Source organism: Rattus norvegicus, chromosome 1 (genome assembly GCF_036323735.1).
Source record: "Rattus norvegicus strain BN/NHsdMcwi chromosome 1, GRCr8, whole genome shotgun sequence".
Taxonomy (NCBI): Eukaryota; Metazoa; Chordata; class Mammalia; order Rodentia; family Muridae; genus Rattus; species Rattus norvegicus.
Window position 1 is genome coordinate 173,483,057 of NC_086019.1, and position 120,390 is coordinate 173,603,446.

General features: G+C 41.8%; 2 protein-coding genes, 1 long non-coding RNA gene, 1 other non-coding gene and 1 pseudogene across 7 annotated transcripts; 4 read left to right on the forward strand and 1 right to left on the reverse strand.

The window, feature by feature from the left end:
* The first annotated feature begins 2,530 nt into the window (after positions 1 to 2,530).
* Positions 2,531 to 3,811, forward strand: Nhp2-ps5 (NHP2 ribonucleoprotein, pseudogene 5; annotated as a pseudogene).
* Positions 3,812 to 14,415: 10,604 nt separating this feature from the next.
* Ipo7 (importin 7) lies at positions 14,416 to 54,651 on the forward strand. The gene is made up of 25 exons (NM_001107545.2): positions 14,416 to 14,658; positions 22,282 to 22,363; positions 25,130 to 25,283; positions 26,770 to 26,928; positions 31,711 to 31,867; positions 33,748 to 33,837; positions 35,078 to 35,172; positions 35,284 to 35,368; positions 37,098 to 37,232; positions 37,912 to 38,011; positions 39,831 to 39,907; positions 40,187 to 40,303; positions 42,531 to 42,620; positions 43,006 to 43,171; positions 43,328 to 43,488; positions 44,579 to 44,707; positions 45,891 to 45,957; positions 46,035 to 46,160; positions 46,694 to 46,791; positions 47,671 to 47,766; positions 48,042 to 48,262; positions 48,357 to 48,562; positions 49,731 to 49,937; positions 51,850 to 51,966; positions 52,622 to 54,651. Exons 1-25 carry the CDS (start codon positions 14,575 to 14,577, stop codon positions 52,717 to 52,719), a joined length of 3,117 nt encoding a protein of 1,038 aa, NP_001101015.1. The 5' UTR covers positions 14,416 to 14,574; the 3' UTR covers positions 52,720 to 54,651.
* On the forward strand, positions 42,737 to 42,919 carry Snora23 (small nucleolar RNA, H/ACA box 23). Its single transcript, XR_005500118.1, has one exon. It is a non-coding gene; the product is annotated as a small nucleolar RNA SNORA23 (small nucleolar RNA).
* Positions 54,652 to 60,753: 6,102 nt separating the features above from the next.
* On the forward strand, positions 60,754 to 96,611 carry Zfp143 (zinc finger protein 143). 4 transcript variants are annotated; one of them, XM_006229994.3, is made up of 16 exons: positions 60,754 to 60,894; positions 70,504 to 70,623; positions 70,937 to 71,029; positions 72,129 to 72,212; positions 72,915 to 72,995; positions 74,474 to 74,670; positions 75,635 to 75,709; positions 77,255 to 77,374; positions 80,541 to 80,616; positions 81,647 to 81,772; positions 83,725 to 83,904; positions 86,676 to 86,903; positions 89,649 to 89,797; positions 92,548 to 92,709; positions 94,091 to 94,237; positions 95,482 to 96,611. In XM_006229994.3, the coding sequence occupies exons 2-16, from the start codon at positions 70,512 to 70,514 to the stop codon at positions 95,563 to 95,565; spliced, it is 1,914 nt and encodes a 637-aa protein (XP_006230056.1). In that variant the 5' UTR covers positions 60,754 to 60,894; positions 70,504 to 70,511; the 3' UTR covers positions 95,566 to 96,611. The 4 variants fall into 4 exon arrangements, with proteins under 4 accessions (XP_006230056.1, NP_001012169.2, XP_038938655.1 ...); NM_001012169.3 differs by having other exon boundaries at positions 60,828 to 60,894; positions 72,912 to 72,995; XM_039082727.2 differs by lacking the exon at positions 60,754 to 60,894 and adding an exon at positions 60,936 to 61,405 and having other exon boundaries at positions 72,912 to 72,995.
* On the reverse strand, positions 91,736 to 103,844 carry LOC134483773 (uncharacterized). The gene is made up of 2 exons (XR_010060746.1): positions 103,458 to 103,844; positions 91,736 to 103,323 (listed from the first exon to the last, which is right to left on the reverse strand). It is a non-coding gene; the product is annotated as an uncharacterized LOC134483773 (long non-coding RNA).
* Between the last annotated feature and the right edge of the window lie 16,546 nt (positions 103,845 to 120,390).

Here is a 120,390-nt window from a genome sequence, read left to right on the forward strand (position 1 = left end):
GATATCCCAACTTCGTTGCAGTGGCCCAGTGTCTCTAGCCGCTGCACACTTTCCTACACTCAAACCCTCACATAAAAGAACTCACAACACAATAATCTTAGATCTAATTGATGATATAATTGTCCACTTAATCATACAAAGCCCAGTACCATACATCCCTTTAGAACATTTGTAACAACCTGTAAAGGTACAGCCTCCCATGACAGGCCTCCTTCTATTCTGTACCTGCCCCTCAGCTGCATTTTACAAATTTAATGGGGGAGAAGGTTCTGGTGAAGTCACCCGATTTCTGAGTACCTGACTAGACAGCTGTCCTTAGGGGAGTAGAATTAGCATCAAAATACAGATAACTCCAGGGCAAACCACAACAGTTGTTATTATTCAGACAAAGTCTTACTACATAGGCCAAGCTAGCCTTGAACTCATAGAGATAAACCTTCTCTTTGTCCCAAGTGCTGGAATTAAAGACATTGCTTACCCTTGGCTAAGCAATTTATTTTTCAGCAATAATTTGTCATACATAAATTTACACTTCGTTAAAGATAAAAGCAATGTTGCATAGTAACAATGTAGGTTTGCTTGCTTTTTTTTTTTTTTTTTTGGTTCTTCCCCCCCCCCCCCCCAAGCTGGGGACCGAACCCAGGGCCTTGCGCTTCCTAGGCAAGCGCTCTACCACTGAGCTAAATCCCCAACCCCTTGCTTGCTTATTTGTACATAAGAATAAATATTAGCCAGGGAGTGGTGGCATATACCTTTTATTCCTGCACTCAAGAGGCAGAGGCAGCCAGATCTCCATGAATTTGAGGGCAGCCTGGTCTATACAGAGAGTTCCAGGACAGCCAAGGCCACACAGAGTAATCCTGTCTCGAACAGACAGACAGACAGACAGAGTAAAGAAACTAAACCATTATGTTTCTACAAGAGTGTACAGCTTTGTATATATAGTAAAAACATCACAGTCCATAATGTCCAGTGTTAGCCAGGTGTTTGAGGCAGCATTCACCCACGTTGTGTAGGGTGATGGCTCACACAGTATAAAGTATACACACTGCATATCCAGAACCCAGTCTGTGGTGAAAACTAGTAGGTGGCAGCAAGGGCTAGAACAGCTGGCAAGAACTCAGAGTCATTGCAACTGGTATTTGTTTGTTGTACATTCAGAAACCTTTTACTGTTGCCAAATATTTCAAGATCCCCCACACTGTATTATAACATTTATATGGGGGTCAGTCCTATAGTTCAAAAGGCTGTGAATTTAATTACTTTCTCTCTTTTGTAAAGTTTAAAAAAAAACACAAAGAATTAAAAGGAAGTAGAGAGGGAAGGAGGAAGGGAAAGAGGGAAGGAAGACTTGTCTGATGTTTTCAATATACTGAACCAGTATGATGGTGCTCTGTACAATGTTAAGAGATCAAGGTTGGGGTTGGGGATTTAGCTCAGTGGTAGACCGCTTGCCTAGCAAGCACAAGGCCCTGGGTTCGGTCCCCAGCTTCGAAAAAAAGAGATCAAGGTTACTGAAAACCATAAAGATGGTGGGGCAAGAAAGTTAAAACAGCCTTGGGACTGGGGGTATAACACAATGATAAGTCATTTGTCTAATATGGACATGTAAGCCCCAGTCCTGCATTTAAATAAATAAATAGACTTGAGGAAAGATAGCAATGGACAGTGGGCAGTATACAGTAGAAAGTGTGTCCTCTCAGTTGCTTTTAGCTTTGGTTTCAGAGAAAGGGTAGCTGAAGCTAACTTTGAACTTCTAATGTCCGTGCTTCAGTTTCCTGAGTCCTGGGGTTGTAGGCTCATGCTACCATACACAGCTAACAGGATACTTTTGAGTCTTACTTTCTACATAGTTGCACAATTGCTGGAAGCTCTGTTCACATGCTACCTGTGTTCAGGATTCAAAACATTCACTGAAGCATAGTGTCCAGAAAGGCTTTAGTTGTGCTCTTGCCAAGAAGTGAGATCTGAGTCATAGATGAATCATCCCATGTTAATAAATTCCCACTCCTGTAGCTTTGTTTTCCAACTTGGCTCTGACACCATTAACCTATATTCCTTCAGGGTCTGTGGGGACATGTTAGCCAAGCTTACGAGGCTTTTGTTTTCCAATTTATTTTCTCTGTTCACTGACCTCCAACGTGTTCTCTGGCATGTGTGTATCTCTGTACACAAATAACAAATAAAGGTAGATATAGAAGAAAAAATGTAAGGAAAGGAAGGAAAAAGAAGAAAATTATTTGTACAAAAGGGACAAAGTTGGGTTCGGTCCCCAGCTCCGAAAAAAAAAGAACCAAAAAAAAAGGGACAAAGTTGTCATTATTTGATTATCCATCTAGAAATCATCAGCAGACAGCATTAGAACAAGTAAGATATAGTACAAGTCTATTAAATACTTCTGATGTAGGAGCATACGCTTTTAATCCCAGTACTTGGGAGTCAGAGGCAAATGGATGTCTATGTAGAGAGTTCCTCAAAGTAATGGACTGTGCCTCAAAAATAAATAAATAAATAAATAAATAAATAAATAAATAAATAAATAAATAAATAAATAAAATGTTAAGAGATTCAGAAAGTCACATGCTTTAATCCCAGAACCCTGGAAGCAGAGTCAGGTGGATCTCTGAATTCAAGGCCAACCTGGTCTACATTGGCCATCCAGGACTAGAGAGAGCCCGTGTGTGTGTGTGTGTGTGTGTGTGTGTGTGTGTGTGTGTGTGTGTGTGTGTGTTGGGGGCAGCAGGATGCAGTTAAAAACTAGTAAGAACTAGTCCTATACTGGAAAAAAGTTTGATACTTAAAGTATACAACAAATTCTTAAAATGTGTAAGTATTAGGCAAACAACTAAAAGTGGGCCAAGTAGTATGGTGTCACATGCCTGTAATCCCAGTACTCAGGAGATAGACAGAAGAGCAACAGATTTTAAGACTAGCCTCTGGCGCATGGTTCCTCTATGCCCAAGATGACCAAAATAAAGGCCGTTACCGAGGAGTCTGAGGCACAGGGGGAGGGCTGCAGCCAGCAGCACAGGTACCAAGAGCTGCTCGTCTACCTGAACCCCATCGCACAGCACCCTGGCTTCCCACCACCTGATGCACAAGCGCTACGAATGCATCAAGAAGGCCCGCGAAGGGTTGGGGATTTAGCTCAGTGGTAGAGCGCTTGCCTAGCAATCGCAAGGCCCTGGGTTCGATCCCCAGCTCCGAAAAATAGAAAAGGGAAAAAAAAAAAAAAAAAGAAGGCCCACGAAGCAGAAGCAGATTCGTCACGGGGTGAAGGAGGTTCAGAAATTTGTCAACAAGGGCAAGAAAGGGATCATGGTTTTGACAGGAGACACATTGAGGGGTACTGCCATCTTCCAGTTATGTGCGAGGACCAGAATTTGCCCTACGTCTATATTTCCTCTAACGGACCTGGGTGCAGCTATGGGCTCCAAGCATCCCACTTGTGTGATCATGGTGAAGCTCCATGAAGAATATCACGAGGCCTATGACAAGTGCCTGGAGGAAGTGCAGACATTGGCTACACCTCTGTGAGAGACTTGGGCTGCAACCCAGCCCCTATTTCAATAGATGCTGGGCTGGCTGCAGGCGGCTGCCCACCCTAACAGCATCTCCCTGATTTCTTGGTGTGTGGATCTTCCCAGGCAGTTCCAGCAGCTGTTCTTCGACGTAGAGCCAGCATCTTTGTCGTCATTGCCATCTCCTGTTGAACTTTAATGAAGACAGTTCCAAGATTATGGGATAGAAGTAAATGCTAAGGTGAAAAAACAAACAAACAAACAAAAAAAAAAACAAAAACCAACTAGCCTCTGATGTATGTATAGCACATTTGAAATTAGCTTGGAGTCTTATCCAGTGTTCTAATGTGTCGCAACCAACCCCGACCAGCAGGAAAGGAGCGACACCACAACGTTCTTCTCAAAGCAGTTTATTCAGGAACCTTACAACATGCAAACTGGAATCTCTCTTTTCTTCCCTCACTCCCCGCAGCCCCCAAGCACACACCTTTATATCCTCCCTCAACTCCGCCTCCTCAGTCCAGACTGCGTGGTATCAGTTCATAGGTCCATGTCACATGGCCTGATCTTGCGTCATGGTGCACCTGCGCAGCTCTCACAGTGGACGTGGCTAGTTTCAGCTGTGTGAGGAAGTCAGGTGCTAGTCATGAGACTTAGCTGCAGTCCCGGGCGCCATCTTGGGACTTCCGCCACACCCGCTCCCCACATCCTTTGTGACTGTATAGCTCAGAATGGCTCCCTACATCTCCCCCCTTTTTTTCTTTTATAGAAGACCATTAAGATTTCCGGGGAGAAACTGGGCAGAGGAGCAAATGACCGAAAGAGGTGTAGCCATCTCTGTCTTAGGATTGACCTCTCAACCCCAGCCTTACCCGTCGTAGGGTCACCTTGTCGTCCTCAAGGCCCTGTGTCTTAGGTTGGTCTGGGGCTAGAGGAAGTTGCCCATCATTGAGATGGCTACCTTGGGTCATCTTACCATTCCTCCCAAAAGCCCAGGGACAAAAGGGTAGGGGCCAGATGGCTTTGCTTTAGGAGATTGTGAAAGTTGAGCCTTTCTCGATATGTGGTGGGCACCTCGTCTTGTTCGCCTGTGAGTCTGGAAGCTTCAGCTGTTAGGAACCAGAGTTGTGAGTACGTGACTAGGCAGCTGTCCTTGAGGCAGTGGAATTAGCATCAAAAATACAGAGAACTTCAGGGCAAACAATTTTGGAAAGCAAAACTCAACCTCCAACAAACAATCAAGTCTCCAAAATCCAGTCTCCAAGACACCGATGGTGTGGTCTCCAATACCTCAACAAAGAGACAGTGCCTTAAAATCTTTTTTTTTTTTTATTTTTTTTTTTTATTAACTTGAGTATTTCTTATATACATTTCGAGTGTTATTCCCTTTCCCGGTTTCCGGGCAAACATCCCCCTCCCCCCTCCCCTTCCTTATGGGTGTTCCCCTCCCAACCCTCCCCCCATTGCCGCCCTCCCCCCATAGACTAGTTCACTGTGGGTTCAGTCTTAGCAGGACCCAGGGCTTCCCCTTCCACTGGTGCTCTTACTAGGATATTCATTGCTACCTATGGGGTCAGAGTCCAGGGTCAGTCCATGTATAGTCTTTAGGTAGTGGCTTAGTCCCTGGAAGCTCTGGTGCCTTAAAATCTTTTAGAAGCCTGGTTTCTAGGATAAGAGTTCCATAAAAATATTGTCCCAATTTAGACCTGTTTCTCTAGATTGGTTCATGCCACATGTTGTCTAGAATAACTCCATCCAAATTACCAGTTTTATGTCAACTTTGTTACCATTGTTACATTTTTTTCTCAACTTTCTGTTACCAATGTTACATTTTTTAACCATATCTAATAACATAAAAGCCAATAGTCCATAACCAAGGCATGTAGAGAATAATTATACATTTAGAACCAATCAGAAACAAAATTGAAGTGGCTACACATATCTTTAATATTTAGACCAAACACCATTATGACTTTTCTAGCTGTGATTTTAAGAGAAGCACCTTGTCACCTGCTAAGTCTAATAATCAGCTCATGCAGACGCTCATCCCCGGGCAGCTTCTCCATCTGACCTAGGCTCCTAGCTACAGGTGCAGGGCACCAAGGGCCGATTGAAACTGCTTTTTATTCATTTGTTCCTTTTTTGAAAGGAGTTAAAATCAAATCAAGGTGTGAACAACCAGCAGATAAAGTTTTTACCATTTTCTCTTTTGAACATGAAACATAAAACATTTAAGCAACGAGAAACAAAATCCACAGACATAAACTGACAGACATGGACAGCTTGGTGCACCAAGGACAGACAATAGACATAGAGGGGAAAAACTAGATGGTGTCCCACTGAAGGGACCCAGATTCCAATAGGAGTATTTCCACTCACAACCCAATTACATTAACTCCGTCAAGCTGTACATGGGCGTTGAGATGTCCTTGGGGGTAGGGGCGAAGGAAAAATGAAACAAATGCTGTAGCTGATGTGTCCTGACTGGTCCCAGCTGAAAGTCCTTGAGACCAGTAATCCAAGTAGCACACTCTGTAAAATACAACTCTCAGGACAAAAGTTTCGAATCAAGATATCTTTTTGTTTGATTCTCCTGAATAAATTTTTCAGGTGGTCTACCTCTATCAAATCTGATCAGTATGACTCTGGGAGGTTTCCAGTGCCTAATCACACCTTTTAAAAACACAAAGACAAAGTCTTTCTCCCAAAATACTGTGTTCCATAGTCTGAAACCAGAAAACCTTGTATCTTGTACTCTCTCCCAGAGTAATAATATAGCCATAAAGCTCAAAGTCACACCCATCATAATATCCGCTTGTTCCTGGAGCAAATCGACCCTTTGATACAGCAGCAAAATTCCCGTTTTCAACTGACTATTAATATTACCCTGAACATCTAAAGCTTCTGCAACACCTGTGGATAGATTACTTACAGCTGCCGCAGTCTGTACTACGGAGGTAAGGGATATGGCCGCAGCAGCAGAAACTGTGCGACTTGTCCCAAAACCAGGAACCTTATAGCCTCAATCCGAGAACTTAACCCTCGTCCCAAAACCGGGAACCTTATTGCCTCAATCCGAGAACTTAACCCTCGTCCCAAAACCAGGAACCTTATAGTCTCAATCCGAGAACTTAACCCTCGTCCCAAAACCGGGAACCTTATTGCCTCAATCCGAGAACTTAACCCTCGTCCCAAAACCGGGAACCTTATTGTCTCAATCCGAGAACTTAACTTGTCCCACTTACCTGGGAACTTACTGGCTAGCCACCCTGACTGCGATGAGTTCTGAACGAAGTTCCCCGTACGGGCCACCACTAATTAGCCCTACACTAATGCTGTGAAGAAATACCACCACCAAGGCCATTCTTAAAGGGAAGAACATTTAATTGAGGCCGGCTTCCAGGTTCAGAGCATTAGTGCATTATCATCGTGGTGAGGAGCATGGGGGCATAACACGGAGCTAAGAGTTCTACATCCATCCAGCTCCAAAAAAAAGAACCAAAAAAAAAAAAAAAAGAGTTCTACATCCAGATCTGCAGGCAGCAGGAAGAAATTCTGAGCCTCACTTGGGCTTTTGAAACTTCAAAGCCCTCTCCCAGTGACACACATTTTCTCCAACATGGCCACACCTCCTAATCTTTCTATTCCTTTCAAATAGTACCACTGCTTGGTGTCTAAGCATTCATATATGTGAGCATATGGGGGACCATCCTTATTCAAACACCACACCTGGGTTATAGGAGACCCTGTCTAAAAAAGGGGGCAGTGGGTTCTAAACAGATAACTTCCAGGAAGACTGATAGGTTGTCCTGTGGTCTGAATGTTTAGCTTCCTCCAAATTAATGTTATTATTTAAATTTTATTGCGCTTTATTTTGTGTGTGTGCATGTACATTCAGAAGTCAGAGGTCAGTTGGGGGAAGGGAATGGGGAGAGAAGGGACAAGGGAGAAGAGGGTAAAAGCAAGAGAGCAAGAGCTCAAGGAGGGGGCAAGCAGCTGCTTTTATAGTGTCAAGCACACCTGGCTGTTGCCAGGTAACTGTGGGGGTGGAGCTTAGACAGAATGCTAACAGTTGGCTTTCTCTTTCCACCATGCAGAGCCAGGAGACTGATAGATATCCTCTGGAAGTCATCAGTTTAGTAACAACTACCTTTACCAGCTAAGCCATCTCACCAGTGATCCCAGTGAGAATATGAGGGTTGCCTTGGAAGCAATTGATGGGCTTGCAGATAAAACTAGATGAAAGGGCTTTGTAGCACAGTGGAAAGATATGCACATGGGGTTAATAGAGGGCAGTATTTTGGAAGGTAAAATTCATGGGTATTTGTGGTGTGTGTGTGTGTGTGTGTGTGTGTGTGTGTGTGTGTGTGTGTGTGTGTTGTGTTTCCTTATATATAGTCTTGTGCACATACTCATATGTGCCTGTGTGAGAGGGCTTGCAGTTGGTATTCGGAGTCTTCCTTAACTTTTCTCCACTTTTCTTTACCAGTAGAGATTCTCTCACTGAATCAGGACCTCTTGATTTCCAGCTGTTCTAGCTACCCTGCCTGCCTAAGCTTCCAGGGAGCTGTCACACCAATCTTGCTTTTATGTGGGTCTGGGGATCTCAACTCAGTTCTTCATGCTTGCTTAGTGAGTGTTTTACCTACTGAGCCATTTCCCCATCCCTCAAAGGTCTTTCATATATCTTTCAGGTAGCCCTTCAAGTCCTTTGGGGTTTAGTTGTAGTGACTAATCTGTGCAGTCTGCCAACCACTTACCGTCCTTCAGGTGCAACTTGGCAGCACCCCATTTCACATCTGTATTTATCTCTGCCATCTTGCTCCAAGACATCTGTGTTATGCAACTCTGATTTCCTGTGGCCACCTGTTGGGGAACTTAGCATGTCATAGTTCAGAAGTGTTCAGTCAGGTTGAACCCCAAGGGGGTGACCCTTTATCAATATAACAGGAACAGACAGATAAATGTTTCTTAATTTCTTTCCCTAAATAAAAAGTCTTGAGATGCATTTCCAATAATTGCTAAGGAAGTTTCACAAGATCTAGTATCTAATTATTCAAACAAAGGCTCAGCACTAAACCCACTTGGAATTGTCTTCTCCCCTTCTTTGATCACTCCCAGACTGTCCTTCACTTTTCTTCTCCATCCCTCTCTTGAGACGGGGTATCACTTATGTAGAACAGGCTGGCCTGGAACTTAAACGAGATCCAGGTGCCTCTCCCTCCTGAATGCTTGGGTTAAAGGTGTGCCACTATGCCTGGCCATCATTTTTGTTTTCTGAGTCTTTGTTTCAGTTTCTGTTGAAGGAATCCTCAGATAGAAATGTCATTACATAAACTGGTATTGAAAACCCACTGAGAACAAGTTCTGACAATACCCTTTATATGGTAAGGAAGCCTTCACACCTCTTCCTAACTGGACTAGTAAATACTTCAGGTCTTTAGGAGGCTGGATAGATAGCTCAAGAATTAACAGCACTGTCTCCTCCTGCAGTTCAGTTCCCAGCACCCACACAGTGACTCATACTATCTGTAACTCTAGTTTCAGAGGATCCAATCTCCCCACCCCCTTTTTAAAGATTTATTTTACTTATATAAGTACACTGTTCTGTCTTCAGACACACCAGAAGAGGGTATCAAATCCCATTACAGATGATTGTGAGCCAGCATGTGGTTGCTGGAAATTGAACTCAGGATCTCTGGAAGAGCAAGCAGTCAGTGCTCTTAACCACTGAGCCATCTCTCCAGCCCCCAATGCCCTCCTCTTAACTGTGAAGTTTGTGATGCACATAAAATCATGTAGGCAAACAGTTCTTAAGAAACTCACGGGGTTGGGGATTTAGCTCAGTGGTAGAGCGCTTGCCTAGGAAGCGCAAGGCCCTGGGTTCGGTCCCCAGCTCCGAAAAAAAGAAAAGGAAAAAAAAAACAAAAAAACAAAAAAAAAAAAACAAAACAAAAAAAAAAACAACTCATCTCTAGGAAGGGTATCACAATGTCCAACCAAAATACAGTTTTAAAGAAACGATAATATCTGGTGTATGTCTGTCATCCCAGCCCTTGATAGGGAGAGGCACAAAGGTGGTGAATGTGAGACACTAATCCTAAAATAAACAAAACAAAACCACTGTGTGTTTGTAGTTATTTTCCTCTTCTCAATGTGCATTTTGTTAAATGTCACCCTTTTCCCTTGAATACTCTGCTAGGTGTTTCCTAATATTCATTTTGCATAATGTTTAACTTTTGTGTGTATGTGCAGGAGGGAGGAAGAGACTGGGGATGTAACACAGTTGATAGAGTGCTTGTGTAGCACACACAAAACCCTGGCTCAATGCCTGGCACCATATGGTGGCACATGCCTGTAATTCCAGTACTTAGGAAATGGAGACAAGGAGGATCAGAAGTTCAACACTATCTTTGGCTTTAAGAATTAAAATGTATTAGTGATTAAATTACCAATTATGGATTGGTGTCACATACAGGAAAGAAATAAAAGTATTTCCCTTTGAAGTTATTTAACCAAGAGTTAGTTCAGATTTGAATTCTCTACTTCATGCTTCCTGTATCTTTTATCCTCTGTCTGCCTATTTTATGAGTCTGAAGCTGTGCTTGCCTGAAGGCTGCCTTGTGAATCTGCTTGTCCCTGCCTCTATGTCTATCTTATTGTGTGTGTCTCGGTCTGTGAGTAGTGTCACTGTATTTATCCTATAGCCTAGAAAGCATTGCTGGGGAAGGAATGGAATACTTTACAGAAAAATGTAACAGAGATTAACAAGGGATTAAATCATTGGCTCCAACTAACTCCAACTGACCAGATAATTAACAACATTGTTTATTAACTAATACCCATAAATAGTTGCTTTCAAACTTTGTGTTAGATTTTAGAGAGTTTCTTTTAGCTTCTGTATTTTCTGCTTTCAGCCAATGTTGCACATGTGCTAACTGGGTCAGTGACTTGAAGAGTATGTAACTAAAGCTGGCAGCTACTCATTAGCTTAGGTTGTAAAAACTGATCACATGGGAAATTCAAGACAAGTAAGTTTGCCTGTTACATTGTTCTCTTAAGGCAGGTTAAGCCAATAGCTTGGGTACAAGGTAAGTGTATTATTAGTCAGGGTTCTCTAGAGGAACAGAACTTAGAGAATGAATCCCCCCACCCCCTCTCTCTCACAGAGAGAGGGAGAAGAGGATATTTATTAAAGTAGCTTACAGGCTATGGTCCAGTTAGTCCAACAATGGCTGTCTACCAGTGGAAGGTCCACAAATCCAGTAATTGTTAGGTCCAGTAGGTTGCATGTCTCAGCTGGTCTTCAGTATATGCTGGAATCCCAAAGAAGTAGGCTCTAATACCAGTAAAAGGATGAATTTACCAGCAATAGCAACTAAGCAAAGAGAAAATTAACTTCCCTTTTCTATGTCCTTTATATAGGCTGCCAGCAGACAGCATTATAGTATGACTCCAGCAAGTACTGAAGTGGGTTTAATTTTTCCCACTCTGCTTTTATATCATTCTAGGTACATGCAAAGAATATGGCTAGTTCTAAGGTATAAACAAAGTAATCAAGGAACAAACAAGGCATATACAAAGTGGTCAAAGGACGAAGCATAAACAAAGGCCACAGGGTATTTAGGGACTTATCAAGATGATCAAGATCTTGAGCCTACTTCCTTGTCCTAGCCCAATGCCAAGTTCTTGCCAATATCCTTGAAGTGGCACCAAGAGTTCTCCACACTTACAGCTGGATCTTATGGAGGCATTTTCTAAAACTGAGGCTCCCTCCTTTCAGATAACTCTAGTCTGTGTGTCAAGTTGACATAAGGCTAGACAGCACAAGGCCCAAGATAGATAGATAGATAGATAGATAGATAGATAGATAGATAGATAGATAGATAGATAGATAATAAAGAGGGCTAGGAAGAGGGCTCAGTGGTTAAGAGTGTATACTGTTCTTACAGAGAACCTGAATTTGGTTCCCAGCGCTTATGTCAGGTGGTTAACAACTGCCAGTAATTCCTACTCCAGTAGCTCCAACACCTTCTGGATTCTGAGGGAACTTGTACTCATGTGCATGTACCTGCTCCTCACTCCAGCTCCATACACATTTTTTGTTTGTTTGTTTGTTTGTTTTAAAATATTAAAAAAAACAGGAGCTGGGGGTGTAGTTTAGTTGGCAGAGTGCTTGTTTAGCAGGCAGAAACTTTGATCCCCAGAATCAAATAAATTATGACTGTATCAGTTACAGTCTCAATGTAATGAAAGACTGGAAAGAAGGCAACTTAGGGAAGGAAGCATTTGTTTTGGCTGTTTGTGACTGTTGATTCCAGAGGGATGAATCCACAGCAGAGTAGAGGCATGAGAGCTAGACCGAAGCTGCTTATATCTCCAAACTCCAGAGCACCAAGCAGACACAAAGACTGCAGGTAGGTAGGCTTTTTACTCTAAACAACCCCTTCAACCTCCATCCCCCCGTGACCCCCACCCCTGTCTCAAGAGACATACTTTCTTTGGCAAGGCTGCACTTCATAAACAGTGCCACCAACTGGGAACCAAGTGTTGAAATGCCTGAGACTACTGTGACCATTTTTCATTCTGACTACATAATGGTATTTACCTATAATCCCAGAACTCTGAAGAGAAAGGCAGAAAACTCAAGGTCATTCATCAGTACCTGATGGGGCACGGTCAGTCTGGGCTATGTGCAAACCTGCTTCAAAAATTAACAACCACAACAAAACAACCAAAACCAAAACCAAACCAAACCAAACCAAAACACTCCCCGCCAAAAAAAAACAAAAAACAAAAAACAAAAAACAAAAAACAAATAAACAAACAAAAAAACCAAAAAACAAACCATGAAACCAAACCTGGAAGTTTTTCACTGAACTGTAAACAATCCAACTGTTTATTTAGACAATGCATCATAATAAGGCAACTCACTCAGCCATGTAACATGCGCAATATCCAACATGATGTAATTAATAATTATCCGACCTTCTCAATGCTTAGAAGGTGGAGGCAGGAGGACGCTGGTTTGAGGCCACCTGTGTTACATAATGAATTAGAAACAGCCTGAGTAACATAGCAAGACCCTGTCTGGAAATAAAAACAAAACTATAAAGAATAAACACCATCAACAGAAACAAATTACCAGAGCAAGAAAGTTGCAAGGGGGACAAAATGAATAATCTGAGAATTGAGAAGACATCACTTCAGCCATTACACACATTAGAACCAGAAGAAAGAAATGCAGTGTGTGGTCTTTTTCATTTGTTTGCTTGTTTTCGAGGGTCTTTTTGTTTTTGTTTGTTTGTTTTTTGAGACAGGGTATGCAGGTTGGCAGTCCTGGAACTTGATATGTAGAGCAGGCTTGTTCTTAAACTCACAGAGATCTGACTATCTCTGCCTCTTAAGTGCTGGAATTTAAAGCAGAAAATCAAAATGTTCTTATTCCATGAGAATTTAAATTTATCGTCGAGTATGGTAGTACACTCCTATAATCCTAGCACTTGAGGGGGTGGAGCAGGGTTACACATTTAACAACAGTATATGCTACATGGAGAACTGAATTTCTGATGATTCCTAACCATAAGAATAGCATTTTCATTGCTACTTGATGACTACAATTTTGCTACTGTTATAAATTGTACTGTCAATATCTCATATGCAGAGAGGATAACTGATATTCAACATCTGTGAAATGGTCATTTGACCCTAAATGGGTCACAACCCACAGGAGGAGAACCACTGAAGTAGAGGTTTAAATACCCATACCTGGGATGGGGAGTTTTCACGAACATTATGCATGTACTCTGAATTTAGGAAAAAAGTATATTCTGACCTTGCTGAGATTTGAACATTAATTAATAATGTAGGACCCCTCTCGGGAGACCCCACTCTAGTCGCGGGATTGTACTCTCCCAAGAAACGCGAGAGACCGGCTCTTGATGTAAAGCACATGAGGCAGTTTATTATCAGATCTCTGGGACGGCTCGTATCTCACACAGGAGACAGAGGAGTCGACCCCCAAGACTTGAAATTTAAGGATTTTTATAGGGAAAGGCAAGGGGATTTGGCGTGGTTACACTTGATTGGTTAATTTATATATCAGCAAGGGAAATGGGTACAAGGTCTCATCAGCAAGCAGTATGTGTGGGCTGGGGTGTTCATAATATAGGAGAGCGTCTTATCTTTATTTGTAGAGCAGGGAGTTGCCTGTCCGGATGGCCCCTGACTCAGCGGAGATGGTGGCTGTTAGTTCTTGGAACAATCTCTTGACCTTGTTTTTAGGCTTGGCCGGGCACGTCTCAGGCCCGTTCTGTCCCGTCCCCTTATCTGTTGTTTTTTTTTTTGTAGTCTTTATGAAGTTTTTATTTTAACTCCTTTAATAAGACACAACTTCAGTGTATTGTAGCTACGTCTATTTAAATTGACATCATTCACGCAAAATCAATCCTTTGTATCACACTGTTTTCTTAGGATAAAGTCTCACAAATGAGATTAGTGAATCAGAGTGGAACAGTTTTTATGGCATTTAGAAATCCATCTCAAATTATTGTTGAGAAAGTTCCATCTGGGAGGCTGAGCCAGTGGTATTGCAACAAGTTCGGGTCAGCTTGGGCTGCATTGCAAGCCTGTCTCAAAAAACAAAACAGAAGATTCTTTTAATTATACAGTTAGTAACAACGTATTGCATCACAAGTTTCTTGAAATTCTCTAGGGATATCATATAAAATTTTGTAGCTATTTTACTTTTCTCTTTGTGGCGTTTGAACGTTTTCTCTTCCAGTACACTATTCTGTAGGAGCCAGCCACGTGGGCCCTGTCTGCGTTTATGGACTACATTTCCCAAGGTGCTCCGCGGGAGCGCTGACAGGAAGTGGCCGGAGCATCTCCCGCCTCCACGCCGAGGCGAGAAGGTTCTATCCGGGGCCTTGGCGCTTCTCTTTCCTTTCGCGCCGGTTGCCGCTGCGGAGCGCGGCCGGTCCATGTGCGCAGTGAGTGGCGCTATTTCTGCCTCAGTAGCACCGGTGTCCCGGGTTTGACCGACCGCGCGGCGATGGATCCCAACACCATCATCGAGGCCCTTCGGGGCACCATGGACCCAGCCCTGCGCGAGGCCGCTGAGCGCCAGCTCAATGAAGTAAGGACGGCCGGCTAGTGGTTGCTGCGGGCTGGTGGACCGGCAGGCCAAGCCTTCCAGGCCTGGCTGCGGACGCGGAGCGCGTCGCCGACGAGCCTATTTGGAGGGGTTGGGCGGAGATCTGCCCGCCGTGCCAGGCTCCGCTGTGGGGACGCGGCGTCCAGGCCGCCTCTCGTTCGGCTTCCGAGTGGGCCTCTGGCTTGAGTCTGGGCGTGAGGAGCCGGCTGTGCTAGGCAGGCGTGACGGTCTGGACACATGGCCGGCTCTCGTGGCCCGCCGCCCTCTGGCTCTCTCCCAGCTTGTTCCTTGCTCTCGGGAGGGGGCGAGACAAACTGGGAGGGTGTAGAGTTGTGTCCCAGACCAGTCTTATCGGCCCGGGTTCCTGGGAAGGCTAGCTAGTCCACTGGGGGCTGCGCCTGTCAGCCTTGTCTCGGCTCTGGGCGGATCAGTGACCTGCCTGTCCCGCACAACTTTCTTCTCGCCAGAGAGCTGCTAGGGACAGATTTCAGGTCTGGTAGGGAAAGGGTAGTGTGGGTTACACAGTGCGATCCCCGCTCTGGTACTGTCATAGTACTAGAGTTGGGAGGCAGGACGATACAGTGGAAAGGGTCAGATAAAGTGCGACCTTCTAGGTATAGCAGCTTCACTGATTTCTGGAGTGAGTGACCTTGGGCAAGTCTGGTGGCCTCCTCATCCTGAGTTGTGCTCATTCATGAAATTAGGCCACAGGGTTGCTGTGATGGTCAAGTGAGATAATCTAAGTCCGCCTATAGAGCTTTCATATGCTACATTTGAGAAGAGTTGGTTTCTCTTCCACGTGTTTTGGGCAGTGCCCCTTGGAAAACCAGAATGTTTCGTTGTACTGATTTCATCACCGTCCTTTATTTCTGAACTTTGCTATTGTATATATTAGTAAGAATTTAAGAGGTTTATAAAAAGCTCTGTAACCTCTCCAGATCAACGATCTTGGTATACTACTGAGTCTCAGTGTTTTAGTGTTATGTATGTGTGTACATATACACATACATACGTATATGTATACGTATATAATAAAACATAAACTCATATTTTACATACACATATATTTATAAATTTTTTTAATGCAAAAAATCCCTACTTAAAGAAATCTTAAAGCATTGACTTAAAGGAAACATCAGGGAGACTATTAATTGAGCATCTGAAGTTTACTGTGCTGTAAAGATATCCCTGCCCTTAAGGAATTTACAGTTCCCCAAGACCACCCACAGTTCAAATAAATCGAATTATTTCAAAAATGAAATGGTAAGTCATTTATATGTAAGTGAGACCAGGCAGGCTGAATGATCAATGTGCTGAAATTTTTAGACCCAAAGTCACCTAGGGAAGGGTTTACTTTGGAATGTAAAATGGTAAGGTGAGACATTGCCCCATTAAAATGTTAAGTCAAACAAGAAGTTAATAGGTCAATTGTTCTATTTTAGATGGATCTTCCTTATAGTGAATATTATTTTGCTTATGGAATATTAACACATGTAATAAAACCAAGTGTTGTGTGGTGTTTTACATCTGTAATTGCAGCACTTGGAATGCTGAGGCAGGATTGATTGCTCAGGAGTTTCAGGCCAACTTGGGCTGCAGAGTGAGACCCTGGCTCTCTAAAATAAGTCTAGAAAACCTGAAAGTTTTGTCTTAGGTATACCTGTCATGAATACATGGAACTCTTAAAATTGTTTCTTAAAAGAATGGATTTCTTTTGTATAAGATTGGGTAAATAATGCTTTTTTTCAAATGTGAAATTTTATGAATAGTTACTGTCTTTCTAGTTTTTTGTTCTTCAGACCAGGATTTCACCCTTTAACCCAAGATGGTTTCAAATTTCTGGGTAATCTTTCTACCTCAGCCTTCCTGGTCCCTGTACCAGGGCATGCAGGTTTGCATGTCTACTTATGAGCACTAGTATAATAGAGACTTAGAGAAAATATTGACAGGTTAACATTTTAAAAGATAAAGGAATTAAAAACATTAATCAAAGTCTTTGACTCAGCCATTGACCTATTCTAGAATACAATGGAACAGTGAACACTGATAATCTTTTCTGCCAAACAAAATGTATCATTTGGCTGGCATTTCTGCAATTTTTTAGCTTCTTATGTTTTTCAGCTACTACATTTAGATTGTTAGGTAATCTTCCTAAGGTAACTTTTAGAATGTTTACTTGACTTAGGAAACAATCCAGATAAGTCTTGAAGAGTGAGAAAAGAACCTCTTACTTTGAGAGGCTTTTGCATTCAGTGTGGTGAGGTTCACACTTTATCTTTCATTCATTAAAGCTGTTTTTTTTTTTTACTCCTTAGACATTAAAAATTGCTCATCATGTTAAAAGATCTTTGACAATTGAGTGAGTCCCTTAACTAAGTGAGATAATCATTGTCTGAAAACTGGAGATATTTTCAGCAGTTTTATTTTAATTAATTTTGGGTGTGTATGTGCTTTTAGTCTTACTAAGTTCCTGGCTGGCCTAGAATTTGCTGTCAACCTGGCTGGCCTTGAACACAAAATATATACTTGCCTCTGCCTGGCACTAAAGGCCACCATGCCCACCCAGCTTTGCAAAGTTTTCAGCTCTGGATTCTGTTTGGAACTCTTCCTTCAAGTATCTCCCTGACAAGCTCCTTCATCTAGCTTTTCAGTCTTCTTATCATAGAGTAGTTACCATTTTCTGACTACATTCCCATCTCCTCTTGTTTTATAAAACTCTCATGAATATCATGTGTATGTAAGGGATACTTGGGTATCTTTTTTCATATATGTATATCACATAACTATAATTAAAAATGACATTAGACTAAGAAATTAACAACGGTTTGGGGCATGTATTTTTTTTTCTTCCTGAGATGTGGTTTCTTTGCCTCAGATTCCAGAGTGCTGGGATTGTAAGTGTCACACCACTATGCTCAGCCTAGATAGTATTTTCAAATGGCCTGTGTGGTAGAACCAAATCTAGCAAGTTGTTAACATATATGGTTATGTCTATATCAAATGCAAATATATACATAAATACAAAAAATTTTTTTCTTTTTTTCGGAGCTGGGGACCGAACCCAGGGCCTTGAGCTAAATCCCCAACCCCAAAAATTTTTAAATTATGTACTGTCCTCTCAATATATCTTGCCATGGATATCAACAGTGGTCAAGTCTCTTGTGAAAGATGGGATATTTACATATTAGCATTAGACTGTGTATTACTGAGTTGTATGATTAGACCCCTGTACTTTAAATCTTTATAATGTCCAGTTTATTGCAAATGCTCTGTAAAGTCTATATGTCAGTATAGGTGCAATTTTCTCCCTAAATTTTTTCTATCTACAGTCTGTGGAACCTGCTGAGTGCTGGTAATTAGATAGTATCTGCCACTGTGTTGTGTGGTTCAAGGAATAGTGTAAATAAAAGCCTAGGGAAGGTTCAAGTTCCTTGAGTTGTGTATATTACTTAATGTACAAGTTGATGAAGCCTAGAGTTTGTTTCCTGCCTCTGTGTACTTCTGAATTAGTTCTTCTGAGAACCTTTAATTCAAATGCTTATTTGGATACTGAAGTCACTATGAGGCACCATTATATAAATAGGAAAATTAACAACAATTCTAAGCAAAAAGTGACTGGCACGTAATAGACACAGGAAATATTTGTTGAATTCAAAAACCTAAATAGAAGTGTTTAGAACATTCATTTGTGCTGGAGAGGTGACTCAGTAATTAAGACCCATGTTGTTCTTCCAGAGGATCCAGATTTGTTTCTCAGGAGATCTGACACCTTTTTATGACCTCCTCAGGCAATGTACACATACATGCAGACAGAACACTCAGATACAAGTAACAGAACCCTAACAAACACATTTCTTTAAAGGACATTTAAAAAAGATTATGTGTACGGGTGTTTGGCAGTATGTATGTCTGTACCACATGTGAGTGAGCCTGATATCCTTCAAGACCAGGGAAACAGCGTTACATCCTGTAGAACTTGAATTACAAATGCTGTGTAGGTGTTGGGAGTTGAATCCCTGGGTCCTCTGGAGGAATAGCCAGCGTTCCTAACCTCTGAGCCATCTAGGAAACTAATTTTTTCTTTCTTTTTTTTTCTTTTCTTTTTTTTTTTCGGAGTTGGGGACCGGGAAACTAATTTTTTAATCCTTAAAATAGATTTTTGGTTAGACATGGCAGTTCCAACACCTGGGATCCTGAGAAAGGTTTGTAGTAAGTTGAAGAGTTTCTGGTTAGCCTGAATGAAAAAGTAAAATTCTGTCTTAGAAAATAGATTAAAAAAAATCTGTTAGGTAAAGCTTCATTTGAATGCCATATTTTAGAGATTAACTGGTGTATCCGTTTTAGATTAGAAGGCTTCTGTTTTTATTTAGTGTTTTATGTAGCTTTATCTGTGTGTGTGCTTGTTTATCTTTTGCTCAGCCACTCCAGAAAATACAAGCATAATCTAATGTTTGTCCTTTTTTTAGTATTATTTTTTGAGATTATAATACTTTCCACCTTTTCTCACTCTAAACCTTTCCATGTTACCCCCTTGCTCTCTTTCAAACTAATTCAGGGCCCCTTTTTTCACTTTAGTTACATACATGTATATACATATATATTCCTAAGCGCATGAATAGTCTACTAGTCTATTTAGTGTTATTTGTTATGTATGTTGTCAGGGCAGACCACTTTGTATTGGATAACCAATTGATGTGATCATCCCTGGAAAAGACTTTCAACATTCCCTAGTTGCCTGTAGTTCTTTGTGTAAAGTTGAGCTTTTGCTCTTGTCCTTGTTCAGTTTGTGTTTTCACAATGATCCTTAGTAGTGGCTGTTGTTTTGTAGATGTACCCATTGGGTTGGGCTCTATAATTTTCCTTTCTGTTTTTTTTTTTTTTGTTTTGTTTTGTTTTTTTGTTTTTTTTGGTTGGGGGGGGCGATGATATTTATCTGTTGCAAGGAGAAGTCTCTTTGAAGTGTAAAAACTACACTTATTTGTGGGAACAAAGACATTTAGAATGTACTTAGGGATTGTGCTTGTTAAAGCAGTGCTTATAGATTCTTTTCCAGGATCCTTGACTTCACTAGTCCTGGGTAGTTAGCTCGGTTTTCAGTATGAGGGATGATTTCTTGTCTAGAGGATCTTAAGTCCAATATGAGAGTCATTGGTTACTACCAAGAAATATGTGCCACTTTTGCACCCTTAGGGTTGTCATGCCATGCTTGTCATTGTAGTGCTTGTAGGCATTAGAGCTGGTTAGGACTGTTGGTTATTTTCCTCCTTTGGAAGCTTGTATGGTCTCTTCCAGGACAGGAGAGAACCTACAGGGCTACAAAGAGAAACCCTGGAAGGGGTGGGGTTTCTCATGCCAAGTGTTGGGGATTTTGTTGGATGGTCTTGGTTTTTGGAGGGAGCCCAGATTTTGGTCTTGTATTACAGGTTCTGTTTTAAAGATAGTTAACTATACTATTCCTTGTATCTTTAAAAATTTTTTTTACTGTTTTTACCCTCTTCTATAGTTATCTTCCTCCCTGTTCCCTAATTTAGTCCTTTTCCCATTTCCCAGATTATATCATTTGTACATTGTTAATTCTGTTAGCTCCACACCCAATAACGGTCCCCTTCTACTTTTCTGGTTTCTGCAGTTACTCCAGAATATTGAAGATTTGGAAATAGCCTCAGATGAAAGAAGAGAAAATGCAACATTTGTGTTTCCGGTTTAGTTCCATCCATTTACTGGGCTAGACCTAGAGAAAGACGCCTGATTTTTATTTTATTATTTAAAAGGGGCTGGAATGTGTGAGGTTCTAGGTTCAGTTGTAGTATTTCTCCCATCTAAGAAAACAATAGTGAAGGACTTAAAATGTTTACTGAAGACAGTACTTAGGAGGCAGATACTGGCACATCTCTTGAGTTCAAACCAGCCAAGGCTATACAGTGAAACCTGTGCTCAAAAAACAAAACAAAAAAGAAATGGATTTGAAAAGAGACAAAATAATGACCCATTTGTTGGACAGTTTGGGGTTCTAGAAGTTTGAACATCAGGATCTTTGGTATATGTTTGAGAGACCAGAATTGTGATTTGAAAACCCTGTTTGCTTGAAACAGGGTTTTGTGCAAGATGAATCCTGGGCTACTTTGAGTTTGAAGTGATCCTTCTGTCTCAGTATCCCAAGTGCTAGAATAACAGATGTGTTCTGAGAGCTTGTTATTATTGGTGTTTGTTTGTTTGTTTGTTTGTTTGAGACAGTAGTCTAGGTTACTTTTGAAATGGCCATGTGAGAATAACCAGTAAATTCATGACATTTCTTAGCCAAGGCTACTATTCAGAATTTGGAAGGGAGAAATTTTCTGAATATTTTGGCTATGAGACAAGAACTTAGTGACAGCATTGTAAAGATCTAAAAGATAATACTATATTGGTATCTGTAAGCCTGTCTTTGTAAGTAGGTCAAATCAATGCTATAGAGTAGTTTAAAAATTATGAAAACAGTCTGGAGAGATGGCTTAGTTAGCACTTGCTGATCTTTCAAGGAATTGCATGCCCCTTCTAGCCTCTGGGTCGATTGTAGTAGGTGGATAGTCTGTTAATTTTCCATCAGCAGCACCTTAATGATAGTTCTAAAGTAGACCTTTTGGTCTTTTGAGTAACTTCTAAAACAAACTGTCCTAATTGGAAAGTTTGTGCATATGTTTTACTTGATGAAAGCAAGATGGTTCATAATTCTCTTTGTTTTTGTTTTGTTTTGTTTTGTTTTTGAGACAGGGCTTCTCTTTACATTTCACATGCCTCTGCCTGCCTAAATGGTGCTGGGATTAAAGATGTGTGCCATTAGTGCCTGGCAGTTCATAATTCTTTTGTAATATATGTTTTTTAAAAAATATTATGTACATGATTGTTTTGTTTGAATGTATGTTAGTCCACCACTTGTTGTCTGATGCTTGGGGAAGCCAGAGTTGGATCCCTGGATTGGAGGAACAGGTAATTGTGAGCCTCCATTTAGGTGCTAATAATTGAATAATCGAAAGGTTCTCTGGAAGAGCAGCCAGTGATCCTAACCTGAGCCATCTATCTTTCCAGCTGCAATTTTTAATTGTTTTTATTTTATGTGTATGACTGCACCACATGTTTGCGATGTCCTTAGAGACCAAAAGAGGTTTGTGATGCCCTGAAACTGGGGTTAAGGAATGGTTGTGAAGCTCAAACTCCTCCTTTTCCTTCTTCTACCTGAGTTCAGGGACTGCAGGTATGCACCACCACACTTGTTTTTTTGAGGTGCTAGGGGTCAAGCCCAGGGTTTTGTGTGTGTTATGTAAGCACCAGGCCAACTGAGCCGCATTTGAGTCCATTGATTTTTGAGATTTTTCTGAGTCTCTTACTCTTTAGCTCTGGTTGGCTTTATCTTCCTGCCTCAGCTTCCTCAAGAGCTGGAATTAAAGATGTTAGCTACCGTACCCAGCATGATACAGTCTTTCCAAGGAGTCAGTTTTTATAAACAATATACCAGAGTAATCCCTGTGCTGAGAAGGCTATAAAAGGAGGATGGTGAGTTCAAAATGTGTCTAAATAAATAAAAGTATGTTCGTTTGCAGAAATTTAAAGTCTTCTTCTTGTTTATAGGCACACAAGTCTCTGAATTTTGTTTCAACACTGCTCCAGATTACTATGTCAGAACAACTGGATTTACCTGTGAGACAGGCAGGCAAGTTTCTTGAATTATTTCCTTGAGTGTACAAACAAAATACTGATTGGAGGGTACGTTTATAAAATAGCAGAAGTATCCTTAGGTGGCCCTTGTAGTTTCCTTCCATAAGAATCCATTTACTTTTGGTGTTTAGAGCAACAGCAGATACTTGATGCTTGGTAGTGTTATATCTACCTTGTGCCCAATACCCTCAGGCTAACAGGGCATTAGATCTGGAATTGGACTTACAGACAGCTGTGAGCTGCTCTTGTGGGTGCTGATGATTGAACCCAGGCCAGATACTTTTATTTTTCAAAAAACTTTATGTGTATGAATGTTTTTACCCTTGTGTGGAGGTCAGTAAAGGTTATCACATCCTCTTGAGCATGAATTAAGGTGTATGTGAGCTATCATGTGGGTACTGGGAATTGAACCAGTGATCTTAAAAAAGAGCCAGTGTAGGCTGGAGAGATGTCTCAGAGGTTAAGAGCACTGACTTCTCTTCCAGAGGTTCTGAGTTCAAATCCCAGCAACCACATGGTGGCTCACAATCACCTGTAATAGATCTGATGCCATTCTCTGTTGTATCTGAAGACAACTACGGTGTACTTATAAATAATAAATAAATCTTTGGTTCTTTTTTTCGGAGCTGGGGACCGAACCCAGGGCCTTGCGCTTCCTAGGCAAGCGCTCTACCACTGAGCTAAATCCCCAACCCCAATAAATAAATCTTTTTTAAAAAAAGAGACAGTGCTCTTATCCTCTGAGCAAAGATTTTAGTTTTAATATTTTTTTTTTTTTTTGGTTCTTTTTTTCAGAGCTGGGGACTGAACCCAGGGTCTTGCGTTTCCTAGGCAAGCGCTCTACCACTGAGCTAAATCCCCAACTCCCAACTTTTAATATTCTTAAGGGGCCTTTAGCTACAGTTCAAAGGAAGCTTATGTAGTCTTTAATTCCCAAATTTTAACGAGAATGAAAGTGTTTGACCTATAAGAATGTAAGAACATGGTTTGTTTTTAACACATTATAGTCTCGGTTTTATATATTGGAAGATGAAATTATATTGGAGAATTAGTATTTATAAATGGAAGCAATTAAACTATGGAATTTGCACTCCAATGTGGTACTTCAGTGGTAGAGCATGTTTTAGTGTGTTGATGAATAGATAGGCCAATTAACCACCTACCCATGAACTTAATATAAGTTTAAAATAATTATTAATCTTAAGATGACATTCTTGGGGGTTGGGGATTTGGCTCAGCGGTAGAGCGCTTGCCTAGCAAGCACAAGGTCCTGGGTTCGGTCCCCAGCTCCGAAAAAAAAAAAAAGAGAGAGAAAAAAAAAAAAGATGACATTCTTGGGCTAATTGAAATTTTAGTGCATGGCATGTAGTGCTTTCTTCTGCTAGGCCTTGAATGCTGAATTCATTTGAATTTTGTAGTAGTATGTTTGGGGTATACTGAATCCTGATAAACTTGTCTATAGTTTTCAATTGCTTGTTTTGTCATAATGAAAAGCTGATAGTACTAAGTCAAATAAGTATGGATTCAATTCTTGTGTTCATTATAATGAAAAGAAATATATCGACATAGCATTGTGAGGTCCTAATTTTGCTCTTGCTGTGTTTCAGGGAAATAAGTTAATCCTATAGAAGTGAAAATCTAGAATATGTCAGTCCTGTGTCTTATTATAGATGTAATTCCTTTTTTAAAAAATACTGTTAAGATTAAATATTAATTAAATTCTTAAGATATAGTTACCTTTGTTTAAATGGGTATAGGACTTAAGGTAGAATTTACCAGTGAGAAAACTAGGCTCCCACAGAATGTAGGAATCACTTTCATGTTATACATTTGTACTCCACATTCCCCAGATGACTGAGTAAAAAGCCTTAGTGATCTAAATCTTGCATCATCAGCTTGTTAACTGTTAGACAGCAATGTGCAAGGGTAGCAGTATATATGGTGGCTGTCAGATTGTGCATCTCTGATTTTTGAGTACATCACATTATCTCATAAAATTCAAATTTGATGTGCTATGTAATAGAAATACAGGATTTAAACACTGAGAATACTATGGTTATTTTTTCTATAATAAAACATTTTATCTCATTCATGTGATGAGTTGTAGGAACTTTTTTTTTTTTTTAAAGATTCATTTATTTTATTTATGTGAGTACACTATAGCAGTCTTCTGACATACCAGAAGAGGACATCGGATCCCATAACAGATGCTTGTGAGCTACCACGTGGTTGCTAGGAATTGAACTCGCGACCTCTGGAAGAGCAGCTCTTAACTACTGAGTCATCTCTCTAACCCCAGGAACTGTATTTATATGGTTTGATCCTTAGGGCTTTGACTTAGAAGATAATTTTGGTATACAGTGTTTGTTTATTTATTTATTTTTAAGATTTATTTTATTTATGTAAGTACACTGTAGCTGTCTTCAGACACACCAGAAGAGGGTATCAGATCCCATTACAGATGGTTGTGAGCCACCATGTGGTTGCTGGGAATTGAACTCAGGACCTATGGAAGAGCAGTCAGTGCTCTTAACCACTGAGCCATCTCTCCAGCCCATATACAGTGTTTATTTGCTGGGTTCTCTTGTCCTGTGTGTTTAATTTGTGGGCAAATGCCTGCAACTGAGTTTCGATTATTGACTCGAAATAATTGGTTATTAGTTTACTTACAAAAGAATCTCTTCCTGTTGTTGATACTCCCCAAAAAGGTACTATTCTCTGTTTTTACAGTAAATATTACTTTGTGGATGGTCTGTTTTAGGTGTTATTTATTTGAAAAATATGATAACACAATATTGGCCTGATCGGGAAGCCACACCAGGGGACATCTCCCCATATACTATTCCAGAAGAAGACCGACACTGCATTCGAGAAAATATTGTAGAAGCCATTATCCACTCACCTGAGCTTATTAGGTATGTTTATTGAAATTTACAACCATTTTTTAAATTTTTATTCTTTAAAATACTTGGAGACAGAATCTTTGTAGAGCAGGCTGGCCTTGAACTCCAAGAACCACCTACCTCTGCCTATGGAGTGCAGGGATTAAAGGCATTTAACCTGCTATTTTTATAGCATAAAATAACATGTTGTAGAATATACTTATGATTCCATGTATTGCCATTGTACTATGTTTACAAAGCCTAGATGAAATTTTTTATATAAAAGTTGTGCAACATAGCATGATTGGATGAAAGAAAAAATGGTAGAGCCTAAATGGTACATGGCTGTTGACAGGGTGCATGGCTGTAATCTTTTCTGTCATGGCTGCCAGTATTTCAGAGGCAGAGGGGTGGGATGGTGGTTAGTTTATGACCAGCAGAAGGACCCTGTCTCAAAACGGCAAGTACTGAGGGTGTAGCTCAGTATTAGGGTACTTGTCATATGGTGTCCCAGCTTTTAATTTTTATTCCTTTACGGGGAAAGAAAAATTGCAGGATGCTGTTCACAATGTGTAGGTTGATTTTGAAAGACTTCCACTTCTTCAGAGCAGGCATTGCAATAAGGCCTGCTCACCGGCTCCCATATTACACTGTCTGGTAGCCTGGAGCATATATCAGGCTGGCCATGAACTCAAAGAGATCTACCTGCCTTACAAGTGCATGAATTAATGGTGTGCCTGGCTAGCACTCTTTATTTTATAGGACCGTAAAAATTATTTTTTTGTGCGTGGACAAGACAGAGTCTGATATTGGCTGTCTTGAATTGTTTCTTACCTACTTTTTGACATCTTTGAGATAGGGATTTTCAGAGTTCATTGATTTGACAAGGTTGGTTAGCCAGCAAGATTCAGGGACCCTCTTGTTTCTGTCTCTAGTACATGATTATACAGTGTACAGTGCTGCACTTGAGTTTATCCATCGATTTTGGAGGATTAAACTCAGGTCTTTGTGCTTGCAAAGCAGATATTGTATTGACTAGATCTTTGACTCTGAACTTTTAGCTTTTTGAAAAGGTCTTCTTAGTAGATCTGATTAACCTGGTAGTTCAGGCTAGCTTTGAACTCTAAACTTCCTGAGAAGTATGAGTATTTGACTATACAGATGTTTGCAGTTGATATTTTCTACAATGAAAACTACAAAGGCCTTTTGAGACTAGGGTCTTGTATACCCCAGACTGGCATCAAATACAAGATCCATGTGCCTCTGAACAGCAGCTTCCCGGGATTATGTGTATGTGCAATCAGGCTTGGATTGCTATTGAGTTTCTTCTAATTTGGTAGGAAGAGGTAGTTGTTGCTGAGTGTATGTATTGAATTATCTGCATTTTACGTATCCAATTATCTGAAGAATTATTTGAAATTAGTTTTTGTTGAAACAATACATTTTCCTTTGTCTGAGTTATTCAGAGTTCTCTCTAGGTTAAGATTCTTTTTCCTTACTGTTGAGTTTTGACTTTCAGGGTACAGCTTACTACATGTATCCATCATATCATCAAACATGACTATCCAAGCCGCTGGACTGCTATCGTGGACAAGATTGGTTTTTATCTCCAGTCTGATAACAGTGCTTGTTGGCTGGGAATTCTTCTTTGCCTTTATCAGCTTGTGAAAAATTATGAGTAAGTGTCCCTCCTAATTCCAGTTAAATTTTTGAGTTGTGTGAATATAGAAAATTGCTTTCAGTATAACAAGTAGTGTACTATATGTCAATTTAATGTTGAAATAGGATGCGTATTCTGAATTTTTCTTTATAACACTTTACTAATTGTGTGTGTGTGCGCGCGCCTTTGTGTTTAAGTGGTCCAGTACACATTTGGAGGCCAGAAGACAAGCTGGGAACCTCTTCCTCCATGTGCAACGTGAAGGTCCCTAAACCTCAGACATCTGGCAGGGACACCCACCTTCTGATTCCTCACACAGGCTTGCTTGGGATACATATTCTAATGCTGATGATGTTTCTTTCAACACCACTAAGAAACTCTGTTTGCCCCCACTGTTTTCAGTGTTTTGTTAAAATCATTGTCTCTTATTCGAAATTTTCTCTAAAATTGGGGCTCCTCAGTAGGTACTGGGATAGGCTTTTAGATTTGTGAGTATGCGTGCACTTGTTTGAAGACGATTGGACTGTATTTTCTGCGAGTTTCTGATTTGTGCTTCTGTAAGTTCCTGCGTCTGCCCTGCCAAGAGCTAAACTTATAAATGTGTGCCACCATGTCCAGCTTTTGATCTTTTGAAGTCAATGTATTCTGAGAAATTCACATTAACCTAATTTCCTGTTTTTGAATGAATTATATTTCATATACATTATTTTTTTAAAAGAAAGATTTTAGAGCAAAGAATTATCTTAGCTCTGGGTTTGATTCCCAGCACCCTCATGGTGGCTCACAACTATCTGTATCTCCAATTTGAGGAAATCCAAAGTCTTCTTTGTTTTGGCAGCAGCAGGTACACAAGTTCTATACAGAACATAAAACATGCAGGTAAAACATTGATACATATAAATTAAAAAGAAAATGGTTTGTTTCTATTTTAAAGAGTACTAAACCAAATGGTAAAGGATTTTTCATTCAAGTATGTGGTCACAGCAGTGAAATTGATAGGCATATGAAAGTATGGTGTGGACAAATTATGAGGGAGCATTATAGTATAGCACTGATGACCTGACCCTCCATTCTAGAGAACTGAATAGATGCCACCGCCACCTTAAGTCCTCTAGTTCTGGAGCTATACCTTTTTGGAATCCCTTTTCAAAGAACTGTGCTGTTCTGAGTGGGCGTGAAAACACAGCATTTACACCCTTGGTACTGGTGTTTTCTTGTGTCCCCACCAGCTACCCATCTTCCTGCTAAGGAATGTTCCAGCTGTCGCTCCAACTTCTATCAGAGTGCCAGTTGTAGTTCCTGGTAAGTGAGTGACTAAAGCCAGAGAGAACAAGTTGGCAATGTCATTAAGAGGATTTTAATCTCTCTTATAACCTTAGCAGGAAAGAATATTAGGGATTTTTAAATGTGTTATAGAGGAGGTTACTACAATATAGGAATTGCAGATTATTTTCACATAGTGTTTATTGAGCATAAGGTATTTATAATAGAACTGTTGGAATTCTATGAAAATTCACGAGGAAATTGGATTTTGATTGCATATAGCATCATATATCCTCAGGAAATGTTTGTAGGAGATCAAAGGGAACGTATTGATGATAAAGTTGTATCACATCTTATTGAATGAGCAAGCAAGAAAAGGGCTGGAAAGCCATGATCATGAGCTAGTAATAACGGGAGTACCTAATGGGACATGTAGTCCCTGGGTACATTTTAGGGTCACAGCCAGCCTTGTCAAATGTTAGGAGTTCAGGTAACCCCTGTTGAGATGTTATGGTAATAGTTTTGGTTTTATATATTGAGACAGAGAGTAGAGGATGACTTTGATTTTCGGGTCCCTTTGTCTCTAAACTCTTACATTCTGGATATCACCACACTGTTGAGCATCGAGGTTGGATTCTTTTTTTTTTTTTTTTTTTTTCTTTTTTTCGGAGCTGGGGACCGAACCCAGGGCCTTGTGTTTGCTAGGCAAGCGCTCTACCACTGAGCTAAATCCCCAACCCCGAGGTTGGGTTCTTATGTATGTTGGACAAGCACTTCATCAGCTGGATTGTTTTGTTTGGCAAGATAGGAATTTTTGATAATGAAAAACCAGTAGCTTTTGTTTAAGAACAAAAATCAAGCCAAGTGTGGCAGTGCACACCTTTGATCCCAGTATTGGGAGACAGAGGCAGGCAGACCTCTGAGCTTGAATATAGCTTGGACTAGACAGAGAAACTGTCTCAAAAAAAAAGTAAAAAAAATTCGATTTAATGGATTCCTATAAGTGTGGTTCATCAGTTTGGTGTACAACTGGAGACTGTGGTAGTAAGCTTTTCGTTTTATTTAATTCAATTAATTTATTACAGAAATCAGCCTGCCTTTGCCTGGCATAATCTGTTCATTGTCACACATTTGGAAGATTTTGGGTCTCTCACAATGTAATAATGTATTTTATACCATAAATTATTTTAATTGCCACTAACTTGCTATCCAATTCCTAATTTAATATTCAGTGTGATTAGTGAGGTAAAAGTAAAGTTCTCCCTTACCAGTTTTCAGTTATTGTAGATGACCAACTGGGCTGGAAAGAGGGAAGGAGTTATATTATATGGTTTTTATTACCTGTATTGTTTAGTAGGGATTTGTCTGTAGTTTATGTACTCCAACTGGAGAGTTCACATGGTATGTTGGTGTTGTCAGGGGAGTATTTGAGTACCTCATTGTGAGGTATTTGACCCCCAGGTATAGGGTGCACATCTGCTGGATTTCAAATTCAGATCCTCTTCTTTGCAGCGGTCTCTTACCATATGACAAGCTATGTTGCCAGCCCTCATTATATAAATTTCTTTTATACGTTATAACTGTTTATTGACTTGGCATATGATAATCTTTTTAAATGTGTGTGTTATGCATGTATATGTTGGGGGGCATGTGTGAATTATGCAATGCTTGCAGATGTCAGGACAACTTTGAGTAGTTTGTTCTTTCCTCCCACGGTGGGTTTTAGGAATGGAACTGGATCTTCAGGCCTGTGCAGCAGATGTTCTTAATTGCTAAGCCATGTCACCAGCCCTTGATAATTATTTAATAATGCATGATGGGTATAATTTCTTGCCCTATTAAAATATTTAAAATAATAGCCACGTTGCTTATTAGACTGGGTATTTCTTCTCTATATTTAGCTTCTTTGTGTAGAGGCTAGAGAATGACATCTGGTGTCTGCATTTCTACCTCCTTTTTTTTAACCATTTATTTTTAATTATGTGTCTGTGGTCCTCTTAGGAAGCCAGTGAGTTTAGACCCTCCGGGGCTAGAGTCATAGGCAGCTGCTGTGCATCAGACTTGTGAACTCTGTAGATTCAGGACACACTTTGACCTGCCCAGCCACGTCACCAGACAGAATACAAAGTTTTGTTTGCTTGTTTGTTTTTATAACTTTGTTTTTCATAGCACGTGCATACCACAGTATGCATGTGTAGATCATATAACTTGTAGAGGTTAGTTATCTTTCTACCATATGTATTCTAGAAATTAAACTCAAGTTATCACAGCAACCTCGACGTTTAGGATTATCTGCATGTTTTGCACCTGGATTTTTTTTTTTTAATGGGTATGTGTGTGCATGGTGTATGTGTGTGTAATACATGTACAGGATCCTACATAGATCAGAAGAAGGCATCAGATTCCCTGGAATTGGAGTTCCAGTTGTGAGTCACCATGTGGGTGCTGGGGATTGAACCCTAGTCTTTGGCAAAAGCAGGAATTACTCTAAGCCATGTGTAGCTTTGCACCTGGATTTTTAATGTGATGAACCCAGGTATGCTTGCGAAGCAAGAGTTTTTATGGACTAAACTATCTTTTCAGTCTGCCTAGTTTTTTTGTTTTTTTTTTTTTTGTTTTTTTTTTTAATTCTTGACAGTTTACTTTGGTTATCATTAAACTCTGTAAGATAAATGAATCGAGATCTGAACCTAATGTGGCCCAGGTTTGCTGTAACATCCTTTGCTTTGGGTTGTTATTCTAGGAATACCAATGTGTACTGCCATGTATGGCTGAGAAGTCCTTTTCCTTTTATTTAAAGACAGGGTCTTTGTCAGGTGTGGTGGCATGTAGCTTTAATGCCAGCGGTTAGGAGGCAGAGGCAGGCAGATCTGTGAGTTTGCCACCTGTCAAGCCTGAATAGAAAGTGAGTTCTGGGATTGGCCAAGGCTACACAGAGAAACCCTGTCTTGAAAAATCAAACAAAGAAAGGAAAGAAAAGGTTTCTTGGGAGAGATTTGTGGGTAGGGGGTTTATTTTGTAGCTACGACTGGCTTAGAACTGGGATATTTGCTTACATCTGCCTCCTAGTGCTGGGATTAAAGGTGTGCACTGTCACATTCAGCCCAGGAACCCAACTTTTTTTTTTTTTTTCTTTTTTTTTTTCGGAGCTGGGGACCAGGCAAGCGCTCTACCACTGAGCTAATTCCCCATCCCCGGAACCCAACTTTTAAAGAAAATATTCCACCCTGAGTATGGAAAAATATCCTACTCTGAATATGGAATGCTTCCCAAGTTTGTTTTCCTCAAACAGGGGCCCTGCTAGCTAGCTGTCCTTTGTGTCATTTCAGTTTCAGTGTGTATGTGCTGGGGTAAAATACCTTTCATGTTGGGCATGGTTTTTGTTATTTTTCCACAGCAGTGTACCCAGTTTCGTTAGAGACTATTGCTAGGACTTAAAAGCAGGCAGGCTTTTGTGTGTATGCATGTATCAGTTATGGAAATATATATGTTGTGTGTGTACATTCTTACAGAATTAGTTTGTATTCCTACCCATAGGTACAAGAAACCAGAAGAGCGAAGCCCATTGGTGGCAGCCATGCAGCACTTCCTGCCAGTTCTGAAGGATCGCTTTATCCAGCTGCTTTCTGATCAATCTGACCAGTCTGTTCTCATCCAAAAGCAGATTTTCAAGATTTTCTATGCTCTTGTTCAGGTACTTTTTTGTTTTGTTTTGTTTTCTAGACAGCATTTCTCTGTGTAATCCTGGCCATCCTAGAACTTACTCTGTAGGCCAGACTTTCCTTGAACATAGAGATCCCTCCATTTTTGCCTCCCAGGTGGTAGGATAAAAGGCATGTGCTACCACTGTCCCAGCTTTGGTACTTTTCAAAGCAAGGAAAATTTCTCCCTCTACCATAATTTTTCCTCACAAAGCACATGCTGGCCTGAAGTGCTTTAGTCCTCCTACAACTGTGTCCTGAATGGTTGGAATTAGAGGCATGTACTATTTTCTGTAAGGAGCATGCATGCAGGTATGCATATGCATGAAAAGTTTGCTTATCATTTACCACTTTAAAAGAAAATTGCAGCATTTATGCTAATGACTGCATTTGATAATCTTAACTTGGATATGGTGGTTTGTGCCTCTAATCCTACTCCCAGGTGTTGAGACAGGAGAATCATGAGTTTGAGGGTAGCCTGTGTTGCATGGTGTGTTACAGTTTTGTCTGGATAGCATGGCAAAAGACCTTGTCTCATGGAAAAATATAAAAAAAACTAAATATTCCTGGATACCACCATTCAGGAGGTAGAATCAGGAGTGCATTATGAGCCCAGCCTAAGTACACTGTACCTAACTTCAGACACATCAGTAAAGGGCATCAGATGTCATTACAGATGGTTGTGATCAACCATGTGGTTGCTGGGATTTGAACTCAGGATATCTTGAAAACCAGTCAGTGAGCCATCTCTCTAGCCCAATTTTTTAATTTTCAAGATGGAGGTTTTGCTCTGTAGGCCAGGCTACTGTTGATCTCTCTTCTTCAGCATCTGGGGGAACTGGGACTATGGATGATATACATTTCTAAGAAGGAGTCCATCTAATAGCTAGGCAGTCTCTTGGGAGTAGTCTGCCTTGCATTTTTTTGAGGTCAAATATATCCTGTAATTTTTTTTTTGAATAAACACACAGAGAAAGAGAATTGACAGAGACAGACACAGACTTATCAGTCATCATACCAAAGTGTAGTACCATTTTTTAAAAATGGGTGCCCTGTAATCCTAGCACTTTGAGTGGGAGAGGGAGAAGGCAGAAAGTGCCACAGTTTGAGGCTTTCCTTGTATATATACCACATTTCTGGGCACCATTACTAACTACATCATGAGTCCCTATCTCAAAATTAACAGAAATCTTAAATTGCATGATTTATATTTCCAGATGCCCAGTAGATTTATTACAAATTTTAAGGCAATTTTTTTTCTCTAAAAAGGAACAAGGCTGGGGAAAACAGTGATAATAGTTTTGTCTAACATAACCAAGCCTCAAGGTTTGATCCCTAGCACTGTAAAAATAAATAAATGGATGAATGAATACATATATGCAATATAAAATAGGAAAAGGGAAGTAAGCAGATTATAGAATCTTACTTTATCTGTGGATTTCTTTTTTTTTTTTTTCTTTTTCTTTTGCTGTAAAGAGTCCAAAGACATTAATTTATTTCATTTCACTTTCTTTATTGACACTGGAGTTCTTTGTGTAGCTCTGGCTGTCCTGGAACTGAGAGATTCACCTGCCTCAGCCTCTTGAGTGCTGGGATTTTTTTTTTTTTTTAAAGATTGAGTGCTGGGATTAAAGGTGTCCACTGCCACTGCCCAGCTTGATAAAAAGGTTGATTAAAAGGTGCTCACTAGAGTCTGTCCTAAATAACTCCTTCAAGGTGGAAATAAGATGTGATAATAGATACTTAAAGTAAGATAAGACTGTCCTTGGTAATTGCCATTGTTCACTAAGGAAACGGTGAAGTAGAAATGGTAGGTGGTGTAAGATGGATTTTCTTTGGACTTTAAAAAATACTAATTGTTGTTTTTTGTTAGTATACACTACCCCTGGAGCTGATAAATCAACAGAACCTGACTGAATGGGTAGAAATTTTGAAGACTGTTGTGAATAGGGATGTACCTAACGTAAGTTCCAAAGTGTTCGTCTGTCTGTTCCCCACCCCCTTCCTCTTTTTTTGTATGTGCTAAGAATTATTTCAGAAAAATATGTTGCTTCCTGTATTTCATGCTAGGTTTCTTGTTTTATTTCCATTTTAACTCTACTGCTACATTGTAACCTAATAATCTGGCCGTGAACAGAGGAACAATTCAACCTTCTTGTTTACCACATTTTGTGGTTGCCTCACTTCAAAAAAAAAACCCAAAGTATTGATATAATTCTTACTACCTTTTAAATTTTTTTTATTTTATATGTAAGGGTATTATGTTTGCATGTATGCCTGTGTACCACATATATGCCTGGTGCCATGGAGAACATTATACATGCCTGGTGCCATAGAGAACATTATATACCATTGGGAGTCAGTATGCTTTTAACTGTTAATAAACCACTGTGTCTCCATCCCTGATATATAACTCCTATGCCAGAGAACTTAGCCTGTTTTTACATATGCAACTTGGTGTATAATATATCAAGAGCTATCCACCGGTATTCTTTTTAACACGGTGTACAATACATCAAGTGCTATCCACTGGTATTCTTTTTGGTTTTTTTTTTTTTTTTTTTTTTTTTTTGGTTCTTTTTTTCGGAGCTGGGGACCGAACCCAGGGCCTTGCGCTTCCTAGGTAAGCGCTCTACCACTGAGCTAAATCCCCAGCCCCCACTGGTATTCTTTTTAACACGGTTTATAATACATCAAGAGCTATCCACTGGTATTCTTTTAACACTTAAATGGTGATTAGCTACAGTTGCCTTGATATTCCTACTAATCTTAACTTTCTCAGATAGGGAATAAGTAGATTATTAAATACCTGATGACTTATGCACTATAAGTAGATATATCTTTAGTAATCACATGTTGATGGGGATACTCAGTGCGAAAGTGTTATGTGAGTATATTCCATTATGTGCTTTCACTCTTATATAAATACTAGAGGATAGAAGTTGATGATAGAATGGATAGTCCGCTTGACTTACCATATTTGGCATTGTTTTCAGTGGCCAATGAAGACTTCAGTTCTATAGTCTGTTTGTTAACTTAAAATATCATGAATATATTAAGTAGGAATCAGCTTATTCTTTTAATGATGTTGTTGTTGGTCATACTTTTATTTATTTATGCTTAGGTTCTTTGCTTTCATGAAATCTTATTCTTTCCTGATGCAGTTATTTTCTCAATATTATTAAATAAATGTCTCTTTAAAGGAAACACTTCAAGTTGAAGAAGATGATAGACCAGAGTTACCCTGGTGGAAATGTAAAAAGTGGGCCTTACATATTTTAGCAAGACTTTTTGAAAGGTATGCTCTTGTCCATACATAGTAATTTAAATTTATTTTTTGCTACTTGCTATTATGAATATAAACACAAAGTATTATAAGGAAATAATGGCCACATTCATGTTCATATAGATATGGAAGCCCTGGGAATGTTTCTAAAGAGTATAATGAGTTTGCTGAAGTCTTTCTGAAGGCATTTGCTGTTGGTGTCCAGCAAGTAAGTCTAACAGTGTTTAAGTACACTTTCAAGTTTTTGATTTAAAGATTTTATATTTATGGCTGTATTGCGTGCATGTATGTATACCATTTGAGCGTGTCAGGTGCCCTTAGAGCAGCAGTATTCAATCTGTGGGTTGCGACCCATTTGGGGGTCAGACAACCCTTGCACAGTGGTTACATATCATATCCTGCATATTAGTTATTTATTTACATTATGATTTATAACAACAAAATCACAATTATAAAGTAGGAACAACAATAATTTGATGGTTGGGGGTCATAACGTGAGTAGCTGATTCAGAGGGTTACTGCAATAGAAAGGTTAAGAACCACTGCTTTACAGACTAGAAGAGAACGTTACAAATAATTGTGTGCCAACATGTGAGTGCTGGGAGTCTAGACCAGGTCCTTTGGAAAAGTAGCTGTTGCCCTTAATGATTGCCTATTCTTTGCAGTTCCATTTGTGGTTGTTAGTTGATGAGGGTGGGTGGTAGGTGGGTGGGTCGGTTTGTTGTGATTCAGTAAAGGTTTTATCTCTTTGTCCTCGAACTCAGTTGGTAGAGCAGGCTGGCTTCAAACTCAGAATCAACATACCTTTGCTTCATGAGGGATAGGTTTAAAAGAATGCACAACAGTATTCAGCTTTTGTTTTGTTTTATAGGACATTTTCACTATGTAGCCCAGGCTGGCTTGGACTGAACTATGTAGTTCAGACTGGCTTTATAGTCACAGAGATCCACTTTTTTTCCTCTCTGGAGTACTAGGAGTAGAGGTATATGCCACTGTACCTGACTCCAGTCCTAATTTTAAAAGTGTTTTTGAGAATTCTAATCTTCTTGCCTTGTTGGGCTTAAAGTTGGTCTTTTTGGGTGATGGGGTTAAGGCTATGAGTTTGAATATAGTAATGCTTTTCATAATATTTTTGACCTGCTGATTTGGGAGTGGTTGATATTATCCCAGTTTGAATAAATGGATTTACTTAATGGTGGCCAATGAGAGAGAGAAAGGAAAGAATTATGTTGAATACATTCTGTAAGATAGAAACTGACTTAGCATATTCATGAGTTTTCTGGAGATCCCAGTGGAAAGAGTCAGGGCAGAGCATAGTGTTTTTTCAATGAGGCTTTTAAGTTAAAAGTACAAATGTCAGAGATAAAATGAAATTGACGGCTAATTGTGCCAAGCAGAAACAGTCTAGAGTTTACGCCAAGAGTTCTCATTTAGGTTTCCTGTCAGGGCAGTTTACCCTGACTAAACTTCAAGCTTCTCTTCTCTGTTGTAGACAGTTGGGCTTTCTGTTTCTAGGTTTGTTTGTTCAATGTTCATTGGTGTTTCACTTGCATGTATGTTTGTGTGGGAGTATCAGATCTCCTGAAACTAGTTATTACAATTGTGAATTATCATATGGGTACTGGGAATTGAACCCAGATCCTCTGGAAGGAAGAGCCAGTATTATTAACCACTGAGCCGTATCTCCAGATTCTGCCCTTCTTTTAAAGGGTTATATTTGGAAGTGTGTGTATTCCAGAGCCATCTTACCATGCTGTTTATTATTTTGAATACCTTGGAAACAAATATATTTCTTCACAAAAGATTTTAAATGTCCTTTTAAAGAATGTATTTTTGTTTTGTGGTGATATCTAGGCATGTGTTTTTACTAATTTATAGTGTTAAATTTCATGTGAATTTTGTTTTAGATTTAACTTTTTGGTTTTTTTTTTCCAAAGGTTTTATTGAAAGTGTTGTATCAGTACAAGGAGAAACAGTATATGGCTCCTCGAGTTTTACAGCAGACATTAAATTATATTAATCAAGGAGTTTCCCACGCTCTTACATGGAAGAACCTGAAGCCTCATATACAAGTAACAATTTTGTCTTGTTTTCTTGATTGGTTCATGTGGTTTTGTTAGTAGTTTTAATGGAAATAAAATACTTGCCATAAAGGTAGAAAAATTGTTGAGTTTTTTTTTCTTAGTGTAGTTGAGTTTTCTGGTTTTCTTGGATAGTGCAACAGAAAAAAGATACTTTGGAGTATTAAAGGTATTATGAACATTCATCCATGTACATTTTTATCTAAAATTCGATCTTCAAGCTAATATTTAAGCTATGACATTAGATTATAGTAATATTTTTAGTCATGTGATTTGGACTGTGTAGAGGACAGTTTCCTCAGATTGTGTTTCACGTAATTGTCTTAACTGTTTTGGTAATTTACTAGGTTTAAGAGTCCTAGAGTTTGTTTGCTTCTCTGTTACTTGTCTTTTGCTCTTTGAGCACTAGAGATTGCATGCAGTTTATAGCAATGCTTATAGTCATGCTGCCAGTGTAAATGAAACAGCCTACCTATGCACAAGTATGTCTCAGCACATAATTGTTGTCATTGATAGACCGCTTAGGACTTAGGGTGAAATGTCTTAAATAAGTTACTGGGGATTGCTGTTAAATTTTATATATTTATTTTTTGTTTTGCTACTTATTGTAGATTGGACAGGTTAAATTTGAAAGCTGAAGGCTGTTACTTTCTTAACTTTTAAATTGCAGGGCATTATCCAAGATGTTATTTTTCCATTGATGTGCTATACAGATGCTGATGAGGAACTCTGGCAAGAAGATCCTTATGAATATATACGCATGAAGTTTGGTAAGAAAATTTGCCTTGCTACCTGGGTATGGTAGAGTAAGCCTGCAATCCCAAACCTAGGAAGGAAAGTGCAAGCTTATTTTCAGCTACATAAACAAATCTGAGGCTAGCATGAGCTGAGTAAGACGCTATCTTAAAAACAAAGCAGGGTCAGCAAGGTAGTTCAGTGGGCAAGGTCCTTGCCTGATGAACTGAGGATTCACCAAGGAGAGAGGTGACCACTACCATATATTGATTGCTACGGAACATACCTCCCCGTCTATACACACACTTCTAAGGAATAGAATGAAAGGGTTTGGTATTTTGTTTTGTTTTGTTTGTTTTGATTTGCTTTGCTTTTTTTTGGTCCTCACCAATCCAAGGGTTTTCCTATCACCCAAGGATTTTTCTAACAGCCCTAGCTGTCCTGGAACTCACCACGTTCACTTGGAACTTACGGAGATATCTCCCTGACGCCCTTGCATTCTAAGTGTTGGTATTAATGCACCACCACTGCCTGGCTTTTTAAAGAAAATATCTTAAAATTTCCACGTTCAGAATTTAGAATTAGTATTTTAGTTTAAGATTGGTTACAAAAACTTGTGAGCAGTTAGCCTCGACTTCGTAAATCTTAATTTGTCTTGTTTGTACATTCTTTTAGGCCTATGTATTCATTACTGCACCTTATCATAATTCTTTTAAAGGAAACATCTTGAGGTGTGGTAGGTAACTGGATGTTTTTCTGACATGCTACTGTAGCTTTGAGTCTCACGTCACATGTAGGGAGGGACCTGAAAAGAGGCATATTGGTGTTGACACAGAAAGCAACAGGAAGCTTAAAATCATATGGTTAATGTCTTCTACTTGGATCTTGTCTGTTATGGATATACTGGGAGTTTTTTGTATTAGTGTTTTATATGAAGAATATTATTAAATATTCTGGTGGAAAGACATTTAATAATTAAAGAAAAGATGTAATTTGAGTGTGATGGGTCCTGGCTACTTACGAAGCTCAAATGGTAGGATCATTTGAATTTGACGTTCAGCATTAGCCAGGGAGACCTAGTAAGATCCCATCTCAGGAAAAAAAGAACAGTTTGCAAAATTGTATTTGCTGCTGCTGCTGCTGCTTCTGCTGCTTCTTCTGCTGCTGCTTCTTCTTCCTTCTTCGTCGTCTTCGTCTTCTTGGAATGGGTATCTTAAGTAGCTGAGGCTTTCTCAAGTTAACCTTGAAAATGATGGAATTTTAGATGTATACCTAGATTAATTTACTCACACTTGGGAAGATTTGGAGTATTTAAAAGTTCCGCTTTTATATGCTTTATTTCCCGGTGATGGGGATCAGCTGTGGGACATTGTGCATGCCATGCAAGCTTTCTACCATAGAATATAAAGTATACCCTAATCCCATTAAACATAGTTGGTGTGGGTTTTTTTTTTTTTTTTTCCTAAGATAGGGTCTGCTACTAACCTTGAACTTAAGATTTTGCTGGTTCAGGGGTTGGGGATTTAGCTCAGTGGTAGAGCGCTTGCCTACCAAGCGCAAGGCCCTGGGTTCGGTCCCCAGCTCCGAAAAATAGAAAAGAAGAAAAAAAAAAAAAAGATTTTGCTGGTTCAGCCTCCTATACTGGAATTACAGATATGCACCAGTACATCTGACAAAAGGGCATTGATTTTTACAAAATATAATTTGTAGATTATGGGATATGAAATATTTTACAAAGAAAATTAATAAACCAGCCACCCTATTCCATGTGTATACTCCTCATAATTGAGGGAAGCAGGATAAAACAGGCAAAAATTGTTTTCTCTAATTTTTCATCTTATATTTCTTCTCTAGATGTGTTCGAGGATTTCATTTCTCCTACTACTGCAGCTCAAACACTTTTGTTTACAGCCTGTAGTAAAAGGAAAGAGGTGAGTTATGAAGTACTTAATATTTGCTTTATTATTTTAAATTTCTTCAGGTCTACTTTTTTAAAATGTTAACAATGTGGATTTTTTTTTTTTTGTTTAGACTCTTCTTCAAGAACTGTGGTTTATTCTTTTTTTTTTTTTTTTTTTTTTGGAGCTGGGGACCGAACCCAGGGCCTTGCGCCTCCTTGGCAAGCGCTCTACCACTGAGCTAAATCCCCAACCCCTGTGGGGTTTATTCTATAACCAATTTTTTTGTTGTTGTTGTTGTTTCTTATTCAGGTACTGCAAAAGACTATGGGATTTTGTTACCAGATTCTTACTGAGCCGAATGCTGATCCACGTAAAAAAGATGGAGCTTTGCATATGATTGGCTCTTTAGCTGAAATACTTCTGAAGGTATTCCTTTGTGTATGAGTGAGTGAGAGGGAAATTTATATGTTAATGGATATATTTAGTAATATATTTACATTTTATATATGCAATCATATACTTAGAAATCTATTTTTTTAACATTTATTTATTTATTATGTATATATCATACAGCTTTCTGCCTGCATGTATGCACCTGCAGGCCAGAAGAGGGCACCAGACCTGATTATAGATGGTTGTGAGCCACCATGTGGTTGCTGGGAATTGAACTCAAGCCCTCTGGAAGAGCAGACAGTGCTCTTAACCTCTGAGCCATCTCTCCAGCCCCCTAGAAATGTATTTTTAACTATATTGTTTACACTTACATTTAATCATATATTAGTATGTCTGTAAATGTAACACTTGTGTGCAGTGCCTAGCTGCAGAACCAGAAGATACTGTATCTGGAGTTAAAGGCTGTTGTAATCTGATGTGGGCTTTCAGATCTGAACACAGGTTATCTAGAACAATGAATGGTTTTAACTGCTGAGCCACCTTGGCAGTTCCTAAATTAGTATTTGCTTTTTTTTTTTTCCGCCTTAAGTATAATATACATACTGTTTGGTTTGTCTATTGAAAGTATATAACTATGGCTGATGAACCAACAAACCTGAAGCCTAAGTTCAATCCTGGGCCTCACGTGGTAGGACAGAATTAATTTCTACAGGTTGTCTTCTGACATCTACATGGCACTGAGGGAAACACACATAAAATAAATGTAATAAAAAATAATTAAATGTTATGAATATTTCTTTAGAGGTTTGTGTAAGGATGTACATTTTCATTTTGCATGTATCTAATTAGGACACTAAATTTCTCATGTTTTATAAATGCAGAAAATGTATAAAAACTAATGGTAGCATATTATTTATATTAATAGCAGCAGCATATTATTTCTCTGCATGCTTAATCCAAGGTTACTTTTTGCTTGTCTTGATTTTAATGTGTTTTTTTTTTCAAGCTAGCCTCTAACTTGTGATATTTCTGTCTCCGTGTCTGAAATGCTGTTTCCAGTTTCAAGCTATTGTTCACAGTGTTTCCCTATTATTTTAGCCATCTTAGGCTATCATCAGGTTTAATAGTGATCTTTTAACCCTTCAGCCTCCCAGGTGAGAGGCTTTACATTTGAGCCACCAAAACATTTTTATGACTAGAGCCATTTTTCTTATGTGACGTGGCATCTTTTGAGTTGTATGTCTCTTGTGACTCATATATACACCAAAAATAGTTTCGTGTGGTATTAGCTATTTCTTTGGAATTGGAATTAAATTGTATTTCCTCCATGTGTGTGAGTGTGTGAGAGAGACGGAGAGACAGGGACAGACATGGTAGAAGTAGTTTTTTTGTTTTGTTTTGTTTTGTTTTTTTAAGATTTATTTTATTTATCAAATATAAGTACACTGTAGCTGTCTTCAGACACACCAGAAGAGGGCACCAGATCTCATTACAGATGATTGTGAGCCACCATGTGATTGCTGGGAATTGAACTTAGGACCTCTGGAAGAGCAGTCAAAGCTCATGAGCCATCTATCCAGCACCCCCCCCCCTTTTTTTTTTTAAGATTTATTTTATATATGTGAGTATACTGTTTTTGTCTACAGACACAATAGAAGAGGGCATCAGATCCCATTACAGAGCCCCCATGTGGTTGCTGGGAATTGAACTCAGGACTTCTGGAAGAGCAGTCAGTGCTCTTAACTGCTGAACCATCTCTCTAGTGGCAGAAGTCTTAATAGCTCCTGGAGATCAGCTCTGCCTACCCCTGTGTGCTGGGATTATAAGCATAGGCTACTATGCCTAGGTTTTTAGGTGCTGCTGCTCAAACTCAAGTCTTAATACTTTTACTGATTAATTTTACCAATTATACTATTGATTCAGCCCCCTAAGTAGCTATTAGACCATTTTCTATCAAAACATAGGCTGATTGCTTTCCAATTAGAGAAATCTCCAATCCATAATTGCTAGAACTCAGGGATCAGAGGTGAGATTCATCTTTGGTAAGAAGGCAAGCAAGAGCATGAATTCCATGCCGTGCTCAGGTTAAGGCTCTGCTTCAAAGAAAAAAATACTATAAAAATGAATGGGATGGATTAACATGAGATTTAAGGGATTAGAATCAATTTGTGTCACTATTGGTCCCTTTTAACATTGTCATGTGTATTTGAACTTGAGACAATTATGTTTGGAACTGTATCAATTTTTTTTATATTTACAGAAGAAGATCTACAAAGATCAAATGGAATACATGTTGCAAAATCATGTATTTCCTCTCTTCAGCAGTGAACTAGGCTACATGAGAGCAAGAGTAAGTTTTAATGTTGTATTATTTGATGTGTTTTTGTTTTGTAAGGAATGACTGAAAATAAAAACTTTGACTTGATAAAGTTAAGACTTCTTTTTCTGCGAGTCTGTCTGGCTGCTCTAGTGCTGTGTGCATAGTTGTCATCTATGTCTGGTAGCAGTTTCTGTCTGTGTTTTGCATTCAGATCTTGCTATCCACACAAAAGAGTGCAGCCAAAGAATAACTTGGGATCATAGTACTGGTCTAGTGTTGTGTGTTTGAACACATCTCCCACTGGCCAGCCTCCAAATTCTCAGACAAAAACATTTGGAAAGAGCTAAGTTGGGGAAATCTATTATAATGTCTTCAGAATCATATATACACCCATCCCTCCTTCCTCTTTTTAAAGGCTTGCTGGGTTCTTCACTATTTTTGTGAAGTGAAATTCAAAAGTGATCAAAACCTCCAAACAGCTTTAGAGCTGACAAGAAGATGTCTGATTGATGATCGAGAAATGCCTGTAAAAGTGGAAGCTGCCATTGCACTACAAGTGTTGATAAGCAATCAAGAAAAAGGTAAGTGGTTTGTGTGTCACACACACCTTTACACAAACTCTTAAATAGAATTGTAGAAACTAGCTTAACATAAATGAATGTGCCTTAGTTTTTGCTGTTTCTGTACCCAACTTATTAATTACCTGTTTGATAATACTCCTCCCCCCTCTTTTTCAGCTAAAGAATACATCACTCCATTTATCAGACCTGTAATGCAGGCTCTTCTTCATATTATAAGAGAAACAGAAAACGATGATCTTACAAATGTAATTCAGAAAATGATCTGTGAATATAGTGAAGAAGTTACTCCTATTGCTGTAGAAATGACACAACATCTGGTATGTTTGTTGTCTGAACCTCTTTTTACTGCAAAAATGTTGGTTTTCTGTTTCATCCCTATAGTGCATCAAAAGCAACTTACTTTCCCTCAAAACAAATATTCCTTAGAATGTACTGTGTACCATGTAGTATAAACCACTTGATTACTATTTAACTCATTTATTTCTCACATGGGTCTCTATTTTACATAGAGACAATGTGAGATAGGGAAAGTCTAAACAACTTGCTAGAGCTGCGTGTAGTGTTGCTGAAGCTCATCTTATTGCTGTCACAGGGCAGGCTTGTTAGTTCAGTATCTGTGGGTTTCCCAGAATACCCAGAATAGTTGATAAAATTACAAATGGCAAAACAGGAGCAAAGGCCGTTCATTGGTTAAGACTGATAGGTGTTCTCTCAGAGAACCTGGGTTTGACTCCCAGTACTCACATGTAGGCTGAGAGTTAAGTGCAGCTATCTGATACCCTTTTCTGGTTTATGTCAGCAGGCACCAGGCATACAAGTGTTCCACAGAGATTCTTGAAAGCAAAACACTCATATTAAGTGAAATTTATAAAAATAGGCAAACCCACAACTTGGTTAGTCTGTACCTGTATTTGAGGATAATCAAATAAAGGATCTCAGCATGTTGCTGGTTCTAGCAATGAGTTTTTGAGATCAATCATTCATTCCTTAGGTGCTGATTGTATTAAGGATAATAATGATACACACATTCTGTACCTTGACTCATTACCCTCATGGTGTCAGAATGTAATCTCTCATTTCCAGTGACAGAAATGTCAAGAAGATGTTTAATGCCAGAGCAGTACCAGTTGACTCTGGACCTCTCAATCTTGTTAATCAAATTAGAGACATGGTTGTGCTCCCTCCTGGACATTTTACCAATGAAATTCCCAGGTCATTCTCAGCATGATGTTGTTTACCTGTAATCTCAGCAGAATGTGTCTGTGTATTGCAGACAGAATGTTTGAGGTCTGCCTGGGATATGCAGCCTTCCTCCTAGTCTGTGACTGCATGTGGGTATGTGTGTGTCTCCACAGACCCCAGTCTTAAGAACAAAACATTGAATACATTGCATTTTCATAATTCTAGGCAATGACATTTAACCAAGTAATCCAGACTGGGCCAGATGAGGAAGGAAGCGATGACAAAGCAGTCACTGCTATGGGAATTTTAAATACAATTGACACACTCCTGAGTGTGGTTGAAGATCACAAAGAGGTAAAATCTAAACGAGTATCGAAAGTTAACCTCAGTGGGGGTTTATAAAGCTTCATCTACTTTGATTTATGTGTTTATGTGTATGTCAAGGCCTAGTTTTATGTACCCCTTTCAGCCTCTCAACCTGGCCATATGACTGAACAGTGCTTGGCTAGAGAGAATTTTAACCCTGCTTCCACTGTAATGAATTTAGTGTCAATACTTACGTATGTATTTCCAGACCATTTTTGCTTTTTGTTTGAAAATTAGAGATAGGCACACCCCATGTAAAATCATGTTCTTGTTTTTTATTTAGCAAATGAGTATCATTTAGAAGTTGAAAAGGGGGTGCTGGAGAGATGGCTCAGTGGTTAAGAGCACTGACTGCTCTTCCAGAGGTCCTGAGTTCAATTCCCGACAACCACATAGTGGCTCACGACCATCTGTAATGAGATCTGATACCCTTTTCTGGTGTGTCTGAAGACAGCTACAGTGTACTTATAATAGATAAATAAATCTTATTGTATGTAATAAATCTGATTTATTGTATGTAATTTGTAGATAAATTTTACCTTGTGCATTTAATATTTGAATGGTTTTCACACATTACGGAGGACTCCATTCAGGTGGGATTTGCCATTAATCTTGATGGAGTTGAGACTTAAGCTTCATGGCTTAAGTCTGTTGATTTGAAAAATGGAACCTGGCATGGTAACATGAGTATTTAATCATGACAGAAACAGGAGGATATCTGATTTTCAGTTTACTCTGGTCTACATAGTCAGCTCCAGGGAATCCAACACTGCATTGTAAGACCCAGTTTTAGAAATCAAAAGACAGGAAATGGAAATTACATAGTTACTGGCATTGGTAGGAATACTGTCTCCTTTCAGATAATTTCAGTATAAATTAACTATAGTGACTTTCTATTTTAGTCTGTACTAATGTTATTTATATGCGTTTTGCATACTCAAAAGAGTATTGTGGTTTTTGGTTTTTTGTGTTTTTTTTTTAATTAAGCGGTTCCTTGGTTTTTTTGTTTTGTTTTGTTTTTTCTTGTAATGATGTGACATTAAATGTCAGTGTTAGAATTGTTCAGAATTTCATTTGTGGTGTTTCAGTTGGGGGGGGGGTTGGTCTTGTTTGTTTTAAACAGAAACGTGACATTGGTTAGGGTCCCTTACCAGTTCATCTTGTCTTTTAGATAACCCAGCAGCTTGAAGGGATCTGCTTACAAGTCATCGGGACCGTTTTACAGCAGCATGTCTTAGGTAGCTCACCTCTGTTTACTGTTTATACTGTTCACCAGTGGTAAGCGCTCTGTGACAATTTGGCTATTCTCTTCTAGAATTCTATGAGGAGATCTTTTCTTTGGCACATAGTCTGACATGTCAACAAGTATCTCCACAGATGTGGCAGTTACTGCCCCTTGTATTTGAGGTATTCCAGCAAGATGGCTTTGATTACTTTACAGGTAAAGTCAAATCAGTGTGGACGTGTTTACTTTTCCTCTTCTTTCATTGTGGTTACACATAACTTATCATTTGAACATCATGTGCACTTTCTCCTTTAACTGCTGCATTGTTCAGATAAACGTTAGCAATTAATGGCCAAGGACGAGGTGCACATTAACTGCTTTTGTGTTGGGATTTTTGCTTTTTAAAAACACACGTTCTGTAATTCTTTATATAATATAATAAGTATACATGTGCATATTATTTTTGTTCACAATTAAGGATAGAGACATATTGTCATATTTGCCTTTTTGGTGAGGAAAATTTTTAAGAAAAGATGAAGATATTTTATTATAAAAATGTATGAGATGGGTGTGATGGTGCCTAAATGTACCAGCATTTGGAAGCAAGTGTGTCAGGGCTTAAAAGACTTCCTTGGTACCTAATCAGTTTCAGATTAGCTTCGGCTATAACTGTAAGAGACTCCGTCATGGGAGTAGAGGGGGTACACAAAAGATAATGATGTACAACTGATCTTTCTTTTCTACTGTAGACATGATGCCTCTTCTACATAACTATGTAACAGTTGATACAGATACCCTTCTATCTGATACCAAGTATCTTGAAATGATATACAGCATGTGTAAAAAGGTAGGCCATTTTATAATGCCAGAGGGTTGTTATGAAATGATAAAGATACATGTTACATAATTTGCTGAACACAGGACGCCTGGACAGACAAGGGCTTTAAAATTATTTCAGAGAAGGACATCGTTTACTCATGGTTGTGGGTTAAACCAGGATGATGTGGTATACAGCAAGTTTGATACCTTGACAAAATTGGAAGGAAACAAAAGGAAGTGCTTGGGTTGGAAATAAGAATTCAGTGTTGAGCATTTGCCTTTTAAATAGAAGATTCTGAGTAGATGGCTTCTGAGGGTTTTTTCTAAAAGAGGTTTGCAAAAAAGAAAATGGCACACACCATTTTCCAGCACTGTGAGTTAGAGCCTAAACTGGTCTATATAGCAAATTTGAGACTAGTAAGAGTTAAATGGTGAAACCCTATCTTCAGGCAAACTATGAGACCTCAAGAAAAAAAGGAGTAAGATACTCTGCCATTTGGTTTATATTTTGTGGTTTTATAGTTGATGCCAAACAAATCCTCTAGAAAATCCTCTAGTCTCTCCTAGCATTTTGATTACAAGCATGTGCTATCACACTTGGGGTAGTGAGTTTTTTATTTTCTTTGTTCTTTATTAGAAGTGCCAGTTTTTCTTGAAAGGTTCACTGTTCTAGCTTATATCTCTGTGGAGAACTTAAGTATTTGTTAACATGCTAGTGTCAAAATAAGAATTCAGAACACATATTACATTACAAAGTAGGTTGCCAAACGGCATTTATTCTCTTTACAATGAACATAATAATATGTACTTAGTCTTGTAACTTTGAAATGTAAATGTATAGTTATAGAGTGGGGATTATTTCTCTGATTTAAACATTTTTTCCTAATTTATATTCTGTGATGATCAGGTTCTTACTGGAGTTGCAGGAGAAGATGCAGAATGCCATGCGGCAAAATTATTAGAGGTCATCATTCTACAGTGCAAAGGCCGGGGCATTGATCAGGTTAGTGACGCTCATTTTCTGTTCCAGGCTTCAGCAGTATGTTTAATACATATTTTGTTGTCGTGTAACTTAACATTGGTTAAAGAGTTAAGAAGTTAACTCAGTAACTGCATTACTAGTCACTTTAAATAGTACTATTCTCAATCCAGGGTTTAATTGCAAATACTAGTCATCTGATGAGAGAGATGATTCTGTTGAAGTAATAGTAAAATTATAGATTGAGTTGTGTAGAATGTAATTGCAATCTCATAAGGCCTTGTAATCTCTCTCTACAGTGTATCCCATTATTCGTGGAGGCAGCTTTAGAGAGACTGACGAGGGAGGTTAAAACAAGTGAGCTCCGAACAATGTGCTTGCAGGTTGCAATTGCAGCATTGTATTATAATCCACACCTACTGCTTAATACCTTAGAAAATCTTCGCTTCCCAAATAATGTTGAACCTGTTACAAATCATTTTATCACACAATGGCTTAATGACGTTGACTGTTTTCTGGGGTAAGTAACAATAAATTGTAACTTTATGAGGGGCTTTGCCTAAGTTATAAAATAAATAACAAATTAAATTACCTTTTTTTTTTAACTGTTTTAGGCTTCATGACAGGAAGATGTGTGTTCTTGGCCTGTGTGCTCTTATAGATATGGAACAAATACCACAGGTTTTGAATCAGGTTTCAGGACAGATTTTGCCAGCATTTATTCTTTTATTTAATGGATTAAAAAGAGCGTATGCCTGCCATGCAGAACATGAGAATGATAGTGATGATGATGACGATGCCGAAGATGATGATGAGACTGGTAAGGGATTTATACTTATGCTCTTCTGAAACAGTGTGTATGCTAGAACCATCATAGAGGTCTCTACCAGAGGATAGTAGCCAAATGCTTTCCAATTCATTGATAGGAAACCAGGTATGGTGGCCAATACTCCCTTATCCTGGTGCCTGACAGTCTAAGACACTTCTTGTGTTCTCCCATTTAAGGCCAGCATAAGTTAGAATGAGACCTTATTGGGGTTGTTGTTGTTTGTTTTAAAGATGAAAATGTTCTGTCCTTCTAACAGAAGACATTATTTACTATTTAGCTATATTGTAGTAAATTGAGTGGAATGTTGAGTTCATTTTGAAGAGAGAGAGAGTTCCCTTAAGTGTTTCAGAAAAGCCAATGTTAGTGGCATACACATTTGCTCCCAGCACTCAGGAGTCAGAGGCAGGCAGATGTCTGGAGGACAGCACAAGTTACAGGGCTACAGGGAAGTCCTCTCTGAAAGCAAGACAGAAAGTTAAGAAGATGAGCTGGGGGGCTGGGGATTTAGCTTGGTGGTAGAGCGCTTGCCTAGGAGGCGCAGGGCCCTGGGTTCGGTCCCCAGCTCCGAAAAAAAAAAAAAAAAAAGATGAGCTGGGTTATATCTCCAGTTGCTAGAGTAAGTACTCCCATAGCATGTGCAAAGCCTGGATTTCATCGACACACAGACACACACACACACACAGTGCCCTTACACATAAAAGCCTCAAATTAAGGTAATTAAAAATGTGACAGACAGTGACTGTGTAACCACATACATGAAATAAATAAATCTTAAAAAAAGTGACAGAATTCTTAACTTGTGAGAGACTGTAGACTAACAATAGAAATTGATTGAATTTGATACCAGTAATTGTTCTAACCGAACAAATAGCTCACAAGTTCTCTTTTCCCTCTGGTTTTTTCAGGCAGGTTCTCTATAGAGCCTTGTCCTGGAACTGGCTGTGTAGACCAGCAAAGCTTCATTACTGTATCATCAGTTGAACAGTTAGGGTTTATGGACACTGGGAATTTTATTTCTTTCATTGCTGGACATGTAATTTAACTTATTCCTGGAACTGTTCTTCAAACTTTTCAAAATTTTTAATTTACTAAGAGTGTTAAATTAAATGCCACTTTACTGAGCAACAGCACATTTCATTGTCATAAACTCAATTGGCAGAGGAACTAGGGAGTGATGAAGATGATATTGATGAAGATGGGCAGGAATATTTGGAGATCCTAGCTAAACAAGCTGGTGAAGATGGAGATGATGAAGATTGGGAAGAAGATGATGCCGAGGAGACTGCTCTAGAAGGCTATTCCACAATCATCGATGATGAGGATAACCCTGTTGATGAGTATCAAATATTTAAAGCTATATTTCAAAGTAAGCCAATTTCTTACATGTAGAGCCATTTAACTGAACAAATCTATTGTTGTGTCTGTCCCTTGGACAAGAAGTGAGGCAAGGGGTTGGGGATTTAGCTCAGCGGTAGAGCGCTTGCCTAGGAAGCACAAGGCCCTGGGTTCGGTCCCCAGCTCTGAGTAAAAGAACCAAAAAAAAAAAAAAAAAAAGTGAGGCAAAGCGATAAAATCTATTGGTTTCTTTTGACACATAGGGAAGTCTTTCCTCCTGTTTTTGAGACCAAAATTTCCTATGTAGATCAAGATGCCTGTAATATGTACTGCCATGTTCGGTGGCTTCTTTATCCTATTTCATTTAGTTAGCTTATAGTTAGAAAGATGTACATTATAAGAAAATAGTGTTTTTCAAAAATTATAGTTAAAATCCTACTTACTTGGTTTGCAGTATTTGGCACACACCGTCTCCCCTTATTTATATGGTTGGTTGTGTATTGTGAATGCAGGGTGTTTAAGAGTGCAAGAGTGACCATTGAATCTCCTGGTCCTAGAGTTGTAGCACATCTTTGTCAAATGTAATTCATGCTGGTTTGAACTTGTGGTGTTTCTGCTTCGGAGACAGGCTCTTTTTATGTAGTCCTGGCTGTTCTAGAATTCACTCTTTGGATGCAGCTAGCCTTTATCTCAGATTTGCCTGCCTCTACTTTTCTAGGGTTGGTGTTAAAGGCACGTCCCACCATCCCTGTAGCAGTTTATTGTAATTAAAAATTTTTATTAGTATTCCATTGTCTACACATAGGGGTCAGAGGACAGTTTTTGTGACTCAGTTCTCTCCTACGGTATAGGTTCTGGGATCTAAAAACCTAGATATTCTGCAAAAGCTATAAGTATTGACTACTAAAGTGTATCTAGGATTCCTCTTTTTTTTCCCTTTTCTTTCCCCCTGTCTTCTTTGTCTCCCTCCCTCCCTTTTTTGAGATAGGATCTCCTATATTTCAGCCTTGGCCTAGTTTGCTATCTTGCTGAGAATGACCCTCAACTTCTGATTTGTTTGCCACATTTTCCCAAGTTCTGAAATTTCAGAATCAAAAACCACATGATTTATGTAACATAGGAGATCAAATCCTAGAGCTTCATGCTAGACAAGCAACCAGCTGCTTAAATTACTGTATGTACATTCCTGGCCTACATATACATTTTAAGTGCAATTTTTCTATTCCATCCTATTTTTTACTTTGTTCTGAATTATTTGTAGATCTGACTGTAGTGGCTGCTCACACATGAATGTGTACCTATGGAGATCAGATATCTTAAAACTGGAGTTACAGATGCTGTGAGCCATATTATGTCTTTATTACAATTTGGAGATACCTTTTTTCAATATACATTAAAATGACGATGGTTTAGCATAGAAAATAAAAATTTATGGTCATTATAATTTCATCTTGAACTGAAAGTCACCTTTGTTTATACACTAAGGTTTGTGTGGTTTATTTGGTGACTGAGGATTGGATTCAGGGTATCTCCTGCTAGGTAAGCATTGTCTTCCATCAGGTCACATCTCCATTCCAGGTTTTAAGTTAGGAAAGCACTAACTTACAGCATTTATTTGTAAGACCCGCTTAATCTCTTTTAAGTGAATTAGGTTAATTTTGTTTCTGTAGTCTATCAAGGTTTTTACTTGTATAAAAACTAACAAGTCAGGAAAATGTATATACTAATGGGTAGGGTGCAGTGGGGTGTGGAGAGAGACAGGTTCTCTGAGTTCTTGCCAGCCTAGTATCTTGCCAGCCTAGTGTACGAAGAGAGATCTAGAACTATGCAGAATAACTGTTTTGGGGGATGGGGGTGGGTGTGCTCTAATGGGACTCGGAAACTTTATTTCATTATTTATCTAATGGTTTTTTTCCTCATTCTCCTCCCTATCCCCCATACAGCTATTCAAAATCGTAATCCTGTATGGTATCAGGCTTTGACTCACGGTCTTAATGAAGAGCAAAGAAAACAGTTACAGGACATAGCAACTCTGGCTGATCAAAGAAGAGCAGCACATGGTATGTCAGTCTGCCATACACTCTGATGCAGTCAATAACAATATTTGAAGGGATGTGGGCTCGAGGTGTAAACACTGAATTATTGTATATTAGATTACATGCAATGCAAACAGTTTAGGAAAAATGCTCACGTTCGTGATAATAGAAATGCTGTTTAAGGTCTAAATTTTGGACCTAATAAATTTCTTAACAAAACATATATTAGAATCATACGCATTTCATCTTTTGTTCAGTATGCATTTAAAATTCATCTAAATAAGAAATATAGCCTGTTTTCCAGAAGTGTTAATATCCAGCCTGCTATTTGATTAGCCATAGTCAAACAAGGATGAAACAGAGCATTCTAATGTATTTTATATTTTGGTTTCTTTTTTTTTTCCCTTCGGAGCTGAGGACTGAACCCAGGGCCTTGCGTTTGCTAGGCAAGCGCTCTACCGCTGAGCTAAATCCCCAACCCCCATATTTTATATTTTGGATTTGGTTGCATTTTACTCATTAGATGTATTTCTTTTTATGGTGGTTTCTAAGAACTCTGTATATACAACTTACGTAGTATATGTATCTATTATTGGATTAAACTCTCCTTGTAAATGTATTATCAGTTCCTTTTGATCAGATGACCATCAATGTTTCATACCCCTCTTTCTTTTTCTAGAATCCAAAATGATTGAAAAGCATGGAGGATATAAATTCAGTGCTCCGGTTGTGCCAAGTTCTTTCAATTTTGGAGGCCCGGCACCAGGGATGAATTGAGCTTCCACTTTCTTTCCTGCTGTGTGAGTGTAGTGAAGAGCTTGTGTTCCTCCTAGTAGTGGTTCCAGAACCGGTTCATGTTATGTACTAACTGATCAATAGAAGGACAGAAACCCCAGGAGGTGGGAGCTGATCATGTAACCTGGCACTGGACGAGAAACTAGAGGGATTTGGGGAGGGGGTAACTTGGGGGGCTATTTTCTTTATTTTTTGAAGAAAGTAAGATCCTGACTCTGAAGCTTCAAGAGACACTGTGGAAATCTGAAATGAGGGGATGTCATGAAGGCAGCTTTTCTTTTTCTGAGGAAAAAAATAGGCATGGGCTACAGGACTATTTAAAATGTCTCATTTACAGTATAAAGTTCAAAGGTAGATGTAATTTTTACACCTCTAAGTATTTGTCCTACTTCTGTCTCTTCCTTACCATTGGGTATCCTTCATATGTAAATAAGATAAGGTAATCAGATAGCCTTATTCGGTCTTTATCATTTTCATTTACCAGATTGTTACTATGTAGATTGGACATTTATTGTAGCACTACATAACTGATTTTAAAATCTGTAAATGAATTAGCACTTTCATATTGAAACAAGCCTGCTAGCCTATGTATAAAAGCAAAACTGTTTGCTGTTTATAAAAAGGGATGTAATGGGGTGGGGGGGAGGGGTAATTTCAGGTTTAATTATTAATTTAAAAATGAACTAGCAATTTTGTATCTGGTGACTTTGTGGTGCACTCACCTCTGGTAGTGACTTGAATTCGGTTTGTAAAAAGGGTTAGTGATGTTTCATTGCTGCTAAAAATGGCAACTCCCTCTGTGTCCTTTTTTGTTCCTTAAAGCTCTCAGTGTACAAGTGGACATTTGGATACAAGACCTTATGTAACAAACAGAGGTGATACCTGAAGCATGTAAATTGGATATAAAATTCTACTCTTAAAGAGTTGATCTAGAGTATGGCTAAACATCTATATATGCAGTCTATTAAAAACTCAATTCGGCAATTATGTCTTGATCTGATTGCAATTTATTCCTAATTAATACCTATCCCCATTAACCTGTTTTTATCTTGTACCAGATAGAGTGCAAAATGTATTTAAGATTAATACCTGCCCATTCCCCATTTCCCCTCCCGTCTTGATTATGGTATCTTATCGTAACTCTGAAGACTGAAGGCACATGGTTCCCTCTAAAAACCACTATTGAGACCACTGCAGAAATAAGCCAGCAACAACAGGGTAGCGGGGTGGGCTTCTCCCCTCTCTTCCTAAATGCATGTTCAAAAACTTTATTGATCTTAAACATCTGTCAGATGAGTCATACATTGGATTATTTTTTATATACATGTATACACAATATTTCAAATTGAAAGCAACATCTCAGTGGATTCAAAACTACTACATACTGTTGTCTAAAACAAAATTTATAATTGTACAAATGAAATGCACATATTGATATTTAAAATGCATAATTAAGAAAAACCCTTTGGTGTTGTGTTTTTCTTGTGTACCAATACTTTTGGCACTGCTTGGTTTTCTGTTTTGACTCTGAAGGAATCAAAGTACTTCTAAATTTAATACTAAAATGTTGGCAAAAGGAAAGCAATGTCTCAATGTGTGGGTGAAAATTGTTAAATCGAGTGTGCTTCTTCTACTCCTGTCTCACAGTTAGGACACCAAGTGTATACCCTAGGTTGCTTAAGGTTCTATAAAAATCAAAACAATAAAAATGCGGTAGTTATTCATATTCTACATTGTGTGCAGAGGGGAGAATATTATTAACATCGTCTTCCTTTTCATTTCTGTACCTAGTCTATAAGTTCTCAGACTTCATTTATATTTAAATTAATTCAATTTTCACATTGTTACTCAGAACACCATATCTAAAAAAGGATTTATACAGTGAAAATTCTCATTACATAGGTTATATATTTTTAATTTGATGTTAGAATTCAAAATTCTATTTAGAATTGGTAGTAGACATTCCTTAAATTTTCATGTTTTTTTCTTATACTTGAATTTTAAGTTTCTATAAGATGCCATTATACCCCTGCTTCTTGAACCTTACTATGTAGACAAAGCTGACCTTGTACCTTATGCCTTCCTAATAGAGGATGTGTCTCTATGCCCTGCAAAAGTATAGTCCTAGTACAATTTTCATTTTATGTATATGTATATGTATATGTGTATTGCCTCCCAAATGCATTCATTGCCCGGAAGAGGGTGCCAGATCTCACGGAACTGGAGTTACAGATGCTGATAAGACAACACACGTGGTGCTTTGAATTGAATGTGGGTTCTTTGGAAAAGCAGCCCGTGTGCACTTAACCTCATTCCTATAATTTGTATGTAAACTTTATTTAGCCACTTTAATTGCCTTTTCTCACAGTATTGCTATTATTAAAATACAAGTATGGTATTCTTACCTCTGAATGTAGAGCGGGGTTGACCAACCTATTTTATAGTGTATGCAGTGAAGGGCAAATGGAGGGCATTGGATCAACCTTAATTTCTGTATGATGATTAAGGATGATTTGGAGCCACTATGTGGGGTACTCCAATCTGAACCCAGGTCTCCTCTGCAAGAGCAAGTACCTTCACCTTCTAAGCCATCCCTCTAGTTTTAGAATTTGGTGCTTTTTTTTCCTCTTTTTTTTTTTTTGCTTGTTCGTTTTTGAAGACAGGTTGGTACTGTCACAGGATAGTCACTGGTTTTTTATGTGTATGTGTGTCAGTGTGTGTACATCTATATCATAGGTTTGTAGTGTCATCTCTTTGAGGCTGGATTTCCAGATAGTCGGGATTTGCCTGAAGTAAGTGCCAGGAGTCAAAGTCCAGTCCTCAAAAAGACCAATTAACCACTAAGTAATTTCTCCAGCTTCTGTTTTTTCTTAAAATTCGTGGGTGTTTTGGCTGCATATATGTTGGTGTGCCTGGTGTCCAAAGTGCCCAGAAGAGTGTATTTGATCTTCAGGAATTCAAGTTGTTAGATGGTTAGCCATGAGCCACTGTGTGGTGAGAACTGAATCTAAACCGCAGAGAATGAAGCCTGTGCTCTTAATTTGTCCTCTCTCTCCCATCCCAGGTTTTGTTGGTTTTTTGTTTATTTATATGTAAGTACAGTTTAGCTGTCTTCAGACATACCAGAAGAGGCCATCTGATCCCTTTACAGATGTTTGTCAACCACCACGTGGTTGCTAGGATTTGAACTAGGGACCTCTGGAAGAGCAGTCAGTGCTCTTAACTACTGAGCCATCTCTCCAGGACCCCTGTGTTTTCATAAACCAGAGTTTTTTTTTACAGGTGTGTGTGTGTATGTATGTATGTATGTATGTATGTATTATTTACACTGTAGCTGTCTTCAGACACACAGAAGAGAACATCTGATCTAATTACAGATGATTGTGAGCCACCACGTGGTTGCTGAGATTTGAACTCAGGACCTCTGGAAGAGCAGCCAGTGCTTTTAACCACTCAGCCATCTGCAGCCCCAGAACAGAAGTTCTTAAATTGAACAACCAATAATATTTCCATGTCCGCATCTCCATGTCTGATGTCAAAGCAGTCTTCAGATCTCTAACATCTTTTTCATATTTGTTGACAGCAACAACCATCTTTCATCTGGGCGGGTTCCACTACCTGTCAGTTTTCCTCAACAGATCTCCTACGGCTCTGACCTGGGTGATCTTTACACAACATATGACCAAGTACAGTTGCAGCATAAGGCTATTGTGGCAATTCTAGAGCCAGCTTCTTGGTGCTGTCAGAAAACACTTCCCAGATTTTCACCTCAGTGATGCTGGTCTCTTCTGAACCAGCGCCAGTTTCTTAGCTCCAACTAGCCAGCATCAGTTGTCCCAGTAGGCCCTTCTATTATTCGCTCTAAAGCTGGAGCCACTTGGCTGAAGCTGCTGCTTGCTAGGGCTGGAACATGGCCCCTTTGTTCTATTACATTATCACTAGCTTTCTGTTTTACAACACCTCTCCAACTGTCTAAGCTTGACTGTCCTAGCTCCTGCTCAATACTGGGAGATCTGTATGCCTGTCTTGTGAAATTAAAGGTGTGTACCACCACACTGGATTTAGGCTTTTCTTTGCCTACAACTTGTTCTGTCTCAGGTTAGCCTTGAACTCAGATATCTGCTTGGTTTTATTTCCTGGTACCATACCTGGACCTTGACTCAGCTTAGTCCCACTCCCTAATTCGATTTAATATCCATGAACAGAATTTAGCTCCATTTCAACTGATGCTCCCTTTACTGCTTGAAACATACAGTTTACATTTTTCCTTTCTCTGATTGCTACGCTTGTTTAAAAATGCTCTCCACGAGACTTAACCAGAGAATAAAGTCTCTCCTGGGCTCTTTTCAGACTTTGTTGATGCAATTAGTATTAATCTCTTCATCTTATCCTTGGGCAGACTCTTCAGACCAGGGCAAAAAGTAGCCATCAAAATACCTCCAAAACAGTCTCTGCCACATACTGAAATTCTCTGAAACCTCCTGAGCCAGGTCTGCAGAGTTCAAATTACTAGCAACAAAGTCTTCCATTTTCCTTTAGGATCGCCCATTAAGCCCCACTTAAAGCATTCCACCACTTTCCAAATCCAAAGTTCCCAAACACACATTGTTCCAAACACATGTTCAGGCCTATCACAACAATACCCCAGGCCCTGGCACCAACTTCTGTCTTTGGGTTTTACTACTGTGAACCAGGACAAAAACAGCTCTCATAGGGACATCATTTAATTGGGGCTGGCTTATGGTTCAGAGGTTCAGTTCATTATCATCAAGGTGGGAGCATCAGCATCCAGACAGGCATGGTGCAGGAGGAGCTGAGGATTCCATATCTTCATCTGAAGGCTACTAGCAGAATATTCCCTTCCAGGCAGCTAGGATGAGGGTCCCAAAGTGACAGCTACTCCAACAAAGCCATAGCTTCTAATAGTGCCACTCCCTTACAAGTGTATTCCAAGCCAATCTACATGTGCTAGAGATAGAATCTTAACTACCAGCAAATGACAGATTTTTATTCAGTTTGAGCATTCAAGAGGGATCAGAATGTCCCCCATATCCCACCACCACAAAAGAAAAAACAGCTCTTGAACATTTAGGCCTGTTAGTGGTAGCAACACACACCTTTAGTCCAATCACTTCAGAGGCAATTCGATCCCTTAGGAGCTAGCCTGGTCTATAGAATAAATCCTAGGATACACAGAGAATCCTTTTTTGGAAAAAACAAATAGGGCTGCACAGGTGGCTCACAGTTAAGAGCACTAACTGCTCTTCTAGAGGTCCTGAGTTCAATTCACAGCAAACACATGGTGCATCATCTGTAATGAGGTTCAATGCCCTCATTTGTCCAAAGACTGCTACAGTGTACTAAAGTAAGTCTTTAAAAAAAAAAACATAATTTAGTAATCACAGTATAGTTAATAGTGGTACTAGTTCTAGCCAAAGAATAAAGAGTTGAGAAAGGCTACACTACTGTGATCGTTTAATAGAGAATAAATGGCTGGGTTGGGGATTTAGCTCAGTGGTAAAGCGCTTGCCTAGCAAGTTCAAGGCCCTGGGTTCGCTCCCCAGCTCCGGGGGGGGGGGGGGGACCAAATGGCCTTGATAAGAAAGAGCAAGTACCTACATTCAAAGACAGGTCTCACAGTTCATGATATTCCAAAGAGTCCTAATGAGTGTCTTGGTTTTAGATTAGACAAGGTAGAATCCGAAAAATTAAACTAGATTTCCACATTCACAGGGTTATAAATCTGTGACAACTTGAGCTGCTGAGGAAGTTGTTATTTTTCACAGTGTTATGCTAATAAGTCCTTAAAATTGTAACTGAAGTGGCAAGAGTGTTTGCCTACTTTGCATAAGGCTGGATTAGAGTTCAAATATTAGCCCTGAAAATCAACCAAGAAAATACTACTAAGTCAGAAACCTGATGGGCTGGTATCCAAAAATAAAATTGTAGTAGAAGGCTCTTGGTTTAAATCTAGCACCACTCAAGCCTTACCAATGTAAGATGGTTTTAAAAACAAATATGCATAGCACGTCAGTGCTCAGATTTGTTCCCTTGCATCACATAGTCATGCTCCCAGAGAATCAGACATTAGTGATTTTAAAATGCTTACTATAGAACCTCCACAACTAACAGTTCCCTCAAGAGTAGCCTGGAGTATAGGATTTACTAAACTTAATAAAAGAGCTTTTAAATGTTTTGATTATAAAATGCAATCTGGGACTAGAGAAATGGCTCAGTGGGGGTTGGGGATTTAGCTCAGTGGTAGAGCGCTTGCCTAGCAAGCACAAGGCCCTGGGTTCAATCCCCAGCTCTGGAAAAAAAAAAAAAAGAGAGAGAAATGGCTCAGTGGTTCCAGGGATCTTGAGGTCAATACCCAGCAATCAAATGGTGGGCCGAAACCATCTATAATGGGATCTGATGCCCTCTCCTGTCAATCAGTTGTATATGCAGATAGAGCACTGAAGTATAGAATAAAATCTCTTTGAAAAATCTAGTGTCATATCCCTATTTTTGTTTTTCTCAAGGGCCCAAATTCATTTTTCCCCATTACTGGCCATGTGGAGGTAGAAAGGTTCAAGAGTACAAAAACAAAGTAGTGCTGACATGTGCCAGTCATTCCAGGGGTTGTTGGTAGGTGGTATAGGTGGATGAGTGCAAATTCATGTTATAGATAGACCTCTACATAGCAAGTATGAAGCCAGAGAGTCACGCTTTAGAAAATCATAAGAGAATGTATGCTCTAAGTCCCGTTACCCTTCAAATGACCTTTAAATGCCAGTTATATAACTATGCCCTGGTTAGAGTAACATTTAAAAAATGGAGTTTATTAGACCTGATGCTGTGGCATAGACTACTCTTAGCACTTTGGAAGCTGAAGCTCCCGCCAAATTCATAGCCTCCAGGATTACTGTGCAAATTTCAGTCTCAGACTGGGTAAGGGCAAGAGTAATACTGTAGGTTCCGACTAGATTGTTACACAAATCTCTCCAGGCTATTTTTAACATTTCTCGACTTATTTTATCTATGACAACGCATCTGAAATTCAAAGGACTGCTGATGCCGGCTCCCTATCCTATTGGAATATACTCCCGGCAAGTCTACTTAACTGCGGATATTGCATGCTTATCTCTTAAATGCCTCGTATTTGAAATGGTTTAAATAAAGAGTTGGGCCGAGAGGACCAAAAAACATACCACATACACCACAACTAATGTCTCAATAGGTTAAAGAACCCAACAGATGCTTTCTTCATCCTTCAGGACACAACAGAGAAAGCGCGTGTAAAGGAACGGAGCGATGCCAAAGTTGGTCGACTTCAAACCCACAAGTCCACGGATACTCTTAGAGCATTCGCTAGGTCGCCCTGCATTAGCTCGGCTCCGCCGGAATTTCAGCACGAGCAGAAAGCTCCACTTCCCATGGCATGGCTTTGCCTGGAGATCAGGCAAGCTCAGGCAGGTTCCGAACCCAGTCTCCGGCATCAGCAAAGCTAGGGACACAGAGCCCCAATGTGAAGGCCTCAGCCGACTCCGAGAACCCCAAGGGAGCGCGTGGGCCCCTCGTGCTGCCCTACTTCTGCCTTCATCTTCCCTTCCAATGAAATAACATTCCGCAATAGCAAGGCAAGGACCATCCGGTCTCCGACACACGCTCCGGCTGGCCCGCTCGGAGCGCCACAGCCTACACATCGGCCTGTAGGGAAAATGGCGCCCATCACCCTATTTCCCTCCCGGGCAATCAAAAGGACGAACCTCCCTCCTTTGCTACAAAATGGCGCCTCCCGCTGGGGCCCCAGAATCGGCATAATTCACTCGTCAGTGGGGCGGAGTGGTCCGGGATGAGCAGTTCTGCCAACCAGTCAGGCACAGAAGTTATGATTCCGTACCTGGCGCCAGCCATTCAGGCGCGGGTAGAAAGGCCAAGCTACAATGACGCAGAGAAGTGGGCGTGGTTAGTGGCGGTTTCCTACCCGTCAGCTAAATTTGGACCAATAGAGATTAAGAGTCTTCCAGTGAGTGACGTAATGGCAGCCCAATGGAGGCTAGGGGCGGGACTCAGAATTGCTATGCGGGTTGCGGGGCCTGGGGGCCGGGCGGCTGTTTCCTGTCCTGGTGCATGGTGGTCGGACGAAGGAATTGTTGGAAAATTTTCTCGGAGGTTCGTATATAAATGTGTTTTTACCCAGTGTGCATTATTCTCCGCCCGGCCGCCGCCCTCAGCGCGGCGGCGCGGGCCCACTTGGGCCCGGGCTCTACCTCCAGCTGCTCATGCCCGTCCTTAGGCCTGGCCGATCCTACGGCCGCCTTCGTAGCGGAGCCCGAGCAGAAGTGGAGTTTATTAATAACCCTAGCCCGCCACTCTAGGGCGGCGGAGCTTTTCTCTCTGAAGACGCCACCCCACCCCCCACTTCTCGCAGCGCCCCGCCTGTCCCCTAAGGGGGCCGCTGAGGGAAGGAAGAGCAAGAGGGGAGGGTGGAGCTCTCGGGAGCCGGGCGGCTTTGCTGGACCTGACCTTCGCGCGGAGCGAGTCCCATGGCGCTCGCTCGGTGGCGAAGCTCGTCGGGTTGGGCCTCCGGGCCTCGGTTCACAGCAGGCCCCAACAGGGGCGCGGGCCCTGCGGCTGGGGACACTGCCTGCACATCGCCCCCGGGTTTCTTCCTATTCTGATCGTAGGCACATTTATTCGTTTTCACATCTTTTTCTTCAAAAGTCTGTGAGGCCTAACATCGAATATTCAAAAATAGCCTCTTGGAATGTTTTATGGTGGGACTTTCGTTCACTCTTAACTTTCTCCCTTTCGTTAAACGAAGATTTAATAAGTAGGAATGAATACCAGTGCCCATCTACTTGTTTAGACTCTAGCACTGCCTTCGCTTTGGAAATATCAAATCATGTAGCATAATCCGTTGGAAATGTGAGGAATTGCAAGTTTAAGGTTGTGTTCAGTTTGGTCCTTGGTTTTACTAGGAAAGATGTGTTCTGCTCTAGTCGGCAAAAAACCTGTGTAACATTTTAACACTTAATTCATTCTAAGTATACGTTAAATTCATTGTGAAGTGTAAAGACCACAAAACATCAACAAAAAGCATAAATCTCACCCTGACATTTTGAGTATTTGAGATTTAGTCAATCATCGCTATAAATCCAACTCTTCCCCCTTTGTTTATTTTGATTTGTTTTATCAGGGCGTGGTGGCTCTTGTCAATAATCCCAGCATTCAGGGAATGTGAGACAAGGCTACTCATTATTATTTGCAGCTAGCTACACACTGAGTTCCTGATCTCAAAATAAGTATATAAGCTTTTTTGACAGACTTCACACACCTTCAAATTCACCTTCTAAAACAATCCAACTAAGTCTGTTAGTTCAACTTTGAAATCTAAGCTGTCAAGACAAAAATAAATGTTACAAGTTCAAGGCCTGCCTCCACTAAATACTGAGTTTAAGGCCAACCTGAGTTACCTAGAAATGAGGCCCTATCCCAAGTGAAGAGCAGGTTGAGGATGTAGCAAGTGGTAGAATGCTTACCTACTAGCTACAAGGCCTTATATTCAGGCCTTAAGACTACAGATTAACTCACCATGCTAATGCATACCTATAATCTTAACACTTGGGAGTAGGGACAGGAAGATCAGGAGTTCAGAGTCATTTTTTGGCTATATACTTAGTTTGAGGTCAGCCCATCACAGAGCTTGACTCAGGAAAGGGGAAAAGGAATTAGCCTATGGAGGTGGTACATGCCTTTAATATGCCTTTAATCCCAGCACTCGAGGCAGGTGAATCTACAATGGAATTTCAAGATAGCCAGGCCGGGCTATACAGAGAAACCTTGTCTCATAATGGAAAAAAAAAAACTATAAATACTTGACCTGATGCCCAGGAAGGTCAGAAGAAGGTGTCAGGTCCTCTGGAATCGGAGTTATAGTGCTTGTGAGCCTCCATGTTGGTGCAGAGAAGCAAACTCAGGTCATCTGGAATAGAACCCAGTGGTCTTAACCACAGAGCCATCTCTCCAGCTACCTAAATTTACATTTTTTTCATTTTCTTGGTGTGTGTGTGTGTGTGTGTGTGTGTGTGTGTGTGTGTACTATAGTGTACATATGGAGGTTGGAGGACAAGTTGGTAGAGTGTTGTCTCCCTTCACCATGTAGAGGTCTTAGGGAATTAAGTCTTGGCAGACTTGGCAGGAAGCACCTTTACCCATAAGTCATTGTACTGACCCTCTAGACAGGGTTTTCTGCCTCAGGTATAATATCCTAATGGAACTTTGTTCACAGCTAAGGGGCACCCATCTGTAGTCCCAACATACGGGCAGCCAAGAAGGATGATTGCTGCAGGTTCAAGGGCAGCATGGGTTTCATAATTTCTGATTTCTTCATGCCTTGGCAATATTTATTCATTTTATTTTCTTATTATTTTTGAGAGAGGGTACATCTGTTTAGTCCTGGCTGTCCTGCTTTGTAGACCAAGCTGGCCTTGAGCTCACTGAGATCCTCTTGCCTCTGCCTTTCAAGTGCTGGGATTATGCTCAGCTTTCTTGGCCATTTCTTCCTAGTCTTCTCGTGCTATGTAGTCCAGGCTGTGCTTAAACTTAGCATCTTGCCTCACTATCTGGGTTCTCCCACACACAGTGGCATCCTATGTTATCATAGGCATCCTGTTGAATATGAAGTGGTGGTGTCTCTTGTAGGGTTTGCCTGCATTTCTCTGATTGTTAGTGAAATTCATCATTTGTTGTCCATTAGTCTGTTGACTCTTTGTCTATCTGTGTTGAAATGTTTGTCTCCTTTCCCTATTTACAAGTGTGTTCACACACATGTGCAAGTATGTGAGAGAAGGGGAAGGGAGAGCAAGTTTGGGTGTTCCTGTGTCAAAGGACAAGCTGTGGAAGTCAGTTTCTCCTTCTACCATGTGGGACCCAGGAATTGGAATAAGTTTTTTAGGCTTGGCTATATAGCTCAGTGGTAGAGCACTTATCCTATATTGGGTCCTTTGCAGTGTGTAGGATGGAATATTGAAAATCTAGTCTCTCTACATTTGTCTCTTAGTCCTTCTTATTCCCGGGGCATACCATTTGAATTTATTTTTAGTTTTTTAATTTTTTTTAAAGATTTATTTATCACCTTACTCACACACACACAGAAGAAGGCATCAGATCCTGTTACAGATGGTTGTGAGCCCCCATGTGGTTGCTGGGAATTGAACTCAGGACCTCTGGAAGAGCAGTCAGTGCTCTTAACCGCTGAGCCATCTCACCAGCCCACCATTTGAATTTATATAACATGTTTGCTTTTTTGTTACATATGGTGTTTAAATCCCGAGTGTAGTCACACCATGAATACTCTTATGCCATTTGCTTTTTTTCCTCACTCACACTGTGGACACGCTGACTGAGGTCAGGCCAGGGTCTTACAGGTAGTAGTCAGGGGCCGTAGAGGTGAGCTCTGTTCTGAGCATCGATTTCTCTTGACTGTTCTCACACTTCATTTGTGGGCAGGATATTTAACATCTTCTTGATGGGTTTTTACATTGTTGATCATTTTTTGATCTGGCAAAGAGTGCTTCATTGAACTGTGCTCACTTCACAAGTGTTTTTGTTTTGTTTTTTTTCTCTTCTCTTCTCTTCTCTTCTCTTCTCTTCTCTTCTTTTCTTTTCTTTTCTTTTCTTTTTTTCGGAGCTGGGGACCAAACCCAGGGCCTTGCGCTTGCTAGGCAAGCACTCTACCACTGAGCTAAATCCCCAACCCCACTTCACAAGTGTTTTAAAGATTTTCATTATACTTTATTTATTTGAAGGTGGGCACACACTTGCTGCAGTGCCTGTGCAGGGGTCAGAGGACAACTTGAGGGAGTCTCTCTCCTTGCCCTCTGCAGGAACTAGAGATCCGTTCATTCTTGGCATCTGCTGAGCCACCTCACAGGCCCTCAGGGCAGGTTTAATAAATATTAAGAACCCTATGGTGAGGGGTTGGGGATTTAGCTCAGTGGTAGAGAACTTGCCTAGCAAGCGCAAGGCCCTGGGTTTGGTCCTCAGCTCTGGAAAAAAAAAAAAAAAAGAAGAAGAAGAACCCTATGGTGGAACATGTTTGTGTTTATTGATGGACATGATGGTGTACATCTTTAATTCCAGTACCTGAGAGACAGAGGGAGACAGATCTCTTTTCAGGCCAGCCAAGGTTACATAGTAAGACTATGTCTTTTTTTTTTTGGTTCTTTTTTTCGGAGCTGGGGACCGAACCCAGGGCCTTGCGCTTCCTAGGTAAGCGCTCTACCACTGAGCTAAATCCCCAGCCCTGTAAGACTATGTCTTAAAAAATATATATTATTTTAATTATGTGTTTGTTGATGGGTCAGAGGCATCAGAGCCTCTGGAGCTGTAATTACAAGCGGTTGTGAGCTGCCTGATGTGGATGCTGGCAGTTGAACTTGGGCCCTTTGCAGGGTAGTACATACTCTCAGTGACTGAGCCTTCTCTCCGGCCCTCGCCTGTCCTTTTAATAATCAATACAAGCTGTCCAGTTCCAGTGTGGTGTTTTTTTTTTTTTTTTTACCTGTGCTTTAATGTTCAGCTTTCAATTTCATCTGGTCCTTGAATGAGTTTCTTAAGAATGAGGATTGCTGGAGATACTGGTGATAAAGCACTCAGATAGTGGGTATGAGGTCTTGGGCTCTCTATTCTGCAACTCCAAAGAAAAGGGGGTGGGAGGACAAAAACACAATACTAGTAACAAATATACAACAAAAAAGATTTCCCCTCTGTTCCTATGCTAGCAAGCACATGGCAGTTAGGTGTGTATTTACACACATCAACACTGTATGCACACACTTTTGAATAGGTTGCCAAAGGTAAGAATCTTAAGAAAAACGATAGAGATGACATTGCAGAGGTAAGTCAGGAGCCGGATGGAGCTACTTCTAAATTGGGGTTCTGCAAACAGTATGATGGAGAGCCTGGGGCATGGGGTGGCAGTGTTCATTTCTGAAGGGATTCTAAGATTTCATTGTGAGTCTTTCCTTTTCTTTAGAGGAGCCTAAACTAGAATGGTGTTTTGTTTTGTTTCAGAGCTGAGGGCCTTGTGCTTGCTCTACCACAGAGCTAAATCCCCAATCCGTACAATATCCTTACAGACTCTATTTAAAAAGCTGCCCCAACCCCAGCCCACCCCACCCCCGAGTTGATAGTATTTGCCTAGCATGCAGGAGGCCCTGGTTTCATCTACCAGTGAGTAGACCCTGTGTGATGCTTCACACCTGTAATTCCTGCACTGCAGAAGCAGAGGCAGGAGAACCAGAAATTCAGTCAAGGTCATTCTTCGCTGTATAATAAGTTCAAGGCCAGCCTAGGCCCTGTGAGATACTGTCAAAAAACATGGTTCAAGGGGTGTAATGCAGTCTGGAGCATGTAGTCTCAGCTCTCAGAAATCAGGCAGGAAGGACTTCATGTAGGTTTAAGTGCAGACTGGTCTATCTATTTGGATCCTTACAGCACATTTAATAGCTGTAAAAATGTACACTTATGGGGTTGGGGATTTAGCTCAGTGGTAGAGCGCTTGCCTAGCAAGTACAAGGCCCTGGATTCGGTCCCCAGCTCCAAAAAAAAAAAAAAAAAATGTACATTTATGTAGTTTATATATGTGAATACACTGTCACTGTCTTCAAACACATCAGAAGATGGCATGGGATCCCATTACAGATAATTGTGAGCAACCATGTGGTTGCTGGGAATTGAACTCAGGACCTCTTGAAGAGCAGTCAGTGCTCTTAACCACTGAGCCATCTCCCCAGCCCAAGTGTGCACTTTTTGAATCCTGGTAGCTTATTTAATTAATTTATTCGCTCTGAGACAGAGCGTGTGAGACATGTCATTGCACTTGTGGGAAGGTCAGGGTAATTAGCTCTCAACTTTGATCATGTGGGTCCCAGAAATTAAACTCAAGTTGTCTGGTTTGATGGCAGGCATCCAGTAAGCCATCACTGGTCCAAAATGACTATTTTTAATGAGAAAGCAATATGTGCCTAGTACATAATCAGAAAAATGCTAACTGGCTTATAAGGAAAAGAATTGGTCTTGTTCAGTGCCGGGGACTGAGCCCAGGATGGTGTGTCATGGTCTGAACATGCTTCACCCAGGGAGTGGCACTATTAGTGGGTATGGCTCTGTTGGAGTAGATATGTCACTGTGTGGGGGTCTTTAAGACCCTCATCCTAGCTACCTGGAAGGGAGTCTTCTGCTAGCAAGATGAAGATGTAGCACGCTCAGCTCCTCCGGCACCGTGCCTGCCTGGATATTGCCATGTCCCTACTTTGATGATAATGGACTGAACCTGTAAGCCAGCCCCAATTAAATGCTGTCCTTATAAGAGTTGCCTTGGTCATGGTGTCTGTTCACAGCTGTAAAACCCTAACTAAGACAGTGTGCGTATTATGCATTTAGTCATCTGAAGTTTATACCCTCAGTTCTTAAGTGGCTCAAACAGTAACAACCAACCCCCCAAATTGTTTATGTGAACAAAAAATGATTATGAATACTTTTGGTCTCATAAGGATTTACAGAAGTGAAAAATGCTGGAGACTATAAGTTTATTTTTTTTAAAGCTTTATTTATTTAATGTATGTGAGTACACTGTTTCAGACACACCAGAAGAGGGCATCAGATCCCATTACAGATGGTTGTGAGCCACCGTGTGGTTGCTGGGAATTGAACTCAGGACCCCTGGAAGAACAGTCAATACTTTTAACCACTGAGCCATCTCTCCAGTCTGAGACTATAATTTTAAAGATCATTTATGTAGTTTAATAGAAATTGGACTAGGCATAGTGGTACTCGCCCTTAATCCCAGCAATCATGAGGCAGAGGCAGGTGGATCTCTTGAGTTCAAGGCCAGACTGATCTACAGAGTGAGTTCCAGAAAGAAACAAACCAAAACAAAAGAAAAAAGAAGAAATTGGACTAGGGAATATAGCTCAATATAACAGTAGTTATCTAGCATGCCTAAGACTGTCAAAAGCTGGGGTTGGGGATTTAGCTCAGTGGTAGAGCGCTTGCCTAGCAAGCACAAGGCCCTGGGTTCGGTCCCCAGCTCCGAAAAAAAAAAAAAAGTGTTAAAAGCTCTAACACCGTATACACAAAAACCTTATATAGTTTGAAAACCGCATATGCATAAGAAGCAGTATAGAATAAAGGAGAAAGAATTTGATTTGTTAAGCTACTGAAAATCGTTTTTCTTAATTTAAAACTTTATATTATAGTATTATAAGAAAAACGTGTAATAGTGTAGAAAACAGTAATGCTGGCACCATGCCACACCCCTGTAATCCCAGCACTAGGGAACAGAGGCAGTTAGATTCTGTGAATTCAGTGCCAGCCTGGTCTACAAAATGAGTTTCAAGACAACTACAGCTGTATAGAGAAACCCTGTGGCAAAGAAAGGAAGTCTGTAAGGATCACATTTAATTGGGGTTGGCTTACAGGTTCAGAGGTTCAGAGGGGAACATGGCAGCATCTAGGCAGGCATGGTGCAGGCAGAGCTGAGAGGTCTACATCCTCATCTGAAGGCTGCTAGTAGAAGACTGACTTCCAGGTAGGTAGGACCTAGGTTATTGTAGCCCATACCCACTGTCCTACACCTAATAATAGTGCCACTCCTTTGGCCAAGCATATACAAACCATCACATTCCACTCCCTGGCCCCTATAGGCTTCTTCAAACATATGAGTCTATGGGACCATACCTGTAATCCCCAAAGCAAGACAGCAAACCTCTGGGCAAACTCCAGACTCTGCATCTCCATGTCTGATGTCAAAGTGGTCTTCAGACCTCCAACTCATTTTTCATCTTTGTTGGCTGCAAGAAAGTTCTTTCTACTGGGCTGGTTCCACTTCCTGTTAGCAGCTTTCCTCAGCAAATGTCCTATGACTCTGACATCTCAAAAATCTTGGGGACTCCAAGGCAACTTCAGTGTTAAAGCTTCTTGTTCCAATGTCTGGGATCCACGCATAATCATCTTGGCTCCTCCAAAGGGCTGTTGTCACTTCTCCAGCTCTGCCCTCTATAGCACTGTAAGCTCAAGTTGACTCCACTCCACTGCTGCTGTTCTTGTGATCATCCCATGCTGGGGTCTTCCACTGCAACTAGGCTTCACCAATAGCCTCTCATAGGCTCTCTTCATGGTGCCAGTCTTAAATGCTTTGAATGATCCCTTCAGTCCTGAGCCATCAACTACAACTGAGGCTGCACCTTCACCAATGGTCTTCCATGGCCTCTCACAGTGCCAGCCTCAGCTGCTCTTCATGACCCCTTCATGCCTTCAAAACAGTCTGGGTGACTCTTACACATTACCAAGTGCAGCACACCTTGGAGATAGGTACAGCACTGACTATGTGAGTACACTGTCCCTATCTTCAGGCACCAGAAGAGGACATTTGATTCCACTACAGATGGTTGTGAGCCACCATGTGGTTGCTGGGAATTGAACTCAGGACCTCAGGAAGAACAGTTAGTGCTCTTAACCACTGAGCCATCTCTCCAGGCCCCATGCTCGTCTCTTCTTAATCACCACCAATTCCTTAGCTCCAGCTAACCAGTGTCAGTTGTCCCAGTAGGCCCTTCTATTTTTCACTCTAAAACCAGAGCCACATGGTCAAAGCTACTGTGTTCTGATTCTTGCTAGTGCTGGAACATGGCCCTCCTTATTCTATTACCAGCTTTCTGTTTTCCAGTTCCCTCTTGCCTAAGCTTGGTTGTCCTGGAACTTGCTCTGTAGACTGACTTTGAATTCAGAGATCTCCATGGCTCTGTCTTCTGTAATGCTGGGATTAAAGGCCTCTACCACCGTTTCTGGACTTAAGCTTTTCTTCACCTAGAACCTGCTTTGTCCCAGGCTAGAGATCTGTTTGACTTTGTCTCCTGGGATTAAAGGTATATATCACCATGCCTGGATCTAAACTTAGTTGGACAGGATCTTGCCCCAAAATTCCTTAAAACTGTTATCTCCAAGAACATAGGATTCAATTCTGTTTCACTTTGTGGTTCCCCTTTAAGATTCAAGCCATATATTTTATATTTTTCCTTTCTCTGATTGCTACACTTGTTTAAAATGCTCTTCACGAGACTTAACCAGAGAACAAAGTCTCTGCTGGGCTCTTTTCAGACTTTGTTGATTCAATTAGTATAAATCTCTTTACCTTAGCCTCAGGCAGACACATCCCACGCTTTCCAAATCCAAAGTTCCCAAACACACATTGTTCCAAACACATGGTCAGGCCTATCACAACAATACCCCAGGCCCTGGCACCAACTTCTGTCTTTGGGTTTTACTACTGTGAACCAGGACAAAAACAGCTCTCATAGGGACATCATTTAATTGGGGCTAGCTTATGGGTTCAGAGGTTCAGTTCATTATCATCAAGGTGGGAGCATCAGCATCCGGACAGGCATGGTGCAGGAGGAGCGGAGGATTCCACATCTTCATCTGAAGGCTACTAGCAGAATATTCCCTTCCAGGCAGCTAGGATGAGGGTCCCAAAGCCCACACCCTGTGACACACCTGCTACAACAAGGCCACAGCTCCTAGTAGGGCCACTTCCTGGCCCAAGCATACATCACAGTGTGTTTAGTCAGCTCACTTGTGTTGACTTGCAGAAGCCAGCTCTCTCTTTCTACTAAGGGGGTTCTGGGGATCAAACTCAGGTCCTCAGACTTGAAAGTAAATGCCTTTCCTTTCTGAGCTATCTTGGCTTGTATTTCATGTGGTCATATTTTTCTTTAGGGTAGAAAATGTTGTTAGCGCAAATAAATCGGGATTCTCAGGGAATGACAGAATTTCCTGGAGGAGGAATGGAGGCTCAGCATGTCACTCTGTGCCTGACAGAGGCGGTAACCGTGGCAGGTAAGCAGTCTTCCTTCAAAGAATCATGTAGGTTTCAATTAAAGATCTTGGTTATTGTTGTTGTTACTTTTTAAAAGAATCCCATACATGTATCCAGTGTGTCTTGATGACATCCAGACCCCTCCCATTCTCTGACATTTTCTATTTGGCTAGATAATTTTTTTGGTAAATTCTTTAAAAAAAAAAGATTCTACTTGAGTGTCTTCAAGAATTAAACAACTTGCTTTTTCCCTAGTTTTCATTTTATAGAAAAGAATTTAATGTCATTAACATGCATATCTATAGGTGTCTTAATGACTTTGTTTTATCATAGATGGTGACAATTTAGAAAATATGGAAGGTGTGAGTTTACAAGCTGTCACTCTTGCCGATGGCTCTACTGCTTACATACAGCATAATTCTAAAGGTTAGTATCTCACCTGTGGCCAAGTGGTTAGTGCCAGTGCCTCAGCCCCTTACCAACTAGACTTTCACTTCAGTCTCCTGGAAATGCTGTGTTGCATATGATTCTTAAAGTCTTAAGTTTTGCTTTGATAATTTTGGGCTGCCCTTTGAAATAGCTGGAAGATACTGTGGGACTTAAAGGGACGGGGAGTAAGACTTTTGTTACTTCTTTTACTCTCCATTGTGATTTAATGTGTTTATAAACATGCAAAGAGACATTGCTTTTTTTTTTTTTTTTTGGTTCTTTTTTTTTTCCGGAGCTGGGGACCGAACCCAGGGCCTTGCGCTTCCTAAGCAAGCGCTCTACCACTGAGCTAAATCCCCAACCCCGACATTGCTTTTTTTGTTTTGCTTTATTTTGTTGGTTTTCTTAAAATGGCGTCGTCTCTGAATTGGTGTTTACTTTGCTTCAAGAAATAGTCCACTTCTAGGCTGGAGAGATGGCTCAGTGGTTAAGAGCACCTGACTGCTCTTCCAGAGGTCCTGAGTTCAATTCCCAGCAACCACATGGTGGCTCTCAACCATCTGTAAAGAGATCCGATGCCCTCTTCTGGTGTGTCTGAAGACAGCTACAGTGTACTTATATATAATAAATGAATAAATTTAAAAAAAAGTTAAAAAACTTCTTTATATGGAAAATTGACATCCATGTACATATATATGTAGGCAAAGATATACATAGCTCGTAGGCCTGAGAATACTAGCTGGATTCATCTACACTGGCTGATGTGTGCCCAGCTCCATGTTCAGGGTCATCGGTACTGAGTGGTCCTGAGAGGTGCACAGAGGCTCGATGCATGTGGCTTACTGTGATGAGCCGCTCTTCCTCTTGAATTTATCTGATTGAAAATTGGAGGGAGGAAGGATGGCTGAGGGAGGATTTTCTGCTTTCTGTAGGATCACTGGATGTGATATTGAATTGCCTCAGAACATTGAGGGAAGAAACAAGATGAACATGAGCTTAAGTAGTGTATGTTTTTATAGTTGATATCATTTTGAAATTGTATAAAGTTTTAGATTTTGTTTGCTGCTAAATTACTGGCTTCAATGTTTTGTTCTAGATGGGAGACTCATTGATGGCCAGGTCATTCAATTGGAAGATGGTTCTGCTGCCTATGTTCAACATGTCCCCATACCTAAAAGTAGTAAGTATTTAAGACACAGCAGCCAGGCGTGGTGGCACTTGCCCTCAGTCCCAGCACTCAGTGTAGTCAGGTCTCTGTCTGTGTCTCTGTCTGCATAGTGAGGCCCATGCAACGAGACCATTTGTTTTTGTTTCTTTTATTAAACACACACATACACACACACACACACACACACACACACACACACACACACACACACACACACACACACACACACACAAGAAACTCCTCTGATTTTCCAATCTCGGAGTTTGCTGTCTCAGCTGGTTCTTACCTCTAAACTTGCTCTGATTTCTGGTCTTCCTCTGAAAAGATGAGTCAGTAGAAACCAAACAGAGCATCAAACTTATCCAGGTCTCCTCCAAAGGAACTGGAGAAGACATTGCTGGGCTGGGCTCAGGAGGTTAGTAGACAGCAGTCTTAAGGAGCTATGGCTCTTGTTGGAGCTGAACCCCACTCCACTCTCTTCTTTTTCCTTTCTTCCTTAACTCTCTTCATCCCTGGCATATATTCCTAAAATGAGCCTCACAACTCCCTTTTCCTTGAAATACTTTTTCAAAGCAGCTTTCCTAAGCTTATTACTTAAGTGTCCCGTGACTCTTAAAATAGATATATGTGTTAATCGGCCTCTGTTGCTGCCATGTGAGTTAATTGGAACGGACTGTGGTAAGGGATCTAAATGTAAGCTTTGCTCTGGAGCAGGGGACAGTTTGCGGCTGGAGGATGGGCAGGCAGTGCAGCTGGAAGACGGAACCACTGCGTTTATCCACCACACTTCGAAAGGTACGATAGCGTTGTGAATGTAAATAACACAAGGAAGGGGGGTTGTGGGAAATAAGAACGGTCTTTGCGTCTGGAGTGTTGTTGTCATGGGAAACAACTGTATACTTGTTGAAGCACAAGGCATCAGGTTAGAACATCATGGAAGGAAAACTTTGTGGTTATTTGAGCTGTCCAGTTAAACACAACAAACAGCGCAAATTTTGGTGTTTGAATACCAGGAGCTAGCATGAGTCTAAATTATGGTTTCTCTGTTTGTACTAAAAATGAGTATGTTAAATGTTAAATGTGGATGCTTTTTTCTTAATGTTCCTAAGGAAAGTGACTTTAATGTCCCAGACCTCAGGTCCCTATATGCAGAAAAGGTGATAATCCTGACTCACACTGTTTTTGTAGAGATTAAATGAATATAAGACATGTAGTCAATTCTAGTATGGGGGCTTCAACCTATAGTCCGAGGATTTGGGAGGCAGCGACAGGAAGATCACTGCAACTTCGAAGTTAGCCTTAACTCCACAGTGAACATCATCAGGACACCTTAGGCTACAGGCAACATCTTTCCCATCCTTTTATCCTGAGGTGATGTCTGTCTTCGATGGTGAAGTTTGTGTTTTAGATTCAGCAGAAGGATGGATCCTGGTTTGGTTTGGGGGGCGGGGGAGGTTGATTTTTTTTTTTTTTTTTTTTTTTTTTTTTGAGACAGGGTTTCTCTGCGTAGCTCTGGCTGTCCTGGAACTCGCTCTGTAGGCCAGGCTGGCCTTGAACACTACCTCTGCCTCCCAAGTGCCAGGATTAAAGGTGTGCACCATCACTACCTGGCTATATGACTTTATTACAAATATATTCTAGTTGTGTTTTCATAGTCTTAAGACATGGACATGTTCAAGATTGTTATCTTTAAGTCTTTGTCCCGTGCTTCAGCTTAATTGCATCTCTCACAGTCTGTTGCAGCCAGGCGACTGGCTTAGCTATATTTGCATTTTTGTGCTGGATCTGGGCATCTGGAGTTGTGCTATTGGATGTTTCGGGGTTAGATTATCGGTGTTGTAGATGTGCTCTGGGGTCCCTGGTAGGGAGCACTTCTGCAGTGCTAGTACTTTTTGGGTCAGTTACACAAAGGGATGGAGATGTTCTAGGAGGAAAGTCTGAGACAGGCCATGGGAAGAGCTACATGGGGCTAGGGTGTATGCCAAGAGGCAGAGTCCCTAGGAAATAAAGATAGGATGCAAGGAGGGCCTCCTGCTTGCAGCCTACATCAGAAGGAAGACAAGTCTTGAGAGATCAGAATCAGGGCAGGAAGGACAATAATAAAATCACTGCCTGCATCCCAGCCCATTGTGGTCACTGTGGGCTCATGGTAGAAAGTCTTTCTGTAGATTGGTGACTGACCCAAAGGAATGGCGGTGAACTCTAAGGGAAGGCCGAGAGGGTTGGTGGACTAACATGCTTTTACTATGATGCCTTTTTCTTCCTTCCCTCAGATAGTTATGACCAGAGCTCCCTTCAGGCCGTCCAGTTGGAAGACGGTACAACAGCGTATATCCACCATGCAGTGCAAGTCCCACAGCCTGACACCATCTTAGCAATCCAGGCTGATGGCACAGTGGCGGGGCTGCACACGGGAGATGCCACGATTGACCCTGATACCATTAGTGCTTTGGAGCAGTATGCAGCAAAGGTATGGCACTGTGCGGCTGCAGTCCCAGCCTCTGGACTGGAGGTGCGTCTCAGCTGGCAGAGTTTACTGAGCTCGAAGCTATAAAATGATTTGGCACTGTACAAATCATTTAGGAGGAGAGCGGGAAGGTCAGAAGTTCATTGTTTGAACTCAGGACCTCTGGAAGAACAGTCAGTGCTCTTAACCGCTGAGCCATCTCACCAGCCCAGGGGATAACATTTGAAAAGTAAATAAATCTTTTTAAAAAAGAAAAGAAAAAAGTGAAGGAAAGCCTTGAATTTTATATAAAAACCACTAGTTTTTGAGGTACTCATGAGAGTGCATGCCTGTTGGCCCAGCTACTTAAGACGCTGAGTGAAGATCTCTCAAGTCTAGGAGTTCAGGACTCTACTTGGAGCATATAATAAAACATCATCTTAAAAGAGAGAGAGAAATAGGGAGGATTCTTGAATTTTTTTACCCTGCCCTAAAATATACCTCATATAATTAGAAGCTTGGGTGGGGAGTGGGACTTGGAGGTATGGCTGTAATCCCAGCATTATGGATGTGGAGGCAGAGCGATCAGGGATTCAGGGTCAGCCTTGACTGTGCTTTGAGTTTAAGACCTGACTGCACCACATGAGAGCCTATCTCGTGTATATACCCCAATTTGGAGAACCTAGTAGTATGGTTCAGTATTACAGAGCTTGTGTATAAAACTTGGGGCCTTGAGTTCAATACCCAGCACCATGATAATAAATAGTGCTTTGTTACTTTTTAATTTGAGAGAATTTTTAAAATACACAATAATAGTAATAATAAATCTGCATATCACCCAGCCTAAAACATTATCAAAATACCAGACTGGGGCCTGAGGAATAGCTCGTTTGTATAATATTTATCTAATGTGTGTGAGGTCTTAGGTTCAGTCCCTAGCACTGCAAATAAATAATAAAACCTTTTAAAGTTTGCTTTTTTTCTTTAGGTGTCTATTGATGGTAGTGAAGGTGTGACAAGTACAGGACTGATTGGAGAAAATGAGCAAGAGAAAAAAATGCAGGTATGTAAAACCGAGTCTTATTTGTTTTAAGGTTTTTTGTTTTGTTTTTTAATTTTTAAAGTGTGTGTGCAAGTATATGTGTGCATGCCTGGATGTTCAGGTGTACGTGTGCATGCCTGGATGCCTGGATGTCCAGGTGTATGTGTGCATGCATGTGTGGATGCCTGGATGTTCAGGTGTATGTGTGCATGCATGTGTGCATGCCTGGATGTCCAGGTGTATGTGTGCATGCATGTGTGCATGCCTGGATGTCCAGGTGTATGTGTGCATGCATGTGTGCATGCCTGGATGTCCAGGTGCGTCCTGTGTGCATGCCTGGATGTCCAGGTGTATGTGTGCATGCATGTGTGCATGCCTGGATGTTCAGGTGTATGTGTGCATGCATGTGTGCATGCCTGGATGTCCAGGTGCGTCCTGTGTGCAGGTGAATACTGGCATCCCATGTAGGCCAGAGGCATGTGATACGCCGTGAGGTTGGAATTAAAAGCAGTTATGAATTGCTGATATGGTGCTAGGAATCATACTTGGTCCTCTGGTACACAGCAAGGTGTCTTAACCTCTGGGTCATCTTTCTGTAAATCCATTTGCAACTTTTATGGTTTTAGAAATTTCTGTGTTTGATTTGTTTTGTTGGCAGTATTTAGGATTAAACAAGATCCAACCCTTGCTTGGTGTTATACTTTCTGAAATAGATAGAAATCTTCAAGAGCATAGGTCAAGTGTCATTGTTTACATTTGTATGATGTTGATCCATAAAATGACCCTCTATTGAGTTGAAGTGTAGACTAAGATCACATGGGGATTCACGGGGATTCAATTGACCTGACACTTTCTCTACCATTGTCTTTGAAGTTAAAAATACATTTAAAATTATTTTAAGGTTCCATTTCCTTTTTAAAGAAAGTATAACTATTGAGATGGACCCCTTGAAGATATCAGGAAATAGCCATGTACAGTGAAACTTTTGTTGATTTTAGATCTTAGGCAGACTCTTATGTAGAGCTCATCCTGGCCTACGCTCATGATACTTCTGCCTTAGCCCTCAGGATTGGGGTTTCAGGTCGTGCCATGGCACAGATACGTGTACTAGAGGTTTGCTAAGTGGCAGTACATCTGTGAGGTCAAAGGGCAATCTTGCAGAGCACTGACTTTCGAAGCCTTAAAACCAGAGAGAATCTCCCTAACTTGAAGGAAGTCCCTAGCTTCCTAGACTCTTAGCATCAGGATGCTCTGAGCTATAGCTCTTGATAGGGTTTTGTCTTTCTTATTGTGAAAATTGTAATTTCATCTGTTGTATTTTTTTTAAATATTTTTATTTATTTATTATGTAATTATGTAGAAGTATACTGTAGCTGTCTTCAGACACACCAGAAGAGGGCATCAGATATCATTACAGATGGTTGTGAGCCACCATGTGGTTGCTGGGATTTGAACTCATGACCTCTGGAAGAGCAGCCAGTGCTCTTAACCACTGAGCCATATCTCCAGCCCCCCATCTGTTGTATTTTATATGAGTGCCTTATGTCTTATTTTGTTTTTGTCCAGATCGTCTTACAAGGACATGCTACGAGAGTAACTCCTAAATCTCAACAGAGTGGAGAAAAGGCGTTTCGGTGTAAATATGATGGATGTGGGAAACTGTATACAACAGCTCACCATCTTAAGGTATAGGAACGGTGTAGGATTCTACATACTAATGGCAGACACTAACTGCCAGACATCCCTGTTCATTCCATTCAGAAGATACTGACACTCACACCAACTACACAAGAACCTGGACAAACTCAACAACTGTCGGTTCTCTAAGAGCTTGGATGCTTTATCACTGTATCCCAAATTCCAGCACGTTTCTTAGCAGATAGTTTACATTAAATTTAATACAGTTCCATTTTAGTTAGGGAACATACCTTTTTGTTTTTGTTTTTGGAGATTGTGTTTCTCTTTATAACCCTGACTGTTCTGGAACTCACTCTGTAGGTCAGGCTGGCTTTGAACTCAGAGATCTGCCTCCTAAGTGCTGGGATTAAAGGTCTGTGCCACCACCGCCACCGCCTGGTCTGTCTTTGGTTTTGCGAGACAGCATCTCACTGTGTAGTTCAGACTGACCTTAACTCACCGAGTAGCTCAGTTGGCCTTAGATTTGGATCCTTCCTTTTCTGCCTCTTACTTTCTGTGGTTGTAGGTACATGGCACTATACCCATTGATATTTTATTAATTGGAGGGGGATTGTTTTTAAGGTATATGCTACTACACCCAGCCTCAATGTTTTTATTTTAATTGCAACAAAACACAATAGAGTATGCCATGACTATTAACACATAGCTCAGATTTAATGAGTAGCTTACCTTGTATCAGGAAGTATATTTGGAACAGTGGCCTTAGAGCATACTTCCTTTATTTATCAATGTGTGATCTAAACATGTTGAGTGACCTTTTGGAACCCCATTTTCCCTAATCTATAAAACTGGTCATCTCTGGGCTCAAGAGATGGTTTAGTGGTTAAGAGCACTAGCTGTAGGCCCGGGTCAGCTCTGCCACAGGTTGCTTAGAGAGGTGGCCCTTAGTGAGTTTGACTGTGCTTACCCTCATCTGCCTTGGAAGGTGCTGGGCTGTAGGAAAGTGCTAAGGCACCACGAGGGAAAGTGCAGTCTGAGGTATGGAAAGCTGGAACGGGCTCTTGGACATCCAGGCTCTGCTGGGAATCACAAAAGAGCAGAGAACAGAGTCAGGAGCCCGAGGGCTGAGGACGGCATCTAACCCAGGGGTGAGCTCCGACTTGTCCAAGCAGAGATGACAGTCCTTGGCTTAGTGGATACAGGCTTGGTGTGATTGTGGCTAGGAGTGCAGAGAGGCCTTCTACAGGACATTAGGCTGCAGCTCTGTAGGGAAGGCTGTCTCCATGGCTCCCCACCCTGGATCTTGATGAAAAGAAGCAGTCCATGGTTCTGAACAGTTTATTGTCATGGTGGGAAGTGGATGCATAAAACCATACCCTCCTTCTCTGGGTGGGCCTGAGATTAAATGCCTTTTTCACGGAGGAATGTCTGGGAAGGGAAGCTTACTGGCTAAGCCCTCTGGGCCTCTAGGTACCTTGTTATCATGGGGAACTCTCTGTTTTGAGCCTGTGTGGCTATAGGAAAGGTTTCTTTTATGTGAGAAGCATGACACAGGAGTCTGGCAAGGAGCTGGGAGTCACCTAAGCCTCAGATGTGTGCCTACCGCTTCTCTGGGTCTCAACCTGCTCTGTCTTGCCCAACTTCCTTACATGGTTTAATGTCGCACAACTCTTCTTCCAGAGGACCCAGGTTCAATTTCCAGCATCTACATGGCATCTTACAAACTATGTAGAACTCTAAGATCTCACATCATTACACAGACATACATGCAGGCAAAACACCTATATGCACATAAAATAAAAATAATTTTAAAAATCTAGTTACCTCAGGTTGGGGATGTCACGCACACAGTAGAGTACTTCCCTGGCCCTGGGTTCACTATCTAGCACAACATAACCTGGTCATGGTGGGATAGGCCCTTTGTCCATGCACAAGGCTTGGAGGCAGATGTCCTTGAAGTGAGATGTCCTCACTACAAAACCAGCCTGGGACACACGAGACTCTGTCAATAACATAACATCCCTTTACAGAACGGTATGGAAATTAGGTAATACTGTTCATATAAAGTTCTAAAAAGAATGAACCCATTAAAGGTTCAGGGAGGGATTGGGAATTTAGCTTAGTGGTAGAGCGCTTGCCTAGGAAGCACAAGGCCCTGGGTTCGGTCCCCAGCTCCGAAAAATAAAAAAAAGAACCAAAAAAAGAAAAAAAAACAGGTTCAGGGAGTGTTGGCCATTGACATGAGTACTCAAGTGTCATAGCGTACCTCACTTTACAGACAGGAACTTGAGGCTTAGAAAGGTAGATGCAGGGGCTGCAGAGATGGCGCAGTGGTTAAGAGCGCTGACTGCTCTTCCAGAGGTCCTGAGTTCAAATCCCAGCAACCACATGGTAGCTTACGTCAGATCTGCAGTGGGATCTGATGCCCTCTTCTGGTGTGTGTGAAGACAGCGACAGTGTATTTACACACATGAAATAAATAAGTCTTTAAAGAGAGGTAGGTACAGAGCTGGAGATGTAGCTCAGTTAGTAGGGTGCTGTGTAGCGGATCTGTGGTCCTCCATGAACCCTGTGGAAATGCACACCTACAACCTCAGCACCTCCCTCTTGGGAGGAGGAAAGGATCAAAAGCTCAAGGTCATCCTTGGCTACATAGAGAGTTGGGTCAGCCTGGGACTCATGACACTTCAGAGGGGGGGGGGGGAGACAGACAGACAGACAGTCAGTCAGTCAGTCAGTCAGTGGTGGGCAGGTGCCCAAAGCCACTCCTATAGGCAGAGTGTAGCCTTGCTTCAGATGCATGGCTTTCTAGAATGCCACAGTTCACTTTGGGAAGCCTGTCCCTGTGCTGCCTTCCTCATTGTCATTTTGCATGTGTCCTAGAAGCTCCTGTGACTACTCTGAAAGCACTCAGACAATCCTGTTCCTTATTTTAAAAAAGCCCTTGTTACTTTGTAACATTTGAGTCTGCTTCGAAAATTATTGTCCTATAGTTTTTGTAGAAAGGTTGCTTTTTATTTTATTTTAAAATATACAGCAGGACTAGTGATAGAGCTCAGTAATAGTTACTGCCTCTCATTTAATTCCCAGTACAGTAAAAGGAGGGGGAGAACCAGAGCCATTTACTTCACTAATAGAGGGGAGAAGTAGATTTATCTTGAACGTCTTGCTTACAGAACATGTAAAGGAAACAATTGTGCTTGTTTCCTAACAGGTCCATGAGCGCTCGCACACAGGAGACCGGCCTTATCAGTGTGAGCATTCAGGCTGTGGGAAAGCATTTGCAACAGGTAAAAACAAATTTTCTTTACTTCTTAGTTTCAGTGGGATTGCCCAGAGGAAGCCAGAGGCAGGAACTGACCCCTTCCATTTCTGAGTCCAAAAAAGCACGTGATCAGGGTTTTAGCCTTGCATTTGTTTTTATTTGTATGTATGTGTGCCTGCATGACTTTATGTGCACCATGTATGTGCAGGTGCCCTTATAAACCCAAAGAGGTGGTTATTAGATCCCCTGGAACTGGACGTAAAAGCAGTTATGAGCCAGCTGGTGTGGGTACTGGGACCCACATTCATGTCCTGTGCTTGAGACTTGGAACTTCTGAGCCATCCAGCCAGCCCCTCAGTCTCTTATTACCTGCCTCCTGCTGGCTCTGAACCCTCTTCTGTATTTCTGTTTTTCTCCAAAGGTGTAGCTGTGTCTTCGTATTTGGTATTCCTCATTTCTTCCTCTGTTTTCTTCTACCAGGAAAAATAAAAGCCACAATTTTAAAAGCCGGGCGTGACAGTATATGATTTTAACCCCAGCACTGGGGAGGCAGAGGCAGGCAAATGTCTTATGAATTTGAGGCCAGCCTGGAACGTAGTATGGCAGTAAAACTGCCATGTCCTGTGCCCCACCCCCATAAAAATTGATTAAAAATATAATTAAAACAGGCCTAGGGAGCCGCAAAGAATTAAGCCTTCTGTTGCTGGGGTGCTGAACTCAGGACCTCTGTAAGAGCAAGAGTGCTAAACCACGGAGGTATCTCTCAAGCCCCACCCTTTTAAAATACTGGGTATTTTTGTTGTTTGTTTTTTGAGGAAATGTCTTGCACTACATTCCACACTGGTCTCAAATTGATGTCAGTCTTTCTGTTTCCACTCCCCGTAAACTGGGAGTACTGGCGTCAGCTAACTTGCCTCGTATGTTCTTCACAACCATCCTGTTATGTCTGCCAGTATTTTATCCTCCCTACTTAGTTTATGCTTCCATAGGTAATATCCAAAAAGACGTGTACAGGAGTATTATATAGATACATTGTCTTCTTAATTTTCTTAAAGGTTATGGACTAAAAAGTCATTTCAGAACTCATACTGGAGAAAAGCCATATCGGTGTTCAGAAGATAATTGTACTAAATCTTTCAAAACTTCAGGAGACCTACAGAAGCACATCAGAACCCATACAGGTACCAGTGCAAACAGAATGCCCTAATTAGACCAGCAATACTTTCCGTACCTTGTGATTCCTGGGTCTAACCTAGCCTGGCTGACCTTGGATTTGGGATACTTTTTTTTTTTTTTTTTTGGTTCTTTTTTTTTTCGGAGCTGGGGACCGAACCCAGGGCCTTGCGCTTCCTAGGTAAGCGCCCTACCACTGAGCTAAATCCCCAGCCCCGGATTTGGGATACTTTTGCATCAGTCCTTTCAGTTCTGGGATTTCAGGCTAGTACTATCAGGCTAGGCCAGGAATGCCTTTTATTTTATTTTTATTATTTTTTTTTTTTTTTTGGTTCTTTTTTTCGGAGCTGGGGACCGAACTCAGGGCCTTGCGCTTCCTAGGTAAGCGCTCTACCACTGAGCTAAATCCCCAGCCCCTTATTATTATTTTTTAATAGTGTATTTAATTTATTTTATGTGCATTGGTATGAGGGTGTCAGTACCCTAGAACCAAAGTTACGTACAGATAGTCGTTAGCTGTCATGTGGTTGCTGGGAATTGAACAGAGTCCTGGAAGAGCATGAAGTGCTCTTAACCACTGAGCCATCTCTCCAGCCTCAGGCTAGGAATTCTTAATCTGAGGGAAAGAATGGAGTTCTGAGAAAGGTGAAAGGAGTCATTATCAGTCATTAAATCCCTAAAATTCCATCCAATTTGCTGTTTGTATGTGTGTACTTCTGTCCAAGTTGAAGGCTCAGAAATATGCTCAGTAGCCCTAGATGACCAACCCTCTCAGTTTCAAAGGTTACCTGAGCACCAAGGTTATTATCCTAGGATTACACATTTAATAAGTAGCAAAACTGAGAACAGACCTAAAGGTACAGGATCCCTCTTCTGCTGGTAAAGAAAATGTCTGAGGTCAGATATGGTAATCACAGACAAGAAGCAGGCAGATCTCTGAGTTTGACACCAGCTTGGGCTACAGAGCCAAGGGCTGCACAGAGAAAGAGAGACAGAGAGGCAGAGGCAGAGAGGGCGAGGTTGATTCTGTCTCCCATTTTGCGTGTGTGTGTGTGTGTGTGTGTGTGTGTGTGTGTGTGTGTATGTGTGTGTATGTGTGTGTATGTGTGTATGTAAGTTCAGCAGATATTTTGATGAATTCTGCTGTGGGGGCACAAGATTAAAGAAAAAGCAAAAAATTTTTTATTGTATTTGTTATTATGGGCTCACACACTACACTGTGTGTGTGGACATCAGAAGACAGCTTACAGAACTTTGTTCTCACTTTCTACCTTGTGGTTCCCAGGAATACAACTCAACCTGTTAGTAGGGTTGGTCATGGGGGCTTTAAGCTACCAAGCTATCTCACTGAACCCAGATATTATTTTTCTCTGTGGTATTATAGAATAAATAAAATAGTAAATCAGCTCTGGGACTCCTATGGTTCGTACTTAATCCTTTTTTAAAATAAAATTTCATTGCACTTACTTTTGTACATGCATGCGTATGTGTGCACCATGACACATGATGGGGTTAGGAAGTTTTTCTGGAGTTGATTCTTCACTTCTAACCTTTAGGTTCCAGGGATCCAGCTCCGTTGGGTTGGCTTGGCAGCAAGCATTTATCCCCACTAAGCCATCTTGTTGAACCTCAGTTCTATTCCTGTTTTTCTTTTATCTTTCCTCTGACATTTTGGTGCATGCTTTTCTCAGCTCCATTTTTTATGTGCCTACTTAATGATTCTGTCTTCCAAAGTCACAGTCACTGATGAATGTTGAATGCCAAGTTTTGAGTAGAAGATGCTCTCTCCAGAAACACGACAGTGCTTAGAAGGGAAACTGAGGGCAGCCAGCAGGCTGCAGATGGGGTGGGACCCTGTGATGAGACATTTGACAGAGCCAAGTGACATTTCCATCTCTGTGTATCTCTTTTTGTTTTTTTTTTTTTCCACTGTTTAATTTATTCCCTTTTGTATCTTTAGGAGAAAGGCCCTTTAAATGCCCTATTGAAGGCTGCGGTCGGTCCTTTACAACGTCAAATATCAGAAAAGTACACATTAGGACACACACAGGAGAAAGACCTTACTACTGCACAGAACCAGGATGCGGGAGGGCATTTGCCAGCGCAACTAATTATAAAAACCATGTGAGGATACACACAGGTAATGACTGCCTCTGTCTTGCCCTGTCTTTCAAGGCCTGGGCTATTCTCTTCCTTCCAGCTCACATAATGAGAGGAGGCTAAGCAGCTTCAAACTTTGATGAGCTCACCTGCGATGGCGCACGCCTTTAGTCCCAGCACTGGGAAGGCAGAGCCACAGGCAGGTGTGTAACTGCCTCGGTGCCTGCTTGAGTAAGGGTCTCTTTTTGATCCCAGAACTATAGAAAGAAAGAGAGAGAAAGAGAAAGAGAGAAAGCAAGCAGACAGGGAGGGAAAGATTCAGAATATAAAACAGTACATTTATAAATGTAATCAAGTGCTCAGGTGAGTCAATACAGCCATTAGGAGGGAGCTCAAGCTCGTGAAGGAAGAATGCTGTGAGCATCAGAATACCAGCACTAGGCAGCTGGAAAAGCAGGATCAGAAGTTCAAGGTCATCTTCAGTGATATAAGATATAATGAAGGTGAGGCCAGCCATAGGTGGGCACTTAAAAACAAAGGGGAAAAAAAGGCTTACAGTGAAAGTGTTCCCTTTTACTGTTTGGTGCCACCTAGTGGTGGTTTTTGCTGCAGCCTAAATAGCAGTTGGGCCGATATTCCAAGTTGTAATTGACAGCCATTTTCCTGTTTAGAAAATCACCTGCCTCGGGGCTGGGGATTTAGCTCAGTGGTAGAGCGCTTACCTAGGAAGCGCAAGGCCCTGGGTTCGGTCCCCAGCTCCGGAAAAAAAAAAAAGAAAAAGAAAAAAGAAAATCACCTGCCTCAGACAGTGGTGGCACCACACATCTTGGGAGGCAGAGGCAGATGGATCTTTGAGTTCAAGATAAGCAAGTTCTAGGACAGCCAGACCTACACAGAGAAACCCTGTGTCAAAAAAAAAAAAAAAAAAAAAAAGAAAGAAAAAAAATCACCTGCCAAGTTTTTATAAAGTTTAATTTATTTATTTTTTTTACTTATTCACTTTATATCCCAGTCACTGCCCCTTTCCCACTGTCATTCCTGTCAGAGAAGGAGGCTTCTCTGAGTGGGTACTCCCCGCACCCCATATCCCTTCCCAACCTGGCACTTCAAATCTCTTCAAGGCTAGGCAAGACAGCCCATATGCATGCATGCATGCGCGCGCGCACACACACACACACACACACACACACACACACACACACTAGTAAGTGAACATAATTTTTTAAAGGTTACAAACAAGAGCTAGAGAGATGCTTTAGTAGTTAAAAGCTGCTCTTTCAGAAGACCCAGACATGGGGTTGGGGATTTAGCTCAGTGGTAGAGCACTTGCCTAGCAAGTGCAAGGCCCTGGGTTCAGTCCTCAGCTCTGGAAAAAAAAAACAAAACAAAAACAGAAGACCCAGACTTGGTTCCCAGCACCCACATGGAGGCTAAAAACCATGAGTAATTCCACTTCCAGAGAAAAAGATTCTCTTTTCCTGCCTCTTTGGGCACTGCACACAATTGGTATATGGTCCTATATGTAGGATAAGCACCCATACACATAAATTAAATAACTAGCTGGGTGTGGTGCCGCATACTTTTACTGCCAGCATTTAGGAGGAGAGGTTAGAGGGTCTCCGAAGTGGAGGCCAGCCGGCTCTATGTACTATGTTCTATGACAGCCAGGGCTACACAGAAAAACTGTCTCAAACAAACAAACAAAATCCTTTGTTGTTAGTTTTTATTTATAAAGGGCTGAAGAGATAGTCAGTCAAGAGCAACTTTCTGCAGAGGACCTGCGTTTGGTTCCCAACACTCACACATCCTATCAGGCGGTTCACAGCTGCCTGTAACTCCATCTCAAGGGGACGCCCTCTTCTGGCTTCTTTGGGCACCTGCACTCATGTGCACACACCTATACAGGGACACACGTGTATACGTAATTTTTTCTTAATTTACAAGGAGAGTTAAAGATTAGTTTGTAACTCTTCCTGTACCTAGCCCCAAACTGAAAGCGTTGGTTAAATGCTGTAGTACCAGACACTGTGATAGCTACAGAGCCACCTCACTTGATACACACTTATCATACAAGTCATACAAACACTAGAGTACCGGATACTGTGATGGGCTGCCTCCCTTGATAAACACTTGCTGTACAAGCATTCAAGTGCCCATAGAAAAAGCTGAGCACAGCAAAGTGTACCTGTTGCCCTATCTTTGGGGAGGCAGTGACAGGAGGTCAGCCAATCTGGTCAAACCAGCAAGCTTCAGGTTCAGTAATAGTTGGAGTCAGGCCTGGTGTTGCATGTATTTAATCACTGTAATCCATACTGGCTTGGAACAGACACTGCCTCTGCCTCCCGAATGCTGGGATTATGGTTGTGTGCCACATGCCCTTATGCATATGAGGGAAAGGGTGTGCACAGGAGTGTAGTGTCATGTAGACCAGAAAACAGTATTGGGTCTTCTGGAAATGAACTTACAGTTGGTTTTAAGCCACCTTTTGTGGGTGCTGACAACTGAACTCTTGTCCTCAGAAAAGAAGCAAGCACTCTGAACCACTGAACCATCTCTCCAGCTGCTCAGACTACTTTTGAGCCAAGTTAAAACCATAAGGGATTTTTTCTTATGTCTATTTCATCTTTGGATGAAAAGGGACACCTCACAAACACTCCCCTGTACTAGGGTCGAGTTCTGTACCATGCATGCTGAGCGAGTGCTCTGCCACTGTGCTACGGTGACAGATGGTTTGCCTGTCTGTTTTTACAGCTGTGGAGTAACCGTCTACCTGTTTAAAAACTGACCTTTTTGTGTGTCTTCTTTATTTAGGAGAAAAGCCATATGTCTGTACAGTTCCTGGGTGTGACAAACGGTTTACAGAATATTCCAGTTTGTATAAACATCATGTCGTTCACACTCACTCTAAACCATACAACTGTAACCACTGTGGGAAAACATACAAACAGATTTCCACACTGGCCATGCACAAACGGACAGCCCACAATGACACAGAGCCCATTGAGGAGGAGCAGGAAGCCTTCTTCGAGCCTCCCCCAGGTAAGTGCTTTAACAGTTCTATCTGTTTAGCATTGGAAAATCAGTTATGAGCATATAACCCAAGCTGTCTTCTCTAAACCTTCAGTTTCATTCATATAATCATGCCAGCCTGATTCTCACAATGCTCTGAATTGTAGAAGAGGGAGAACTTAGCGTCTTCTGGGAGAGCAGAGAACGCTTCCTGAAGAAATGTTGTGTTCTTGGAAAGATTATGAAGGCGAATGGGAGTGAAGGAGGCAAAGAAGGAATGCCTGGGGGGAGGGAAGGGAAGAAGGAGACTTGGAGATAAAAGGAAGGTTTGGCACGTGGGGAAGTCTGAGCGATCGATCTACAAGAGATCTACGAGGAGAGCACGTTGGACACCCTGCAGAAAGCCTGGCCAGTTCTGCCTGGGAAAAACGAAGACTTCTTTTCTTATTTTCAGCACCCAAAAGAAATGTTCAGAAATATTTAAGTTAAAAAAAAAGTTGTTCGTAGAGAAGTACCATCTGCTCAAGTGTATCTAGTGCGAGCTTGCTCCCTAGCCAAAACCCTCTAAGCAGTCTCACACCCAGGGGCATACAAAATTCATCCCTTTCTTTCACCACCCTCCCTCAGAGTCTTACTGTAGCCCAGGCTAGCCCTGAATTGCAAATAGTTTTCCTGCTACAGTCTCCCAAATGCTGGGCTTATAGGCATGAGCAACTGCACCTAGGTAAAGAGTAGAAGCCTCCATTTCACTGGGAGGCGTAAGTCCTGAAGACGTCGTACAGTGTTGACTACATACGGGTGATGAGAACATACTTCATAATTGGAAGTTGCTAACAAGAAAGAAGCTAAGATATAACTGCTAAATCCTTTTAATTAGAAAAAAAAATGGGGATTGGGAGATGACACATTGTTAAAGTGCTGTGCAAGCAGCAGCTGTGAGGACCAGAGTTAGGATCCCCAGAACCCACACAAATGCCTATTGGAATTTCACCAGTAATTCCAGTCTTAGGATTCAGAGGTGGTCTCCCTGAGCATGCTGGCTGGCTAGACTAGCTGTATCAGTGAGCTCTGGGCTCAACTGAGAGACCCTGCCTTGATGAATAATATGGAAAGCTATCAAGGGAGACTCCTCATGTCAACTCCCAGCCTCTGCATGTACATGCATGCACATCACACACATGGGAAGAAGCAGGCTTTAATAATGTCAGATGTAATTTATAAGACATTGTACAGCATGTCTTTCCAAGCTTCTTTAGTCTCCTCCTTATATGTCGATAGACATAAGAAGTTTTTCCACTCTGGAAAATAGCCTGTAATAGAATATATTTGAGAAGCTATGATTGGCCAGGCAGTAGTGGTATATGCCTTCATCCTAGCATTTATGAGGCAGAAGCAGGCCAGCCTGGACTACAAAGTGAGTTCCAGGACAGCCAGGGCTACAATGAGAAACCCTGGGAGAAAAGAAAAAAACAAAACAAAAACCCAACTATGATTACTTTTCAAAAAAAATACAAATTTATGCTTTCCCTGACATGATCTCTGGGTTTGTAACCTTTGGGAATAATGGTGTATAGAAAACTATGAAAAGAAAAGGTAAGAACATCAACCTCAGTGATTGTTGCCATCTGAACACACAACAGTACATTTGACACTGAAATCCTTCATATACTAATTCTTAGATTTAGTGTGTACAATATTAAGATTTTCTTTAAAGAGGGAAAGTTTCCCTTTCTTCCTTGCTCCATGGGAGCTGACAAGTGTTGAGAGGAGAGAGAGGTCAGTGATCTCCCAGTCAGTCACCTGCTCTAGTAGTTCTGCTGCTGAAACCTTCATTCACTCGCTGGTTCTTTGTGGAAGAAAAAAAAATGCCTGAGCTAGATGGAGTCCTGTTTAGTCACTGCGTAAATGATTAACCTCAGCACAAATAGTCATTACATTGCATAGCCATTGCACAGTCTTTACACAGTGATGTCACTGTGTACTGATAGATTGCTGTCAGTCACGTGTGTAAAAGATTGAGTAGGTCAGTAGATTGTGTGTACAGGCCATTCTGGTTTGTGGTTCATGTTTATAGACTCTTTTATTACCTTCATGATTCTTAACTGACTTCAGGAGCTTGATAATGACTTGCCTTGCCAAGAGGGCAAATCTCTCTGTATATAATTCTTCCCCTCTGTGTCCCCTGTACATATGTGCACAGTATCACATAACCATCACACCCAAGTTTAAAGGAGAGGCCTCCCAAATCAGAACACTGAAGTAGATGGAGGGTTAGGTCGGGTTGGGTTTGCTGTGATTTGATTTGGCCCAGCCTAGCAGACGTGAAGTGGACTGTGAAGAAGAGGTTCTGAGACTGTTCAGGGTTTCCAGTATAAAAACAGGGTTTTGCTTTCTTTTGGGTTTTTTTGTTTGGTTGGTTGGTTTTGGTTTTGGGGTTTTTGTTTTTTTTTTTTCTTTGAGACAACCTGGATTGCCCTTGAACTGCCTGTGTAGCCAAGGCTGCCCTTGAACTGCCTGTGTAGCCAAGGCTGCCCTTGAACTGCCTGTGTAGCCAAGGCTGCCCTTGAACTGCCTGTGTAGCCAAGGCTGCCCTTGAACTGCCTGTGTAGCCAAGGCTGCCCTTGAACTACTTCTACTTCCCAAGTGCTAGAATGACAGGCATCCGCGGCCAGGGCTAGCTCTCAGTTCAGTTTTCTGTTTCATATTTAAAATCTCTAATGTTGTCTTAATAGGTCGGTTGGCTGGTCAAGTAATTTATTCATTTGTTTTAAACAGGTCAAGGTGATGATGTTCTTAAAGGGTCCCAGATCACATATGTTACAGGTGTAGAAGGAGAGGACATCGTATCTACACAAGTAGCCACAGTAACCCAGTCTGGGTTGAGTCAACAAGTCACACTCATATCGCAGGATGGGACTCAACACGTAAGTACCTGCTAATGGCCAAGGAGGTGAAATATATTTCTGAATTGAAAGGCTGGGTCCTCATGGAGGAAACTCTTGAGTAGCAAAGCATGAGATTTGGACTTAAACTTCCAGGCCAGTGATCCTCAACCTTCCTAATGCCGTGACCCTTTAATACAGCTCCTCGTGCTGTGGTGACCCCTACCCATAATGTGACTTTTGTTGTTCCTTCATAACTGTAATTTTGCTGGTTTTGAATTGTAATGTAAATATCTGTGTTTTCTAATAGTTTTAGGCAACCCCTATGAAAGCTCGTCCCCAAGGGGAAGGGGTCACAACCTCTCAGCAGTGGTAGATCTCCCACAGACCTTCCATGGTCTGCTGAAAAGAACTGTCTGAAGTAATAACAGTAGAGGACATTTTCATCCATATAGGGTTGTAGGCCTTGGGGAGGTGGTACTTGGAGCTTTTGTGCACACTGCTGCCCCCTGCTGGGAGGGTGCTGGACTGTAGGGAAGAGACATGTGTAGGTGGGAAAGTGCAGTCTGAGAGGTAGGAATGCAGGAGCTGGGGGTGGCGGGTACAGTCCTTGGCATGGCAGCTACTGGCTTGGTGGTAGTTGTAGCTGGGAGGGCAGAGAAGCCTTCTACAGGAGATTAGCTCTGTAGAAGGCTTTCTTCATGGCTTCCCACAGCAGATCTTGATGAAAAGAGGCAGACCATGGTTCTAAACAGTTTACTGTCGTGGTAGAAATGGATGCATAAAACATACCCCACTTCTCAGGGTGTGCCTGAGATTAAATACCTTTTGCGTGGAGGAGTGTCTGGCTACGCCCTCTGGGCCTCTAGGTACCTCATTAGCATGGAGAACTCTGCTTTGGGTCTACTCAACCACAGTCAAGTCTCTTTCAAGTCAGGAGTCTGTCAAGCTGCTGGGAGTCACCTAAGCCTCAGATGTGTGTCTACCAAGGCTCCCGTTCTCGACCTGTCCTACCTTACCAAACTTCCTGGTATGGCTTTACATCCATAGAATCCAAATGGCATTAGCTGGTGTGGCTCAAAGGTGGAGTGACAAAGATCAGGACCCCAAGGAGATTGTGAGCTTCAAAAGTACTGTCTGGGCTGGAGAGCTGGTACAGTAGTTAAGAGCACTGACTACTCTTCCAGGGATCCTAAGTTCAATTCCCAGAACTCACATGCTGGCTTATAACTGCCTATAGTGGAATGTGATGTCATCTGGTGTGCAGACATGTATATGTAGACAAGATGCTCAAATACATAAGAAAATAATTTTTAACGTTAATGGGTCTGGCTAGGTGTGGTGGTGAGTGACTTTAATCCCAGCATTCCTGAGGCAGGCAAGTCTCAAGTGAGTCCCAGCCCAGCCTGTTCTACATGGCATGGTGGGACCCTGTCCCAGACAAGCAGGTAACAGGTCCAGGTGAGCATAGCAGGGAAGGGCCAGGCCTTGGCAGCTAATTACCTCCAGGGGTGAGGATGAGAAATCAGCAGAGCCTGACTGCGTGGTGCGGACATGGTGACATCATCCTGGGAAGCAAGTTAGGGAACGCTTATAAAATTCACATATTGGAGCAGTTCTCCTTACCAGAAGCCATAGGTGTTTAGCTGACTTCATTGAGTCCGGTTGATTCAGTAGGAATCTCTAAATTCTCTGAGGAAGAGTAGTGGAATTGGTTGTTCTCTGAGAGCTCAACGTGGCATTGTTTGTAGGTGCCAATAACCTAAAAGAACTCAGCGTTCATGTGATTTTGAAGTGTTTACTAGAGTTGTTTTGGTTTTGGTAAAAAGGGAGAAAGAAAGGCACATGGACTAGGGGGGTATCTCTACCCTCCTGTGTTCTGTCTCCCATGGGAACCTTCTTCCTGCCCATCTGTATTAGAACTTGCTTCCTAGAGTCAGTATACTTTTGGGTTTTTTTTTTTTTTTTTTTGTGTGTGTGTGTGTGTGTGTGTGTGTGTGTGTGTGTGTGTGTGTGTGTTTGATTTGGTTTGGTTTGGTGACTTTTGACACAAGGTAGCCACCCTGACCTAAACTAATGTGTAAACCAGGACTTGAACTTAGGGAAATCCTCCTGCCTCACTTCCCAAGGTCTGAGGTTACAGGTGTGTGCTAACACACTCCACCTTTCTTTCTTTTCATAATTTTTCCTTTTAAAACAGAGTTTCATGTACCTCAGGCTGGCCTGGAATTCTCTCACACACACACCCCTGCCTCGGTTCTTTGAAACAGGGCTTTTGGTATTTCAAGGCAGTAGTGGTTGGCATGTCAGATGCAGAGTTGAGGTGATAGAATGATGGAAGATACATTTTAAAAGTCTGTAAAAAAAAGTTGAAAGGTGAAGTACACACAGGAAATCTGGAAAAAAGGGAACAGATTTAAGCAAGGTGAGAGTGCAAGGTGTCAAGGTAGAGATGGCTGGAGAAGGAAGAGTTAGGCCCAAGACCCCTGAAGATACGAGATTACAGCAGAAATGTGGGAGTAGTGGCTGGCAGTTGTATCCCCAGTAAGCAGGAGACTGAGGCAAGAGGATTACTGTTACAGGCCAGTCTAGGAAACAGAAAGACCCTGTCTAAAACACATACAAAAACCAACTAGACATAGACTTGTCTGGTGAATGAAAGATTATATTCCATTACAAAGTTTATTTGCTCCTACAGAGGAAGCTTATGTGAGGATTAGGCTCTGTCCTTAGTTAAGATTGCCAAATGTAATGAAGTATTGACTGGTTTGTAAAATGCACCATATTTGCAGGTCAACATATCTCAAGCCGACATGCAGGCCATTGGCAACACCATCACCATGGTAACACAGGATGGCACACCCATCACAGTCCCCACTCACGATGCAGTCATCTCCTCAGCAGGAACACATTCTGTTGCTATGGTCACTGCTGAGGGCACAGAAGGACAGCAGGTAATTGTTTTTGTTCACTGTTGGTCAACACATTCAGCAATGTCAAAACTTGCTCAGAAGCTGGGCAGTACATTCTTATTTGGGAAGGTGAACTTCAGGCTGACTTCCAGTTTTATAACTTCTTTAGCCAATTAGTCTGTGGTGTTATTTTTTTCTCCATCTGTAAATAAGAGTTAGAGTTACATCAGCACCATAACGTTCACAGGAGGATGAAATGAGTAATTGGAGAAGCAACTCAGTGGTTAAGAGTGGGTGCTGCTGCTCTTCCAGAGGAACCAAGTTCTCACCACCCACAATAAGCAACTTACAACTGCCTGTGACCTAGCTGGCCTTCACACATACATAGCATGTACTTCCACAAACACAAACACATTAGAAGTAAATTTAACACACACACGTACAGCTAGACATGCAGGTGCAGGCCTTTAGTCCTAGCACTTTGGGAGGCAGAGGCAAGCAGATCTCTTGAGTTTGAGACCAGCCTGGTGTACACACCAATTTCTAGGCCAGCCAGGGATTCTCTGCCCCTTACTACCCTCTTAACTCCCCTCCCTATACCCCAAATAAACTATTCTATACTTAAAAGAACAAACAAACAAAAAAAGCAAATAATCAAAACCACCACCAAAAAAGGGCTGGAGAGATAGCTCAGTGGTTAAAAACACTGGCTGTTAGTCCAGGGGACCTGCCTCAAGACCCAGCACCCACATGGCAACTAATAACCATCTGTGACTCCAGTTCCAGGGACTCTGATGCCCTCTTCTGGCCTTCTTCCCCACCTGGTGCACAAGGAGTGCACAGACACACATGCAGGCAAAACACCCACACGTAAAATAAAAATAATAGAATTTTAAGCTGTAACTGCGGCTGGGTTAACCTATCTAGTTACAGGCTTCAGGATACACTACCGAGATCCATGAGTCTCAGGTGGGGACTGTGTCTAAGGAGACAGTGCCGTTGATCAGTAATGCCACCTGTCCTTCCAGGCTCTCAGTTAGATGGGAGTCTAATTGTCTAATTGACCCATACTCAGGAGTAAGCAAGCATGTGTGGTGTGCATTAGTTGACATTTGTAACTTTCTCAGCATCTACTTAGGGTAACAGAACCTCAAGGGCCTCTTCTCCTGAGAGTTAGGCATGACAGATCCATTTCCCAGTGTCTTGTAACTGTTTTGCCACTGGCTCGCTTCATGATAGTAGTTAAGTTCCGTCTCTCTGAGCCTTGACTTCCTCAAATGAGAGTATAGCCTAGATAGTGCATGCGCCCTTTCCCAACAGTAAGTAAGGCCTATACATCTCTGTACCCAACACAAGATGGACTTTAACCTCTTTGAATTATGGATATAATTATTCATGTGTTTTGTTCATTTTGCTACTTAAGGTTGCAATTGTAGCTCAAGACCTGGCAGCATTCCATGCGGCCTCTTCAGAAATGGGACACCAGCCACATAGCCATCATTTAGTAACTACAGAAACCAGACCTCTGACCTTAGTGGCAACATCCAATGGCACCCAGATTGCAGTTCAGGTGAGTACAGATTAGGTGAACAGCAGCAGTGCTGGCAACTCTGGGTCTTACGTAGCTGTTCTGTGTTTATACCATGTGCAGAACCATCCAGGTGCCTAAATTAATATAGTACATGTAAGACAGTCACTGTGATGGAGGTGATCTCAAAAAGACCAGAAGCTGGAGGAGGGATGGGACAGGGGGTTTCCGGAGGGGAAAACGGGGAAGGGGATAACATTTGAAATGTAAATAAAGAAAACATTTAATTAAGGAAACAAAAAAGCCCAGAAGCTGGGCAGTGGTGGCATGCACCTTTAACCCCAGCACTTAGGATGCAGAGGCAGGGTGAGGGCAATCTCAGTGAGTTCAGGACAGCCAGGCTATATAGAGAGAACCTTCCTCAGACAAGCAAAACAAACCACCACCCTGGACTAGGCGTGTAGCTCAGTAGAGTGCTTGTTTAGAAGGTCCTGAGCTCTGTCCCCAGCACCACAGAAGCCAGGCCTGGTGGACAGACCTGTAATCTGAACATCAAGAAGTGAAGGCAGGGAGAACAGAAGTTGAGGTCATTTGCCTAAGCTACGTGAGACCTTACTCAAAACATAAACTGACATGGTTCTTTTCCACCCTTGCTTGGCATATTCTTGGAGAACTTACACCAAAAGAAAAAATTGTTAGACATGTACCTTTTTATGTACCCAGACAGCCATTTTCACCATCACGATGGAATCTAAGGAGACAGGTTTCTATAAAGCACGAGGGAGCTACTCCTTGGAGGAGAACCTTCTGTATAAAACTGAGACGTGGGGTTGGGGATTTAGCTCAGTGGCAGAGCACTTGCCTAGCAAGTGCAAGGCCCTGGGTTCAGTCCCCAGCTCCGAAAAAAAGAAGGAAAAAAAAAACAAAAAAACAAACAAAACAAAACAAAACAAAAAACTGAAACGTGTTAGAAAACATAGAAAGAGCATTTGCTGGGGAAGGCCCTCCTAGTTCACAGTAGAGAACATAAAATCCCACATGCCAGATGCAAATACCCTCTGTAGAGGGGAGGTGGTGTCTCCTTATGTTTACTGGATGGACAAGAAAATTGTAGCCATTGGTTAGTTCTCCTTAGTACATGGGTATAGAAGTGAGCTGCTGAGGAGCCACTCCATTGGCTGTGACTTCACATGTGAACTTGCAAGTCTGCCATCTAACAACTGTCTGGCATTATCCAGGTTAGGGCTTTGGATTATTCATGTTTGATGTGTGTGTTCTGGTTTCAGCTTGGAGAGCAGCCATCTCTGGAAGAAGCTATTAGAATAGCATCTAGGATCCAGCAAGGAGAGACGCCAGGGTTGGATGATTAATACTCAGAACCACAGAGCAATAAAGCAGGAGGAAGAGCCTTTCATCTCTGCGGCAGAATTCCTGAAGCCCGGCCCGGCAGAGCAGAAGTCCCATTCCTGAAGCACTGGACACATTTTTATGCGAGAGTAGAGAACGTTTTCTTCTTGACACTTTTGTGTACATAGTCCCTGGAATAAATTCCCACGGTGATTCATTGTGTACAAGGAAGAATGAAGTGAGAGCCCTGTGGCAGTTCTTCATGTTTCTCTTGGTCACACGGCAGACTTGTGAGGCCACCCGTAAGACCAGCGAGGTCCTAACACAGTCAAGATGAGCTTTTAACTTACTGTGAAAAAGAAAAAGGCTGTATCTAATGTGCTGAAGGTTCTACATGTGAAACAATCATAACTCCAAAGCCATCACAGAAAATAAAGGATGCAAGCCTTCAGCTGTCCCTCCAGTTAATGTCTGGATTTTTTTGTCCTACTACACACCCATTTTTATTTGTATTTCAAAGTTTGAAGACTTCATTTATAGTCTCCCATCCCTGTAATATAACATTTCTTCAAGCTAAAATGCTGATTATTTTAGCATTACATTGGATTATGTATAAAATTACAAAGTTTGCTTATTTTAAATTAAACATCAAATCCAGTGTTTGAAGCTGGGAATGGTAGCTTGTGCCTGTAATCCCAGCATTAAAGACCTGAGGCAGGAGGCATACATAAATTTGAGACTGGCCTGGACTATGTTGTGAATTTCAGGCTAATCTGAGCTACAGAGTAAATACTTTCTCAAAAACAAAGTATATCTGTTGTTTGGGTTGTTAAAGATTCTATTCAGCCTTCTGATTTTTTGCTACTGTTTTTTATGATAATCAACTATGAGAGTTTCCCACGGGTCTGGCCTAGGCTTATAGTTCTATGGCTGAGAATGGATTTACTCCAAAAAAAAACTGGGTTAGTGAGTTATGTAAATTATTTATTTTTGCTCCTAAGCTTTTGTTTTAAAGCTTATTTACCTTAAAGTTTATTATTGACTTTGAATACAGCAGTTTTTAAAACAATACTTTTTGTTTGTTTCATTAACTTGATCTGGTGTTGGGGAATGCTGCACAGGGGTCCACGATGTAACAACATAACACACAGGCCAAGAGTATGTCCTACAGGCACAAAACAAGCACTGCTCTATAGATTGCTGTGTATCCAACGGTCTTGTGAAAATTTAAGATCTATTGTCTCCAACTTACCCAGGCTTGGCAGTTTTACAATACAAGGCAGGTCAAGATTGGACAGCCAAGGTGTTATGCCAGGATAGTATGGGTTTTATACTATTATAACTCAGTATCTGGAGTAGAGGTTATCACGGTGACTTGTTTGATAGTTTCTCTTTGCTAATGGCAAGAGTCGAAAGGCTTTTTAAAAAGATTTATTTTATCTGGGCAGTGGTGGCTCAGGCCATTAATTTCAGCACGTGAGAGGCAGAAGCGTGTGGATCACACATGAACTTCTGCCTTCTGGCACAGAAACCCAAACTTGGGGCTGCTCTGAGCCTTTATATCCAGCTGTAGTCAGATTCCAGGGTACTCCATCGCAGGCCCCTTGCCACCCGCATTGACTGAACAGTGCTGAGCTGAACAGTTCTGATAGGTCCTGTTATCCAGAGCTTAATAAAGTTAAAAGGACCTCCTACTTACACCCAGAGAAAATGGGACATAGGTTGCTGTCCTTTGTCCCCAATCCATCTAGTGTCTACTAGCAAGGTAGCATGCTCCTTCCAGGTGGGCTCCAGCCGCTGTGTGTCTCAACAGAAGCAGCAGAAAGGAGTTCTCCCAAAAATGAATCCTCCAAAGGTGCATGATGAACCAAGAGTGCAAGTCAGCCAACTGTGGCAGCCTGAGGCCTGTGTGATAAGATCCAGGCAGGGCCCAGGCCTCCAACAAAACCTGCAAATCCAGGAAGTCAACAGCCCCGAGGGTAAAAGTGCTCACCGGGAAACTGGATGACCCCACCTCAATCACCCAAATGCACACAGACACAAGCATACACACATGCACACAATTTTGTGATTTTTTTTTAATGGGTGTTTTGTCTGTACTGTATGTGTGTCTGGTGCCCACAGAGGCCAGAAGCTAGCTGTCATGCTTTTTCTTTAACGGGAGTTACAGACATGACTGTGAGCCACCACACGGGTGCTGGGAATTGAACCCAGGTTCTCCCAAAGGGCAGTCAGTGTTCTTGCCGAGCCATTCTCCATCCCCTAACTAGTTAATTTGCAAAGAGGGAAGGAACAGTTGCCTATTGTTTGTGCTCTACGTGATTTCCACAAGCCTCACGGCTCAGAGGGCGGGGGTCTACAAAGCAAGTCCAGGACAGCCAGAGAAACACTGGCTCGAGAAATAAAAAGTTATGTGTATGTGTGTGCCTCAGTGTGAGTTTGTGCACGTGAGTATGTTTGCCCTAAGAGAGACTGGATCCCCTGCAGCTAGAATTGTGGGTTTCCTGGTGAGTATTAGGACCTGAACTCAGGTCTTCTAGAACATACTAACCACTGAGCCATTTCTCTACCCCACTCTTGAAGTTCTTAGAAACATCTGGGTTTTTTTCCTTTAGCTAATGTGGTAAGTCAGTGTTTCCATGTCATGGGAGTTGTCCCTTGAGACATGGATGACTGGGCAGTATCTCATTATTTTGCTGATAAATGAGATTTTACAGTATGAATTGTCTCTTCTGTGGGACAGGTGTATTGCAGCCAAGGTCATGACGGGTCAAACTCCCGTCTGTGAGCCTGCTCATTAAAGACTGGCTTCTTCTACAGTGGCTTCTTCGGGTGCCCTAGGACAGGCTGCAGCCAGGCCTTGTTAAAGAGTAACTCCTTTTGATCCTGGTTGGAGGCAACAAAGGCCTTACTCAGGAGCAGAGGCCAAACAGTCTCTGAGATTAGTTCAGCACTTACTTCGGTCACCACGGAGGGGCACCCACACTCCCCACACAGATTAGCAAGGTCACATCACTGCCGAGGACAAAGGCCGTCTTGTAGAGCTAGGTCAGCACTGAGTGGGACTGTTCAGGGAGGGAGGGATCAGGGATAGGGCCGTGGGGTCAGGAGTGAGGGAATGTCGGTTGTAGGGTCGTCAGCAGGTCCTGCGTGGTGGGAGGCAGGCACAGATGCCAAAGGAAATGTAAACCTGTGACACCACCGTGTGGACCTTAAAGGCCTCAGACTAGGGATGGTTTAAGGAACCTCCCTGGAAGGGGCTGGGGATTTAGCTCAGTGGTTAGAGCGCTTACCTAGGAAGCGCAAGGCCCTGGGTTCGGTCCCCAGCTCCGAAAAAAAAAAAGAACCAAAAAAAAAAAAAAAAAAAAACTTATAAGCGCTTACCTAGGAACCTCCCTGGAGACCAGGCCTAGGGTAAATGGTTCAAAATGGTTGGATTCTCTTTCAGTTGCTGTCAACAAACTCTGAGTGTGAGGCTCTAGAAATGGCTCAGTGGATGAGAACAGTGTCCCGGGTGCCAGAAGACGCTGGGTTTGGTAGAGTTACAGAGGGTTTTGCAGCACCATACTGCTGCTGGGACCTGAACCAGGGCCTCGGAAAGAACGGGCAGAAGAGCATTCTCTTAACCACTGAGCACCCAGCCCCACACTCTCCTTCCTTTCTCCTACTTTTTGTTTCTTTTGAGAAGGGTCTCACTATGGAGCCCTGGCTGGGTTGTAAACTGACCTCAGAGATTCCTTGCTTTGCCTCCTTGGGAATTAAAGGCATGGATACCTATCGAGCCAGGCTTACATTTTTTCTTTCTTATTGGTTCCTTTTTCCTTAAGTCCTATCATAAAGCAACATAACAAATTTACCACTTTTTTTAAAAGAGTTGAAACTAAATTATAATCATGACAGAACGTACCAGACTTAAATTGCCTGTTAATGTTATTAAGCTGAAATTGCCTGTTAATGTTATTAAGCTGTAAAGTTCGGTCTGTGGTAGGTCTCAGGCATACTTTATTCTACTTGGATCTGTTAGAGGTTCTCCTACACATCCTTTTGTTTGTCTCCTAAGAGTTACTCCGAGTTACAGTCCTACCAGATGTGGGGAAGTCGCCCAGTGGCCCTGGATAATGAGCTATTACGAACAAAGGCAAAGAAGACAGCCAAGAACCTTTCATGTTAACCTTGTAATTTCAGTCTGGGATACAAAGGCCTTTGTTTTCCTGAAGAACTAGGGAAGGCTATTCCCCCCCCCCCCCCCCCCAGGACTAAGGGAAATAGAGTCTGATGTGTCTAGTAGTTTAGGCTGGGCAGAAGACTGGCACACTTTTGTTTTGGGGACAGGTTAGCCACATCAAAGTCCCCACTCACCACCTTGAGAAGGGGAAGAATATTCTCTGAGGGAGAAAAGCGCCACTGTCACTGGTTCCCCGAGTGCCTGTATGAAGCTCCTAGGCACATCTGGGAGAGTGTGTGTGTATCTGGGTTTGGAGGGGGCAACCCACAGGCACAAGGGAAGGAGAGGGTGAAGGGAGAGGTAGAAGGGGGAGGTAGCAGCAGAGGGGTGGCTAGTAACAGAGAAGCCAGAGACTGAACAGGGCCTTGAGTGTGCAGAGGAAGGATCATCCAGGATGCTTTTCAGGGCTGAGTTTACGGAAGACTGTGTAAAAGGGACTGTGTATGTAAGAAAAATGTGCATGACAGCTTGCTCACAGTTGAGGGTCCTGTGACAAGAGTATGAAGTCTAGCTATAAGGAATCTGAGGTGCTGGAAAGATGGTTCAGTGGTTAAGAACACTGCTCTTCCAGAGGACCAGGGTTCAATTCCCAGCACCACATAGTGGCTGTTAACCATCTACTGGATATGATGCACTTTTCTGACCTCCCCGGGCACTAGATTCACGTGGTAATTTTTATTTTTTAAAATATTTATTCATTTATTATATATAAGTGCACTGTAGCTGTCTTCAGACACACCAGAAGTGGACATCAGATCTCATTACAGATGGTTGTAGTTGCTGGAATTTGAACTCAGGACCTCTGGAAAAACAGTCAATTCTCTTAAACACTGAGCCATCTCTCTAGCACATATTTGTTTTTCTTAAGGAAAGAAATCTTGGCATTCTTTTCTAGATTACAGGAACAGTGTGACTTAATGTGTCATTCAGTAGCTGGTTTTCCTGATCTAGTTGAAGGCAAGAAAACATTTGTGTTACAAAAGAAAATGCATTTCTTTTTGGGAATCAAATTGTGACCACTGTTTCAGAATACGCCCTGGGAGTAAGTCAGAAGGGTAAGAGGTCAGGGCCCCACTGAAGGTGCAGCACCCACCACCCAGGCTCCATTACAGAGGAACGGAACTCTCCTGTTGCTGGGATGAGGCCCAGTTTTACCACACTGATTTTGATGGAGGTATGGTCTAACCTGGAGTGACTCCTGAGACGAGAGGCCATCCCAACCCATGGACATGAAGCCCAGTTTGCTCCAGGGCCAAACCCAATTGGTCAGGCCAAAGAGTGACAAACCAACTCTGGTCACAAATGAGCTGTGAGGGGGCAGTGGAGGTGGGGTGGGCGCTCCACTGAATGCTGCTGAACCAGGGAGTAGTGCAGAGAAAGAAGAATGAGAGGGGAGGGTCAGAGTGGCACATGCCTTTAATCCCCAGCCCTTGGGAGGCAGAGCCAGGCAGATCTCCAAGTTCAAAGCTAGTATGGTCATGGTCTACAGAGTTCTAGGACAGCCAGAAAGGTTCTCTCTCTCTCTCTCTCTCTCTCTCTCTCTCTCTCTCTCTCTCTCTCTTGCTCTCGCTCTCTCTAGATATGCAGGCATCCTCGGAGAGAGCCACATCAGATCCCTTGGAGCTGAAATTACACAGGCAGTTGTTAGCCATCTGATGTGAGTGCTGGGAATCCAACTCAGATTCTCTGTAAAGCAGGATTCCCTCTTCCTCTGAGCCATTTCTCCAGCCTGGATAAAGTAAATTTTTTCTCTCTGTGTGTGTGTGTGTGTGTGTGTGTGTGTGTGTGTGTGTGTATCTGTCACAGTAGACTGAAGCAGCGTAGGACTCTCCCACACTCCCCACGCCCCCCTCCCAGCCATGGCTACTTGGCAACCACACTCTGTGTTTATGAATCTGACTCCTGTAAACAAATCATACCATACTTGTTCGTTTGTTTTTTTCTGCTTTTTCCACAAAGAGAACCCGTATTTTCATCCTGGCCTCAGTCACGCTGATGATGCAGCATGCCTTTCTAGGGACACACTTGTCTGAGCTCTTCTCTTCCTGCTGTAGATGTGCAGCTTGTGTTTTGGAAATGTGTGGTCCTCCTGTGTCTTTTCTCATTTAACATACCTATTTATCTTTGTTCGATTTTTTTAAACCTTTTTCTTTTATTTTAAGCCTTTTTTTTTTTTTTGGTCATGGTGTGTGTGTGTGTGTGTGTGTGTGCATGTGAATGTGTGTGTGGGTGTGCATTTATGTGGGAGTCAGAAGATAATTAATCTGCAGGTGTTGATTCTATTCAAATGCCTTTGCACCCTGAACCATCTCAATGAACTTCCTTAGAGATTGTAGAGGTTAGATTGACCTCTTAGTTGGTCGCCTCTACTCTAAGCTCATGAAAACAGAAGTGTTGTTAAATTATTTGTTGCTTTTTGGGGCTGGGGATTTAGCTCAGTGGTAGAGCGCTTATCTAGGAAGCGCAAGGCCCTGGGTTCGGTTCCCAGCTCTGAAAAAAGAACCAAAAAAAAAAAAAAAATCATTTGTTGCTTTCAAGTGAAGAAAACAAAACAAACAAAAAAAGACATAAGATCTGTCCTGAAAGTCATCTCAGAGCTGGCGATGGAATTTAGTGGCACAATGGAGGTGCTTGCCTACCAGGAACCCAGGAACCCAGACCCTGATCAGAGCTTCTCAATCTATGGGTCGTGACCCCTTCAGCAAACTCCTGTCTCCAAAGTGTATACATTTTCCATTTGGCTGCAGCCAAATCACACCTATGAAATCGCAACAAAAATAATTCCGGGGCTGGAGAGATGGCTCAGTGGTAAGGTAAGAGCACTGACTGCTCTTCCAGAGGTCCTGAGTTCAAATCCCAGGGACCACATGGTGGCTCACAACCATATTTTTTTTTAAAGATTTATTCATTTATTATATATAAGTACACTGTAGCTGTCTTCAGATACACCAGAAGAGGGCATTGGATCTCCTTACAGATGGTTATGAGTATGAGCCACCATGTGGTTGCTGGGAATTGAACTCAGGACCTCTGGAAGAGTAGTCGGGTGCTCTTAACAGCTGAGCCATCTCTCCAGCCCAACCATCTTTATTGAGATCTGATGCTCTCTTCTGGTGTGTCTGAAGACAGCTACAGTGTACTTATAAGTAATAAATAAATAAATCTTAAAAAAAAATAATTCTGGTTGGGGATTTAGCTCAGTGGTAGAGCGCTTGCCTAACAAGCGCAAGGCCCTGGGTTCGGTCCCCAGCTCCGAAAAAAAAAGAAAAAAGAAAAAGAAAAAAAATAATTCTGTAGTTGAGGGCGGTGACAACAATATGAGGAACTATATTAAAGGGTCACAGCAGTGCAAAACTTAACCACTGCCCTAGATTCGATCCCCACTTTTGTCCCTGGTTGGTCTCACCTCTTGTTGGGTTCCTTCAGAAGCCCAGGACTTCCAGGCACCCAGAACCCTGTATCCAGAGCCCCAAGGCACCAAAGAAGGAGGCAGGAAACAAGCTCTAAGCGGGGTTGCAGCCTCAGTCCCTTGACTTGCCACGGAAACCCTGCAGTTCTAAGGGAAAAAGAATGAGTTAAAATCTCGATGCCCTGGGCGGTTGCCTCTCTTTTAAAATAGGAAACTTTTGCTCCAAGGAAAAAAAGCTTTTGTGCCTTTAGGGCCCTTGGAGGGCAGAGATAACAACTCACCCCGTAAAACTGCTCAAACAGGTTTCCCTCTTCCTTGAGGCTTTTCTAACATCCTGAAACGTCTCCTGTGTCGTTCTTTAATCAGAAAGCAGCAGCAGCAATCGAAAAAGGACTTTTTCCTCCTGTATAGATAGATGGGCTTTGCTCTTGTGACGCAGGAGGCACGGTGAAGCGCAGACGGTCCTCTACAGCCCCACCTCTGCTGGACACTGTATTTCTGGTGTGGCCTTGGCAGGGACAGAGTCTTTCTAACCTTTGTAAGAGCCAAAAAACATTCCCTTCTGCCCTCTGAAGGTTCAAGCACTGAGTCTGGGGTCTGTTCTGCGGTTAAGAACACTCGCTGCTCTTTCACAGGATCTGGGTTCGCTTCCCATCGCTCTCCTCAGGTGGCTCACAGATTCCAGTTCCCGGACTTCCCAAGAACCCCATCCCCACCACCCACCCCCACCCCCGCACTTCAGGCATCTATATGCAATGAAAAAATGACAAAAGAAGAAATCTGTTTTGGAAAACTGTAGTCTGATAAAAACAAAGGATAAATGGGCAGCGACAACTCCTTCCTGCAATCCCAGGAAGCCGAGGCGGGAAGAGAGCTAATGGCTTTGGGGCCAGCCTGGTCTACAGGGTAAGAAGGCCATGTTTTCATTTTCTTTTCTGGTTTGTCTATTTTAAAGTAAAAAAGGTGAGATCTTTAGCAGATAATTGGACATCCTAAGTCTCTAAAACTGAGACTTTTCTTTAAAACAGTATCTCACTAAATAGCCCTTTGCTGATCTAAAACTCATTATATAAACCAGACTGTACTCAATAATTTTTTAAAAAATAGCCTCCTGTAGCTAAGGCTGGCATCGGTCCTCCTGCTTGCCTTCAAACACTAAGATTACAAGTGTGTGTTACAATGTCTGACTCTATAAATGAACTACTCTGTGTTATTCTGTTGCAGCAACAGGAGTGGATGGTTTTTATTGCTTTTTTTTTTTTTACTTTTTTTTATTCTAAAGACTTATTTATTTATTTCATGTATGTGAGTTCATTGTAGCTGTCTTCAGACACACCAGAAGAGGCATCAGATCCCATTACAGATGGTTGTGAGCCACCATGTAGTTGCTGGGAATCGAATTCAGGACCTCTGGAAGTGCTCTTAACCACTGAGCCATCTCTCTAACCCACTTTTTTTTTTTTTTTTTTTTTTTTTAAAAAAAACAGTGTCTCTGTATGTAGACATGGAAATGTCTATGCTGGCCTCGAACTCACAGAAATCTGCCTGCCTCTGCCTCCTAAGAGCTGGGATTAAAGACATGCCCTGCTTGGTCTTAATGTGCTTTAAAATGATTATTTTTGTGTGTAAGCCTGTGCCTCCTCCATGAATATGCACAGATATGCCAGGAACATTCAGCTTCTGTAAAAGTACGGGCCTTTTCTACCCCACTTCTTGCTCTGAAATAATGGCAAGAAGACCTGATATTTTTATTAAAGAGCTTCTTGCACTATAGCTGGGCAGAGGATAAGTAGCCTGCAACCCAGCCAGGAACATCATTACCTGCCGTCTCAGTCTCTCTCGCTAGCTCTCCATCTGCTCACAGCAACTCTCTCACCGTGACCTCAGGGCCAATCTGGCTCCGCTCTGAGCCTCTCTCTGCCGGCTCTCCCTCTTCCTTCCCTTCCCCTCCCCCCTCTCTCATACCTCCCAGAAACCCTCTTTTTGAGATTAGAAGTCCCACCTCCTCCTCTTCTGTCCAGCCAACCATTGACTGATCAGCTCTTTGCTAACCATTCAGAGATGATGGAAACCAATTCTTACACAACAGTGAAACAGAAGATGTTTGACAATGCCAACTTCCTAACTGCTTACAGATCTCTCCACACAGTAATCAGCATCTGAATACACAGTGCACAAAACAACCCTGGGTTGGAGGCCAGCCTGGTCTACAGTGTGAGCAGGAGAGGCAGGGGTACACAGAGAAACCCTGCCTTAAAAAAACAAACAAAACAAACAAAAAAGAAAACGAAGTCCCTTCACTTGTGCTGACTTTATAGGACTTCCGGGGGAATCAAGCTCAGGACACCAGGCCAGCAAGCCCCTCTGTCTCTTCAACCATTCTCTACATATTCCTGGAAATGCTGGAACCACGGCCACACCCACCCAGCTAATTTCCCTTTTATATGATATTATCTAAACTCAAGGCCTAGTGCTTTGTGCAGAAAGGGTCCTTACCAGACCATTTCCACAGCCCTGGTTTGTTTGTTTGTTCGCTTTAAAAAATTTTTTATTTTATGTATATTAGTACACTGTAGCTGTCTTCAGACACACCAGGAGAGGGCATCAGATCCCATTACAGATGGTCGTGAGCCAACATATGGTTGCTGGGATTTGAACTCAGGACCTCTGGAAGAGCAATCAGTGCCATCTACTGAGCCATCTCTCAGACCCCCTTGGGTTTACATTTTCTTATGTTTACTTTTTCATTTGCTTCAAATATTTTTCGGGTTTATTTTATTTTCAGGTGAACAAGTGTTTTGCTTATATGTATGTCTGTGCATCGCTTGTGAACCTGGTACCTGCGGAGGTCTGGAGTTACGGATAGTTGCGAGCCACCACGTGAATGTTAGGAGTCTAACCCGGGTCCTCTGTAAGAGCAGCCCAGTGCCTTTTCTACCAGTGCTGAGTCACTTCCCCAGCCCCACTGGGTTTTAATTTTCATTTAGTCGTATGAAAATGAAGGTGGGTCATAAGCTCCGTGGTTGCAGCCATTGGTCCCGTGGGTCCTAGGGGTCAGATTCAGGTTATCAGGCTTGGTAGCAGACATGCTGCCCACTAGGTCATCTCAAGAGCTTATAAGACACAGTCTATATTGCCTCAGCTGCCTTGAATTTTCAGTCTCCTGCCTCAGCTTCTTGAGATCAGGGACCACAGATGTGTGCCCTATTCCATGTTCACGGACAGGAACTGTTAGAATAAATGTCTCCTTTGCTGTCTTGCCCTTGGGTCTATAAGGAGGCTATGACCTACTTCCTAGGGGTGGGTTTTCCCTTGATCACCTCTCCTGGACCCCAGTTTTCTAAACTGTGGCTAAGGCTATCCTGGTAGAACCCTCCAAAAGATTTAATTCTTCCTGCTATTGTTGAAGCCCAGCCTGGGGCTGGCATCTTAGACCTTCAGATTCATCTTTCTTCTTCTTCTTTTTTTTTTTTTTTTCTTCTTTTTCCTTTTTTTCAGAGCTGGGGACCGAACCCAGGGCCTTGTGCTTGCTAGGCAAGCGCTCCTTCACTGAGCTAAATCCCCAATCCCTATCTTTCTTCTTTTGATTCCTGAATTCTCCATCCCTATAACAACTTTGAGAATTTCTGTTGTTTTGTTTTTGAAACAGGGTCTCACTTTGTCTCTCTGGCTGTCCTCAAAGGCACAGAGATTATCTGCCTCTGCCTCTCAAGTGCTGGTACCACACCTGGGTACCTTCAGAAGGTTTTATTACTATGGTACTAGTTAGTTCTTTTTTCTATTGCTCTCTTTAGAGATGTATTCTGAATATCATGTACGTGTGTGCTTGTCTGGGTGACTAAGTGTCCTGTGTGTTGGTGCTTGTGGAGGCCAGAAGAGGGCGTTAGACATCTTAGAGCTGGGTCTGTGGATACTTGTGAGTCAGGAGTTAGGAACTCAGGTCCCCTGCGGGAGGAACATGCAGTCTTTAACAGTGGAGCCTTCTCTTCAGCCTCAGACACTGCCCCTGTTCACTAGGTTATCAAATAAGTCTTATGCCTGAGAGGCCAATAAATAATAGAAAATAAATAAAAACGGTGTGCTTTTGTTTGTGTTTTGGTTTTTTTCTTTTGGTTCTTTTTTTCGGAACTGGGGACTGAACCCAGGGCCTTGCGCTTCCTAGGCAAGCGCTCTACCACTGAGCTAAATCCCCAAACCCTGTTTTGGTGTTTTTTGTTCTGGGGTTTAACATTCTCTTATGTGTCTGAGTGTTTTGCCTCATGTATCTCTGTGCACCATCTATGTGTCTTGGACCTCCAGCAGCCAGAAGAGGCTGTCAGATCCCTGGTTACAGATGGTTGTCAACTGCCATGTTCTGGGAGCCAAACTACTGTGCTCTGGAAGAGCAGTCAGTGGTCCTATCTGTTAAGCCATCTCTGTAGCCCTGGTGGGTACAGTTTGTTTTGCTTTGCTTGTTTGTTTTTTTTTGTTTTTGTTTTTGTTTTTGTTTTTGTTTTTGTTGTTGTTGTTGGGACAGGCTCACACTGCAGCCTGGGCTGGGCTGGGGTTAGTAGACCAAGCTAGTGTTCAACTTGCAGCAGTCCCGCTGTTCAGTTTCTGAGAGCGAGGATTGCAGGCTTGGCCTGTCACATTTGGCAAGAAATGAGTGTTTCGGCATATGAACATAGGTATAAGAGAGATGAAGACCAGTGGGATGGCTTACCTCCTCTGATCCTCACATGCTCACTCACAACAGTGCTGGGGTATGGGTGAGTGATAGAGTGCCGTCCTGTCTTGCGGAAAGCCCCGGGGTTGATGATTCTCTGCATAGTACAAGTCAGGTATAGAAGGCAGGAAAATCAAGTTCAAAGTCAGCCGTCAGCTACGGAGCAAGGTGGAGGTCGACCTGACCTATAAGTGAGACCTGTCTCAAAATGAAACAACTAAAATGTGGTGGCAGAGCTCTTGGTTTGGCATGCACAATGGCACAATCATCGTGTCAAGGAGAGTGGTTACAGTTTGGAAACAGCCTAAAAAGAGAACATAAACTGTGTTTAATCTCCTGCACCAAAAAGTTAGACACTGCCATTATCAAAGACATAAAGCTGGCCAGCGGTGGTGCAGGACTTTAATCCCAGCACTCGGGAGGCAAAGACAGGTGGATCTCTGTGAGGTCAAAGTTGCCTGGTCTAAGAGAGAGTTCCAGGACACCCAAGACTACACACACCACACACACACACACATACACACCATACACACACCCACACCACACACATCACACACACACACACCACACACATACCACACACACACCATACACACACCACACACACACATATCACACACACACATATCACACACACATATCACACACACATCATACACACACACCCCACACACATACACACCATACAAACACCCACACCACACACACACACACACATCATAAATTACACACACACACCACACACACACATCACACACACACCATACACCACACACACATCACTCACACACACACATACCATACACACACCACACACACACACATCACACACACACACACCACACACACACACATCACAAATTACACACACATACACACAAACACACCACACACACATCACTCACACACACACACACCGTACACACACCATACACACACCACACACACACACATCACACACACACACCATACACACACACACATCACAAATTACACACACATACACACAAACACACCACACACACACACATCACACACACACACACACACCATACACACACCACACACACACACGGAAATGAGTTTTGAGTACACACTCCTTTGACCGAACTGGTTCATACTTATGTGTCCTATAGATAGATATAGGACACGCTTGAGAAAGGAAAGGTCATCATGTCAAGGAGAGTGGTTACAGTTTGGAAAGAGCCTAAAAAGAGAACATAAACTGTGTCTGGCACTCCTGCAGGACTCTGTGGGATGGTCCTGGACTGGTGGCTCCGGAAAGCCAGCAAATGCTGCCTGTAAGGTAGCTGACTAAAGGAATGCTTTCAATGTGGTCAGATCATAACTCCCAGAGGTTTTATTCTTCTTTTACATGGCCAAAGAGCCTTTGAAGATGTAACTGGGAGACACAGAGGCTTTCCCAGTTAGGTGCATGTAATCACACAGTCCTTAAAGGAGACAGCAGGAAATGCGCCGGAAGCTGCTGTCAGATGCCTTGAACCACACACCTGTAATCCCAGTACTCAGAAGGCTGAGGCAAGAGGCCAGCCTGGGCTAAAGAGACAGACTCTGTCACAAACCTTTCTCTTGAAAAGAGTCACAAAAGGACTTTGTAGTGTATCGCTTTAGTGTTCCCAGTATCCAAAGGCTGTCTGGCCTGTCGACAAATCTCAGTATGGATTTACTAAAGGAATTAATAAGGCAGTAATAGAACTACTTTTATATGCACTGTTTGTGTTTTGCAAATCTTCAGAAATGTTTCAATAAGGGTAAGGGCTCTGAATCAAATAATACATTATCTCAGAAATCACTAAAAAAGTCTTTAAAAACATTTTTAAACAGATTGTACCAGGTGGCGGTGGCAGAACTTTGATCCCACCACTTGGGTTAGCCTGGTCTACAGAGGGAGTTCCAGCACAGTCAGGACTACACAGTATAACCCTGTCCTGAAAACAAATAAACAAAAAATACATTGTAGAAAAATATTTTTTCGGGGGTTGGGGATTTAGCTCAGCGGAAGAGTGCTTGCCTAGCGAGCGCAAGGCCCTGGGTTCGGTCCCAGCTCCGAAAAAAAAAAAAAAAAAAAAAAAAAGAAAGAAGAAAAATATTTTTTCAATAAAACATTCTTATACTAAATTTACTTTTTTTTTTTTTTGTATGTGTGGGGACACACATAAGGAGGGTGGTCTGAGGACAGCTTTTCCTGTAGCTGTCCCTAGAATGTTCTCTGCCCTCTTGGCTCCTCCAAAGTAACACGTCCTGTAGTACGTGGGATGTGTCTCCTGTTCTGGCCTGTGTCAAGGCAGCCTGGAGCTGGTAGGCGATGAGTGATGTTTAAACATGATGCTGCACTTGGAAAGTGGCATTTGTTTTCCTTTGTGTATGCATCTAGGCTTCCAACTGCCTGACCATGTCACAGAGCCATGTTCTCTTTACCTAGCCAGCTGCAGCATGAGTTCATCTTGATCCTATCTGAGGTGAAGCAGGGCCTTTTACAGAACTTTAAAACTGACTCATTAATGAGTCATCAGGCCCCAACAACAAAAGCCAAACACTGTTCAGTTGCTGCTAGAAACCAGCATAGGAGGCACAGGAGCCGGGGGAGTCCAGGAGGCAGCCTTCCTTCCCCTCTCCATCCCTAACAAGGCTTCTGACTCACTGAAGAGGTCACCATGTCTTATGTACTGCTCCAACTTCAACCAAGCCCGCTTAACTCATTACAGTGTGACCAGCCAACAGGACTGGTTCTTGGTGCTCCTGGCGGTCACCCAGATCATTTCCTGTATGTGTCACAAACCCCAGGAACAGGCAATTATTCAATTATCTGCTTTTCTAGAGGCTGATCTTCTGTTTGGGAATCAGGATTCTTTGTTTAGGGCATTTCTGTGATCTTTTTACTTAAAAATAAAAAAGGCAACCCTTTATGTCTCTGTGAAGAATGGTTGAATCCTGAGCTTTGTACATGCCAGCCACACACTTTCCCCAGCTCAAGGAGTGGTGGTGGAGGGGGAGGTGTTACAGAATTGCTACTATGAGACTAGAATTACAGAATTACAGAGCACTTGCCTAGCATGTGCAGGGCTCTGGGTCATCCCCCGTATTGCAATAAAAATAAAAATTAATTTGGGCAATGTTAGTGCATGCCTTTAATTCTAGGGCTCCAGAGGCAGTGGCAGTTGGATTTCTGTAAAATTGAGGCCAACCTGGTGTAAAGATTGAGTTCTAGGACAGACAGGAATACACGGACAAACCCTGAAATGATCACAGAAAGCAAATAGGAAATGGTTTGGGGCTTCATAGAGCTGCAAGTCTGAAATTTGCTGCTTGTGAGCTCCTCTTATGCTGCAGTGATGTGACTAAGGTTGGGAGTGGGGTCTGCATTTTCTCCTGAGAAAGGGATCCTGCCTGATGGCTGGAGATGGTCAAGTCTCCCTAGACTGGGGCCTTACTCCGCTGAGAGCTGAAAGGATAACTGGGATTGGATCCGAAGCCTCCTTCCATTAATATGCTAGGTTACTGTCAAAATCCATGCTGTGTGCAGACGCTCTCCCCTCCCTCCCACCCCTCCTCACGCCCTATTGTGGCTTCATTTTAATTGTATGAGTGTTTTGCCTGCGTGTATGACTGTGTACCATGTGTGCCTTGTGTTAGTGGAAGACAGAAGAGGGCATCAGATCCCCTGGAACTCTGTGAGTTGCCATATGGGATGTGCCTGGAACTGAACCGCGTCCTCTGGAAGAGCAGTCAGTGCTCTTAACTGCTGAACACAAACAATCATGCCTTTTCTTAATTTTTCCAAGATCCTAAGATGTATCATTATTTGTTGGAAACCATTCTGATATTTGTTTTTAATTTATTACCATTGGGTATATGCAGGACATGTTCGTGAGAGAAAAAAGAGACAAAGAAATTTCAAGAGACTAAAATAGAGCAATCTGGAGGTTGTCCACACACGGTGTGTGTGAAGGCTAGTCCCAGTTGTCAACTTGACTATAATGAACCTGCTGTGATCCAGATCTTGGCTTTGTCTCCTTTTTTTTTTTTTTTTTTTAAATCATTTATTACATATTAGTACACTTTAGCACCAGAAGAGGGCATCAGATCTCATTACAGATGGTTGTGAGCCACCATGTGGTTGGTGGGAATCGAACTAAGAACCTCTGGAAGAGGGGCTGGGGATTTAGCTCAGTGGTAGAGCGCTTGCCTAGGAAGCGCAAGGCCCTGGGTTCGGTCCCCAGCTCCGGAAAAAAAAGAACAAAAAAAAAAAAAAAAAAAAAAAAAAAGAACCTCTGGAAGAGCAGTCAGTGCACTTAACCACTGAGCCATCTCTCCAGCACAATGTGATGCAGATCTTGAAGCTAGAAGAATTTTATCCGGATCTTGAGGCATAGCAGTCATGGAAAGTTTAGACCCAGGAGAGGGTCTAAACACCTTTAATCCCAGGAGACAGAGGCAAGCAAATCTCTGAGTTCAAGATCAGCCTGGGGGAGCAAATTTCAAGTAAGGAGCAGTTTAGGCCCAGGCGTGGTGGTACACACCTTTAATCCGGGCCATGCCTTCTGCTGGAGGCCTATATAAAGAGTGGAAGAAGGAAGACTCACTCTTGGACTGTTTGGCAGGACACACACTGGGACCTACTTCTTCAGGGTTCCAGCTTATACGGAAGACTGGCTGAAGCACCCAGCCTCGTGGGACTGCATGGTGATTCCAGGTATGAAATAGAAGCCTACTGTACTTCTGATTGATCTGTAGAAGCAGAATTCTCAAACAAGTGAAAGAAAGGCTACATGGGATCATAGTAAAAGGTAATCTCGGCTAGTGAATCAATTTCTAGACTTGAGCCAGTTTGTAGACCCAGAACGCCTTGAAGGAAGGGGAGGCCAGGTTCCCCTAAGGAAGAACCTGTGATGAGACACCTAAAAGTTTTGCTGTTAGCCTTTCCCCAGTTCTTCCCCAGAGGGACCTATGGCCTTTTATAAGGGTAATTGTACACTATGGGAAAGGAAATAATCCAACTTTACAGCGTCTATTGGATACTGATTCAGAATTGACGTTGATAACAAGAGATCCCAAGAAACATTGTGACCCTCCAGTTAAAGTAAGAATTTACGGAGGCCAGGTGACTAATGGAGTTTTGGCTGATGTCAGACTCAGTAGGTAGGTACAGTAGGTCCCCAAATTCATCCTGTGGTTATTTCCCCAGTTCCAGAAGGTATAATTGGGATAGATAAACTTAGAAATTGCCAAAATTCTCACATTGGTTCCTTGACCTTTGGAGTGAGGGCTATTATGGTTGGAAAAATGCCTCTGCCAAAGAAAATAGTGAATCAAATCCAGTATCATATCCCTGGAGGAAATGCAGAAATTACTGCCGCTATCAAAGACCTGAAAGACTCAGGTGGTGGTTCACACCACATTTCCCATGAACTCTCCTATCTGGCCAGTAAGTGCAGAAGACATATGGATCATGAAGAATAACAGTTGACTATTGAAAACTAAATCAGGTAGTAACTCCAATTGCAGCTGCTGTACCAGTTGTAGTTTTTTTTCTTTTTTCTTTTTTTCTTTCCTCTCTCTCTCTCTCTCTCTCTCTCTCTCTCTCTCTCTCGGTTTTGTTATCATTTATTTGTGAAGTTAAAAACTAGTGATAAAAAGTAAAAACTGCCATACAATTTTTTGTTTTGTTCTCATTTTTTTTCTCAGTTTATCTCATCTCATATGACAATGTGCCAGGCCAGTCCTGGGGTTGGGGTGGGTATAGGGAGGAGCCAGGTAAGAGCGGGGCCGGAAGAAAGAGAGAGAGACAGAGAGAGAAGGGCCAGACATAGTTTTCTTACTTGAGCAAATTAACACATCTCTTTTTTTTTTTTTTTTTTTTTTTGGTTCTTTTTTTCGGAGCTGGGGACTGAACCCAGGGCCTTGCGCTTCCTAGGTAAGCGCTCTACCACTGAGCTAAATCCCCAGCCCCAACACATCTCTTGTACATGGTACACAGCTATTGATCTAGCAAATATCTTTTTCTCCGTATCTGTCCCTAAGGACCGCCAGAAGCAATTTGCTTTCATTTAGCAAGGCCAGCAGTATACCCTTACAGTTTTGCCTCAATTTTCTTGCCCTGTGTCATAACATAGTTAGAAAGGATCTTGATCTCTTCCACAAAATAACAAACACATTGATGCACGGTATTGCTGACATAAAGCTGATTGGACCAAGTGAGCAGGAGGTAGCCACCACTTTGGGATCATTAGTAACATATGTGAATCAGAGGATGGGAAATAAATCCATCTGAAATTCAAGGACAGTCTACCTCAGTGAAATTCTTAGAAGTCCTGTGGTGTGGTGTCAGGAGCCATCTAGGAAAGGCTAAGGCTATGATAACCCACCATTTTTTATGGCCCCAAGAGACTTCAGGATTCCTTCTTACTATTCAGACTTCCAGGATTGCTTCTTACTATTGACATGCCCCTCCTATCACTATTACATAGTCCAACAATTCCTGGGCATTAGCCCTCCCTATTGGGCAAATGTCTTATAGATAAACATGAAGATGAACTTTCATAAATTAATGCTGCTCAGATAAATTAATGATTTTATAGAACTCCTGATTTGATTAAAATAATTTAAAAATTTTAAGAGATGATTTTAGTTGTAATAAAATTAGAATCACCAATAGAATGTGCCCACTCCTCATAAAAAGTAAGTAATGGCTGCACAATAAGAAATACTATGAGTTTTCTTAATTATACTAAAAAGAGATATAGGCTTAGGACAAATTTATGTTCAAGGAAAAACATTCAGGTCCAAAGAGAAGCCACAGGTGAGCACTATGATAAGTCAAGACCATGTAAAAACTGCTGCTTTGAACTTATAATGAGCTTACAGTATGAAGCACTGCTTTGAATTTGTTAATAATAACTTTCTGAAATTCCCCTTTTGTGTAACATTTTATATATGAGGTAATTATCTAAGAACTTTTGTCTATAAAAACACCAGAGAAAATGTAGGTCCCTGTCTGCTCCCACACAGGGCAGGGCCACTTGGGGAGGCAGAACATGGGGAGTTATGCCAGAGCTGTGCTGAGCTGTCTTAGGTGTGGGAAAGCTGGAGCTGTCTCGGGTCTGGGCCTCTGGAATGTGGGGTTCCCAAGCAAGCTCTTGGACATCCAGGTCCCTCTGGGAGTCACAGCAGAGCAGAGAACAGAGTCAGGGGCCCAAAGACTGGGCCAGGCCAGGGTAGGGGGGATGAGGAGTGGGAGGAAGAGGAGCTCTGGCTTATTCCAGTGAGGATGATTGTATGCAAGGTTGATGGCAGTTGTGGCTGGGAGCACAGAGAGGCCTTCTATGGGAGATTGGGCTGCAGCTCTATAGAAGGCCTTCTTCATGGCTTCCCATGGTGCATCTTGGTGAAAAGAGGCAGAAGACCAAGGTTCTGAACAGTTTATTGTCATGGTGGAAAATGAATGCATAAAACCATACCCTCTTTCTCAGGGTGGGCCTGAGATTAAATATGTTTTGCAGAGACAAATGTCTGGGAAAGGAAGTTTATTGGCTAAGCACATCATGAGCGTGGAGAACTCTGTTTTGAGCCTATTTGACCATAGGACAGGTTTCTTTTATGTGAGAAGCATGGTACATGTTCCAAATCAGGAGTCTGGCAAGGAGCTGGGAAGCATCTAAGCCTCAGGTGTGCGTCCACTGCTTCTCGGGGTCTCAACCTGCTCTATCTTACCAAACTTCCTTGCATGGTTTTATGTCCCACAAGATAAATAAGGTGGTGGTTTGGGGGGACTCTGTCCTGTTCATTCATTCAAATGTATGCATATGGCATTTGGAACTCAGTCCCAGCTACCAAAAGTCTATGTGTGTCTGTTTGTTTGTATGAACATGAACACTTGTGGAGTAGATGAAACAGGCGGTTGGGCCTGACCAGAATGTGTGCGTATGAATGAATGTGTTTGTGCATATTTGGCTATGTAAAGCGTTTTCTTTGTAACATTTTATCTATAAGACAATTCTTTCTTACATAGAGAACTTTTGTCTAAAGGTTATAAAAAGCTGAAAGTAGTAAAAAGAAAAAAAGAGTATGTAGCCATTTTCTGTTTCATCTGATGTGTGTTGTCTGTGTGGATGACTTCTTTCTTTTCTCCTTGGATCACAAAGAGTTATCCTTTACCTGATTTCCCACTACTAAATGGCATGTGTTAATCACCAATCAGCCACAGAATAAGCAAGAGTGTGTTTCCAGAAGTTTCCAGAAGCCATCGGCCTCTAGCCTTCCATGCAGTTAGAGTTATAAGGCTGGAGATCATCAGTCTTTTTTTTTTTTTTTTTTTTTTTTTCTTTTTTTCGGAGCTGGGGACCGAACCCAGGGCCTTGAGGTTGCTAGGCAAGTGCTCTACCACTGAGCCAAATCCCCAACCCCGAGATCATCAGTCTTTGGTCTTCATTCAACAACTCTGTGTTCTACCTCAGTTCATTCCTCTAAGGCCAGGTAACCTCCCTTCTCCACTACAGTGTGGGGCGGGCAGAGATATCCTTCTAAGGTGAAAGACAATTTATTGCACCTGGCCCCTCCCACCAAGAAAGAAGCACAATATTAGTGGGTCTATTCGGATTCTGGAGATGTTCCTCACTTGGGTGTCTTACTCAGGTCCATTTACCAAGTGATTGCAAAGCTGGTAGCTTTGCGTAGAACCTCAAACAGGAGAAGGCTCTTCAACAGGTCCAGGCTGCTCTACCACTTGGGACTATATGATCCAGCAGACCTGATGATAGTACTTGAGGTGTCAGTGGCAGATAGAAATACTGTTTGGACCCCTATAGATGAATCACACAAAAGCCCTTTGGGATTTTGGAGCAAACTCTACCATCATCTGCAGACAACTCTTCTCCTTTGAAAAACAGCTCTTAGCCTGCTATTGGGCCTTAGTGGAAACCGAATGTTTGACAATATGATACCAAGTTATCATTTAACCTGAACTGCCCATCATGAGCTGAGTGTTATCAGACCTTCCAAGTCATAAAGTGGGATATGCACAGCAGCAGTCTATTATCAAATGGAAATGGTATATACATGATCAGGCCCAAGCAGGTCCTGAAGGCACAGGCAAGTTCCATGAAGAAGTTGCTCAAATGCCTATGGTTTTTTACTCCTGTTACAATGCTGTCTGCTGCCAAGTGTGCCCCTGTAGCCTCATGGGGTGTTGACTGAGGAAGAGAAGACTGGGATCTGGTTTACTGATGGTTCTGCACTCTATGCAGGCACCACCCAGAAGTGGACAGCTACAGTATTATTACCTCTTTGTGGGACAACCTGAAAGATACTGGTGAAGGGGGATCTTCACAGTTTATTTGCAAGACTGGCCAGATGTACGGTGGTTTACTGACTCGTGGGCTGTAGCCAATGTATTGGCTGGATGGTCAGGGACTTGGAAAGATCACGATTGGAAAATTGGTGCGACATGTAGGAAAGAAGTGTGTAGGTAGATCTCTCCAAAAGGACAAAGGATGTGAAGATATTTGGGTCCCATGTAAATGCTCACCAAAAGGTGACTTCAGCCAAGGAGGAGTTCAGTAATCAAGTGGATAAGATGACCCGTTTTGTAGACAGTCAACTTCTTTCTCCACCCATCCCTTTCTCTTTTTTTTAAGGTTTATTTATTTTATGAGTACACTGTAGCTGTCTTCAGACACACCAGAAGAGAGTGTTGGATCCCATTACAGAGGGTTGTGAGCCACCATGTGGTTGCTGGGAATTGAACTCATGACTTCTGGAAGAGCAGTCAGTGCTCTAACCACTGAGCCATCTCTCCAGCCCCATCCATCCCTTTTATTGCCCAGTGGGCACATGGGCATGGTGGCAGAGATGGGATTAAACTTGGGCTCAACAACATGGACTTCCTCTTACCAAGGCTGACCTGACTACAGCTGCTGTTGAATGCCAGATCTTCCGACAGTAGAGACCTGCCTCCTGGCTGCCCGAAGACACTCTTCTCTTGGCTCCCTTCTGATCAAGATGCAGAACTCTTAGCCTCTTCTCCAGCTTTCTGCATGCAGCCATGCTCCCACCATGATGATAATAGACTGAACCCCTGAAACTGTAAGCCAACTCCAATTAAATATTGTCCCTTCTAAGAGTTACCTTAGTCGTGGCATCTCTTCACAGCAGTGGAAACCCCGAGTGTGTGTGTTTGTGCACGTGTGTGGGTGCGTATAGATCAAACAATAATTTTGTACAGTCAGTTCTCTCTTTTCCATTTTTATCTGGGTTCTTGGGCTCAGACCCAGCCCACCAGGGTTGTGGGACAAGTGCCTTTATCCATTGAGTCATCTCACTGGCTTCTACTTCCAAGGTTTTGTGTATGCACGGACACCCCTTGTAATACTCTCATGCAGTCTGCTTTCAGACCCTAAGCAATTACTGAAGGAGAATCTCAGGTCCTGAAACCTTTTGTATGGAATTCATGTATAAGTGATATATGTATATCTAAAGGATATATTGATATCTGCCCTTGACCTATTTTATTCAAACATTAGACAGATTAAATGGACATTGTGTTAATAGTCCCTACAAACTACTTAGACAAGAAATACTAATTCATATTAAACCTCAAGCTTCCCCCTTCCTCCTTAGACTTTTCCTGTTCATATTATCTGCATGCTACTTCTGTTCTCAACTAGTTGTGCACAACTCAACTGCCTGTGAATATGAAGTAACTCTTGGTGGGAGGACATCAGGAGTCCCATGCTGTATCTGAGTGACAAGTCATTGTTCTCAAGCAACATTGCTCTAGTCAGAGCACACACAGCATTTATGAAATGTCTCTGGCAAAGGATAATTGCTAGTGTCACATTTGATCTGTTGAGTAGCCTCAGAAGCATTGATTCCATTGCACTGTGAGCTGCTAACCACACTCAGCAGACTGTGGAGGGCAGTAACAAGTGAGGAAATCTGTCACCTGAAAAATCAACCAGGAGCAGGGCTGGGGATTTAGCTCAGTGGTAGAGCGCTTGCCTAGCAAGCACAAGGCCCTGGGTTCGGTCCCCAGCTCTGAAAAATAGAAAAAAGAAAAAAAAAAAATCAACCAGGAGCCCTAAGGTTGGTCTCTTTCTAACTGAGGTCTGGCTTCTTGGCCCTGTGGCAGTTGGTAGCAGTTAGAGCTGGGGTGATGAAAGTTTCCCTGAGGGGTGGAGTGAGTGATGGCAGGAGACAAAAGGTACAGATAAGAAAGAGGTCAGGAGAGCTAAGTCATTTAGCACATTTTAAAAAAATATTTATTTATGGGTATGAGTGCTCTATTTGCATGTATGCCTTCATGACAGAAGAGGGCATCAGATCATAGTACAGATTTTTGTGAGCCACTCTGGGTGCTGGGAATTGAACTCAGGACCTCTGAAAGAGCAGCCAGTGAGTGCTCTTAGCCACTGAGCCCTCCAAACCCAATTTTATTTTTTTTAATTATTATTTGACTTTATGGGTGGGTTTTTTAATTTGTTTTGTTTTGCCTGCCTGCATGTCTGTAAACCACATGCATGCCTGGTGTCCATGGAAGCCAGGGAGGGTGTCCCATCCCCAGGAACTGGAGTTCCAGGGAGTTGTGGGCTTACACGTGGGTGCTAGGAAATGCCAGGCCCTTCGGAAAAGCAGCCAGTCTTCTTGACCACTGAGCCATCTCTTCAGCTCTAGCACAATTGTTTCTGTAATTCTGAGTTTTGACTAATGAAGCTTTAAAAATTATATTATTATTTATTTGTATGTGTGTGGGAGTGCATAAGCCAAGGTACATGTGTAGAGGTCAGAGGACAACTTGTGGGAATTAGCTCTCTCCTTCCATCCAGTAGGTACTGGGGATTGAACTCAGGTCGTCAGGTTTGGTAGTAAGCACCTTTACCAGTTGAGCTATCTCTCTGGCCCTACACTGTGGACTCTATAGCGTGTATGTGGCTTGTCCAAGTCAGGACAACTTAGGTTCTTTCCTCTTACTATGTGAGTTCCGGGGATTCAGCTCAGGTCATCAGACTGAGTTGAGAGCACTTGAGTCTGCCAAGCCATCTCCCCAGCCCCAAGGAAAACTTTAAAAGAGGAAAACAAAACAGAGCAAAAACCCCAGAAACCTATCAGAGGTGAACTATTTCTTCAGGGCTTAAACACAAACTAGAAAAGACTGCTTTTTGGAAAGCCCCCCCTAGTCTCATGAAACATTCCTCTGATTACATCACTGAGAAAATAATAGTTCTTAGTTCTGAAGAAATTTGTCTGGAGGGCAGAGCTTATATAACAGGCACAGGCTCGTGTACTGCTGTGTATTAAAGCACTGGAGAGGGTGTCTCCTGTCTCAACTAAAATCCTATTTTGCTGACAAGGAAGTTGAATGAGTAGGGGAATTCAAGGCTTTTATTTGCAAAGTCATTCTCTACTGTTAAATTCTTTTCTTTTTCTTTTTTATTTCTTTCCCTTTCTTTCTTTTTCTTTTCTTTTCTTTCTTTCTTTCTTTCTTTCTTTCTTTC

What these genes read in the sequence shown, in the direction of transcription:
- Ipo7 (NM_001107545.2), top strand. Translation starts at nt 14,575, where the DNA reads ATGGATCCCAACACCATCATCGAGGCCCTTCGGGGCACCATGGACCCA. An exon ending in CACTCACCTGAGCTTATTAG is followed by an intron (nt 25,284 to 26,769) that starts GTATGTTTATTG and finishes TTTGACTTTCAG; the next exon opens with GGTACAGCTTACTACATGTA. An exon ending in CAGCTTGTGAAAAATTATGA is followed by an intron (nt 26,929 to 31,710) that starts GTAAGTGTCCCT and finishes TCCTACCCATAG; the next exon opens with GTACAAGAAACCAGAAGAGC.
- Zfp143 (NM_001012169.3), top strand. Translation starts at nt 70,512, where the DNA reads ATGTTGTTAGCGCAAATAAATCGGGATTCTCAGGGAATGACAGAATTT. An exon ending in GCACATCAGAACCCATACAG is followed by an intron (nt 81,773 to 83,724) that starts GTACCAGTGCAA and finishes TTGTATCTTTAG; the next exon opens with GAGAAAGGCCCTTTAAATGC. An exon ending in CTTCTTCGAGCCTCCCCCAG is followed by an intron (nt 86,904 to 89,648) that starts GTAAGTGCTTTA and finishes TGTTTTAAACAG; the next exon opens with GTCAAGGTGATGATGTTCTT.